At 40.4% G+C, this 144,179-nt stretch overlaps 1 protein-coding gene across 2 annotated transcripts; it reads left to right on the forward strand.

Annotated features, from left to right (window-relative positions):
* The first annotated feature begins 1,771 nt into the window (after positions 1 to 1,771).
* Positions 1,772 to 115,685, forward strand: LOC127622883 (UPF0606 protein KIAA1549L-like). Of its 2 annotated transcripts, XM_052097012.1 has the most exons (22): positions 1,772 to 2,224; positions 50,034 to 50,405; positions 57,697 to 58,197; positions 58,772 to 58,887; positions 62,075 to 62,294; positions 65,894 to 66,027; positions 66,294 to 66,462; positions 72,984 to 73,043; positions 73,225 to 73,376; positions 73,692 to 73,863; positions 74,235 to 74,398; positions 79,893 to 79,928; positions 80,906 to 81,096; positions 81,598 to 81,728; positions 87,332 to 87,456; positions 88,212 to 88,441; positions 92,403 to 92,538; positions 99,815 to 100,189; positions 100,857 to 100,954; positions 101,147 to 101,283; positions 109,623 to 109,774; positions 110,375 to 115,685. In XM_052097012.1, the coding sequence occupies exons 1-22, from the start codon at positions 2,047 to 2,049 to the stop codon at positions 110,657 to 110,659; spliced, it is 4,134 nt and encodes a 1,377-aa protein (XP_051952972.1). In that variant the 5' UTR covers positions 1,772 to 2,046; the 3' UTR covers positions 110,660 to 115,685. The 2 variants fall into 2 exon arrangements, with proteins under 2 accessions (XP_051952972.1, XP_051952973.1); XM_052097013.1 differs by lacking the exon at positions 50,034 to 50,405.
* The last annotated feature ends 28,494 nt before the right edge of the window (positions 115,686 to 144,179 follow it).

A 144,179-nucleotide genomic window follows, 5' to 3' on the forward strand; every position in this document is an offset into this window, starting at 1 on the left:
CTGAGCAGCTGTGTTGAGTGCCGAGTGCAGGGGTGCGTGTGAAATCACAGGCACACGCGCTATCTCCATAATGCTCGCAGCATGAGCTGGAGAAATGTTTGAAAACTATATAGACAGTGTTTTACGGGTGGGGGTGCATACATTGTAATAGGCACGCGCGCCACTTTCATAAAGCTTCCCGCTCTTAGCGGGGAGTTTCTTGGCTTGCGCGTCGCATCTGTGATGCTCGTGGCATGAGCTAGAGAACTGTCTGGAACTGTATGGGCAGTGCTTATGGGTGGGGGTGCATATACTGTAGTAGGCACGCGCGCCACTTTCATAAAGCCTCTCGCTCGCTGCGGGGTTTTTGGCCATGCATACAGTGTTTGTGTGTAGGGGTGCATGCATCACAGCAGGCACGCTAGCTACCTTTATAGTATTTCCCGCTTTTACTGGGGAAGTGTGTATAACTGTGGGAACAGTGCTTGTGTGTAGTGGTGCATACATGACAATAGGCACACGATCTACATTTATGGGGCATCCAGCTCGAGCTGGGGAAGTATTTGGCACTGTTTGGACAGTACTGATATGTGGGAATGCGCACTTTAGTGTGGACACGTGACCCCTTAGTGACACAGGCAGAAAATGTGATTTCTGTGTGTTGCCGTTAAAACGGTGTTTGATTGCAGGTGAGCGAGTTCTGTGACTGGCCCATTGACTGCTGTACAGACATTTCCAGCCGCCTGTAAGGGGACTGGGTAATGTTTTACACGTTTTGGAGACGGGAGACGCCGCCCTGGCTCGCTGCTGCTGCTGAGGCGGTCTCTGGCGGCTCTGTGACGAGCTGGAGCGCTTGGGCAGGAAGTGACGCATAGCCTGCGAATCCTTCCGAGCTTCAGTGAAGCGTTCAGTGAACTCTCTTACCGTTTTAGACAGGATGCGGACGATCTCTGAGTCCATGCTGGTGCCCGTGCTCATGTCCGCTAATGTCGACGGCGCAGGGTCGAAGGCCGAGCCCGGCCAGTAGTTGGATGCAGCGTCAATGGAAAGACTGTCATCCTTTTCACCGTCGTCCCCTGACACGCCGAACGAGACGAGACCCACCGCTGTGTAGGAGGGGTGCTGGTCCGCCTGCGTTGAAATGGACTGGCGGCGGGGAGTTCTCGGGTAGTGGTGAAGCAGCAGGGACTGGCCCGGCGTGACGTCACTGAAGTCCGCGTGCTCTGGCGAAGGCCGAGCCCGGCCAGTCGTCGGATGCAGCGTCAATGGAAAGGCTGTCATCCTTTTCACAGCAATGCGTTTTACATAAAGACTTCAATATTTCTCGAGAAACTGAGTTTTCCCATAGCGTAAGCTACTTACGCAATAGGAGAGACCTCTCGATAGGGAACCAGGTTGTTAATTTTGGTTTGTTCTTCACAGGATGCTGTTGTATGGCATCAGAAGACTTATCGTGCAATAGACCTATGAACTACTTATTGGAAGACAGAAGCTCATCTCCTTTTGTGTTTAACATTATTTTATTTTTTTTATATATAAAAAAACAATTCCTACAGATTTGCAGCAACACAAGGGTGAGTAAATAATGATAAATGTTCTGATGGATGCAGTAAGCATTATATGTTGGTGAATTACCTTATAATGGAGGTAAAACGGCACAACAAAGTGTTAACCAAGAATGTGAATGTTTTTTTTTGAAGCTGGAGGATTATAAATCAGCATGATGGTAGTGTGCTCCACTGACCACTAGAGTATGCATATGGCCTAAAACTACAGCCCGCACTCACGCATGCACTTTTTCACAAAACAGCTTCGGTGAACAACTAAACAAAGGACTACGTGCAATCCTTTCGATATTTTAGCCAGTACGAGGAGTTAAACCGAGAGACAGATAACCCGTCAGAGATGCAAATCGTTCTCGCATCCCCGGTGTCGCAGCGATGGGTAGACTGTGGGCATTTCCACGAATGCAGCTCTCCACTGACCACTTCACGTCCCATTGACTCACGGATCTGAACAGATGTCCGGTCCGGAATCGAGACCGCTCCACCTTCCCTGGATACACAAATGTCTCGCGGTGTAGAGGGAAGCTGGCGAGATTTACACAGATTGAGCCGCAGCGTCTCGCGCGCCGGAGAGAGGATGAGAGGATGCTCGCGAGATACGGCCGGAGGAATGCGGAGCACCAAACTCTCGTTTTTAGCAATATTCCTACTTCTGTTACCAAGTGCGCAGGCTTCCGAGGGTAAGGAGATAGCTCATTTCTGCATTTGTGTCTTAAAATAATACCGGACGCGATTTTTCTGTCAGGCATGCATTGGCTAAAATGGATGAAACGTTAATTTGGTTGAAAATAAAGCATCGATAAAGCATTCACTTGAGAATAGCGCCTCAAATCAGACCACGATTTGCGGATTTCATCGGATAGCTGTCCAAAAACATCATATTAAACTTTTGCGCAATCAGAGCTTCAACGTTGCCTGTTATGTGAATGTGACCATTATTTAGAAAGAGGCGGAGTGTAGGCTACTTTTAGCGATTTTTTTTTAGCTCTTCGCTTTTTCATATTAGCCCTCGTTTTTATTCTAATATTTATTTTTGAATTTATTTATAAAAAAAAATATTTTTATATTTTTCTTTTGAAAATTTGCACTCAATAATGGTCTAGTCGAAGTTGAGTGTGTAGGCCTACTTAACTATAGTTTGGGGACAAAATTATTGTTCGATAAATCTGACAAAATCGCCCTTTGGGGATATTTTGGGGAATAACCTAGCCTAGTTATTTGGCAAAAAAAAGGTTTACGTTTAGGCATTACCTGTCTGTCTGTCTCTGTGTGTGTGTGTGTGTGTGTGTGTGTGTGTGTGTGTGTGTGTGTGTGTGTGTGTGTGTGTGTGTGTGTGTGTGTGTGTGTGTGTGTGTGTGTGTGTGTGAGAAATGAGAGTGATGTAATGTGATGGAGCGCACGTGAGTGCGGTATGTAATGAAGTGTGTGTAGGCGCGCGCTTGAGACTGCAGCTCTGCGCGAGATTGCAGCACTCTTTTGTCTTTAAAATACACAAATAACACGCTAAAATCACCTCAGTTTCCTCGACATAGTAAATGCATATCTGTTTCAATGCACACATCTTTTAAAACATGACATAACTGCACACATTCAAGCCCAAAGCGTGTAATCGGACTAATTATGTGTTGTGAATGAGATCATATTGCGAGGCGCGCCTTCATAAATCAAGCAGCGCAAAGCAGCTTTAAAACTATACGATTTAAAATGTTGATTTTGTGCCCTGAAAATGCTGTAGGAGCATCTGCAGAGGTCCTAGTTTTCTACACTTGGTGTGTGTGCGCGTGCGTGTGTGTGTGTGTGTGTGTGTGTGTGTGTGTGTGTGAGAGAGAGAGAGAGAGAGTTGCTTTTTGTGGTTTACAGGGAATTATTTTTGGTTACACACTAGTACTTGCAAGGGTATTATGCTATAAATGTGGTTTACGGGGACATTTCTAGTGTCCCTGTAATTACAATGGCTTAAAAAAAACATACTAAACAATGTTTTATTGAACATATCAAAATGCTGAAAAGTTTCTGTTAGGGTTAGGTTTAGGGATATGTGTAGGGTTAGGGGAACAGCAGTGTAGTCTAGGGCATATGTAAGCATATGCCGTATGCCCACCCATTCTTGGGATTTTGTGTATGCTCACCTATAATAAATTATGATAATTATGGCCGCCAAAACAACGAGATGGCTTTTGACCTGGAACTTTTCCCAATCAGTAACACTTTATTTGAATGTGTCATATTGCATGTATTTACAATAGTAATAACAGTAAATTATGCATAGTTACAAGCAACTATTCCTAAACCAAACCCTTACCATAACCCTAAAGTACATGTTGTTAATTAGTAATAATCAGTACTTACACTGTAACAAAGACACATTAATGTAAAGTGTAACCTTTCGATCTACTAACGTGATGCCGCAGCACCGCTGAGTGAAATTAGATTTTATTTTCATTTTAAAATGTTATTTTAAAAGATTCTCTCTAAACGCTCACAGAGCTTCAGGAGGTGGGAGCGCAACTGATGGCACGGGCAAGACAGACAGTTCAATGAAGCCAATCCACCAATCAGAACGTTCATTTCGGACGTGATTGGATATTTGCTAATCAATCATATTTTCAGTAAGGGATGGGACATTTCCATGCATAAGCATCCCTGGAGTAATCATAATTTGAAATATATACATTTACCTTTATGCATTTGGCAGATGCTTTTATCCAAAGCGACTTACAGAGCCCTTATTACAGGGACAATCCCCTCGGAACAACCTGGAGTTAAGTGCCTTGCTCAAGGACACAATGGTGGTGGCTGTGGGGATTGAACCAGCAACCTTCTGATTAACAGTTATGTGCTGTAACCCACTACACCACTCCACTCCACTCCATTCCATATATGCTATATTTATATGTAACTTGTGCAATTCAACTGTGAGAAATACTGCATATTATTGCACCTGTGCTAGTTTTTGATGCTCTTCGTAGATGCTGGGCAACTGTGCCCCGTAATTATACCATTATTTTAATTTAATTTTTTTTTAATTTTTTTTGCCTATTACTGCTGTCAGTGGTGAAATGAAGTTCCAAGCATTAACTGGGTAACTGCGTTGTGAGTGAGCTGACAGATCAGCATTGGACATGTTTGAATACCTCTCTTAAAGATTTTAATTAAATATTTAGTACATGCATTGGACTGCCAAATAACTTCTATATGTGGGAAACCAGGGCTAGTTGCCAATTGGGAAAGTTGTCACAAAGCAACTTTAACGTTTTGAGACAAAATTCATTCACTACATGTGTGTTTTCCTAACAGTTGGTTTTCATGGTGATTTATTTCAAATTTATAACTCAAAACTATCTTAGATTAGGATTCTTTTTTATGAATTCTATCACAACTTAAGACATTCGCTAATGAAGGGCTTGGGACCCCCTCTTTCAACACACCTGCCAGTAATTTTCATTTGAACCTAAAGATCTTGATTCAGGTGTTACATCTGCAGGAACAGGTCAGGCCTGAGAACTCCAGCTCTGTACTAAATATTTTAGCTCGTCAATATTTCTTTGGATGTCTTGTCTACCTGCCTTCATGACAAGCTGCAATATTTGAATGGGATAAATGTTAGTCTTAGAAAGAGAAATAAATGTAGTATCTATACAATTATAAAATATAAAATATATAGTTCCAATTCTGACAAATTCTGATTGGATGAGCCACATTTGAAGCCATTGTTAAATGCATACCAAATTACTAATCAGAATTTTTAGGAGTCATTTTTGTTTTATAAATAATTAAATAAATACTGAGTGCACCTTTAACTGTAGGCTGTTTACAGTTGCCAAGCAACACAGCAAATTGAAACATTATACAGAACATGTTTAAACAGGAGACATATGTATAAAATCATGACCACACATATGAGATGAAGACTCATATTATTAACCTTATAAAACCTGTTATATTCTACACAGGGAGGGTCCCCTCATGGGGGCAGGGATCACATGACTAGCCGAATTCTACTTGCTTAGTCTCAGTAACTGTCCTGTTATTGGAGACTTTCACTCATGGATTAAATTAATCCTGACTGTAAGTAGGACATTTGCACAATGACCTCTCTATCTGAAAATTATTGATTTTAATCGTACACACCACTAGGTGTCACTAGTCAAAGATGACAAAATTGTAGCAACTCATCACGTAATAACTGCATATAATGTAATACATATTACATTATTAAAGGTGCTATATGTAATATTGTTACTGTACTAAATAAAAAAATTACCATAATGTGTCATTAGAGAATTAGGAAATATGCTAAGTTGAAATACTGGCTTCTCTGATAATAATGCTAAAGCCAGTATATTCTACTTTAAACTTTCCATTCATGGCCAGAATTTCTGTTTATGTTTTGACCTGTGTGATCCCGCCCACTGCCCACTCACCAATAGTATTTCTACACTGCCTGGTTGCCAGATCTGAACAAGTTTGCAGGCAAACAACACTGCTTCTGCAGCCATGGAAACCAGCAAACTAACTGGATCAAAGAAAGCAGATTCCACCCGACCTAAAAAGCCTCACCATCCATCTAAGAACAAACATGACCAGAGGTGTAGTAAAACAAGGTTAATATTGGAGATGCCATTGGAAGATTGAGATAGCTTAAAGACCAGAAATCCTTTAAAACGGATGCTGAGTTGGCTAATTCTGGCAACCCGCATGAGCGTCGATTCTGGGGCGGGGCAGACAACTCTCCAATTTTTGTATTTGGACTGCAGTACCCATTTCAAATGCTTGTTGTCAATCTTACATATAATAATAATAATACATTTTAATTTCATATATAGCACCTTTTAATGTAATAAAATGTTCATAATGTAATACATTTATTATACTGTAATAATTTCCAAAAACAAAACAAAAGGATCCTTTTTAAGGCACAAGACATTGGTATTCCTTTACAGTACATTTTTTAAATCTAAATCTAGTCTTAAACTATCCACAAAATGCACCATATAAAAATAGTCATGCATTTATTATTATTATTAAAATGAATATTATTGTTGCTGTCAATGTTTTTGGTGTTGTTATTATTACTGTACATTACTTCTAATGTATAGCCAAAGACACTTGTAGTTTGTTGTTAAAAGAGGATATTAAATGCTTTTCAATTTGACAATGAAATGGTAAATATGTGGGCCCCATTTATACAAGGTTCCCTCAAGTGGGCCCTGTGACTATGAAGGCCCCCAGCCCTATTATGAGAACCTTTTGCCTTCCTTTTTCTAAAGAAACTTTTTTGAGCCACTCTTTAATCTTATAACACCACCTGGTGAAAGTTTCTGTGATCTTCCGGAAGTACAAGACCATGTAAAATAACTTTCAAAATAATTACCTTCATATTTTGATGCACTCATCTTTTTATGTGAAATCTTTGCTGATTTTGATCAAGTAAAATTAACAATAATGATTTTATTGTTACTGATATTTCAAAATGAGTATTTGTTGAATTCAAGCAACATGTGCTTAAAATGTTATTATTTTATGGAAAAGAGGTTTAAACAGGTTTAAAAAATATAAGTTTCTGACTATTATTTCATGTTAGGCTTTATATGGTTAAGCTTTATTCTTTGTATAAAAGGGCCTACATTACAACAAATAACTTGGCTTAGGTGGTTGGGAAAAAATAAAATATTTATATTTACTTTTTTACAAAAGTACTGATGTAAAGTTTGTTGAGACAAACTATAATGTTGGTCTGATAAAAAAAAAATTGTCTGAAAGTTTAAAATATTAAATGCTTGAAGTTATTACTTATAATTTTTAAGAAAGAAAGAGCATCTTAAAGCAGATTAAAGGGCTTGTGTGTACATTTTGACAGCTGAAGTTTGAAATTCCACATTCCAAAAACAGTTTTGTAGCTCATTTAAATATTCTGTCAAATGTAATGTAGTCTAGGGGATTTTTGTACACTTTGAAAAGGCTTAAATGATGCCTCAGCAGGGCGTTTTGATGGAAGAGTTATAATGGTAGCCAAACTGTGGGGTCATTGCAAACAGGGTTGAGAGGGATATTCAGCCCAGGAACATGTATTTATAGCATTATAACAGTAAAACAAGAACACAGCAAGCAAATAATAATACAAATAAATAAAATGATGCAATTACTTGAAAATTATTTAAGCTCTCCATGTCTTTATACCACATATGACATTCAATTAGATTTTCACTTTCTGATAGAAGGCTTCATTGCATCAGTTGTAAAAAAATAAGTGAATCTTAAAGGGTAACTAAACACCTGCTCAGAGTCTGACTCCACCCACTAGAAATATTTGAAAATGCTGGAAAAGTGGGCAGACCCCGGCGGGGATAGAGGGAACGAACCGAGTGCGGGGCTGAGCGGGGGGGGGGGGGGCGCACCTGAGACTCGTAGTGACGGATTAATTGACAGCTGTTGTCAGACTCTAGGTTATTATTATTCCTCACACGGTCGCAAGACGACATGTACATGAATCTGGCGTGGTGAGCTGGAACCTGCTTACGTCAGCTGTCACCGCTTACGTAACGAAGTACCGCAACAGCCAATAGGAAAATTCAACTGCAGTAGCCACCGTTCAACCTGAAGAGGGCAGAACTCAGACCTTTTTACACCATATATTGTAGAATTAAAACACTTTATACACAAATGTCAAAAAAATTACTTGAGTCAATGACCAGTACTAATAAAGCCCCATGCTTACAGATCATTAACTAAAAAAAGTTGGTTTAGTGTTTAGTTACCCTTTAAAGGAATTGTTCCCCCAAAATGAAAATCATTTACTCACACTCATGCCATCCCAGATGTATATTACTTTTTTCTTCTGCCGAACACAAGCACATTTTTTAGGAAAATATCTCAGCTCTGTTGATCGTTTCAATGCAAGTGAATGAGAAACAGTGAGAAACAACTCTCATTCAAATAAAAGTCCTTTTTTACTATAAATCTCCACTTTCACTTTTAAGGGCACTTCTATCCTAAGAGTTCTTTTTGGTGATTTACATTCTTTGTGCAAATCAACATCTACTGGGCAGGGAGGAGAATTTCTATGATGGCTTGAAGGTGAGAAATTGATGAGAGAATTTGTATTTTTGGGTGAACTTTCCCTTTAATGTCAAGTTTATCTACTTAAATAATAACACTATAGAACTGTAAATGTACATAAATATTTCAAGATATACAGGCTCACAATTAAAATTTTCAGTGCTTTGTATTTGAGATAATTAGCATAGCAACAGAACCATTGAAATGTGCAACAATGAAATGCTGAAGAAACAACTAAGGATAAGTGATTGTCTTTATATTTTTACAAGCCAAAATGCAATTTACCAACAATAAAGAGTAAAAAAAGTAACTCTTTTTGGAATGTAAATTATTTGGAGAGCTGCACTATGTTACGGTCTCTTTAAGAGGGTTATTGTGCATGATACAATATTGAAGGCACTCTACAGAGTTTAATTGTTTGAGAGCTGTAAAGTTTTTGTACAGTGTTGTGCTGTTGCATCTGTATTCATTTACTTTAAGTATTATTTTATTTTGTGACAGGAAACACTATTGTTATCATTCTGCTGTCACGAACCCCGCTCCCTCGCTCCGCCCCCTCGAGCTTCCACGCTCGTTCCGCCCCCTTGAGCTCGCACGCTCGTTCCGCCCCCTCGAGCTTGCACGCTCATTTTGCTCCTACGAGCTCTCATGCTCATTAGCAGGTCTCCCTCCTCGGGCTCACATGCCCGCTCCCAATCGCCAGAACATTATGTACACCTGCACTCGTCTCAATCACCCCTTTATTCGTTACACCTGCACCGCTCGTCAGGTCCCCTATTTATACCACAGCACATTCGTTTCACACCGGTTGGTTATTGTGTTTAGTTTCCCGTATCTTTGCCCCCCGCTAGTCTCATCTAGTTTTGTACTCCTCTGGTTTACCCCTTAGCTTGCCAGCTCCCCTTGTTCCCCTGTCTTTTGCTCCCACTAGTCCCGTCTAGTTGTGTCTGATTCCCGGCTTCGACCTCCCGCTCTCGTTGACCACTCTCTCCCGGATTTGCCCCTTTTCTCTACTTTGATTCCCCGGCTTTTGGCCCTACGCTTCCCTCGACAACTCTTCTCAGGATTTACCCTGTTTGTACTTTTGCACGCTTTGTGGAATAAAGCAGTTTCCTCTGACATTGTGACTGTCTCGTCTTGTGTGTGTGTGTGCGGGTTACAGAATAACCAACCCTAACCGAAGACAGTCACAATGCCCCGCACTGAGGATTCGCGCAGCTCACTAGAGCGGAGGTACACGTCACATTCAGCGCGAGGAGCTACTGTTTGGAAACTTGACCAAGCGCTCGCGGCCCAGGGGCAGCAGGTATGTGCTATGTCTGATTTATTTCACCCTGTTTCACCTGTGTCTGCCCCTGAGCCCTTTGATGCTCTCCATGCATCCGCGAGCGCCGTATGCTCTCCATCCCCGGAGAGGTTTTATGGCTCTTCTGACGCTAACCAAGGGTTTTTCATGCAAGGCAGCGGTTATGTAACTCATAACCCCGCCCTTGACATTATGGAGCCAGCAGCCCGACTCTTGGTTTTGCGCCAAGGGAGCCAACCCTTAGAGGCTTATGTTGTGGATTTTTGTGCCCTGGCCAACCAGGTGAATTTTGAATGAGCCAGCCTCATCATTCATGCCTGGTGGTCGCTGCTCTCTCAACCTGGCTCAGTTTATTGACCTCGCCCTACTGTACGCTGGTTCCTCGTTTACTGTGGGGGAGGCAGAAACTGAACCAGCGTTCCATACCACAGCCCCCATCTCGAAGCCTACCACGGCCCCCGTCTCGAAGCCTTACACGGCCCTAGTCCCGAAGCCTTACACGGCCCTAGTCCCGAAGCCTGACACGGCCCTAATCCCGAAGCCTTACATGGCCCTAGCCCCGAAGCCTGACACGGCCCTAGCCCCGAAGCCTGACACGGCCCTAGTCCCGAAGCCTGACACGGCCCCAGTCCCGAGGCCTGTCACGCCCCAGTCCCAGCCTGTCACGGCCCCAGTCCCAGCCTGACACGCCCTAGTCCCAGCCTGACACGCCCCAGTCCGGCCTGACACGCCCCAGTCCGAGCCCGACACGGCCCCATTCCCAAGGCCTGTCACGGCCCTAGCCCGCCTGGCACGCCAGTGAGTCAACGCCATGCCAGCCACGCCAACGAGCCAGCGCCCATGCCGCCCGCCACGAGCCAGCGCCATGCCCACCACGCCCACGAGCCAGCCCATGCCGCCACGCCAACGAGCCAGCCCATGCCCGCCACGGCCAACGAGCCAGCGCCCATGCCCGCCACGGCCAACAAGCCAGCGCCCATGCCCGCCACGGCCAACGAGCCGGCGCCCATGTCTGCCATGGTCAGCGAGCCAGCGCCTGTAGCCTCGACCGCCCCTCGGCTTTGCTCCGCCCTCAGAGTCTTCCACGGCTCTGCCGACCTCTGCTCCGCCCTCAGAGTCTTCCACGACTCTGCCAGCCTCTGCTCCGCCCTCAGAGTCTTCCACGGCTCTGACAGCCTCTGCTCGCCCCTCAGAGCCCTCGCGGCCTCCGCCTCACGAGCCTCCCAAGGCTCCTCCTCCCAAACCTCCCAGGGCTCCTCCTCTCGAGCCTCCCAGGGCTCCTCCTCTCGAGCCTCCTAGGGCTCCATTTCTCGAGCCTCCCAGAGCTCTACCCCTCGAGCCTCCCAGAGCTCCGCCTCTCAAGACTCCCAGGGCTTCTCCTCTCGAGTCTTTCAGGGCTCCCCCTCCTTCCAAGCCTCTCAGGGCTTCTCCTCTCGAGTCTTTCAGGGCTCCACCCCTGAAGCCTCTCACGGCTTCCCCTCTCGAGTCTCTCAGGGCTCCTTCCCCTCTCGAGTCTTTCAGGGCTCCTCCTCCTCTCAAGCCTCTCAGGGCTCCCCCTCTCGAGTCTTTCAGGGCTCCTCCTCCCCTTGAGCCTCTCAGGGCTCTGTCCCTCGAGTCTTTCATGGCTCCACCCCTCAAGCCTCTCACGGCTTTGCCTCTCGAGTCTCTCAGGGCTCCTCCCCCTCTCAAGCTTCTCACGGCTTCGCCTCTCGAGTCTCTCAGGGCTCCTCCCCCTCTCAAGCCTCTCAGGGCTTCCCCTTTCGAGTCTCTCAGGGCTCCGCCCCCAAGCCTCTCGAGCCTTCAAGGACTCTGCCACTAGAGCCTCCTACGGCTCCGCCTCTCGGGCCTCCTACGGCTCCCCCTCCAGAGCCTCCCACGGCTCCACCTCCCGAGCCTCTCACGGCTCTGCTCCCAAAGACTCCAGAGCTTTCTATGGCTCCGCCTCTCGAGCCTCCTACGGCTCCGCCTCTCGGGCCTCCTACGGCTCTACCCTCCGAGACTACAGAGCCTGCCAGGTTGTCACCTCGGGGACCTCCCACGGCGCCACCTCCCTTGGCTCCACCTCCAGAGCCTTCCAGGCCTACCTCGCTAGAGCCTCCCACGGCGCCACCTCCAGAGCCTTCCAGGCCTCCACCTCCAGAGCCTTCCAGACCTACCCCCCTAAAGCCTCCCTTGGCTCCACCTCCAGAGCCTTCCAGGCCTTCGCCCCTAAAGCCTCCTTCGGCTCCACCTCCAGAGCCTTCCAGGCCTCCACCTCCAGAGCCTTCCAGACCTACCCCCCTAAAGCCTCCCTTGGCTCCACCTCCAGAGCCTTCCAGGCCTTCGCTCCTAACGCCTCCTTCGGCTCCACCTCCAGAGCCTTCCAGGCCTTCGCCCCTAAAGCCTCCTTCGGCTCCACCTCCAGAGCCTTCCAGAACCCCACCTCCAGAGCCGCCTACAGTGCCGCCTCTGACGGCATCGCCTTTCACGGCTCAGCCCGGACTTCCTGACCCCCTCCCTGTCCTGTGGCCTCTTCCCTGGCCTCCGGACCCTATTCCCTGACCTCCGGACCCTGTCCGGTGGTCACCTTCCAGACCCCCGGACCCAGTCTCTGCCCTTTGGATGCCCCCTAGATCTCCCGACCACCCGCCTGTCTGCTATGTTCCCCCTGACCTTGCCTTGAAACTGCCCATTGACCCCATGGACTGTCTCATTTCCCTCTGTGCCCCTTGGACTGCCTTCGATTTTGTTTGTGTGTTTTGTGGGTTGTCTGTTCAGGGTTTTTTGTTTGTTGGGATCGTCCAGCACCACTTCCCAGAGGTCGCGCTCCTCGCAACCGAGCGCGGCCGTCAGGAGCCGTCCGTTTTAGAGGGGGGAGTACTGTCACGAACCCCGCTCCCTCGCTCCGCCCCCTCGAGCTTCCATGCTCGTTCCGCCCCCTCGAGCTCGCACGCTCGTTCCGCCCCCTCGAGCTCGCACGCTCGTTTTGCTCCTAAGAGTTCTCATGCTCGTTAGCAGGTCTCCCTCCTCGGGCTCACATGCCCGCTCCCAATCGCCAGAACATTATGTACACCTGCACTCGTCTCAATCACCCCTTTATTCGTTACACCTGCACCGCTCGTTAGTTCCCCTATTATATCACAGCACATTCGTTTCACACCGGTTGGTTATTGTGTTTAGTTTCCCGTATCTTTGCCCCCCGCTAGTCTCGTCTAGTTTTGTACTCCTCTGGTTTACCCCTTAGCTTGCCAGCTCCCCTTGTTCCCCTGTCTTTTGCTCCCACTAGTACCGTCTAGTTGTGTCTGATTCCCGGCTTCGACCTCCCGCTCTCGTTGACCACTCTCTCCCGGATTTGCCCCTTTTCTCTACTTTGATTCCCCGGCTTTTGACCCTACGCTTCCCTCGACAACTCTTCTCAGGATTTCCCTGTTTGTACTTTTGCACGCTTTGTGGAATAAAGCAGTTTCCTCCAACATTGTGACTGTCTCGTCTTGTGTGTGTGTGTGCGGGTTACATCTGCAATGCTAGGAATGAGGATTTCAGAGATGAACTGATTGAGATTGTGAGACTAAAGTCAGTATTCAATTTGTGATGATCTTGTACCTGAAGCACGTTGTTCATCCATTCAACTAATTGTATCTGTTCTCGCTGGGTCTTCTGTGATCCTTCCCCCACTGTTATGTGAAGTGTCCATAATGGCGCGACAGCCAAATGTATCGTCTCTCTCACAGCCTGCTCTCACATTTGTTTGGGTGTGAGATAATAAAATACGGTAGAGACTGCATTCGCTATGGAATGCAATTCTGATCCCTTAAATGTATGGTGTATGTAAACTTCTGATTTCAACTATGTGTATATATATATATATATATATATATATATATATATATATATATATATATATATATACACACACCGATCAGCCACAACAGTTAAACCACCTGCCTAATATTGTGTAGGTCTCCCTAATGCTGCCAAATCAGCACCAACCCGTACAGAGTGGCTATCTGAGTTATCGTTGACTTTGTTTGTTCTAATCAGTTTGGCCATTCTCTGTTGACCTCTCTCATCAGCAAGGCGTTTCCATCCGCATAACTGCCGCTCACTGGATGTGTTTTGTTTTTGGCACCATTCTGAGTAAATTCTAGAGACTGTTGTGTGTGAAAATCCCAGAAATACTCAAACCAGCCCGTCTCACACCAACAATCATCCATGTGATTTTCTAATCAGCCAATCATATGGCAGAGGTGAAGTGCATAAAATCATGCTGATATAGTTCAGGAGCTTCAGTTAATGTTCACATCAACCATCGGAATGTTGAAAAAAATGTGATCTCAGTGATTTGGACCATGGCATGATTGTTGGTGCCAGATGGACTGGTTTGTGTATTTCTGTTACTGCTGATCCTGTATGCAGCAGCGAAGCAACTCCTCTCACCCATTTTGACCACTGCGCTAAAACAAGTGTTTAAACATTGTCTTTAGACGAATCTGTGGAAGACAGAACACAGTTGAAACGGGGTGGCTGATGTGCAAATTGGATCGTATAACCATGTTCGATGCACTCAATCGGAAATGCCCGTATGAGCTCGCCACGTGTCCACGTAATAAGACAGAGGGCATTTGGCTCGTTCATTATATGATACAGTGCGCCACTCGTCATTGGAAAGCAGTTGTGGGTAATGTGTAGACTTTGAAGTGGAAAAGAGCTCTTTATTAAGGAAGTGTGAGCATCTTGCGCATGTGAAACGAGCGCTGTACTCTTTTTTTTATTTTTTTTATTTGAATGTGAGACACAGAAGCAACAATTTGAATAACATTTTAAACAAAAACATTCCTTTCCCAACAATCCGCAGTGGGGAAGAGGGGACCAGCATTGTGTGTCTCTAATCAAGCCTTCTCATGGAAAGCTCCGGAATGAACTGCAAGCTCAGCATTACACTTCATAGCGCTGTGCTCATCAGGAGTGCTTTTGCTTGGGTTTATTTTTTCCCCATCTGCACGGGGCTCGTGTTGAGGTAGTTGCCTATTTTTGGGCCACGGCTTTTGTGGCTTTACTGGCGGCTCGGCGGTGACTTTTGGTGGTGCTGAGGCAGCAGGCGTGGGGGTTTTAGCTGGGCGCTGGCCCAGGACAAAGCGGAATCGAGATAGTTGGCATGAAATATTTCTCAGTATTGGCATAAAATGTCTCATCACCTGTGAGTGTTGCTGAGCTGTGAGGTAGCACTCAGCAAACTCATCCACAGAGCTACCGAATAGACCAGCTGGAGACAGGGGAGCATCAAAGAGGGTTTCTTTTTCCGCATCACACATTTCAGTGAGTGTCAGCTAGATGTATGATCCAGGCCCACCAGGTTGCCCATTGATTTGGCAGTGGCCTGTGCAGTGACTTTAGTGGGCCCCCAGTGCTAAGTCGAAGCTCTTTAAACATCTCTGGATCGTAGCCTTGCTCATCCATTTGTTTGACGAGCTTAGCTTGGAAAACTTGGAGCACCGCCTTCACGTGCAGTGCTGAACCAGCTTGGCCCGATGCCGAGTATGCTTTTCCAGCCAGTGCGTATGTTAGTTGACATGGCTTGGAAGGATGAGTGGGGCGCGATTTCTACGTATGGCTACTCGACAGGCAGAGATATGCCTCTACCGCATAACCGTTGTCTTCCCTTGGTCCACTATAGTGAGTCGCTGTGCGAGCATGCTGAATAGGGTGCACACCAGGTTCTTGTCAGTTCGTTATGAATGATGCTGTACATGGAGATTGAAGGGCTTTTGGGGCATGTAACGGGCGAACACATCTCTCATGTTCGTTTGATGGCATAATGTGTCCTTAAAGAACACTTCATGGCATCTTTAAAAAGACGTGAACACGTAAGTGACAATTTTGTATATATATATATATATATATATATATATATATATATATATATATATATATATATAAATACACAGATATAGCAATAAAAGATACTCATGCCGAAGTGCTGTGTGGAGCAGTTGTGTCACTGAAGTGAGGACTAGTTCACCAACGAAGCATCTAGTGGTGAGGAGTAGAATGTATACCGGAACACTGCAGAGTAGCGGAGAGCCTTCTAAGCTTGTGAAGGTTCCATCCATTGACTTATGTATTTATACAGCAACTAATGTAGAGGCTTCTAAGACGAGAGATGAATCGCTGTCTTGAAGGAAGAAAATTCTGAGGAATCTTGTTTCTGCGCCTGCTTGTAGACAGCTTCGCGCCTAAAAGGGTGGGACTTAAACACCATAGTCAATCTTAGAATTGCCATTATTGTAGAAGGGTTTCAACTAGGTTGTCAGAAAAGGAATTTCCAATATGCGTCAGCATGACGCAATGTCGATTGAACTGAATCATAAGGGAACACTTGAAGTGCGCTGCTGAAGAAACTAGCTTTACTGAAAAACTGAACAATTTAAATGTTAGATGAGAGATGCATATTTATTCACTAACTTATAACAAGTCAGAGGACCAATCAGCTTATGCTATGGGAGCTGATTGGCTTAATATGTCACATGTGAGCAAACTGATTGGCTAACAGATAACAAGTCAGATAAGTGTCATGCTACCCTTCGAATATTTAGCATGTGAATGTGAGTACAGATTTGGCTAAGGCTTACCTTGTTAAGAAATGCTCCTATTTGTCATGGCCAAAGGAGACCTTACCATGCAAGCTGCTGGAAGGAAACCACTAGCAAACCACCTGAGCAAATAGCATTTTCAGAGAGTCAACTCTCAAAGCATACTGCAGAAGAAACCAGCTTAACTGCAAAACTGAGTCATTTAAATGTTAGACAAGAGAGAGATGGAAGTTGATTGGCTACCCGATAACAAGTCAGGGGACCAATAAGCTTACACCTTGCGAGCCGATTGGCTTAACATGTCACATGTGAGCAAGCCGTTTGGCTAACAAGGCAACGATCCTATCAGCTTGTGCCACAGCGTTGCATGGCTGAACTTTGGTCATTTTTGGTTTGGCTTAATCTGGTTCACTGAAATAACTGAGTTGAGTTGCGGGGATTGGTCTGATTAAAATGTTTTACTGTTGCAGTGCATGCTGACGAGAAAAGCCAAATTAACTTTGTCCTTTTTAAGCTCTTAAAACAAAGTTTAATCTGCAGAGTAGAAGGCATATGAATGTGTGTCTATATCATGAACATAAATTACATTTCCTGAAGAAATGTAAATCTAATGCTGCTGCATTAGCTGATGATTTCATACTCACCCTCAAAGGTAGTTTTGTTGATTGGGGTACTCGTGATGGAATTCATGATGCTCGCCCTAATGTATTTTTGAATAGTCCTCCAAAATCTGGCCTTTTTCCCACTAATAAATTCAATCCAAACAAGATGTGCAATTATTGTCATGATAAAGGTATCTGGAAAGCAGACTATAATTTATGTTCTGGATTTAATGCACATTTCAAGTTTGCTGTCCTTGCAGCAAGGCTTTGTCACAATTTATATCTGCTTTTAGCATTCCTAAAATTATTCAGAGTGACCAGGGTACTAACTTTACCTCTCATCTGTTCCAACAGGTTTTGAAACCGCTGTGCATTAAACATAACCTCACTAGTGCATATCATGCGCAAAGCCAGGGCGTGCTGGAAGATTACACCAGACGTTAAAGTCTGTGGAAATACAAATGAAAGAGTTGATTGTCTTTTTTTTTCTTATGTGTGTTGTATATAGCATTCAGGATGAGCACAGATAAAAGACGTTTCTTATAAAGTTTCTTAGTTCATTCTTTTCTGAATCAAACTGTGCGTGAATGTTAACATGTCTCTCATTCTCAGGACCAGTTGGGCCTTAAGCCCTTTGGTGATACTATTTATCTTGATTAGGTATGCTGGAGCAATATACTGTATACACTGTATATTATTTTAGCCTATTTTCAAGATTTATCCATTTCAGTTGAATAACAAATTTCCATCTAATTGAGTTGCCTAATCTTTAACTAAATAAAATGTATAAATCTTACAAAATGCAAGTTTTATTAATACATTTTTCAAGACTATTTAATTGAATAATTTAAGTTCATCATTCAAATATTATTTACATTGCCAAGCCGGTTCTCGCCTCCTTTCCATTGGACTGCGTTACATGTATATATAACTGCAATGCATGCCCCATAAAGTTAGACTTGATGACTGCAGTACGAGATGGCACGTTCTGACGTGAAGATTGGTGTTCTTGATCTTCTACAATAAGGACTTCTGCTGAAGCTTTGTTCAAGTCTCCTGGTCTTCTCTGCGAGTTTCCAACAAGTTGCTTCTCTGTGCTTACTGTGTGCTGTTGGAGAGGGACTGGGAACAGGGTTTACATTTGCTTATATTGGCTGCACGAGAGGTGGTACAAGAAAGTACAGGGTTCAGTCCAAATTAGGGTTGGGCGATGTCCCCTAAATTGGCAGTTGCAACCTACTTTATCAGTAGGTTGCACGACACGTGAAGCATTTTTTTTTAGCTTTCACTTAAGAAGAGTTGTGCACTTTATTTTAATATATCTCTTTACATAAATACTATTTTCCACTTAAAAACTATAATTTCATTATTTTACTCACTGATGAGCAAAAGGTCGAGGCAGAAATGACCATGTACCTGCAGGAATTGGCCATTGATGGGGAAGAGGACCCGCTGACTTGGTGAAAACGAACGACAAAAGGTTTCCGTTCATGGCAAGTTTAGCACGGAAATATCTGTGCATATGTGCTACCAGTACTCCATCAGAGCGGGTCTTCAGCACAGCGGGTAGTGTAGTTACTCCAATCCGCAGCTTATTAAAACCAGATAAAGTGAATATGTTTGTATTTCTGGCCAGAAACATCGAAATTTAAACATGGTCTATGGTGAAAGATATTACACTTCTTTACGCATTTTTCGCCATCCGTTGCGGAGCTATTCGATTTTGCATATTATTTTTTAAACGTTCATTTGTGTAGTTCATATGACCACTTTACAATATTTCAATAACATAATTTATTTTGTAGCCTGTGCTGAAGTTAATTGTGCTGCTAATTGTAAGTGAAATGTTAATGCCGAGTTTCGGTCTGAGTGTTGTACCTGTTTTCATGTTCTTTATTTGTTGTTCTTCTATGTTTTAATAAATGTGTGTTATTCACATTCACCTTGTTTCTTTCATTTGATTTGACATTATGGATTTATGGCCAAGAACATTTTTCTTTAAAAGTATTAACCAGACAAAAGTTATTTGACGTTCGCTGGTCTGGGTTTATCTAAACTGCCGCTTCAGTGTATACAAGAGCTATGTGACAATGAGCAAGATTTTCTGAGACACTACAACTACTAATAATTCATTAATAAAGGCTATTTTCTTGTAGCCTACAACATAACATATTTTAATCTAAATGTACAGTGTAAGACATGTAAAAAAAAGACAAGAAGCTAACAATGTCCAGATCAATATTTGTGTAGCCTGCCTGACACGGTATTTTCACAGACTAACACGTCACGTCTCTGGCATATACCACAGTATTTAAAATAGCATATATGCATTAGTTATATTCTCAATTTAATTTACAGAGCAATCCCTGCAAAGTTTTTAGGTTAACTATAGAAGAAACTAGGATTAGTGAGTCACACTAGCAAGACTCGCAAAAGGGGGCGTGGCATCACGATGGTGGGTCTACATCGTGATGTTGGTCAGCCATCACGACGTCCATCGGCACAACCCTAGTCCAAATGATTTAGTGTTTGGCCACAAGGTTTGTGGGCTTTTGGCTGTGTCGATCTCCATGCTGTTTGAGTCTCTGGCTGTAGTTCTGACATAGTGTAGGGATATTGCACCCAATGATTGCATTTTGCGTGGATTATCTTATTGTTTTTAGCGATAGCTGTGACACTTACCATGTTTACACACTTGTCTGAGTCATGGCTCAGTGTGAATTTAGCAAAGTGTGAGTTGGCTTAGGCCACCGTGACTTACCTTGGGAGGTACGTCACGGTATGGGGAAGGTGGTAGGAAATTCTGAGGTTCGTCCTGTGCAGGCTAAAATAGAAGTCATTTAAAATGTTCGATCTTCAATGACAAAAAAGGAGCTTGTGCAAAGGATAAGTGGGATATTATTGCTCTTTTTGTAGAAAATTGTCCACTGTTGTAGCTTCAAGTCCCTGTTATGCTCTCCTCATGTCCTTGCAGAGTCGTGCATTGATGGGCCATTTTGCAGGTTGATGCCAGTAATGTCAGAGCTGGAGCTATACTCCAGGAGTCTGACGCGCAAGGTGTTGTCCATCCTGTCTGCAGCTTTTCAAGAAAGTTTAACTCGTACCATCTTAACTACTCAGTTGTGGAAAAGGAAACGTAAGCTCTTATTTGGACATTGCGACATTTTGCTGTTTATGTTAGTTCAAGCGTGCCTGTTGTCATCTATAAGGATCATAACCCATTAACATTCTTGAACTCTTCAGTGTCCATATCAGAGACTAATCCACAGGTCTTTGTTTCTGGAGTCATGTTGTCTTGACATTCGATGCATTCTTGGGCCAGAAAATGTCATGGCTGATGCGTTAGCGAGGGCCCTTATATTAAAAGTACATTCAGCCCAGTTGGTTTTTTTGTTTTCTAACGATGATATAATCTTTCAAAATGTGTAACAGGGTGTCTGAGAGAGAGAGAGAGAGAGAGAGAGAGAGAGAGTGTGAGAGAGATGCAACCCACCTTCATTTTTAGTTTCTTATGTGAACACAGATTTTCTTTTTGGCCATGTGTGGGGTAAAAGGCCCTTTGTCACCTTTCTTGTCACCTTTCTTAAAAATCTCAATTTTAATCAAAACAACCTTCTGTTATAATTTATTTCCACACAAGTTATGTTGCTCCATCAATATTCAATATGATACATTTTGTGACAAGAAAAAACGAATTTTCCATAAGATGTGCCTTTAGCCCATTGTACCCTACACATTAAATATACTGAATATAAATGTAAATTATTAGTGGCTAAAATAGCTCTTTTAACAGTGGTTAAAATAGCCTACATCTAATATTTAAATGCTTAAATGCAGAAAACAAACGGAAAGCTTCTTGACTAGCTTAACCAACGTTAATCAACTTCCTTGGTCAACAAGCTTTTGCTGAAAGACCATGCTGGATGACCAGCATTTTTGCTTGTTAATATGATTGCTATATATGTTTGTAGATACCATCTTGACCAGCTCCAAACAAGCAGAAATGTCATAAAATTTCGATACATTAATTACTGATCATGATGATATTTTCTCTATAATTCTCTTAGTGACATCGATATGTTAACATTCGCCGACATTTAAATTAGATGCTTGATTTGTGTGCTTTCCAATTCTCTGTCAGTTGGCATTTCATTTAATGTAGTCTGGTGTAATAACTATGGGAGACCACAAGGGGGAGATATAACATTTACTGTACTTAATACCATTTGCTGGTAGAACAACGCTCAGATATCACACACAGGATGCGGTGATGTGGTGAAGTTGGCAGTACAAAGTTGTAAATATATTCACCAAACACATACAAGTTACAAAGGATTTTGAATTTATCCAAGGATGAAAGAAGTGATATTGACGAGTTTGCAGGTTAGTGTATGAAACTGGTGTAATTGCACAAACTGAACAATTAGAAATGTCGACATTTGTTTTGTAATTTCTCTGTATGTAGCTTTGAATAGGTTTAAATCAAGCTGTCAAACCACAAAAAGACATACTTGTAACTAAAATTAAGTTGTGTAGGCTATAAGAAAAAATCATAAACACAATATATCATCCAGTGATGACTAGAGTAAATCATCTACAGTGCATCCGGAAAGTATTCACAGCGCTTCACTTTTTCCACATTTTGTTATGTTACAGCCTTATTCCAAAATGTATTAAATTTATTATTTTCCTAAAAATTCTGCAAACAATACCCCATAAAGACAACGTGAAAGAAGTTTCTTTGAAATCTTTGAAAATGTATTAAAAAATAAAAAGTGAACAAAATCACATGTACACAAGTATTCACACCCTTTGCTCAATACTTTGTTGAAGCACCTTTGGTACCAATTACAGCCTCAAGTCTTTTTGAGTATGATGCGACAAGCTTGGCACACATATTTTTGGGCAGTTTCTCCCATTCTTCTTTGCTGGACCTCTCAAGCTCCATGAGGTTGGATGGGCAGAGCCATTTTCAGATCTCTCCAGAGATGTTCAATCAGGTTCAAGTCTGGGCTCTGGCTGGGCCACTCAAGAACATTCACGGTGTTGTCCAGTAGCTGTTATCTTGGCTGTGTGCTTAGGACCGTTGTCCTGTTGGAAGATGAACCTTCGCCCCAGTCTGAGGTCCAGAGCACTCTGGAGCAGGTTTTCATCAAGGATGTCTCTGTACATTGCTGCATTCATCTTTCCCTCGATCCTGAAAAACATCCCCACAGGATGATGCTGCCACCACCACCATGCTTCACTGTACGGATGGTATTGGCCAGGTGATAATTTGATTCAACCAAGTTTTTGAGCTGGATGAGCTTTGTTAGCCTAAAAAATATCCCCTTTTTTTTATTTAAGTTTACTTGCAGCCATAATGCTATTTGTTTTCATGCACTATGGTGAGACACAGCGGTGTGAACTGTCAGGATGCATGAAAGCACAGGAGAGGTATTTGATGTTAAAAAGCATCTGTTCTTTTCCACCAACATAGATTAAAGGCAGATTGTCAAGGGATTACCAGCACCTTCAGCACAAAGTATCCATGTAGAGAAGTGTTGCTCTGAAATGAGATTATCGGTGGCAATTTAAAGAGATTACAGAGTGTGAGGTTTGCATGGATTTATGCCGAGAGAAGAACGGGAGATATTTCTGCTGCTCACATGGAGACAGTTTGGCGTTTAGAAATGTACCGCCTGGGGTGCTCCTTTGTGAAGTCTGTCCTGGAAGTGTGAGTTTAATTGCTTTTCAGGAGCCGGGAGAAAGGCTTTGTGGGATTAGATGAAATGTGTCCCGTCTCTGGCCTTGCTGGAAGTCTCATCCACGAAACGATGCTAGAGCAGGATGTGCTGCTATTCAGCGGAGGCGTTAGTATTTGGCTGTGAGTGATGCTTTACCAGCGATCATTATTTTATTAAATGGGATTGGCTAGTAAAGCCGTGATCTCTCTCTCTTGTGTATGATAGGCTGTTCTGCGCTAGCAGTGGAACCTCTGTCACCATGCAAACTCATGCATTCATAAGAGGGAGGATAGAGGCGAGGAAACATGATGCATTGACATTACATACAGTATGCTGTCTGATTATCTGCTAGCTGAGAGAAACACACAATGTATGTTTTTAGGAGAAAGTACTGTATGTAATGCAGGGGAGTAATTGTACTTCATGACATCTTAAAGGAATAGTTCACCAAAAAAAAAATGAAAAGTCATTATTTACTCACCCTCGTGTCATGTCATGCAGTTCTTTTTAAAGGGACACTACAGAGAATTTCTCGTGGCCCACAATAATGACTTTAAATCATTAAGCAGATGACACACATGTCTGTCAAGCTGCAAAAAAGACAAAAATGACAAATGTTTTATACAAATTTAATCAGCACAACTTGTGCACGTCATTGAAGTCTTTTGAAGATGTAGAATTGCTTTGTGTGAAACAGATTTAAGTCTTTATTCACTGAAAATCCTCTCAAAGTCCTGAAATCTTGTACTCCTGCGTATTCCAGCTGGTGCGATATGTTCAATGTGCGATACGTTAAATTTGGTCATCAGGCTTTATTATATGTTATCTGCTGTTAATGAGCATGAAGTGTGAAAAGTGTTTTTGTAGAGGACTTTAGGTTACTAGGACTAGTTAAGTTGGGACAGCACTCGAGTAACACCATTCTTTTGATATCAACATGACAACACAAGTGAGTCAAGACATTAAAGTCATTAATATAAACACAAAATTACATAAACCCTCCTTTTAATCTCACTATAATAGTACATTTTTGCTGCGATGTTACATAAATAATGCATTAGATTATTTTATGTTTTTGATTAATGTAAGTATGTATAAGTGTATTTATTTTCTTAGATTGTAGGGTGGCTGTGGCTCAGGTGGTAGAGCAGGTTGTCCACTAATCGCAGGGTTGGTGGTTTGATTCCCGGCCCACACGCTCCACATGCCGAAGTGTCCTTGGGCCAGACACTGAACCCCAAGTTGCTCCCAATGCCAAGCTAGCACCTTACATGGCAGCTCTGCTGTCATTGGTGTGTGAGTGTGTGTGTGTGAATGGGACACAGTGTAAAGTGCTTTGGTAACTGCTAAGTTTAAAAAGGCGCTATATAAGTGCAGACTATTTATTTATTAAGATGTAAATTAAAATGCTTACATTTTACAAGTATTTGATGGAAATTGCCCCATTTGTTCATGTTCCTATAACTGCAAATAAATGTTTTATAAAGCATTAATGAGCCCCTTGATAAAGCCTTAAAAATATAAACATCATTAATGTAAAGTGTTGCCAGGTTGACTAAATGCTGAACCATAGTACAGTTTGTGTGTACTGTATAAGACATTCACATTCAATATATGTTCTCACTCTCTTAATCCTTGTTTTATTCATTCTCTTTATAACAGTTTAGCATTCTCTCTTCTTCTCCCACACAGTTACTCCTTCTGTCTTCAGAGCTGTGCTAGAAAATGTTCCCTCTACACAAGATATTAATAGACCAGTGGTTCTCAACCGGACTTAATTCAGGACAGATTTTACATTGGAAATCAAGTGGCGACCCACCATAGTAAAAATAGAACCTGTATTTAATGTATCCTGACTCACATTTCCTTTTAAGTTGCATAGTTTTGTTCATGGATATCCAGTACAAGGACATGCATCAAGTGGCATCATTTCTGTTGTTGATGTAAACAACAAAAGTGACAGGAAGTTTTCTCTCCCCCCTTTTAAAAATTGAATAGCATATTTACTTATATGAGCCCATTATTATCCCGTTTGTTTCCTAATTTCAAACAATTTAAATAGAACATACATATTTCACAGAAGGAAAGGCTCCTCATTACCAGTGTCAATAGTCTTGAATAATAGTAATAATAATAAAATATTTGAGTATTTATCAAAAATAAGTACTAGCTGAAACACATCTTGAAACTTTAACTACAGCAACACTGTGACTATGTTGTACTTTCAAAACATTGCTCTGTTTGTTGAGTTTGGGGTGGATCTGTCTGTTTGGGAGATGTTCAGATGAAAACTCTTAAAATGGAGCAGAAATTTCACACTTAATATCTAACATAAGAAAACAACAATAATACACGAAATGTAACTCAAAATAAATAAATAAATCTTGCGTTAAAGCAATTAGATTGTCTTGATGGGTGTTATCCAACGCTCTCGTAGCATATCTGACTGCCTCAGGCTTCTTCTCACTCTCAAACTCAGCAAGGTACTAAAGTAGGTTGAGGTTTTGATGGATTTTTTTATATTATTTAGGTCAGTGTACTGTGACACAGATTCCACCGCACTGCTGTGAATTATCTTCATGATGGAGTCTCTCTGCTGTGAAGTTCAAGGTTGAGGTAGTTTCCTCTATAGTCATCTCTCACTACAGCTAAAGTTTCAGAAAGAGTGAGACAAAACGTTATCTACTTTTTATTTACTTTTGCTAAGGCAAACATCACTGTCATAATGACCCATACTTAGGGGTGGGGATTTAAACAAACCTCAAATCATGCAATTACTTTTGTAAACGATCAAACTTACAATTTTGTCCTCGCAGATATTAAAACAGGTGCTGCGATCCAAAAGACTTACATTGAAGGAGGGACCAGAGCATATCATATTTTTGCTAAATGATTTTCATGTGGCTCATTGTACTTACTGTATTGTGTCAGTTTCCTTGTAAAATGTTCATTATAGGTGCTACAACAACAACATTGACTTTTATTCACTCAAATCATGAGTAAAATGACCGATTATCAGTTCATAAACACTTAAGGCATGGTCACATTTACCTATGCAAGGTGAAATTCTACAGGCAAAGAAGGCATGAGGGATGTTGATGGTGTGTGAAACTAGCAAAAAAAAAAAAAAAGTTAAAAAGAAACTTACCGCTAAAATTATATCCTTCTCCATTGTGAATATTCAGTATAGCTGTTTATGAAGCCCCGCCCACACAAAGGCCACCAACAAACCAAACAACTTCCTATTGGTCAACCCTGGGATATTCACATGTCAAAGTTTGCGAGTGGCAATTCTTCACCCCTGGAAATCCATTGCACGAGATTCAAGATTGTACAGTTTCCTGTCGAGATGACTGTATTTCACCTGCAAAATTCCGCCGTAAGCTAGAGTGTCTTTTTGTGACATTTTTCCTTATTACTTCCTGAAACAGACAATGACAAATCAGAACTTACAGCAGACCATTCCGATTGAAACAAGCCCAAACACAACATAATGATATGATATGTGCACAAAAGGGCGCACATTGGGTATGTGTTTTGTGTGTGTTGTGTGTGTGCACATGTCCGAGGACTTTGTGTGTGAAAACACACATATGTACTCATCTATAGGATTGGGATGCTCCTGAACACTTAATATTTCTAATCCATTCATTTCCAATGGCCGGCCATTTTTGACCGGGAACACAACAATTGCAATGAAGTGAAATAAAACCAAGCTTTTTTGGAGAAAATGGAAATCATTTTGTGTGTGTTTTCAGATCCCATATGCTAACAAAGAAAGAAGAATTGTATTCCTATTGGATTACGTAAAAACAAAAATATTGTAGGGTGCTACTGGTTTTTTAGATACATTTTACTATCAGAAATTATTAATAATTAATAATGATCAATTATGAATTACTAATTAAATTAAATAATATAATTTATTAAATTCTATCCTCTGGGCACCACTCTTTGACAAGAGAAAAATTATAGTAAGTGACTGATCAAGTCTCATAAAATTCTACCCATAAGATTGAGTATTTTGATAAATAATCAAAATAATCAAAAAGGGAAGAAAAGTAGTAAAATTATTGCTTTACGAATCCAACAGTAATCTGGTTACAAATGGCTTCTAATAACAACAAAATAACAATACTGAAGTAATACAGGAGTTCTTGACATGGCAGAGGCTGGCTTCAACACAATATTCAAACAAATATCTAAGAGTACTTATTATAATATAACAAGATTCATTATAATCAAACAGCAATGAACACTGCCAATACTAGATTAATATAACACAAAAACTTAAAATGGAAGTCCTAACTAAATAGTGGCGCTATATGCTAGTGTATGGATGTATGTATGTGGGTGTGTGTCTAGATTCGGTTATTTGAATTTGGAGGGAAAGAAAGAGGGCTGGATCAGATCCAGGTGAAGGAGCTAATACCACATGGGCATGGAAATAAGCAGTCACACAAAGGAACTGACGAAACAGGCGGGAGAATTTGAAAACACCAGCCTGAGTTGGACATAAACCGTGGTGCTACACACTCAGTGTGTGTGTGTGTGTGTGTGAGAGAGAGAGAGAAAGAACAAACAGGGGTGCATGCAATTTAACTGAGGATAAACGCTGGTAAAAGCGGGACTGAATCGCTAGTTCAGATCACTCAATAAACAATATTTTCCCCAAAATTGACGATCTCACAAATCAACACAGAAAAACAGTGATCAGAGTTAAACATACAAGATTATACTCAAAACATCAAACATTCAGCATCAAATATATGATTTAGTTGTACAAGAAAAGTCACAGTTTCTAAATTAAATCTGCCCAGATATCAAGCCTTACTTGGGAAATCCTGTGTGATTTCAGCAGGGTTGTCCGTTTGAATTCCTGTTTCATTGAGTGGTCAGGAGAAAACTATCTGGAATCGGTCCTTTGTCTTACGCTCGTCAGCTAAAAGACACTTCTCTGCTTTTTCCTCGGGTCCGGTGACGGAGAAAAATGCAGACAATGGTCAACGTTGATAGAAATGAGGGAGAAGGGAAGCTTGTCGCCTTTTCTGTTTTCTAAATAAATTCACTGTTGTTTTGCAGTGAAAATGAATGAACCGGTTGTAATAAGTATACTACTAGACTGGAACAAAGCTAAGTTAATCTTACTCTACCGTGGCCAAATGATGAAGTTAGAAAAACGTTGTCTTTCTTTGTCCTTTGTCCAGAAGGAAGGAAAACTCCTTCATATGTGTAGCTACTGGTCTCTTTAAACCTTGCTTAGAAGCTGGGTGCAGATAGAGCGAAATCAAATCTGTCCGCTAGTTTTGTTGACAAGATGACGTCATAGGCCGCATTTGACCAATGGCGTTTGAGATAGGGTTCATGGGCGGGACTTCCCATCCAGCTGTGAAGCACTCTGGGAAAACGAGTTCAATGTCTCAACTTTGATCATAGAACAAAGGGCCATGTAGTCTCCACTACCATTTTGATTGGGCAAGGCCCTACAATATCTAAAAAAAATCGTAAGAAAAAAAAGTTGTCTGGGTCAAAATGACTGGAACACAACATAAGGGTTAAAACATAATGCCCAATTACTTTATTTTGTTATGAGTAATCTTACCTTAAGATAAAATACACCTTTAGAAAAAAAGGTACCCAGTTCCCAGAGGAGCAAAACATACAAGTGTATCTATAAAAGTATATATTAGGTCCTTAGGGTACAATTATGTACCCGAAATGAGTTTTACTTTTTAACTAGAAGTACATAAAAGTTACATTGTTTTAAGGAGGGGCTGCTGGTGGAGAGGATATGTTAAGCTGTGGCTGCTAGGGAAAGTATAGAGTCGAGAGCTGCAGAGGTGAGGGTGGGTGTCTTCATGGGGACAGCAGTGACGAGCCGCCGGTGAGGACGCACACTGGAAAATGTAGCCAATGGATCCCAGAAAGAAAGAATCCCCAGCCTTCCAATCTCCCAAGAGCTGAAGGGCTTGTTGTCGCAGGTAGACCCCGAAGCCGCCGCCAGGCGCCGCCATTTGCGCCATTTAGAATGTCAGCCGCCGCCAGCCAATAATTTCGTAAGCCAAATTGAGCCGCCATCTGATAAAGTTTGGCTGAGCCGGCTAGAATTATTTGCATCAAATAATAATTATATCACATAGAGACATACACACACGAAATATATAAACAATACACGAGATCTATTTTCCCACTGGATTCATAACAGCGCAGTCTTGTGCCCGTTGCTACGATACACAGACTCACAGTGAATTGACGACCAATTAAAATTGCTCGTTTTCCGTACAGAAGAAGCGATGCATGTTTTTCTCGCGACTGAGGTGAAATGGCGGAAGAAGCAAGCAAGCAAGGTAATTTTGATCTCACTTCTCACATGCTTTCCTAATTCCTACTTACTTTTTTCTTAACTTAGGCCTACCCAGACTTTTGTTAAATCTTCAGGGCACGGTTGCACAAACACCTGAATCAAAGATTGATGTTATGAACCAAATATTCTGGAACGGAGAGATTTATAGCACTGAACGTGATATTACTGCAGTAACAAACCACCGTTTCCACATTGCTAATTCACGACGCATGCTTCAGTGTACATTGAAGTGAAATGTGCAAAACTTTGTCCAAAATAATAGGCTACTGATAACAGTGTGTGTTTATATTAAGACGAGACACGGCAGGCAAAAACATAGTTTTTTTTTTTACTGGTCAATTTTGAGATTTTTGGATATTTGTCTTCAATAACATGTCTTCTTTCAGACTTGTGGTGAAAAAAAGTCCGAAATACACATTTAGGTCTTTATTTTACTACACTTCGTCTGTTTGCGTCTGTAGATTTCTCAAAAAATTCAACAAAAGTTTGCATTCTTAATCAAGGTGTAATATGATAAGCTTCATCCATGATAATGCCAAGTTATTGTATACAACTTAGCCTACATACATTTAGCCTAAACACAACACATTGTAGGCTATTTGAAAATGTTTAGTAGCATACAGACTACAAAATAAATATGTACATACGTTGTGAAAGTAAAATCTGGTGTTTTCTTTATTACATTGTATTGCATTTTGTAGAAATATAGTGTAAGCCATGCATTGCTTGGAAATATTGAGATCTAATAAATCAGTATAACATAGACAGTGGTGGACGAAGTACACATACCATGTACTTGAGTTAAAGTAAAGATACTCAAGGTAAAATATTACTTAAGTAAAAGTAGAAGTGCTGCCTTTAAAAATTCACTTGAGTAAAAGTACAAAAGTATTTGCCTTCAAATGTACTTAAGTATCCAAGTACTATGATTTTTTTATGGCCATAATGTCCTATTATAATTTGTCACAAGGCTCTTGCTTAACTCAGTCTACATGAAGACTAATGTCACTCTTGGCACACCAATCTATTAATAATATGACATTAATTAGTCAGATGTGTGTGTATATATATATATATATATATATATATATATATATATATATATATATATATATATATATATATTATATTTGAATTGAATACATTTTTGTGTGTTTAATTTTGGAGGGAAGGGACTGTTCCCATAAGGTATAATACATTTACAGTATTTACTGTATATATTTTTCTCGAGCGTCTATGGTCATAATTATTAACATCCTAATGTTATGATACATTCACATAAACCTGCACAATGCCATTAAAATATATATATATATATATATATATATATATATATATATATATATATATATATATATATATATATATATACACACACACACATGCACACATACATAGAATATATATATATATTCTATGTTATGGGAGCAGCCAATTTCCTCCAAAATTAAACACAAAAACGTATTAATGCAGTGTTTCTGCTACTCTCCAGAAAAACAATGCTATTATATGCAAGTCATTTTAGTGTCAACATAATAAGCAATGTACATTATGCGTCAATATTTACCGATAATTGCTGCAATAATAGCTGCTGCTCTCTGCCCCGCTTAAAATCATTGGCAACGCAATTTGTTTGGAACTATTGAGAGCTACACGAATCACGTGACCGCACGGCGGCGAAATCACTGTCGCAACCGTCTATGTTCGCAACTCTCATATTTAACGGCTCTGGGGTGCATTTCCCGTACAACAACGTAACTTGCTGCTCCACTACCGTAGTACGATGCACTGTTGAAGAAATCAACTTGCTAGTCACGACTGTTTCCCAAAACCGTATTGTCGCAAATTGGTTGTTCAACCACGTTGGTTAATGATGTCACACATGTGGTGGATTAAAAACTACTTTTAATGAATCTGTTCGAATTAATGATCGAATTAATGCTAGATGTTCTGCTATAAATTATGGACATGTCATCTGAGGACTCTCATATTTTTCTCAGTTATTTGCTTTATTTCCAGATTCAATCATAGGCTCGTTCTTACGCACTAGAGCACGTTCACACATGCGCACTCTTCAAAAACGGTGCTTTAAATCTATTGACAAACTAAAAGACATTAAGGACATTTGTATGTCTTCTAAATAAAAGATACTGATTGTACTGAATGTCATCTTGCTTATTTGGCTCAAGATAATAATTTATTAAGCCCACATGTTATAATAACAAGAAACTCTGCTTCTAACCACAGGTCGAGAGCTGTCAATCCAACCACACAACTCTGCGATGCTGTTTGCGAATGTTCGTTGGAACGATGGTTTCGGGAAACACCGACTCGTTGAACTATGATGATAACGACGGAACTTGCTAACATAGTTGGCTAACGATGCTTTTGGGAAACGCACCCCTGGTTCGGCTTAGTAGATGCCGCCAAGGCAAGTTCAAAACAAAGCGCGCGCGCTGTACTGTGATTGGTGGCTCGTTTGACCAGTTACATTTTTATCCACTCATAAATAAAAAGGAACGACTGATTTTGAAAATGTAGTAGAGTAAAAAGATATTTGACTTTGAAATGTAGTGGAGTTAAAGTAAAAGTCTCCCCAAATTTAAATACTTCAGTAAAGTACAGATACACAAAAAAGCTACTTAAGTACAGTAACGAATTACATTTACTTCGTTACTGTCCACCACTGAACATAGACATCTGTAGACATGAAGTGGCAGCTTCAGCCATTTGCAGCTATGAAAAGTTTGGCGGCTGCAGCAGCCATTTAGGTTTTGGCTGAGCCGGCTAGCCAGCCAATAACTTCATCAGCCAGCCATTATTCTCAAAACAAATGGCTTCGGGCTCTAGTCGCAGGTGTTGATAATGTCCTCTAGAGAAGCATCTTTGAAGTCTAGCCCATCTGCTGCAATAAGGAAGTCGTAGGTGAAGTCCCTGATGTTAGCCTTCCCTTGACAAGGGGGAATAGAGCTCTCTAATGGACGCCCTGTGGGTGGGAGATGGGAAGACAAAGATGCACATCATTCTGCTGTGTCCTCTTTTTGTGTGCCTGTTCGTTCAGGTTTAGATAAGAGGTGAGGACTCGATTGCAGAGATCAACAAAAATCTATTTAAAAAGCAAACAAAACAAACTAGAAGTTCCCAGAAATGCAAGAAAACTCAGTCTGGTAGGCGAGCAGACTGGTTGAACTGGAGAGGGGAGCATGGTGTAAGCTGATTGGTCCTTTGACATGTAATGGGGTAGCCAACCAATTTGTGTCTTTCTCTTTGTTTAACATTTAAATTGCTCAGTTTCAATGCAGCACCCTGCAAGAGTTATTTCTCTGAAATGCTATTTGCTCAGGTGGTTTACTGGGGTCTGCTTTTGACCACGACACATAGAAGGGCATCTTTAACAAGTGAAGCCTTAGCCAAATCTGGCTGGCACATATCACTATCTTAGGTCATTTTATTAAATAAATCCTTTCAAGTCACTAGTTACATAAGCTGTGCTTTCCTGGTTAAGGTACACATTATGAATTGGTTCACTAACAGTTTAAGCCATTCAGCCAAGCAGACAAAGGCACATACAGTAAATAATTTGTTCATTAGCTTTATGCCATTTGGCCAGTGGCCAAAGGCACACCAAGCTAGCATACACTCATGGCTGCACATGGCTCTTTGGAGTAGCAGTAGTACATAAGTGCTGGTGATAGATCTGCTTGGTTAGAGGGTCCTGTTATGTGTTTGTGTTGTGAGTTTTATCCAGCTTCCCTGCTTTGTTCAGGGATTGTTTGTTATGTCTATTTGTGCAGCAGCATATCATACATGCTCGATTGAGCATGTCTTGCATTTTGTCTAATTGTGCAGCAGCAGCAGCATGCAATCTTATGTGTATCTTTTAGCAGAAGCAAGTATCCATACTAGTTCTTCAAGTTCACCAAGACCAATATTCTTTCAACATGTCATACCCACATTAACATGCAAAATATTTACAAGAGTTGTTATACTAAAATGACCAAAGTTCAGCCATGAAACTCCATGTGGCACAAGCTGATTCTTTGAGCTTATCTGTTAGCCAATCAGCTTGCTCACACGAGACATTTTAAACCAATCGGATCATATGGTGTAAACTGATTGGTCCTTTGACATGTAATCAGGTAGCCAATCAACTTGCATCCCTTTATTTGTGTAATACTTAAATTGCTCTGTTTTGCAGACAAGCCAGTTTCACTGCAGTGTGCTGCAAGAGTTTTTGTCTAAAAATCACCTCCACCCCAGCTCCACATTCTTAGATCTGCTACATGAGGATTGTTTGTTATGTCTATTTGTGCAGAAGCATGTGCAAACATGCTCAATGCAGCATGTCTTGTGTTTTTTCTAGCTGTGCAGCAACAGCATGTCCTCATGTTTAACTCAGCGTGTCTCTGTGTTTTCTAGCAGTAGCAAGTCTCCGTACTTGCGCTGTAGCAGTAGCAGCCGCAGCAGCGTAGCAGATCTAGTTTGCCAAGACCAATATCCTATCAATGTATCATAACCATATCAACATGCTTAATCTTTCCGGGAGTTGTCATGACTGAACTGTAAACAAAGCAGATAGGATACTGACTATATGAGATACTCTTCAGGAGTTTAGAACCATAAAGATTTCTTTATACCCCTTTAGACTCGTTATAGGTTATAGTTGTAGGTATTTCCTCACCTCCTTACACATGCGCTCTTGACGTGCATATCCACTGATGTTGTTTCTACCTTTGTCTTCTGATGTTTATGCCGATTACGTCATCTTCTAACACTTCTTCGTGACAGCAAAGGCTCAATTGCTAGTGTTACCACATTGTGGACCTGCTAGTTAGTGCAAATAATTCCAGGCGCATGTGCATTCTGCATGTTCAGAGTACATGTGGTTATACAAATCTGTCTGCACGCATTCAGTGCTCCATCACTCTGCTGATGGTGAAATTTGTGTCACGCCTTCTGTATGCAGAAGCTTTGCATTTGCATCAGACACTTTGGGCTTACATTAGGTTACACCAACAAAACTAATTTTAATCAGGTAGAAATAGCTCCCTCTGGTAGCAGCCTACTACCGTTTACAGTGTATATCATGACATCATTTCAGTGATATGAAATCAGTCATACATCACTCATACCAGGGTATACTTCTTAGAAAAAATACAAATATACACAGAATTCAAAGGCTGACATAGTAAGAATTTATAGCTACACAATTACAGTGGATAACATTGGGCATGTAAGAATTTGATGAGAAATATGTGCGTTCATTTTTAAATTTGTGATTCTTGATTGCAGACTTTGAATCTTGGCTGATCTGAGCACAGTTTGAGACATGGATCTCTTTTGAAATTCTAGAGGAGACACTTGTAAGATTGCTGGGGTCTTTTTTCCCAGAACAAAATAAATAAATAAAACGAATCTAATCTTTATTGAATCTCTATTTTATGCCATTGCTGTCTAAGAGAAGCAACTGAGCTATGAAATAGATCTTGTGTGTGATTTGTTGTTTCCTGTGGGGTGTGCCTTGCATAAACTTGCAGAAAGTATAGTTTGCCTGTTCCACACTACAGGGAAATGGAGAAGTGTGTCAGGCAATAGTGTATGAAGTAAGGGACACTTTAAATGTTGACTGTTGTTCAGCATACGTAACACAATTCTGAACAATAGTGCATTCCAGACTCATCACAGATTGGCCACTCAGAGCTCATAGGATCCAACTGTGCTCTTGTAGCACCTACAGCTCTGTTCTCCATCTCTAGAGATCTACTGTATTGACAGAGGGGAACTCAGACAGACACCTGGATATATAGCACACAACAGATCCTGAAATAAACAAACTTTGTCATGAATAATTCATGACATTTCATGAATTATTGGGATCCCTCAGTTATTTGTAGATTATTAAAGGGATTTTGGAACATTATCTTTTAAGGGACACCCAAAAATTTATTTTTGAAGAATGTTGGTGCTGCTCTTTTTCACACAGTAAAAGCATAGTGACAAATGGCTGTCAAGTAGGGATGTGAATAGTGCATTTCTTCATTTTTGAGGAAAATCTCCCCAACCCTCAGTGATTGTTCCTAACTATATATTAAATTAAAATACTAAACAAAGCAATATTATTTTGCTCATTTTATTTTATTTATTATTAAAATACCATTTATTTCTAAAAACTCCATGTAACACTTTACAGTAAAGTTCCATTTGTTAAGATTAGTAAATGGATTGTGTATAATGTAACAATGAACAAGATTTTTTAAACATGTTAAATGATAAAAACACAATTGTTCATGTTTAGTTTATGTTGGTTTTTATTGCATTAATTAATGTTAACACATCCGACTTTTAATTGAAATCATTTAAGTAAATGCTGAAATTAACTTTAACCAAAATTAATAAATGCTGTAAAAGTATTGTTCATTGTAATAAGTAATGTAATGTAGTTAACTAATGTGGTGGTGGTGTAGTGGGCTAAAGCACATAACTGTTAATCAGAAGGTCACTGGTTTGATCCCCAAGGCCACCACCATTGTGTCCTTGAGCAAGGCACTTAACTCCAGGTTGCTCTGGGGGATTGTCCCTGTAATAAGTGTACTGTAAGTCGCTTTGGACAAAAGCGTCTGCCAAATGCATAAATATAAATATAATGTTAAAGCTGCCATAAGCGATTTTAGCCGTGAACTGAGCTTTTGGATTAGCCATGCCCCTTTTTCCAAAACCCCACACCCCAAAGATACCAAATGAGTGTTATTGAGACCGACATGAGTAGGAACGGTTGCCAAAAACAACAGCAACAAAATAGCGGCATCAACTGACATCTGTTATGAGTAACATGCCATAAAATTGGCTGTATGGCTCAATAATTCACTGATCTATAATACTATGAGAACATGCAAAATGATTGACAGGCAGAAATTGTCATTCATTTTGCTGTTTACAGAGTCTAGAGCTGTCACAGAGACCGGTGGGATATCTCATGACACTTTCAGGTAGTAGTAACATTTTTGCATACCTTTCCATGAAAACCATGGTTGAACTCCTTGAAGTGTTCAGTAGAGCAAGGCGGGGCACATGTGGCTTAAAGCAATGCCACTCTAGGCGAATAGCCTATAGCAGAACAGGTTCCGACGCGACACAGACTGGATTATATATTTTTTCTTTTTGGAATCGTTCTGGACTGTTCTGTCTCAATATGTACAAGAAGTTATGATTAGTGCAGCAATATATATTTGCTGGCTTATTTTTATCTTCAGCGTAAACACCATCATATCTGGAAGCCCCATGTAATGTTGCCTTTCACTTTCCTCTTCAGAGAAGTTTACCCAAACTCAATTAGGTGTGCATTTTGGATTCATAAGCAGCTCATTCATCTGAACAGACATGGTGCTCAGAAGCAGTGCAATCTGGGAGGTCAGCACTGAGTGACTTTTATGTATCAGGATGTACCAGAAGCAAAAGGTTTTAATAAGCTTGAGAAGCATAGTTGAAGACTCTCTCCATTTAATGTCCATTTAAAGCTTGTATTAATTGCTTGTTTGTATTAATCAAATATTTATGGAATCCAGATCCTTTCTGATAATGTGTGGCATTTTTTATTTTTGTAAATGCTATACTAATTGTGTTTGTTTTTTAAAGTCTGTGTGCAGCTCTGAGATATATTTTTATAGAATTGTATTTTTTGATTTTACCATTTTTTTCAGTGGGCAGACAGAAAGATGTATTACTACACAAACAAAAACAGGACAAGCTTAACTAATTATATGTCTACCAGTAAAGTGTCTTGGTCACTCATAACCGTGGTTCCCTGAAAAGAGGGAAAGAGATGCTGCTTTAGTAGTTGATGCTATGGGCGAAATCCTTGAACACTTTAAACCCTGTACCATCATGCCAATTTGATTGGTTGGTGATGCTTGGTGCTCCGCCCCATTCTCACGTCATTGTGGGCTTGTTTTCCAGAGTCCAGCATCACACCATCAGAATTTCAGACTGAAAGGCAGGAGAGTGTATCACTAGTCTCTAAAAAATGAAATAATCAGTAGCTGTGGCAAAGTTATGCAGATTATTGTTCCCTACTTTCAGAGAACCAAGTTAACAAGAGTAACCAAATCATTCCCTTTCAAGAAGGTCATTTTGATGCCATTTCAGTAGCTGACACAGTGGAAGCCGTATACCAATACGGCATAGATCTGATGGGGCAATAACCACTAGCCAGCAGGGTGGTAAAAAGGCATTGCTATAACCACCCCATATTTAAAAAAATAGGAAAGGAAAGTGGGGGAACAATAAACAAACAGTTCAATGCTAAAGCAAAGATGCTAGCCATGGTGGGTAATGGTCCAATATTTTAACACATTTTCCCCAGTTAGGGGAGCATAGTGATTATCTGGCAAAGGACTTTGGTACATGACACAAGCCAACAGGGTAGTGAAACATTGTTTGCATGCTCTCATTCACACCAGTGGTAATAGTGATCACAGTTTTTCAAAGGTCAGTGATAATCCCTCATCTTTTGTGATGATCTGGTAAGAGATGGAAGATACATGCAGGTTATAAAACCTGGCTAAGGTGTTTGGGACAAACCAAAAGCAAGCTCAATAGCATCCACGACACTGTGGTAATGTATTTATATATTTTTGCTTAGCCAAACCCCATGTACAGACTCCAAAGCAAATAAATTGTTTTTTACAGATATCCTGAGTAGATTTGTTCAGTCAATGTACATCAATGTACCCTCACAGAGCAGAGCATGTGTAGTCTCTTAACCTCATCCACCTCAAAGGAAGGAGGAGAGAACACCTACAGGGTAACAACCTGAGCCCTAAAAGAAGTTGCCAGTGCTTAACCCACTTTATGCTTGAGAATGACTTAGACAGGCCAGGTACGATCTCTAAGCAAGTTTTGTTGACTAAATGGGCCTGAAGTTCCACAACATATCTGACTAATGCCAAAGCGAATAGCAGCAAAGTGTTCAAAGAGATTGTCTATGATTTCCGCTTCTATTGGTTCAAACGGGGAACCCATAAGCGTGTTTAACGCCAGTGCCTAGTCCCAGACCGGGATAGTAGTCGGGCAAAAAAGGGCCTTAGCCATCTCGCACCATGCAGAAATCTCCTGACAGAGGGTCTTTGCCTATAGACAAGCTCTCAGAGTTCACATATACATACATAGTCACAAGATTAGTGCTGCAAACCTTGAGTGTGGATGGAGTGAGTCCTGCATTCAAACACTCTTTCAGGAAGCAGAGTATAATTTGCACATGGCAATGCATAGGACCTTCACTGCAGGAGGAGCACCAGTTAGCAAAGAGTTGCCACTTTAAGACATCATGTCTAGAGCCTATAGGAGCAGATCTATCCTCACAGAAATTTCCCACTGAGGAGCATCTAACAGCTCTACTATCTCTTGGAACCAGTGGCTGTTGGGCCATTCTGGATAAACAAGCAACACTGTTTAATTATCTTTCCATATATTTTACAATATTTGATGGAACAAACAGATGGGGGAAATGCATATTCATGTTTGCTGGCTGTCTGAACAAATCTACTCAGGATACCTGTAAAAACTATGTCTGTGCACTAAGGTGTCCAAGCCTAGTGTCAGTTCTGACCATTTTGATTGGAGACTAAATCAAGTGCCTCAAGTTTAGTATGGGCCATAGTCCACCATTCTCTTGGCAACCAGAAATTTAGTGGCAGTAGTCCCGGTACTTCCTGTATCACATCTTTGGGGAGGAGGTATTGTTCCTCTGAGCGTAAAAATGGCACATATCACACCATTCGGTGGAGGACAGAATGCTGTTGAAGTGAGGGTAGGTCTCTCTCTAAGAACTGAAGCACATGGCCGTGTTCAACAGTTGCTTAGTTCCCAACTGGAGACTCACAGGATATCGTGCCACACATGCTCATAGCGGGTCCAAGGACCCAGGGACTCGTGTGTGTGGCTGCCGGCAGCTGAACATCACCCACCATCTAAGGATGATTGCTAAGCAAAGTTACTTTCTTGAAAAGGAAACCCATTGCACAAATCCACTAAATAAGTGGTTCTTAGGGGTGTAAAGTAACAAATTAAGAATACTCACATTACTGTAATTAACTACTTTTTTCCAAGATTACATTTACATTTTACAGTACATTTACATGTACATTTTAAGTGCTGTAATTGTGCTTTTACTGCGTTATTTTCCCACCGTCTGTGTTCGCTACTTCTCTGTCCTGATATAATTTTTATCTATCAACATGAGTGGCTAGGGAGAGTCTCGTGACTCCCATCCAATCAAATCACACATAAAAAACTTGAAAGGCAGCTACAGATCTGGTGCAGTCTATGGAGAATACCCCAAGCATAGTTTACAGCTGAGCATAACCGGCAGCACCTGGAAAGGCTTTTCGTAGTGAAAAGGCCAATTGCTTGATCGTGTCATGTGAGTTTAACTTACACAGATTCACTTTCATTGTATGGACCAAAAGAGCTGAGATATTCTTCTAAAAATCTTAATTTGTGTTCTGCAGAAGACAGAAAGTCATACACATCCAGGATGGCGTGAGGGTGAGAGAATTTTCATTTTTGGGTGAATTATTCCTTTTTAAGCGTGATGTAACCCCTGTTCCAAACAACTTTTCCCATGGCTGCTGTGAACCTGGGGGAGAGACAAGGGGAGGCATGAGGAGAGGGAAAGTGCTAGCGGAGACACAGAGAGTGAGAGAGAGAAGAACTTTTCCTCCGACTCTAGGCTGATGGCCGCGGCTGCTCCCCTGGCGGATGGCAGCGGTGAGGACTCTGCGAAAGCGCATCCCTCCTCCCTCCCATGTTTCGGCACCACTGTAACAGATAAATGACAGGCAAGGAGGAGGCAGAAACAGCTGACCTGTCAACATAAAGTTTAATTTAAAACTCAACTTAAACAAACATAAACAGACCCACACAACGCGCATGCAACGTGGCCATTTGCGTCTCTCTCTCGAACTGGCATCTCCGGCTCACCTTTATCATGCTCTCCCGCTGATCAGCTGATTCAGCGTTGGCTGTGCACCGTCACGGCCCGGCCACGCCCTCCTCCTCGTCACAATGGAATTCTCAATGAGTTATTTTTTACCGAATGTATTAAAGTTACCATCATGAGCTTCCATTTTTGTTAGTTATAGAGAAACTTGTCACTTCAACATACAGTATGTGAAGCAATTCTTTTTGCTGGAGTCAAAAATTAACAAAAAACTGCATTATACAGTCTGTAGAGTATCTGGGGCTTGCAAATTGCTTTGAATTAATCATGCTGGCCTCCAGATATTGAGGATATCAGAGTGACAGGCAGAAACTGGTAAAGAAGTGATGGGTTCTAGTGAAATTCTTTGAAGAGTTTCTGTTCAGACACTTTATCAATCTGAATTTCATATGCGTCAGGCATCTTTTAGCCCATATTTTAAGGTGACACACTTCACCTATGGTTTATGTTCTGCGCAAAATCAGGAAGGTTTCTTTTCTAGTTTATTCAGTGGCTCTCAACTGTTTTTTCTCCATTTTTCTTTTCTTTGGACATAAAGTGAGACCCAACACTAGGGCTGTCATGATTATGAAATTTGGCTGATGGTTAATTGTCAAACAATGTATTGCGATTATGACGATGAATTGTCTCGTTAAGGTGTTTCAAGATTAATTGTCATAGAAATTGTCGTATTTTATAAGGTTTGCTTTTTTCGAGGCGAAAACCGGCTTGATAATATAAATCATATTTTAATAATAAACTTAAACAAATGACACAAACACACACATGACGGACATGTCTGTTAACGATCTCTCTCTCCCGCACCACCATCTGCCATCGGCCTTTATCCCTCTCGGAGGCTTAATTAGCCTGATAAGGGACTGGGTGTGTATAATCACACACACCTTTCCCTGGGGGAGGGCGTGCTTTAAGCCTGGTCTGCCGGCAGGTCATCCCCATCTACCTGGACGAGGGAGGGGACAAGGGGAGGGAAACAGAAATAATTAAAATGGGGGTACTTCCTGTAACAGTGTAGTACCCCCCCAAAAAAACACTGTACAATTTAAACGAGCTGGAAAAGGCGAACGCAGAGCGGCAGTGAGAGAGAGAGAGAGAGATGAAAAAAAAACCTACACGCTAAAAAAAACCTTTGGGGTTTTCATAAGCTGTAAGCCATAATCATCAAAATTATATCAAATAAAGGCTTGAAATATCTTACTTTGCTTGTAATGAGTCTATATAATATATTAGTTTCACCTTTTAAGTTGAATTACTGAAATTAATGAACTTTTGCACGATATTCTAATTTTTCGAGTTTCACCTGTATATGTAGTTGCATTTCATTATTTACATTGAGTTACATTAGGATTTCTTTTCTCTGTGGTCCATAAGAACAGAGCTGTGACCCATTTAAGAATAGCGACCCACCAGCTGAGAATTACTGATTCAATTGTGCAGTATAAAGGCTTTGCATATGTGTTATCTTAAATATGTTGATGATGGAACCATTATTAATGTTTGTAGATAATGTCTTTTAAGAGGACTAAACTACTTTCATGACTATCAAAACTTAAGACATTTTCGAAACAGTGGTTCAAAAGTACTGATAGCTGAGAAAGTACTTTAGAGATTAAGGTTGATTAACATATTGTAATATTTTATGATGACCTTGGGGCTGCAAATTTCAGCCCCAAATTACATCTCCAGCATCCTTATATAACACCATAATGTCTTTCATTCTTCTCAGTGCCCTTTGAAGCATCAGCATCTTTATTGATGTGCTTTTTATTGAAAAGCCCTTCTGTATTGTGAAAGGTTTGTTGAGAGCTGTAATTTCCCTTTATCTCACGTAAACAATTTCTGAACTGTTGAAAAGAAAATTGCAGTGTGCAAAAGTTTCCCTCAAATTGAACAAACTGTAAGAAGAAAGGGGATTGGTCTGCCTCAGGATCAGGGGCATGTTTATCATTTCTGGGGGCCCAAGCAAAGTTTGGTTTTGACACTTTAATAGTGTTGTGTAAATTACTCAAAAAAGTAATCGAATTACCTTTTTTAATCGAAGTAAAAAATACGAATTACCTCTCTGAATATTTAAACAAGATAACTTAACTGATTTCTTATTTGTTTTTCTACTCAATAAATTCAACATAATGTTTGGCATGTTCTCCATCCATCCATTCATCTTCAACCGCTTATCCGAAGTCGGGTCGCGGGGGCAGCTGCTCCAGCAGGGGGCCCCAAACTTCCCTATCCCGAGCCACATTAACCAGCTCTGACTGGGGGACCCCGAGGCGTTCCCAGGCCAGTGTGGAGATATAATCTCTCCACCTAGTCCTGGGTCTTCCCCGTGGCCTCCTCCCAGCTGGACATGCCTGAAACACCTCCCTAGGGAGGCGGCCAGGGGGCATCCTTACCAGATGCCCAAACCACCTCAACTGACTCCTTTCGACGCAAAGGAGCAGCGGCTCTACTCCGAGCTCCTCACGGATGACTGAGCTCCTCACCCTATCTCTAAGGGAGAAGCCCGCCACCCTTCTGAGGAAGCCCATTTCGGCCGCTTGTACTCGCGACCTAGTTCTTTCGGTCATGACCCAACCTTCATGACCATAGGTGAGGGTAGGAACAAAAATTGACCGGTAGATTGAGAGCTTTGCCTTTCGGCTCAGCTCTCTTTTCGTGACAACGGTGCGATAGAGAGAATGCAATACCGCCCCGCTGCCCCAATTTTCCGGCCAACCTCCCGCTCCATTGTCCCCTCACTCGTGAACAAGACCCCGAGGTACTTGAACTCCTTCACTTGGGGCAAAACCTCATTCCCTACCTGGAGTACGCACTCCATCGGTTTCCTGCTGAGAACCATGGCCTCAGATTTAGAGGTGCTAATCCTCATCCCAGCTGCTTCACACTCGACTGCCAAGCGATCCAGTGAGAGCTGAAGGTCACGGACCGATGATGACACGAAGACAACATCATCTGCAAAAAGCAGCGATGAGATCCCCAGCCCACCGAACCGCACACCTTCCCCACCCCGACTACGCCTCAATATCCTGTCCATGAATATCACAAACAGGATTGGTGACAAAGTGCAGCCTTGGCGGAGACCAACCCCCACATGGAATGAACTCGACTTCGTGCCAAGGACCCGGACACAGCTCTCGCTTTGGACGTACAGGGATTGGATCGCCCTAAGAAGGGACCCACCCCGTACTCCCACAGCACCTCCCACAGTCTCTCCGGGGACCCGGTCATACGCCATCTCCAGATCCACAAAACACATGTAGACCGGATGGGCATACTCCCAGGCCCCCTCCAGGATCCTTGCGAGAGTAAAGATCTGGTCCATCGTTCCACGGCCAGGATGAAAACCGCATTGTTCCTCTTCAATCCGAGGTTCGACAATCAGCCAAACCCTCCTCTCCAGCACCTTGGAGTAAACTTTACCAGGGAGGCTGAGAAGTGTGATACCCCTGTAGTTGGCACACACTCTTTGATCCCCCTTTTTGAAGAGGGGAACCACCACCCCGTTCTGCCATTTCCACGCAATGTTGAAAAGGCGTGTCATCCATGACACCCCCTCCACATCCAAAGCTTTCAGCATTTCTGGTCGGATCTCATCAATCCCCAAGGCTTTGCCACTGCAGAGTTGTTTGACTACCTCAGTGACCTCCCCCAGGGAAATAGAATCTGATCCTACATCAGCCTCAGGCTCTGCCTCTACAATAGAGGTCGTGTTGGAATTTAGGAGTTCTTCAAAGTGTTCCTTCCACTGCCCAATAACCTCCTCGGTTGAGGTCAACAGCGTCCCATCTTTGCTGTATACAGCTTGGATGGTTCCCCGTTTCCCCCTCCTAAGGTGGCGGACGGTTTTCCAGAAGCACTTTGGTGCGGACCGAAAGTCCTTCTCCATGGCTTCTCTGAACTTTTCCCACACCCACTGCTTTGCCTCCCTCACGGCCGAGGCCGCAGCCCTTCGGGTCTGTTGGTACCTTGCAACTGCCTCCGGAGACCTCCGGGACAACAAATCCCGGAAGGCCTCTTTCTTCAGTCGGACGGCTTCCCTGACCACCAGTGTCCACCACGGTGTTCGAGGGTTACCACCCCTTGCGGCACCTAAAACCTTGAGTGGCTTCGGCAATGGAAGCTTTGAACATTGCCCACTCCGGTTCAATGTCCCCAACCTCTGCAGGGATGTGTGAAAAGCTCCGCCGGAGGTGTGAGTTGAAGATCTCGCGGACAGGGACCTCCTCCAAACGTTCCCAGTTCACCCGCACTACTCACTTGGGCTTCCCTTTCCAGAGTCTTTCCCCACCCCCTGACCCAACTCACCACCAGATGGTGATCGGTTGACAGCTCTGCCCCTCTCTTCACCCGAGTGTCCAAAACATATGGCCTCAGATCCGACGACACGATTACAAAATCGATCATCGACCTTCGGCCTAGGGTGCTGTGGTACCACGTACACTTATGAGCATCCTTATGTTCGAACATGGTGTTTGTTATAGATAATCCATGACTAGCACAGAAGTCTAATAACAAACATCCACTTGAGTTCAGATCAGGGAGGCCGTTCCTCCCAATCATGCCTTTCCAGGTGTCCCTGTCATTTCCCACGTGTGCATTGAAGTCACCCAGCATCACTATGGAGTCCCCTACTGGGGCCCTATTCAGGACTCCATTCAGGGTCTCCAAGAAGGCCGAATACTCTGAACTGCTGTTCGGTGCATATGCACAGACAACAGTCAGAGTTTCCCCCCCCACAACCCGTAGGTGTAGGGAGGCGACCCTCTCGTCCACCGGGGTAAACTCCAACGTAGTGGCGCTCAGCCGGGGACTCGTTAGTATCCCCAAACCCGCCCGTCGCCTCACACCCTGGGAAACTCCAGAGAAGAATAGAGTCCATCCCCTATCCAGGGGTACGGATCCAGAGCCAAACCTGTGCGTCGATGTAATCCCCACCAGATCCAACCGGTAACGCTCCACCTCCCTCACCAGTTCCGGCTCCTTCCCCCCCAGTGAGGTGACATTCCACGTCCCCAGAGCAAGCCTTTGCTGCCCGGGTCTGGTCCGTCGAGGCCCATGGCCTTCACTGCCGCCCATATGGCAGCGCACCCGACTCCTGCGGTTTCGCCAATGGGTGATGGGCCCAAGGGATGTAGAGGGGGGTTTCACGTCGCTTCTTCGGGCTGTGCGGGACATGTTCTCGTTTAAGAATATTCTCTTTTAGGCTGCTGAAGCGCCCAGGGGTGTTCTCTACACTCAACTGGAGCAAGAGGGGGAGATACGCTGTAATGCGCTGTAAATCCAACAGCTTTTGTAGAGGTAAATGGATCGGCGGAGGAATTCAGCTTGCTGAAACACAACCGCTCGGCTCTGAAGAAAAACTCTGAATGAGTGGTTGCAAGCCAGCGGTTACAAATACAGAAATTGGCTTCACTGCACACCCCTAATTTTTAGTAACTCTAATCTGATCACAAGAATTGTATATGTAATGCTTTACACTACTTTTTGACATACAAGTCAAGTCAAGTCAAGTGGTTTTTATTGTCGTTTCAACCATATACAGTCTCCCAAGGGCGACCCCTAGTGGCACTACATTGACACAACGTCGAGTGAGTGACAGATAGGGAACCACAGTTAACAACATATCCCACAGTTAATGTGGCCTACAAATTCAGCTTCATCTGGTAAGAAAAAGAATAAAACAATATTTGTTTAAATAATAGTTGTTATAATCATAATTATTATTATTACTATTATTATTATTATTATTATTAGAAACTATAAGAGTAACATTACAAAATTTGCATTTTATTTAGTTTTGACGCACTTCCGGGTTAAAGCCCGCCCACACCCGGTTCTATCTGAATACAGAGACAGATACAGATCATTTTGTAATATGAACAGATACAAATACAGAAATTGGCTTCACTGCACACCCCTAATTTTTAGTAACTGTAATCTGATCACAAGAATTGTATATGTAATGCTTTACACTACTTTTTGACATACAAGTCAAGTCAAGTCAAGTGGTTTTTATTGTCATTTCAACCATATACAGTTAGTACAGTACACAGCAAAACAAGACAATGTTCCTCCAGGACCATGGTGCTACATAAAAACACAAAGGACCAACACAGGACCACATGAGACAACACAACGAAATAAAATACCTATATAAAAAACCTATATATACCTATATACAGTGCACGTGCAAACGTGCAAAAAGTACGGGACAGTACAACAAATTTCTGACAATGAACAGGACAATAGACAGTGCAGCGCCGACCAGTACTCAGTAGTGCAAAAAGATGACAGTTTCTAAAAATGTAAACATAACATACTATGAGATAATGTTCTATGCACATAGCAGTTATTGAGGTAGCAGACAGTTATAAAGTGACAGTAATTAAAGTGCAACTCAGGACACGTGTGTGTCAAACCAGTCTCTGAGTATTGAGGAGTCTGATGGCTTGGGGAAGAAGCTGTTACACAGTCTGGCCGTGAGGGCCCGAATGCTTCGGTACCTCTTGCCAGACGGGAGGAGGGTAAAGAGTTTGTGTGAGGGGTGTGTGGGGTCGTCCACAATGCTGGTTGCTTTGCGGATACAGTGTTTTTTGTAAATGTCTTTGATGGAGGGAAGAGAGACCCCAATGATCTTCTCAGCTGTCCTCACTATCCTCTGCAGGGCTTGCAGTCCGAAACGGTGCAAGTCCCAAACCAGGCAGTGATGCAGCTGCTCAGGATGCTCTCAATAGTCCCTCTATAGAATGTAGTGAGGATGGGGGTTGGGAGATGTGCTTTCCTCAGCCTTCTAAGAAAGTAGAGACGCTGCTGGGCTTTCTTGGTGATAGAGCTGGTGTTGAGGGACCAGGTGAGGGTCTCCGCCAAGTGAACACCAAGGAATTTGGTGCTTTTGACGATCTCCACAGAGGAGCCGTCGATGTTCAGCGGAGTGTGTTCACCTTGTGCTCTCCTAAAGTCAACAACAATCTCTTTTGTTTTGTCGACATTCAGGGACAGGTTGTTGGCTCTACACCAGTTCGTCAGAAGCTGCACCTCCTCTCTGTATGCTGACTCGTCGTTCTTGCTGATGAGACCCACCACGGTCGTGTCATCGGCGAACTTGATGATGTGATTCGAGCTGTGCATTGCTGCACAGTCGTGAGTCAGCAGAGTGAACAGGAGTGGACTGAGCACACAGCCCTGGGGGGCCCCAGTGCTCAGTGTGGTGGTGGTGGAGATGCTGTTCCCGATCCGGAATGACTGAGGTCTCCCAGTCAGGAAGTCCAGGATCCAGTTGCAGAGGGAGGTGTCCAGGCCCAGCAGGTTCAGCTTTCCAATCAGGTGCTGGGGAATGATTGTGTTGAATGCTGAGCTGCAATCTATGAACAGTATTCGAACGTATGAGTCCTTATTGTCTAGGTGGGTGAGGGCCAGATGGAGGGTTGTGGTGATGGCATCGTCCGTTGAACGGTTTGAACGATCACGCAAACTGCAGTGGGTCTAGTGAGGGGGCAGCTGGGTCTTAATCTGCCTCATGACGAGCCTCTCGAAGCACTTCATGATGATGGGTGTAAGTGTGACGGGACGGTAGTCGTTGAGGCAGGACACTGAAGACTTCTTTGGCATGGGGATGATGGTGGTGGCCTTGAAGCACGTTGGAACGACGGCACTGCTCAGAGAGATGTTGAAGATGTCGGTAAGAACATCTGCTAGCTGGTCTGCACATCCTCTGAGCACTCTGCCAGGAATGTTGTCTGGTCCAGCAGCCTTCCGTGGGTTGACTCTACGTAGAGTTTTCCTCACATGTGCTGTGGTAAGACAGAGCACCTGGTCGTTGGGAGGAGGGGTGGACTTCCTAGCCATCACGTCGTTCTGCACTTCAAACCGAGCGTAGAAGTCGTTCAGCGCATCTGGAAGGGAGGCATCTTTGTCACAGGCAACTGATGTTGTCCTGTAGTTGGTGATGGCCTGGATGCCCTGCCACATGCGCCGCGTGTCACCGCTGTCCTGGAAGTGACTGTGGATTCTCTGGGCATGTGCGCGCTTTGCCTCTCTGATTGCCCGTGACAGTTTGACCCTAGCTGTTCTTAGGGCTGCCTTATCGCCTGCTCTGAAGGCAGAGTCTCGGGACCTCAGCAGCATGCGCACCTCCGCAGTCATCCACGGCTTCTAGTTGGAGCGTGTGGTGATGGTCTTGGAGAAAGTGACAAAGTACGCGTAGTGCCTCCTGCAGGTCATCATGCAGCTTGGTTTTTGCATGAGTCTTATATTTCAGTAGTGTCTGGCGATGGTAGACACGAACACCGGTTGCTCCGATGTCCATGTGTTGCAAAAGTCGGGCTTTTTTAACAAAAATAGCACCATTGTGGATCCGGAGTGGCCGCTGCGTGCTACCGCGCCGCCATCTTGGATCTCAATCCAAGATGAGATACAAGTAATGAGATTACAGTAATTAATTACTTTGTAATCAGATTACACCCAACACTGATACAGAATTGTAGTCAGAGCATTGGCCAGTGCTGCTTTGACTTTGTGTAAAGTAGCCTACACAGTGATGACCCAGTGATGCTCTATGTTCCTCACTCTCTTTTAAATTAATGCAGATATTCAAACGCGAGTGAAATCCACTCGTTCGACTAAATTCACTAAGAGTTTGCTTCGTCTTTCAAAAAGCCATGGTTAAGCCATGGATGTTTTGCCAATGTTTTTCATGAGAGCAGTATCCAAATATTAACTCAAATATGGGAGAGGTTGCATATGCAATGCTTATTGCTGCTAGAGTTTACAACTGTGCAGTTTCAGCCGGGACATCCCATATTTTGGAAGAAAATACATCATCACATATGGGACACCAGTTGTCCTTCATTTTAATGGGTAGCAAAATATCTTGTATTTAAGGCTTTGTGTCCCATAAGTATAAAAGGGTTGGACAGTGAGACTCTTGAAGAGGACCCCGTCCTGTATTTAAGAGCTCACAATTCTCATTCACGTGAGACATTCAATACCTTATTGTGTTGTGGTGGCTCGCAGCCAGTTTGTTTTACTGCACCTTAGCTCATCTCTTTGGGTAGGTAATTCCAATGTCTGTATTTTAAAAGAGGTTTGCACTGCTTTGGCTGCGCTGTAACTTATACATGACATATGGTTGCGTTCCATTCAGAAGTTATCATCCCTATATGCCCTTTTCCCCTCAAAGTCTTTCCCTTCCACTGTCGGACAACTGAAAGGTGTAATTAAATGGTCATTTGAACTCAATTTTTAAGTCATTTTGTTATTGAAGATTCTCTTGTAATGATCCTACAGCAGGCCATAAGTATTGTTTTCCCCTCGAAGTGACCTGTAAAGGCATCATTTATGCCGTTTAGAACACATTATATGTCTCATATATATATAAATATTCTGGATCAGGCTTGTAAAAATTTGATTTGATGTGTTTCTCGAGACTGTATTCGGAGTTGCCTTCATCTACAGTAGCTGTGCTTGAGTCCAAGATCATGTCCTCACCTTGTGCGGTCTGCTGACAGTAAGTGAGGTTTGTTGCCTGTACAGCTGGAGTTGAGCTTACTGCCCCCTACTGACTGGGACATAAAGTTGGTACTTCAAGCTTAAATTGGTCCAATAGTGGAAATATTCCTTATTACTGTCTGGGGCATGATTTGTTTTTATATAATTAATCATGATGAATTAAAGACCCTAGTCAGAAACGATGTATAAATCACCAACATTTCTTAATAAACTAACCATTTACTGTACAATTTTTTTATGAGATTTATTAGAAGTCCTGATTAGCTGACTGCCAAAAACCTCCGTGGCCCCAAGCATGTGTGAGGTTTGCATCAACAGCACCGTTCAGGATAGATTTATCATGTTCTTTCTCTGTTTCAGATTACCTGAATCATGAGGACTCTGGGTCGGCAGGACCATTTCTGGATGTGGCCACCTCACCATCCTCAGCTCATCTTTTGGGCGGCTTCATCATTACAGACAAGAGCGCAGTGTCAGACATCCAATCAAATCTCACAGGCTTATCAAAGGGCAACAGAGAACAGCCTGCGTTTTCCTCGATACTTACTTTACTGGCCAGCACAGCTCAAAAACCTCCTGAACTTCTGCCATCAAAAGCCACTCCTGAGAGTCCCGTTACAAGAGTCAAAGAAACTCACCAATGGCCTTCAAACGTATCTTTAGAGAGACTGGAGTCGTCATTCACCTTTCCATCTTCTTCCGAACTGGTCAGCAACCACTCTTCCAACTCAGGTTTGCCTCTCAGCTTGTTGAAATAGCTTCTTCCAGCCTGTTCCATTAACTTCCCTTCATAAACATGCAAATGTAAAATAATCTAAATATCACAAACTGACATTTTGACTGATGATCAAACATGCAGGGAATTTTCATTATGGTGGCTTTAGACCAATTATCTCCTTTGCCATCATCACACGCATCATGACGAATCATGTGTCCGACTTCCCACCTTTGAAACAGTTCAATTGAAATCTTCTCAGAGAAACTGTGATTTCCAAAGTGATTTCAAAGCTTATGATATCACACTTCAATTTCAGAACCGTCTTTTCTAAAAGCCGTTTCAACAGCCACAGGGCATTAAATAAAAGGACACACTATTGCTTCATCACAGTATGCTGCTTCAGGGCAGAAGCAGTTTACTAAAGTATGTGAAGTAAAAAGCAGTTAAACAAGTCTCGCTGTTTTATTAAAGGCACTTACGAAAACGGTCAAAGGGCTGCTCTAAAGATGACTTCCACATGCAGTGGCTACAGTTGTCCTGAATTGCAAATAAATCTGAATTTGTTAATGGACCCCCATTGATCATTATTGGGTGTTTCTTGAACATCGGGCACTTTTGTGGATTTTCTTTTTCTTTCTCCCTTTTTCTCCCCAATTTGGCATCCCCAATTCCCAATGTGCTCTAGGTCCTCATGGTGGCATATTCTTCTCAATGGCCAATAGAGCAAGACTGCTCATTCTGTTTTGGCCCATTGTGTTGCGGGTGTACGACTTCACTCTTTTTAAGCACGAAAAGCTTAAAGGAAACACCAGATATATTTCATCAGATTTGTTTGGGTCAAGGAGTTCAAGAAAACGTACTTTCCAAATTCGATGTGAAATTCCATCATGGAGCATTTCTAGGCAGCCGTGAGCATCCTGTGGACTCAAGAAAGCTCAGTCTATTTGTTGATATGTCAAAGAATGTGGCTTAGAGATTCAGGAAAGCAAAAGAATGACAATCCTCTCATCATTTACTCTCCCTCATGCCATCCCAGATGTGTGTGACTTTCTTCTGCAGAACACAAATTAAGATTTTTAGAAGAATATTTCAGCTCTTTTGGTCCATACAGTGCAAGTGAATGGGTGCCAAAATTTTGAAGCTCCAAAAATCACATAAAGGCAGCATAAACGTAATCCATACGACTCCAGTGGTTAAATCCATGTCTTCAGAAGTGATATGAAAGGTGTGAGTGAGAAACAGGTCAATATTTGAGTACAGTTTTGCTTGAAATTCTTCTTCCTGCCCAATAGGAGGAATATGCATAAAGAATGTGAATCACCAAAAACACCAGAAGAAGATTGTGAAAGAGAACTTCGAGGCTGACTGACCAGGGAGGAGAATTTATAGTAAAATTGGACTCAAATATTGATCTGTTTCTCACCCACACCTATCAAATCGATCTGGACACATTGATTTAACCACTGGAGTTATATGGATTACTTTTATGCTGACTTGTGTTATTTTTGGAGCTAAAAAATGTTGGCACTCATTTACTTGCATTGTATGGTCCAAAAGAGCTGAGAAATTCTTCTAAAAACCTTAATTTGTGTTCTGCTGAAGAAAAGAAGTCACACACATCTGGGATGGCATCAATGTGAGTAAAAGATGAGAGAATTTAAATTTTTGGGTGAACTATTCCAAAAAATGGTAGCAGCAGTTGCGGACTGGCCATAAGGAGAAGCAGGACTTTTCCCGGCGGGCCGGCCTCCAAAATGAAGTCAACAACATTAGCAATATCTGCCATTTTGCCCCCAAAAGCAGCTTTGTTGCCAACTCAAAAACACTAAACAATATTAACTAGTGAACTTACTTACCAAAATACAGAACATATAATATTTAATATAATATTTATTATAATTTATTTACAGCATATACACATGCCAATGGCAAAAGTGAGGATTTTATAATCACTAAATTAATTTGAATTAAATAAATCCCAACCAACGTCTTCTGCACCGCCAATCAATCTGCACCCACTGAATGACAGCGACTGTGTTTTAATTCGAAATGCTGTCACTCCTGTGCATCAGCATTTTAATGATTGGACGTTTGTTTTGTGGTTCAGCCTGTTTGAGAGCTCATCCCAATCATCACGTAGAGCTGCTGGGCTTCCAAGCGGGATGAAAAAACTTGATTGAAAGCCTACTGTACAAACAACAATAAGACAATTTCCCTCATACAACAAGCACTCATGAAGCTCTCGTAGACTCCAAGAGATGCCAACATCCGGGCGGGACCCAAAATGATGCATTTAGAGCCTTTTGTCTAATAAACATCAATCGTTTTCTCCACTTAATTCAATGGGACAGGTATTTGCCATAGATTCCCATTGAAGCATGGCTTTAATGGGGCTCTATGAGCTGTGTATTCGCTAACTGCGACAAACATAATCATGCAGATAACATCTGGGACCAATCATCCATGTGATTATCTAATCAGCCAATCGTGTGGAAGCAGTGCATAAAATCATGAAGATGTGGGTCAGGAACTTAATTAATGTTCACATCAACCATCAGAATGGGGAAAAAATGTGATCTCTGTGATTTGGTCTGTGGAATGATTGTTGGTGCCAGACAGGCTGGTTTGAGTATTTCTGTAACTGCTGATCTTCTGGGATTTTCACACACAACAGTCTCTAGAATTTACTCAGAATGTTACAAAAAACATCCAGTGAGCAGCAGTTCTGTGGATGGATATATCTTGTTGATGAGAAAGGTCAACAGAGAATGGTCAGACTGGTTTAAACTGACAAAGTCTACAGTAACTCTGATAACTGCTCTGTACAATTGTGATGAGAAGAATATCATGTCAGAATGCTGTTCTAATGTAATTCCACTTAAAAGTGGCGTAAACAGTTACACTTGAACAGGCTCACGTTCAACAACAATGAAACAGTTATTAATAGTTCTGTTGTCAATATCAGAATGCCATTGTGACAAACAGACAACCAGTAAAAACCATGAAAGCATCACACACCGCAGAGATACATTCAAAAATAGGAAAAAATATATTTATAACAAGCTGTAAAACTGCTCCAGTGAGATATCGTTAATATCTATGGCCTGTTTACTGTCTTTGAGTTTTGCTGTAACAAAAATCACTCATTATTAAGCAAACGCATGAAGATGCAGTGTCGTTATTGAACTTTAAACAGTTATATTTATTATTAGTGGTATTGTGACCAACATTAATCTGATTTAAATTGGGATGAGTGACTGATGATGAGATATTGACGTCTTTGATTGACAGTGCTCTAATGTTGAAGAGAGAAAAGCTAAAAGCGCTCATGATTGCTCAAACCGTCTCTATCACTCAACACCCATGTCTGATTGTCACAACTCACCTCATGTATCATGTATTTGCATGTTTAGTTGTTGTTTAATTTATTTTTTAACCTGTTTGCCGCATTTATATCCTCTTCCTGTTCACTGTGCAACGAGTCCGAATAACTACCGTAACGACTCTAGAAAATGGGAAAATTAATATTCATACACATGCAATTCTTACACATTTTTAAACACAAACCGTCATATTCATCTCAATTACATAATGTCTGAAAGTTTAAATTCGTGAATGCTTAGAATTGCCAACAAATCACCCTCCATATACCATTCTGTCATGCTTCAAGGGCTGAGAAAGCACTCATTCATTAGAGGAGCAGTGTATGTGTGATTGCCTGCATGCTGCAAAAAAGATCGGCCCTAAATCTAGGCACGATCGGCCGATCACTGATTTGGTATGAAATATCGACCGATTTTGATCGTGGCCAATCAATCAGGACATCTCTAATATTAAGTATATATATATATATATATATATATATATATATATATATATATATATACAGTGCCTTGAAAAAGTAAAGAAAAAGAAAAAGTTGGAAAATAGGTTTATGAAAAATAAAAAACTGAAATATCTTGCTTGCATAAGTATTCAACACCCACACATTAATATTTGGTCGAGCCACCTTTTGCAGCAATAACTGCTTTAAGTCTTTTGGGGTACATATGTACCAGCTTTGCACACAGTGACAATGTGATTTTGGCCCATTCTTCTCAGCAGATTCTCAGGTTGGTTGGGTGATGCAATTTTCAAATAGTGGCACAGATTCTCAATAGGATTGAGATCGGGACTTTGACTGGGTCACTGTAGGACATTTATCTTTTTGTCCTTGAGCCACTCCAATATTGCTTTGGCCTTGTGCTTGGGATTATTGTCATGCTGAAATGTGAATTTCCTCCCAAGCTTCAGTTTTTTAGCGGACTGGCGCAGGTTCTCTTGCAGTATTTCCCTATATTTTGCTCCATCCATTCTTCCTTCAGTTCTAACAAGATGCCCAGTCCCTGCTGATGAGAAGCATCTCCACAGCACGATGTACATACTTCACTGTAGGGATGGTGTGTCTTGAGGCATAGGAAGTGTTAGGTTTGCGCCACACATAGCGCTTTGAGTTTTGGCCAAAAAGCTCTATCTTGGTCTCATCTGACCACAAAATCTTCTCCCACATCACAGCTGCATCATTCAAATGCTTTCTGGCAAACTTCAAACGTGGTTTCAGATGGTACTTTTTGAGTAACGTCTTCTTTCTTGCCACCCTCCCATATATTAGGCCAGAGTTATGCAGTGCTCTTGATATGGTTGACTGGTGCACCATTACTCCACTCCCAGCCACTGAACTCTAGCTCATTCAAAGTGATTTTTGGCCTCTCTGTGGCTTCTCTCACAAGTCTCCTTTTTGTTAGAATGCTGAGTTTTGAGGGATGGCCATTTCTTGGCAGTGCCTAGGTGGTGCAGCTTCCACTTCCTGATTATTGAACCAACTGTGCTCAATGTGATATCCAAATATTTTTTGTACCCTTTCCCTAATCTATGCATTTTTATTACTTCAACTCTAACTTCTGCAGAATGCTCTTTTGTCTTCATTTTCCTTCAGATTCACAGCCTGACCAATGATCCTTCAACAATGGGTTTTTTATCCAGAAAATGTGATTGCAACTTTAAGGATTCACAGGTGGATACCAATGGTAAAGTAACTGTGTCCTTGTTAGGGCATTTTCTTTCATCTGTGTAACCTGGCAGCTTCCACAGCAAAGGGGTTGAATACTTATGCAAGCACGGTATTTCAGTATATATAGACAGACAGACAGACAGACAGATAGTTAGATAGATAGATAGACAGACAGATAGACAGCAGATAGACGGACGGATAGATAGACAGACAGACAGAAAGACACACAGCAGATAGACAGACAGACAGACAGACAGACAGACAGATAGACAGATAGATAGATAGATAGACAGACAGACAGATAGATAGACAGATAGACAGACAGACAGAAAGACACACAGCAGATAGACAGACAGACACACAGCAGACAGACAGACACACAGCAGACAGAGAGATAGATAGATAGATAGATCGATCGATCGTTGTATTGCAGCACTTCTCATGGTATTGTCCCTTTAGGACGAATCACTTATCCCTCAGTTGTGAATCACGAGATCCCTCAGTTGTTAGCCGCTTTGGATAAAAGTGTCTGCTAGATGAACAAATGCACATCTACTTTGATTAAATGCAGGAATACCTTGTCAAACCTTTACAAGCAATCATGTCTGACAGCACTGACAGAACGTTCATAGAGAATATGAGAGTATTGACCTTGTCACAGTGTATAGTGGCTGTTACCACATCTAATACCACAATGCCACAAGTCAGTACTGTACCATACAGCCTTAGAAGTGCTGTTTGACAGAAGTTGCTCACAATCCCAATATTTTACACCTAATCTGTTGAAATCAATATTAAATTCAACTCGTGTTGAAGTCAGCGTGCCGTCTAAATCCCCTGGATCTGAGAAGACTTTGATTGTAGTCAGTCATGCACAGTACAGACTCTTAAATATTTAAAGATAAGGCCATCATCACTGTCAAGGGTTCTGAATGAGAGTTTTCCAGACTCTATAAGAAGTCACATCGTTAGATCCTCTGAGAACATTTTCAACACCAAGACGAGATTCTATTTTACTGAAATAGTATCATAAGCCTCAACCTCAAAAGAATATCCAACAACACAAGAAAAAGGCAATTGACAAAATTTAAATATGACAATAAGTTGTATACAATGGGAATGAATCATTCTGACCAGTTTTGTAAGCCGGATCACAAAAGAATGATTCATCCACAAATTGTACATATAACTTCTCTCATGGACTCAATATACAGTAGATTTATAGTGAGAAAAATAATTTCAGTGAGTAACGACATAAATTTTGGTGTGCTCATCACCAATGTTATCGTTTGACTTCCGAAAACTTATATGAGTGGCCATGACATTCTTTAAAATTTCTCCTTTTGTTTTTGACAGAAGAAAGGAAGTTCTATCAGGAAGACCCGCAGACTGAGTGAAATTAAGATGGCATTTATTTGATGAATATAAAACAGAAATGTAATGTCTCTCTTTGGCGTAAGCCCCATCTGGCGGTCCGAAGTTGTAGTACTCGGAATCATCCTATCCTGCCGGAGATAGGAGGCAGGGACGAGGAGCCTACCCCCGTACAGGATGGGACTCAACTGGTGGTGGTGGGGTGGTGGAGGTTGCCATGTTAGCGCACTGAAACAGCAATGTGATAGATTGTCAGCAGTCTTATAAAGCAATGGCTTACATGTGATTGGCTAGGGGTTACCTAGCTAATTGTGTAATGATGTACACCAGCTAGTCTTCCCGCTAGAACTACGCTGCGCTTACATTTATGCTGGATTTAGCAGTCACCTGAACAATTTGCTATGTTTTCTCATAAGGATAAATGCACATGTGCTGATATTCAACCACAGATGCGTTTACTTGGTGAATCTATCAATTCAATACGAACATTCCATATATATATCCATCACCACCACCATTACGTCACCATCATCTTTATTACCATTGTCATCACCATCACTACCATCATCATCATCATCATCATCATCATCATCATCATCATCAATATCATTACTTACCATAACCTTTTCACCATCATTGCCACAATTATCCTTATCATGATCATCTTTATTACTGTCATCACCACCATCGTCTTTATCACCATCATCTTTAACTCTATCACCATAATCAAAATCACCATCATTGTCGGCACTATCATCACTATTATCATAAATACAAATATTAGTATCACCATCAGCTTTATTTCAATCACAATCAACAGCACCTTCTTACCCATCATAATCTTTCTCACCTTCTTCACTAAAAGTTTTGTGTTGTTGCAGAGTCTGAGTGGATATCTGAACTAGTGTCATCTGAGTCTACATCCAAAGCTGCTGACCCTCACCATAAAGCCAATGATTCCAACATCTATTCATCTGAGCAAAGAAACACTGCTAAACCCAACAAAACTTCTGCCAAAACTGTGTACACACAACGAGAACGAGCAGAGGTCACGACTTTTACTGTATCTCAACCTACAATGTTTACCAGCAATACTGTTACCACGACCACAACCAGCACCCCAACTACTACAACCACAGAGCTGACCAGCACTACCCATTTAACCAGTGCTAAACGAAACAGTAAAACAATTACAACAACTATCAAAACAACAACCCCACTCCAAGAATCATCAAGAACAACACGTAGAATGCTGTCCCCCTCAACCTCAAAAAGTGCTAAGTCCACTCTATCAAGAAGCACTTTAGGCCCTCTAAGACCTGCTGCCACTGAAGCAACGTTGCTCATGTGTAACATCACTGACAGGATGTGGATTAAGACAGGTGGGATTACTCAGTTCAGATATTGAAATCATCATTACAAAATGACTAATAACTGTTGTAAATATCAATGTGCGCAAATTGGTGTATGCAACTCAAAATGTCCAGTTAGCAGTTATTGTTACCTACAATAAAACTGTTAGCCCCTGCTGGTAGATGCTGTAGCTACAACATTATTTGGATAAATGGCATGTTTCTCCATTGACTACCATTCAAAAATAGCCTTGTAGTATGATGTAATAATTTTTTAAGCAACAAAATTTGCTAATATTCAATTCTATTATAGTAGATGTTTCACCAGTGACATTTTTTTTGATGGCTTTTAACTACATGCAAATACTTGTCTGCAGAAACTAACCAGCCAAACAATGACCCCATTGCACTATGCAGTTCTTTCTGGATTTTATAGAGGTAAAAATAACTGTAGTAACTATAGTGTTCTGATGAAAACTATGGTTACCATGGTAATGTATTGCAAGGTTCCCTATTCAAAGGTTTCAAATGATTAGACGTTCTTCAGTTTCACATACTCAGCATTTGAAAAGCTCTGTGTAATTAACTCTTTTATTTTGGTCAGTGCTGTCCATACAGTTACGGAGGAGTCGTCTAGAAAGCATTTTGAAGCAGAATCTCCCTAGAGGACTCACTCAAGCACTGAAGAAGGCCTTGAATGATAGCAGCGTTCAGGCTAAGGTTTGAACTTTAAGTTCATGCATGCATTTGAATAATATGCATGCATATATATAATACAGTATATGCATGCATTTCTTCAACCTGAAATAAGCGCCCAACACAAGTACACTTAAAGCTGCTGTAAATGATCTATCTTGCAAATCATGCTTCAGAGCTCTGATGAAAAATAAAGGCTATTGGATATTTAAGGTAATAGTTTACCCAAAAAGCTAAAATCTATCTTAATGTACTCACTCTCGTGTCGTTCCGAACACGTATGACTTTCTTTTGTATGTGAAATACAACAGATGTTTCATTGAAAATATTTTTTTTAGCGCTAAACAATCCACTGTGAATGTGCTTCTGCCATAGCACTCAAGAATGGCTACATGAAACAGAATAACTCAGTAACATGTGTTGGGTTTTTGCAAACACGATTGATGCAGAGATTAATCTTGAGTTTTTTGTTGGCTGAACTTATAAGGTATTGAACTTAATAAAACTATTCAGTGGAAATAAAAAAAATAAGCCAAGAGAACTAAGCTAACATATTCCGAGTTATTATGATAGAAGGATCAGACACTGGTCTCTGATTTTATTTTATGAATTGTATTATTTTATTTTACCTCTGACAGTGGGATGGCCTTACCTACTTCTATTGTTATCAGTAATATTAAATGATAATATTAGGGGTGCTGATTTTGATTCATTTCAGTGACTCGAGTCTTTTGAATCAGTTCACCCAAAATATTCGACAAGATTCATTCAATGATTCGTTCATTGACCATGTTTGCTAGTTATGTCTTTGTGCTAGTAGATTATGCCAAATGACCTTCTTTTAAGTTATTGTATTGAACTAAAAGCAGTCATTCATGACCAGAACAAGTCTAATTATCCTTTATTAAAATGTGCATGTCTACAGTTCTATTAGAGACTTCAGCACTGCAGAGTGTTTAAGCATTATAAGCATTTCTCCACATATCTATAATACTGTTAGCTACAAAGCATGACCTTTTTATCAAGTTATACAGAGACAACAATACTAGCCTAAAAAATAAATAATTATTATTGAGTTTCAAAAACATTCATATTTCATTGTAATGTGTGGTCATCAGTTACTATTTTTAATAATTAATCCAGCCCCTATTCTAGTTGAACGAGATTGACGATTTGAACAAACAACATGCAGAACCTCCTCTCGTTCAGCCGGTCAACAGATCCTCATTTATGAATGTTCATGAATGTGTGCACCAGTACATTCAGTTTGGTCAGTTTAAACATCATAACCGCAGGTCTAACTATTACCAAGATATAGAAAAATTCAAGAAAAGCCTAATAATATCGTACACTTTGCACCAAAGCACAACATTTCCATTCGTAATTCATGTCATTTCAACTGCGTGGTCTTCATACATTTTTACACATTCATTAATTGGGGATTATGTTTTGTGCATACCTATAAACTTGTTTTAGTGCATTTCACCCCATTCTCTCCTTTTTGAACGTGAGTGAAACTGAACGAAAGATATGACTCCTCTTGTTAAGCTAGTCAGCAGATCTTCGTTCATGAATGAGATGACTGAGTGATTCATTCATTTCCATCGAGAACGAGTTTACTAGTACATTCAGTTCATTCATGAAACTGAATTAATCTCATTCTGACTCAAATGACCGACTCGATTGGTTCAATGAAGGGGCTTATTCATTCAGCTGGTGAAATACCGAATGCTTTTGGCTCGTGCTATAATCAATCTGCACAGGCATAAAAAAACGAACTAAGCAGCCTTGCACTTCAAACTAGAGCTCATTGGCTTTGAAAGGGAGAGAGACATTATGGAATGAGAAATATGAGTCAGTGTATGGAGGTGAATGAGAATGTTTCGTTCACTTAAAAGATTAGTTCAAAAAGTTGTATTTATTTATTTATTTATTTTCTCCCCAATATCAAATGCCCAATTCTCAAATGCGTTCTAAGTCCTCATGGTGGCGTAGTGGCTCACCTCAATCTGGGTGGCGGAGGATGAATCTCAGTTGTCTCCGCGTCTGAGACCGTTAACCCATGCATCTTATCACGTGGCTCATTGAGCGCATTATCGCGGAGACCTAGCGCTTGTAGAGGCTTCACGCCATCCACCGCGGCATCCACGCACAACTCACCACGAGCCCCACTGAGATCGAACCATACTATAGCGGCCATGTGGAGGTTACCCCATGTGACTCTACCCTCCCTAGCAACCGGGCCAATTTGGTTGCTTTGGAGACCTAGTTGGAGTCACTCAGCACACCCTGGATCCGAACTCACGAACTCAAGGGGTGGTAGTCAGCATCTTTACTCGCAGAGCTACCCATGCCCCTAAAAAGACAGATTTGTTCATGAGCGAAACATTACTAACTTGATAATATATGTAATTTAACTTCAGTTTGAACTGGACTGGAATGAAGCAGATTGAAATAAGAAAGTCAAGTTGACTTAAAAAGACATATGTATTTAAGACAACTTTATGTACTGTACAAACAACCTTCACTCTTAACTTTAAAAGTTAAGGCAGCGAGAAGACTTACTCATTTAAGTTGAAAAAACAAGATTGTTTTAATAATTTTTTTTTTTTTTAAAGTGATGCTCTTCACCAGCAAAACTTGACTGGTAAAGCTGGTCAATCAGCAAGGATCCTCTAGTAAAGCTAGCTGACTGACCCAAGGTATACAACCTTAAGCTATATATATATATATATATATATATATATATATATATATATATATATATAAAAATATATATATATATATATATATATATATATATGTTTAGTTATCTAGCTAGTTACAGTATTGAGACTGGTAGGAACAGTGGGATATTTTACACTTTGACACATTAGACTTATTTTTTGTCTTTGTCTTTGTCTGCATCTTGTGTTTTAATTTAATTAATAAATGCCTCCATAGGCACCCTTGCAAAAAATGATTTATTTGAAACAAAGTAACAGTGAATATGTAGCAGATTTGCAGCAAACCAAACAATCTGCTGCTAATTCTTGCCAGAAGTTTGCAGCTCTTCAGTGGTGAACCTGTGGCAAACATTTGGCAACAATGGACAATTTGAGACTACTGGCAAACACTTCTATGGCAAACCTGTGGCAACAACGAAGTGTTTGCTGCAAATATCTTCCTATATTATAATAATACGATTTCAAAACTATGAAATCTTTCTCAGATTGAGAGCATCTCCAGCGCTCCTAATGTGACGGTTGGTTACTATGTGATGGGTGGAGGGATAGTGTACACTGCCTCAGTGGTGGTAGAGGCTGTGACTGTCTACGGTATTGAGAGATTGATGGCGGACATCCGGCAGTTTGTGCCATTGGTGCAGGCCATACCCATCCCAGCTGCCCCCTGGAGATCCAGCCCTGCCATCTCACTCATGCTGAAGACAGGTCAGACACATAACTGACTAATATGTTCATGCTGCTTCTCAGAATGTACGTTGGTAAGAAAAACTGTGTACTCTTTACAGTTAACAGAGTTAACCCAATAATTAAAATTTGGTAACACTCTACAGCAGGGGTGGGGAAATTTTTTCCCATTTAGTGCCATTTGAGTATTTACAAAATTAATTTCAGGCCATACTATTGCTTGCAATTTCTGATTGTTGGTTAAAATTAGTGTACGTATTCTGTTATGTGCTCACGCACCAAGAAAAAACACAGAAAGTCCTGTTTGTAACTTTATTGTAAAGTGTGAACATTTGTCCATCATTTACCTATTTTATGATGTTTGTTTGTCTTCTGCTCACTGTATGCTTGTGTTGTGTGGAAAGGAGTAAAAGAGTAGCAAGATGGTGAATAAGTGATGGTGCAATTTTCAGCTTCCACAAAGACCCTGTTTTATAAACATCTCATAGTAATTAGTAATGTTATAGTCATAAAACACATTAACATTTAATATTAAGTATGCTACTTTTGTGAATGCCACTGTCTTGTTTTCTGTATGTCTGTGCTGTATTATACTGTATAGTATGTTCATTTTTTTCTGACATTCAGTAAATTGTCTTTTTCTTTTTGTATTTGTATTTATTTATGTGCATATGAATCAAACATATGCAAGATTAAACGTTAAACAGTTTTGATTTTACAACAGCCAGATTTAAAATGTTCTTGTTTGTACTTGTCAGGTCTTTTAAGTCTACTGAGAGTCTGCTCCAGTCATTGGTTGCTCTGAAAGCAAGAGCTTTGACTAAAGGTGCTTTTTCTTAATGGGATGTTCACAATCACCCCTTATACCAGCCTTTGCAAACTTTCTTTTATATATTCACTCACCTAAAGGATTATTAGGAACACCTGTTCAATTTCTCATTAATGCAATTATCTAATCAACCAATCCCATGGCAGTTGCTTCAATGCATTTAGGGGTGTGGTCCTGGTCAAGACAATCTCCTGAACTCCAAACTGAATGTCAGAATGGGAAAGAAAGGTGATTTAAGCAATTTTGAGCGTGGCATGGTTGTTGGTGCCAGACGGGCCGGTCTGAGTATTTCACAATCTGCTCAGTTACTGGGATTTTCACACACAACCATTTCTAGGGTTTACAAAGAATGGTGTGAAAAGGAAAAACATCCAGTATCGCGGCAGTCCTGTGGGCGAAAATGCCTTGTTGATGCTAGAGGTCAGAGGAGAATGGGCCGACTGATTCAAGCTGATAGAAGAGCAACTTTGCCTGAAATAACCACTCGTTACAACCGAGGTATGCAGCAAAGCATTTGTGAAGCCACAACACGCACAACCTTGAGGCGGATGGGCTACAACAGCAGAAGACCCCACCGGGTACCACTCATCTCCACTACAAATAGGAAAAAGAGGCTACAATTTGCAAGAGCTCACCAAAATTGGACAGTTGAAGACTGGAAAAATGTTGCCTGGCCTGATGAGTCTCGATTTCTGTTGAGACATTCAGATGGTAGAGTCAGAATTTGGCGTAAACAGAATGAGAACATGGATCCATCATGCCTTGTTACCACTGTGCAGGCTGGTGGTGGTGGTGTAATGGTGTGGGGGATGTTTTCTTGGCACACTTTAGGCCCCTTAGTGCCAATTGGGCATCGTTTAAATGCCACGGCCTACCTGAGCATTGTTTCTGACCATGTCCATCCCTTTATGGCCACCATGTACCCATCCTCTGATGGCTACTTCCAGCAGGATAATGCACCATGTCACAAAGCTCGAATCATTTCAAATTGGTTTCTTGAACATGACAATGAGTTCACTGTACTAAAATGGCCCCCACAGTCACCAGATCTCAACCCAATAGAGCATCTTTGGGATGTGGTGGAACAGGAGCTTCGTGCCCTGGATGTGCATCCCACAAATCTCCATCAACTGCAAGATGCTATCCTATCAATATGGGCCAACATTTCTAAAGAATGCTTTCAGCACCTTGTTGAATCAATGCCTCGTAGAATTAAGGCAGTTCTGAAGGCGAAAGGGGGTCAAACACAGTATTAGTATGGTGTTCCTAATAATCCTTTAGGTGAGTGTATATATATATATTTTTTTTTTTATTTTTATTTTTTTATTTTTTTATTTTTTTTCTCCTTGGATATAGGTGGAGCAAGATCATTAAGAATAAAAAAAATAAAAAAATGTATTAATCACATATCAATAATTACTGTAAAAGGCCCTCAAATAAAGGTAATTTAGAATTCTGTATAATAATTCCAATTGTTGGAACATTCAATATTATTACGGAATGGACATACAGGTCAGGGGCATGATTAATGGGGCTTTTCCACTGCACGGTACAACTGGACTCTGCTCGCTTTTTGGGGGTTTTCCACTGTGGATGGTACCTGGTACTATTTTTAGTACCACCTCTGTCGAGGTTTCAAGCGAGCTGAGCCGATACTAAATGTGATGTCAAAATCCTGCAGATCACTGATTGGTCAGGCAGAATCGTCACTACCAACGTCACTGGATTTCCTACACGCGACATCAACCCGCTAGTTTTAAAGTTAGCAACAGCGATAACAGTATCATTTGTTCACACGACTTTCAAATTGTGAAAAAAGAAATGGCTGTGCGCAAAACCACACCGTGATCAATAAACGAGGTGCAGACGGTCCACTCGTTAGCGAAGAAATAACGACTCAAAACTAAAAAGTCTAAAAAGCCGCACACGGCTACCACCGGACCTACCAACAGTGTAGGGAAAAGGAAAAAAACTTAAAAGTGACTACAGAACCATCGAGGAAAATTGGAAGTGGTTCGACCAAATGGACGCTATATTAACCGGCGAGCAATGGGAGGGAGAGTGCCCTGGTTTATCCACGATGGAGGATGGAACGTTTTGTTATGTTAACTCTATACTCTGCTTGACAGCTGCACTTTATTTAGTTGACCAGCTACTGGAAGCTTGCTTCTAAAACAGCCAGGCCAATTTAACTGTTACACTTGTGTAAAATCATCATGCAACAATTGCTTTATGCAGCACTATGAGCTAGTAGCTATAACAGGTAATCCCACCCATGTTGTTGCGGTACTAAACCGCAGTGGAAATGCAAGCTCAGAAAAGTAAAGCGAGTAGAGTTGAGGTGAGTCGAACCGTAACGCGCAGTGGAAAAGTGCCATAACGAAACAGTGTCGTATCGTGCGATACAGTACCATGCAATATTTTGTTACACCCCTATTGCACATTTTTCAGATGTTCCTAACAAAAATAAATAATACAAAATAAAATCTATTATTTGGCTAAAATATCATAATGATGAAAACTATTTAACTTTTTGCCAAAAGCCTTAAGAGCTTGCATATAAACAGTTTCAACTGGCTTGGGAATCTGATATGGGCAAGAGTCGTAGCTGCCCCTGTTGTCAAGCTGTTTCTAATAAATTAAAATCGGCTAAATTGAATTTCACTATATTCACAAGTTTCTGTGGGATCTTCTGGTCAAGTTTTTTTTTTATAGAAAGGTGGGAGTTTAAAGTCTTTGGTCCATTTACATGTCTTTATATGTATGTGTGTGTGTGTGTGTGTGTGTGTAGTTCTGAGGTTTGTTGGTGGGGGTGATGACCTTAGGTCCTGTAGATTTGCTCAGATGATGGAGCAGAGACTGGAGAATGCTTTCGCTGAAGCAGAGGTCATTGTGCTCAACTCACACAACGCTCTCACTGTTCAGGTGCGACAGTTCAACACCAAATCTTTTATTAACTCATAACATCCACTATGTGAGGTTTTAGGGACATTGCATCTTGTGCGCTAAGCCTTAAACTTCCCATTTATGTTGATGATATACATTTTATCTTTGATTCGTTTATTGTGGACAAAAGACAGTCTTGGACATTTTGAGAACTTGAAATGGCTCTCAAAGGAGAAGTTGAAACGTGCAATGTAATTTCTTTATTTCTCTCTTGAATTTTTTGTCTCTCTTTTCTTTTCTCCCAGATCTTGAGTGTATCTCAGTCTTTGGGTTCTCCTGCTGTATCTCTCATATATGTGGTGCATAATGGAAGTGTCATTCTAAATGGAATAACAGCAAGTAACCTCCTTAGCCGCTTGACTGCTGAACTTGTGGGCTACTTCCTGTTTTACCCTCCACTGATCACTGCTGAGCGTAAGTGCTTCCTGGAGTTTCTTTAAATCTGCCAGTAGGATGTAACATATGCAACCGCTAAACTTTTGGGTTTATGGAGATATACAGAATATATATATATATATATATATATATATATATATATATATATATATATATATATATATATATATATATATATGCATTACTTTGCAAAAGTCTTTCACAAAAAACATTTATCTTAAGATAGTTATGTTTATCTTCAGCTTTAATGTTTTTATAGGAAATATACATTTTAGACTCCCAAACATTTCTTTTGTTAATAGAATAGATTAGAATAGAAGAACAGGGAGCCCTACAACACATAGCATGGCCCCCACAGAGCCCTACTGAACATCTGAAATCTCCTCGTCATCAGGAAGGTATAAAACTATCCTCCAGTTGACCACACCTTTGTCCTGAGATTCAGAAGAAGACATTAACAGGATAACTTCTAAAACACCTTTGTTCTGGTCTCACTCTACAAGAGAGAAATAATAATAATCAGTGTTCTGAGTTTCCAGCTGTTTGAGTTTGGGAGTAATAACAGAATAATAATGAACATTCTGAATCTCTGGTCTGAGTGGTAGGAGATGTAACAGAATACAAACCATCCAGCATGCTAAGTCTCACACCATGAGAGAGAGAGAGAGGATAACAGATCATCTGACTTTCTTAGTCTCCATCTGAGAGACAGTAGAAGATCCACCAAGTACCAAGTCTCACTACAAGAGACTATTGCAACGGCAAGTTCAAAATCCCTATACCAGGAAGATAACTACAGCGACAAGGTTTAGCTCTGGTGAGCAAACCCTCTCTTCAAGTTCCGTGCATCCGCGTGTTCCAGATGAAGAAACCTGCACCAACCTAAGGGCTGTATATCCGCATGTTCCAGATAGCAAGAACACCCTCTGCGCTTCCAGGAGATCAGCATTCCTCCGCTCCTTCGTGCCCAAGGCTGTTGAAATGGAATCCAGCTCCTTCCCCTCTGTAACGTGGCCCTGAACCCCAATGGATGACGTCGCTATCACCAAACTCATCAATTGTTCAAGGAGAAAGTTAATATCACTTCTAAACCTCTTTCTAGAGACCTTGGCAATAGGTCAAGTGTATACTATTAGTTTAGGATTCTTTAATGTACTTTAGATTACATAACCTGTGTTTCAAACGTCGCAATTTACCTTTCATAAGATAATAGTCATACTTTGCCATTGCTACATCCAATTCAACCACTTGCATCTTTCCATCCTATGTACCTTTATTTACCTATTCATTTATATTATTCTTTAACATATTAGAACCATTTTGTAGATTTAGTTAGTTATTCTTGTTTACAATTTATTACATCTGTGTGTTTCTCGTGTTGATGAGCTCTAAAGGGATAGGCTGCTCTCGAATCCTTCAGATTATTCAGACGATCAACTCCCTCCAATTTGGATCATTCTTTTACTGTTAAGGTGAAACTCTTTAGCTGGTGCCCGAGGATGGAGGGAGGGGCCGTCTGATATTAATAATCACGAACACATACACCTTAAAGTGTGATCAAATATTAACACATACTTTGATATCTCGTGTGAGGTCCAGTTCATTTCAATTGGTTCCAGAGTGATTCTCACTACATAAGATACACCAGACTAATTGCAATATATTGTAAATTATTTATTCAGTCTTAAATATAATATGTTCTGCACATTTGTGTACTTCCAGTGAGTATTAGCAGAGACAGTAAAAGTGAGAAAAATGACCACTTGTAGAAAAATGAATGGGAGAAAACAAAACATTAGTATGGCGTCTATAGGAAAGGGTTGCATTTTTCCCTTTCTGGTAAAGGCCACATTTTACTGCTCTAGAGAGTGAATGTGCATTAGCTTGACCAGCCTGACAAAAACAATCTTTGTGACCACTTTTATCAGATTTTATTTGTGACTTGAAATATGTTATTTAAACATAAGCTTCGGCAACAATTTTGGAGACTTTGGTTCACTGTTCAAGTAGAGAGGAGCTGTATTTGAATAAGTTCCCTTCTGGCTATATAGCATGAATATAACTCCAAAGATTAGTTATGTAAGTGTAATACAGGGGTTTTCAATTAAAGTTCCAAGAAGTCTGGTCTCTACATTTCCTTCCCAGCAATGGTCCGGACTATAACTTACTAGTCAGTATAGCTATGAAATGACATAAGGAATCCTCATTTATTGAAATAGTTATTATACATTTCCAAGGTGGCAGCAATAGTACTTTGTTAAAGAAGAACAAATAGATAGTCAAAACAGTCTTTTCACAACTGGGCAAGGATTAGGACATTGGTGCCTCAGAGACAAAGCACCATAGGGGGATTTGGGGGATCTTTTTCAGGGGTCTGAATGGACCAATTTGATATTTTCCTTAAAGTGAAAATATACCAACAACAATCAATGTACATCACAATAGTGAAGTTTAAAATACTGTTAGCTAAAGTTAAGTATAGACCTATAAGTGGTCAGACTATCAAATAATGGAAACATTCTCATGAGAACTCCACTATGCTACTAGTAATATCACATTTTTGGTTATTTTTTTTTACCTCTGATTCATTAACCTGTTTGTGAAAGGCTCAAAACATGCTGATTAATAAAGCTAATTTTAGACGCAAAAAGACATTATAGTTTAAAGGTGCCCTAGAAGCACGTTGTCATGTCACAAACCTGGTTTAGCTGAAAGGTCGGATTCATTTCAGACACATGAAGGTGAGTTTACTGTGCTTCATTCTCGTTTTCTGTAGCGTTTCAATGAAAGATGCCAGTTTCCATCTATACTGCTGCTCACGGTATTTCTCCTCTACAGTCTATAAAATAACAGTGTCTGCAACTCTGCGCACGGTGGATGAAAGGGTATTAATGAAGCATGTTCTGTAATAGAGGAAAATATTCTAGGGTACCGCTCTGAAAGATCAGTGCTATCTACGCCCGAGCACTTACGCTGTATGCGGCGGCTTAGTTGTTTTGTTGAGCGATTATAAACAGTTTAATGGGTCAGATGATGTCATGATGTCTTGCTATCCTGATGGAACCAAGCTACTATCCTTATAAGGACTCTCCATATACATAATGATTTTTATTTTGTATGAACTATAGATTCTATCCCTTAATTATGAAATTTGAATTATGGAGACACTAGAAATGTCCTCATAAACCACATTTATAGCATAATACCCTTGTAATTACCCGTTGGTAACCTACAAAAATGTCCTCGTAAACCCCCCAAACCCATCCACACAAATGTAAAAAGTGCATAGGCAAACTGGACTGCTGATATTATTTGTTAATTTGGTTTTTACAGCTATAAAAACAAAGTAAATAAAACTAAAACAGTACAGCAGACATAACCCATTTGCTGACGTGTACTATATTATATACTGTAATTATTCATCATAAGAATTAAAAACATTATAAAATAATCAAAATACTAGTCTACAATCTGCCCCCTCTACCAACTGTGCAGTGACATGTGCAAAAATAACTCACTCCAGGGGGCACTGCAGAGGAATTTTAGACCCTACTCATGAAAATGTTAAGAATGGACCTTTATGGCTGCATGGTTAGGAAGAAAAATGTGATGTGCAATCAAATAAACTTAAGTTTAAGGGATCAAAATCAAATGTTATCTTTTTCAAGAACATTTACCTTGAGAAAATGATATCCTAGGGACATGAAGTGAATTTCTGTCAAATATATATTGGAACACAATCCACATTTTACCTTTTAAAGTGGGCGCTTACCGGCCGTAAAATCAGAATCCTCCATTGAGGTGCATGCAAAACTCAGGACATTTTCCCCTTTTTGACTGGAAACATGTGTACACAAAAAATATGCTTGTTTAAATAGATTCATTTTAAAAATTGGACATCAGAGACTGTTGTAGGATGGCGAGACCAATGATGCATGAGACCTTTATTGAGTTTTACGGTTTTAAATAATCGTACAATGACTGTCCAGCGCTGTGGAAAGTAACAGGCGCCACGACACCATTTATGCGCTGCATCAGAAGAGGTATGACAATAATTTACGCATGAATAATTATACTAAGGACCTTTAATAGTTGTCAAACTTAAAATAAATTAAAACATAGTATAAATTTAAAGAATTTTCCATTTGGTAAAATTGCCCAAATATTGGTCAGGACAGTTCCAGTTTTCTGAGAGTTGGTAGGGACAATCTAGGCATGGTCCCGTTAATAAATTTGGGCCATCAACATATTTCGGCTAAGTGCATTAAAACAGCATTGATGATACAAACTTTTTTCAGGTCATGTTTGGTGTGGTATAATAATATGATCCTCTTCCAGAAAGATGAAATTATTTGCTGTTTGTTTTGAACTGTTTTCATTTGTAAAATTACAGCATACACAGGAAGCAGAAACTGTTCATGCACACATCAGCTAGGGCACAGCACGCACATCAAAGCCAATTATGAGGAGAAATAATTAACAGTGGGGAATCCTTTGTGTGTGTGTGTGTGTGTGTGTGTGTGTGTGTGTGTGTGTGTGTGTGTGTGTGTGTGTGTGCGTGTGTGTGTGTGTGTTTGAATCTAACACCTCTCAGTGTCATGCTTGCTCGTGCTGACTGCGAGGCTGCTTGCGACAAACCTGTTTTCTAAAGTGTTTTCTCACGTTGTCCTTGCAGCTGGTCTTGACTGCTTTGACTTTGCTTTGTTGACTGTTTTATTTGTCTTTTCCTGAAGTGAATTCTCTCCCATTTAACGCTTTTGCTTTGTTTGTTTTTGTGCTAACATATTTTGTGCTCTCTGTCAAAAATGACCAGCCCACTAAGATTGTTTATAAATCTCTCATATTGCATATCCTATCACTGGATATTACATTAGAACTTTTATTAACTTCTTTTTAGTAATTATGTCAGGTTTTGTACTCCTTTTTTGAACATATTTATGCGAAAAAATAAAATAACAATTATGTAATAAATTAATAACCACTTGCTTGATCTGAACAAAATAGGTGTCATTTTTAAAGCCTAGATTCTGGACTTAACAATGCTGATAGCATGTCTGAGGACTTTTAGTATGCAAACACACATATACAGTATGTGCTCATGTAAAGGATTGGGATGTTCCTGAACACTTACTATTTCTGTATTTTGTAGTCTAATCCATTCATTTCCAATGGCCAGTCATTTTTGAAAAAAAACAATAAAATATAAAGAAAGTTGTAAAAAAAAAATCAGATACCACATGTGAACAAAGTCAAGGAATATTATTCCAATTGGATAAAAAAAAAATAAAATATATATATATATAATACATCTGAGTCTAAATGACTGGAACAAAACAAAAGGGTTAAAGGCTGATGCACAATATACAATTTTTCCTGATCAACAAAAACACATCTATATAGTACTTTGGGACCATTTTTGACAAATTTTCCAGTTTTACTTCGTGAAACATTAGCGTAATGTGGAACATGGCTTATCGTCACTAACAACAGACAATCCTGATTAAAACAAGCCCAAAAACAATGTAACACAGTGCATGGCTGTTTAAATAATCCTTACAGAGCGACATGAGACGTTAACCTGGCTAAAACACTGTATGTTTCGCCTTCGGGTTTTTACACACTAATATTGAACCTGTTTACATGCACACCAATGATAACTCCCAAAAATCAAATCCGCTTTTACATGAGATTTCAAATACTCTAGTTATTCTCTGCTTTTGAAATCAAACAAGGAAGAGGCATGCAAACAACACACTGGATAAGCTGGTAAGAAGGCCGGTAAAGGTAAAAAATCTACCCGTGTTTATCAGTTTACTCTTAAGCTGTTTATGTCCTTACACTGATACAGCAAATCTGTTGAAGGTGTTTACGTAAACCACACATTGTCCGCTTAAAACATGCATGCAAAGGTGTTCATTGTTAGTGAAGTTAATGTACTTGTAATATTTAATTAATTTAAACTTTTCCAAGTGACATGAGTCATTTATTTTTAGAATCAAACCAGCAGAACATCTGTAATACAATCACACTTACTGACTCAAGTGAGCAGTGATTAATTAATTAGCCACAGTAGCAGCTCTATTTTAAATGATCAAAACACAAAACGATAATGAACTTATCTGCATTGGTCAGAGATATCTGTGAATTATTGCTTATTGAATTGCCCACAATGAGCTGTAAATTGACGGTTATCTGTGTTGAAACAGAAATTCCAGATCAGTGCATCCCTAATCTTAGCCTCCAATGACTGTTCTCTACTGTTCAGATTTAGATTTAAGTGGAGTAAAGTAATCTGTTCAAATTTCACAGGCTGCTTAGAGATATTCCCTTGAAAACTGAATGTCTTTAATCACAATGCCAGTATGCAATAGAGAAAAAGTTTCATTTGGGAAATGTAGCTAGACTCCCTTTAATTTCTTCTGGAGAGTAGATGTGCTAAACCGAGCCTCTGGACTCACGATCAAAGGAAATTTCTTTGGAAACAAGCCATCTTATCTATTCTCTCTCCCACATTCTTTCTCTCTACCTTTCCTCTTTAGCGCTGGAATACCACAACCTCAACACTTCTATAGCAACCAGGCCCTTTTGGGTGATCACAGGTAACCATCTCACCGTAATTATACTGTACATAGCCAACCATATCAGTGATAGAGCTTCATTTACAAGAAGGAATTTATTTCCTTTCTGTTAACAATACAGTGATGGATCTACTTGGAAGAGAGGATTGCTTCCTATAAAACAAGTACAAGTAAACTTCTTCCTCTTTCCATGTCTGTGCAGTGGTTCAGGATGTGGAGAACTCGTCTCTTGAGGGACAGTACCAGAGCTTTGCCAGTCTGATGGAGGAGCGTTTCGCAGAGCTCTTTATGGTGGCCCATCAGCAGGGCGTTCGCTTTAAACGGGCAACAACAGTGGGCAGTTACACCGTCCAGGTACATAAGGGTGCCTAGATGTTGGTATGTACTAATATGTACAGTTTATTATGAGATCTTTCCATTGGGTGGGTACATGAGACATCTATTTTTGAAAATGGCTGAAATACCCCCCTTTATTATTCTCTTAGGTGAGTGTATTTGTTTACCAAAATAATATAAATATTTAGTATATATATTTGTGTTTAGTATGAGACAAATTCAGTATGATAATGATGCCCTTGAGCAAGACACTTAACCTCAATGTTAGAGCTAAATTAACATCACCAAGTAACACGCCGACAGCTAGTGATCAAGCTGTTTCACTGAATTCAGATGGTGAGCATCAGGCGTGTGCATGGTCCAAAAAACCCAGCTGAGATGACTTATTACGTCCAGCAGAATGGGACCCCACTACTCGGCACATCCGCAGCCAAACTCCTCAACACAGTGGATTCACAGACTATGGCGCTCACGCTGGGATTTTTTGTCCAACTGCAGGCTGAAGGTGAAACAACCTTTGCTCGCCAAGCTTTACATATCCCTCATACCAGTTAGAGTTACTGAGCCTTATACATGAAAAACGAGGAGTTGACATTTCTATGGTTAATTAATGAGGCCCAATATGTGCAAAGTTAAATCACTTAAGATTGAAGATTTTGAAGATGCACTCATGTTTTGTTTATTTTGCTGTGGTTGACATGGTAATAATCTTGGACCTACAGTATACTGACGCCCAACAGCATGGATGCAGCATGGATGCATTGAATTCACATTGATGGAAAATGCCATTGGCATGTTTCTTGTCAAAACTTTATATAAACACATTTTGCATGTTGCAGTGGTTTCATGTGACCAACATTATTTCCCGCCGTGCAGCTGTGGTGAAGAATCCACCCAACAACCTGTGGATCATCGCTGCGGTGCTGGCGCCCATCGCTGTCGTAACCCTTATCATCATCATCATCACCACGGTGATGTGTCATAAAAACAAGAGCGAGTTGAAAAGTGACCCCATTGGTAGCTTCAACCCCAGAGTCAAGGTATGCTAGCACAGGGTATTATCGTTTTTAATTTGTACTGTTTTTTTTTTTCCTGTATAGTGAATGCATTAACTGAGATCATTTATTGTACATACTGTATGTCTCCATTAAAACTATCAGGGCTGTTTAGTGTTATTGCTATCTAGAGGCATTTTTAATGTAGGCAGGTTGGGTTGTAAAGGTCAAAAGTTTCATAATATACCGTGTAGCTATAACTAAAATGAATTCGTGGTCATTTTTATTTTACTTTATTTGGGAGGGAATTTATTTTATACAAAACAGTTCTGTTCCCTGTCAATAAGTTTTGGCTTCCCTCGCAATATATTTGTGTTTTGCGATCTCACGAAGCGTTATGCGTTCCCTCTAAATCAGTGCTTGAAGTGGAAGAAAAAAGTGCAGGTACTCTCCTGGTTAGAATTAAACGTATTTTTTTCTTGGTAAATAAATGATGCTGAGAGACTGTCTTTGTTCACAACATATGTTTATTTAAACAAACTTGGGGTTTTATATTTACGGAAGGGCTCTTCAACGAACCTACTTTCTTGCAGGGTCAGATTATCCAGATGAAAACTCAACTGGGGCCAAACTTTTTTCTGTATTTATCTTACCTAACACATTAACTGTAACTAACATGTTATCATGAAAAACACATTAATAATGTGTTTCTTTACATTGAAATAGTATGTAATTACATTAAAAGGAATTTCATTAACATATTTAAGGTCTGGCTGAAGAACAAACATGACCTCACATCCTCATCTAACAAATAGGTTTTGATCATCTTTGAAAATAAAAGCTTATAATTTAGTGTTATTGGTTATGAAAACTGAGAAAGAATATTTAGATCTGCTAAAGTCTGTGTCTTTGACAATATCAACCCACATAAGAGAACAATGGCAATCGAATGTAGATCTGTCCTTTTACACTTTCAGTCTTAAACTGAAAATGATTATGAAAATATAGATTATGTCTTTTTTCCTTTTTCTTTATTATCCTCCCATTCAAACAGGGCAAAATTAGCCTTTGCTTATCCTGCACACATGAATTTGCACACAGTTTAATTAATTGTGAAAAATGTATTGCGAGGGGACTCAAGATAATTGTGAGGCAATGCTAAACTTATTGTGAGGGAATGCAAAAATATTTTAGAAAATAAATTCCCTCCCTGTCCTCTAATGGGCTTTATATTTTGTCAATGATAATGGGTCTCATTCACTAATGTGTGTACGCACATTTGTGTGTTTAAAATTATTTTAAATATATGATAAAATATACAGCCAACTAAAACCACATGTAAAAATCACAAACTCCAGAAGCAGGAAAAACTTGGAATGTGTTGAGCCAAAAAGTTTTTAATAGATATTACTATTATTAGAAATTGAATAATTAAGTTGTCCTACAATAAGTCTTATGTTAGAGACACAAAAATTATGGATGTCATCATAGCTCGATCTGAGATTAGGTGTAGTCTAGGCCAGTGGTTCTCATCCTTTTTTGAGTACTGGACTCCTATCATATCAAGGACCCCATGATCAACCTTTTTTCTATTTTTGGAAATAATATTACCATGAAAAAAATATAGGCCTACATAACATATTTTCTGGTATAAGTTGTGTTTATTTGATATTTTCATCATCCTAATTTCCTAAAGGTTCTGCGATTTATAGTCCAAAGTTACTTTTACATGATGCGTATTTAATTGATGTCAGCTTGTCAAACACGCTGCTCACACATCAGTGACTGTGTGTATATATATGTGTGTGAATAGAATAGCCATACTGTTTTCACATTGATTATTTGTATACAGCGTAGAGTAACATATAAACAGATGTGGCTTACTTGTCATGTCTTTTTCATGAAACAAAGAATATCATTACACATTGAAGCAAACACATTATTTTGTCAATAAAAGTGACATTCCTGAGTTGGAATTGCAGTCTCCTGCTTCCTCATTCTTTTGAACTTGTTACACTGGTGCCAAAACCCAGGAAAACGAGGAAGTGGATACGTTGCCATGGAGTATTTGCCGCTGGAGAGTGTCTTCAGGTCCCTGGCCAGAATCCACCAGGCCCAACACCAGGCCCTAGTGGACCTAAGCACGGAGCAGCAGCAGCGTTTTGAGGCATTCCTGCATTCACAGGAGGATGACTGGTGGGTGCTGCGGAGCCTCGTACTCCAGGAGGAAGTGGTCACCGCCCTTTCCCTGGCCGCAGCTTGCGTTCTTTGAGCAATCAGCCACATCTTCGGTCGCTGCTGACAGGGAAAGCCCAGATTGCAGCTCAACAAATTCTGGTTCACCTATGAGTTATTAAAGAAGTACATCCTGCAACGGGTTGGCCTCAGCCCAGAAGAACACCGGCAGCTCTTCCGCTCCTTGAAGCCGAATGAGGCCAGCCATCCACTTGCCTTTGCTCAGCAGCTCCGTGATGCATGCCGGCGGTTGGTGCTGGCTAGGGAGAACAGCAATGCCAATGATGTGATCAACTTGGTGGTGCTTGACCATTTCGTCTCCAGCTGCCGAAGGGGATGGCTGAGTTGGTCCAGTGCCACCAGCCGGCATCGCTGGATGAAGCGGTCCAGCTGGTGAAAGACCATCTGGTGGCGTATCCGGGGGCCGGTGCACCCCAAGCCCCCCTGTTGTTTCATCCCCAGCTCTCTCTCTCCCCCTCCTCCTTTCCACCCTGTTCCATTCCCCAGGAAACAGGCTCCCCGATCTTGGGGTTCCCTGTACCACCAAACCCTGTCTCTCCCCTCTTTTCACCCAGGTGAAGGAACCTGCTGCAACAGGTATGGGTTGGAGGCTTGGGCCGATCTGCTGAAGTTGTAGGGAGGTGGGTCATGTCCGAGATCTGTGCCCGGTAATAATAATAATACATTTTATTTGTAAAAAGCGCTTTACATTTTAAGGAAAAATCTCAAAGTGCTACAGGTCTGATCCTAAGAACAATATCTAGACATTCTTAAAATGTAATGGAGGTGGTGGCCTTGAACTAGGTCCCTGACACTCCACAGACCGCCCCCGGTCCAATGCTTGGTTCAAAATGGGGCATTGGATGCAATTAATCAGGTTAGGGTGAGGTGTGTGCACTGGGATTATCCCGTTGTGACTGTCACGATAATGTTCCGGGGACTAAAGCATAATGTCGAGGCAGTGGTTAGTCCTCGCCTCAACCATCGACTAATTTTGGGAACTAATTGGCCGGATTTTCGATTATTATTGAAGGGGTTGTGTGTGGATGGGTCCTGTAAGAAAGCAAGTCGGTGTGAGATTGGCGACGAGCTGGCTGGGGAGGCATGGCCTGGGCTATCTGCATCTGCTTTCAGGCTGATGCCAGGAAAGGTGCATCTGTGTCCAGAAGCAGTGCCTTGGTGTAACATCTCTGCACGTAGTGTTGTGGAGCCACTCTTCAGAATTATCTCCCGAGTGGGAATTCCGAAAGCAATCCTCACTGATCAGGGCACTGCTTTTATGCCACGTATACTACACAAGCTGTATAAATTATTGGGTATTAAATTGATTAGGACTAGCATGTACCATCCACAAACAGATGGCTTGGTCGAACAAATTAATAAGACCTTAAAGAATATGATTCGGAAGTTTGTGCATGAAGATTCTCGGAATTGGGATAAGTGGCTCTAACCCCTGTTATTTGCAGTGCGAGAGGTCCCACAAGCTTCTACTGAGTTTTCCCCGTTTTAATTATATGAACATTAGCCCCATTGCATGTTAGACATCATAAAGGAAAACTGGGAGGAGGGTCCATCACAGAGCAAAAATGTAATTCAATATGTTCTTGACCTGTGAACAAAACTCCACACTGGGGTGAATACCACAGGAACATTTTCTACAGGTGCAAGAACGTCAGTCCCGGCTATATAACAGAGATACTCGGCTATGGGAGTTTACACAGGGAGATAAAGTACTTGTATTACTGTCCACATTGAGCTCAAAATTACTTGTGAAGTGGCCCTTTGAGGTCACACAGTGATTTGGGGAAATCGACTATGAGGTAGTGCAGATGGATGGATGGGGGGGAAAGTCAGAGTTTCCAACTTTACCTACTAAAATCATGGAGAGAGGCGGTCACCGTATCCTTGGCGATGGGAGTTCCGTAGAGGGTGGAGCTTGGACTGGATGTGAATCTAAAAGTCAGTCGGTTCATCCCGGTCCCTTGTTGAGCCCACCTCTTGCCATCACAGTGCATGTAGGTTGTAAAAGTATTTTTAAGACGTGTTCTCGCCTCTCCTCGGCCACACTAATCTCATAGAACACCACATTAAGACCACCCCCAGGGTAGTGGTACATAGTCGTCCCTACCGCCTGCCCGAACACAAGAAACAGGTAGTAGGGGAAGAATTAAAGGCCATGCTCAATATGGGGGTAATAGAAGAATCCCACAGTGATTGGGCCAGCCCAGAGAGGTTCTGGTGCCTAAGAGCAATGGCTCGGTCCGGTTCTGTGTGGAATATAGGAAAGTCAACACAGTGTAGAAATTTTATGTGTATCCAATGCCTCGTATTGCTCGATCAGTTGGGCATGGCTCGCTTTTATTCTACACTGGATTTAACATAGGGTTATTGGCAGATCCCCTTAACACCAATGTCCCATGAGAAAATGGCCTTCTCCACACCGTTTGGGTTACACCAATTTGTGACCCTTCCATTTGTTTTGTTTGGGGCACAGGCTACATTTCAGTGTCTTATGGACAGGGTCCTCAGATCCGGATGGTTCCCCAGCCTCTCGGGTGGTGGGGGTATGTGCAACTGAGGGCATGGTCGAGCGTTCGTCTGGAAAGAGAGAAATCGTTAAGGGTTCTCACCTAAGATGAATTTCTGGTAATTGCTTGTTTCTGTGTTCACTGAGAGAGATGGGGGAAATAAAAGGGCCAGTCCTGAGAGTGTGAGAGAGCCCAGCTGACAAGCTGTTTGTGTGTGTTGGCCGATGCCGTTGTGAAAATGTAAGTTTATGAAGCTATATTTTAAAATGTTTTCCCTCAGGCTATCAATCTCATGAACAGTTAAAACTGCCCCTTTGAGCAATAATTATGTGCAATTCACAGTTTAGTCTTTTATATGTATCAAACACATCCAACTTCTTCTGCCATTACATTCCCTTGCACTGCATATAACAGATTTGTATTTAAAGTCGCACTACGTGTGAAGCTAAGAACAAATTATTGTTCGTACAGTTGTGTATCAGGCGGAAATGTAGTTTGAGACATTTTTCTGTGCACATAAGTTTGCAACTTTTATACGCATTTATTAGTGAATGAGACCCGATAACACTGCGCCAGCTTGACCATTTCTCTTAAGCCGCTGCTTTACTCTTTATTTCATTATAACTCATTACAATATTTTACACAGCATATTTTACACTGGCTTTATCAACTAATCGCTAACTCTTATATGCTTTGCTTACTTTACATCTGGGAATAAATCCAGAGCGAGTGATGGAAATGATTGATGACTCTTCATGCTGTTTTGTCTCATTTAGACTGCTTACTGGAGAGACGTTGGGTATTACCCTCAGGTAGTTATTCAGCTCTACAATCATCTTACCTGCTGTTCTGGGCACCTGATGTACACTCTGTGTAGTGTAGACAGGTCACAAGAACAAATACTAATCTTTCTGCTCAGTGAATCTTAGTCCAGCCAATAATGACAATTGTGTCGTCATTTACTCTGATGTTGTTCTAAACCTGTATTATTTGTGTTTCATGGTAGAAAGAAAGTCATACACGCTTGCATTGACATGAGAGTGGGAAAATGATGACAGAATTGTCATTGATGATCAAACTATTTCTCAAATGCACACGATTTTGTTGACTAACTTTATTGTGAAAATGATGATGAGTTATAGGAGATTGAATGTGTGTACACGTGACTATATTTGCATGCTTTTTGTTTTTTCAAACAAACAGAATATGTTAGGAATGAGGTCAAAAAGTCTCTGATGATTTGATTGAAAGTAGGCTAGCTGGACTATGGAAGGGAGAGAAGGCTGTTTGAAATAAAAATGTATTTCATACATCAGTTCAATGAAACCATTAACCTTTTAACTTCCTCTCTAAAGTAAATGCAGAGCACTGCTCTCTGTTAAACATGTCAGATGCATCTTTATATATATAAAGTATAATGAGTTGACCTGGTTTTCCCCCGAAACACGCCACTTGGCCTAGTTTATCATTCACTACAACTGACAAACTACCTCCTAAATTATACCTGACCATTACTGATCATCTCCCTTCGTTCAGTTATGCAGCCGAAGGGAATTTGCTATATACACAATCATATGCATATAATTAGGAGCTATATTCTCCTGAAAGCGGCTGTCGTGGGAAACTATAGGCCTATCTGGAAAAAAAAAAGATATATATATATATATATATATATATGTATATAGGGATGCACCTCACACATCTACTATCTTGTAGGATCCAAACTGGCAATAAATGTGCAACTTTATTAAAAATATGTAATATCCCTGATATGCTGTGCTTTGCTTAGCCTGTTCAGGGGTTTGACTATGCCAAGCAGCACCTGGGTCAGCATGGTGGTGATGAAGAGTCCCTCCCGGTTACCCAGGGCACAATGATCCTGCCCCACCCAATTCGAGATGCCCCACTGTCCTTAGACAAGACTGTACGTCAAGATGTGTCCGCCTCAAAAAAGAGATTGACCAGTCAGATAAGGAAAAGGTATGTTTGAAGAAATTCCATCTGCAATTATATACTATGATGTCAATGTCCAGTATTCATATGGCAGCTGTAGTAGCAATACTTCCATTTGGTGTGATTCGGCACAGGGCCACAGCACTACTTGTCATGAAAGATGTAAATGTCATGAGACTTTTGCTGTGTAATCAATAGCCAAAATGTCATCATAACCTTAACACAGTGTTATGAGGTCTCAAACATTTTTTGTATGATTATTAAAGGAACACATAACCAAAAATTATAATTCTCTCATCATTTACTCACCCTGCAACAAATTACAGCTTTGTAAAACTCACAATGTATTTTTTATTGAAACTGTTATCGAGGTCCGAGCTCAATTACACACGTGTGTTTTTGTATTAATATGCCTGTGTGTATGAGATGAGGAAGCGGAACAAGAAAATTACATAACCATCCTCCATCCTCTCAGCTTCACACATTCACTGACTCACCGCTGCTCCTTGTTGCTATGGTTACTTGCAGTAAGGTACCGAGTGAGGATGGCTCTGTCATCAGCAGTGAATCAGTGAAGGGGGTCTCGGGCAAGAGCTTGAGTGTGCAAAAAGCCAGAGCGCAGCAGAAACCCATGAGGGAGGAGACAAGGAAGAGTAATGGTGAGAGATGGCTCCACGTGTTTAGTACTTCTTACATTTAGGCCACAAATAGACATCAGTGCAATGGAAGTTCTTAGCACAATTCCATGGTGTTGTCATTATTTACTCACTCTCATGTCGTTCCAATTTTGTATGACTTTCTATCTTCGTTGAAACACAAAATGAGATGTTTAGCGGAATGTTCACACTGCTTTTTTCTATTCAGTTAAAGTGGATAGGGACTGTCAAGCTCCAAAATAAAAACAAATACAAGAATCACTACAAAAGTACAATTATATTGGGTTGTTTGATATATCAAGTTTTCTGAAGTAATAAAAAAAACCCTTCCCCATAATTAAAACTAGTAACCCCCTATTTATACCATGATCAATGTAAACATATGCAGAATTAATTTTAATTTGTTTGGTAACATTATAGGTATTTCAAAAGGACTGCGAGTGCTTTTCAAGTCTGGCGCAATTGCAAATCGCAAATAAGAGCAGAAAACTCAGAACAGAGAGCAGTATGCAGTCAGGGCGGTCAGTGTTTTATTCACCAGCATTTTAAAGTTCCCACCCAGTATATAGTATGTGTAGTACAGGTGATGTGTTTAATGGAGATGATTAAGGTGTCCATAGAAATGATTTGTTGTTTATATATATTTTTTTCTGGTTTGTGGATATATCACAGTGAGGGACAGGGTGTTGACTGCATTCAGATGAGCAGGTAAGTATTACAATTTTCTGATAGGGAAGAATATTTGATACAGTACTCTTAGATATTTGTATATTGTATGCTATGAAAGTGCATTTTTATTTTTATTATCTGTGTATTCATTTGAACTATAGATAAACGGACGGACTGATGGACAGACGGATGGACGGTTGGATGTGTGTTTGGGTGCATTTTGAGAGCGTCTGAGTGCATCGTGAAAGTGTCTGGGTGCTGAGTCAGAGTGTTTCGGTGCAGTGTGAGGGTGTCTGGGTACAGAGTGATGCGTTTGGGTGCTGTGTGAGGATGTGTTTGGGTGCAGTGTGAGGATGTGTTTGGGTTAAGTGTAACTGGTGCAGAGAATGTGTGTTTCAGTGCTGTGACAGGATTTGTTTGGGTGCAGTGTTAGAGTGTCTTAGGATGTAGAGTGACGGTTGCAGTGAAAGTGTGTTTGGGTGCAATGTTAGTGTTTTGGTGCACTGTGAGGGTGTCTGAGTGGAGTGTGAATGTTTGGGTGCAGTGTGAGGGTGTTTGGGTGCAGTGTGAGGGTGTTTGGGTGCAATGTGAGGGTGTTTGGGTGCAGTGTGAGGGTGTTTAGGTACAATGTTAGGGAGTTTGGGTGCAGTGTGGGTGTGTTAGCGTGTAGTGTGAGGGTATTTGTGTGCAATGTTTATTGTGTGTGTATGGGTGCAGTGTGATATGTTTAAGTGCAACGTGAGGGTGTTTGGGTGCAGTGTGAGGGTGCCTGAATGCAGTGAGGGTGTTTGGGTGCAGTGTGAGGGTGTTTAGGTACAATGTTAGGGAGTTTGGTTGCAGTGTGGGTGTGTTAGCGTGTAGTGTGAGGGTATGTGTGTGCAATGTTATTGTGTGTGTATGGGTGCAGTGTGATGTTTTTAGGTGCAATGTGAGGGTGTTTGGGTGCAGTGTGATGTTTTTAGGTGCAATGTGAGGGTGTTTGGGTGCAGTGTGAGAGTGTTTAAGTACAATGTTAGGGAGTTTGAGTGCAGTGTGGGTGTGTTAGCGTGTAGTGTGAGGGTATTTGTGTGCAATGTTATTGTGTGTGTATGGGTGCAGTGTGATGTTTTTAGGTGCAATGTGAGGGTGTTTTGGTGCAGTGTGAGAGTGTCTGAGTGCAGTGAAAGATTATTTGGTTGCCGTGTGTATGTCTGTTTGAGTGCTGTGTGATGGTGTTTCGGTGCAATGTGATTGTGTGTGTTTGGGTGCAGTGTGAGGGTGTTTGGGTGCAATGTAGGAGTGTTTGAGTGCAGTATGTAAGGGTGTTTGAGTGCAGGTGTTTGGGATGTAATGTGAGAGTGTGTGTTTGGGTGCAATGTAAGTGTGTTTGGGTGCAGTGCAAAGGTGGTTGAGTGCAGTGTGAAGGTGTTTAGGTGCAATGTGAAGGTGTTTGGGTGCAGTGTGAGGGTATTTTTGTGCAATAATAGGGTGTTTGAGTGCAGCATGGGTGTGTTTGGGTGCAGTGTGATGTGTTTAAGTGCAACGTGAGGGTGTTTGGGTGCAGTGTGAGGGTGCCTGAATGCAGTGAAAGATTGTTTGGGTGCAATGAGAGTGTTTGGTTATAGTGTGATGGTGTTAAGGTGCAACGTGAGGGTGTTTGTGTAATGTTAGGGCTTTTGGGTGCAGTGTGAGGTTATTTGAGTTTAGTGAGAGGGTGTCCTGAATGCAATGTAAGAGTATTTGGGTGCTGTGTAAGAGTGTTTGGTTGCAGAGGGAGAGTGTTTGGGTGCAGTGAGACGGTGTCTTTAGTGCAGTGTAAGAGTGTTTGAGTTCAGTGTGAGGGTTTCTGGGTGCAATATAATTGTTTGGGTGCAGTGTGAAGGTGTCTGAGTGCAGTGTGAGTGTTTGAGTGCAGTATGTAAGGGTGTTTGAGTGCAGGTGTTTGGGATGTAATGTGAGAGTGTGTGTTTGGGTGCAATGTAAGTGTGTTTGGGTGCAGTGTAAAGGTGGTTGAGTGCAGTGTGAAGGTGTTTAGGTGCAATGTGAAGGTGTTTGGGTGCAATGTGAGGGTGTTTGGGTGCAATGTAGGAGTGTTTGAGTGCAGTATGTAAGGGTGTTTGAGTGCAGGTGTTTGGGATGTAATGTGAGACTGTGTGTTTGGGTGCAATGTAAGTGTGTTTGGGTGCAGTGTAAAGGTGGTTGAGTGCAGTGTGAAGGTGTTTAGGTGCAATGTGAAGGTGTTTGGATGCAATGTGAGGGTGTTTGGGTGCAATGTAGGAGTGTTTGAGTGCAGTATGTAAGGGTGTTTGAGTGCAGGTGTTTGGGATGTAATGTGAGAGTGTGTGTTTGGGTGCAATGTAAGTGTGTTTGGGTGCAGTGTAAAGGTGGTTGAGTGCAGTGTGAAGGTGTTTAGGTGCAATGTGAAGGTGTTTGGGTGCAGTGTGAGGGTATTTTTGTGCAATATTAGGGTGTTTGAGTGCAGAATGGGTGTGTTTGGGTGCAGTGTGAGAGTGTTTAAGTACAATGTTAGGGAGTTTGGGTGCAGTGTGGGTGTGTTAGCGTGTAGTGTGAGGGTATTTGTGTGCAATGTTATTGTGTGTGTATGGGTGCAGTGTGATGTTTTTAGGTGCAATGTGAGGGTGTTTGGGTGCAGTGTGAAAGTGTCTGAGTGCAGTGAAAGATTATTTGGTTGCCGTGTGTATGTCTGTTTGAGTGCTGTGTGATGGTGTTTCGGTGCAATGTGATTGTGTGTGTTTGAGTGCAGTGTGAGGGTGTTTGGGTGCAATGTGAGGGTGTTTGGGTGCAATGTAGGAGTGTTTGAGTGCCGTATGTAAGGGTGTTTGAGTTTAGTGTGAGGGTTTCTGGGTGCAATATAATTGTTTGGGTGCAGTGTGAAGGTGTCTGAGTGCAGTGTGAGGGTGTTTAGGTGCAATGTGAGTGTTTGGGTGCAGTGTTAGGGTGTTTGGCTGCAATGTGAGTGTTTTTGTGCAGTGTTAGGGTGTTTGGGTGCAATGTGAGTGTTTCTGTGCAGTGTGAGGCTGTTTGTATGCAGTGTTTGGGTGCAGTGTGAGGGTTTTAGGTGCAGTGTGAAGGTTTCTGAGTGCAGTGTGAGGCTGTTTGTCTGCAGTGTTTGGGTGTAATGTGAAGGTGTTTGTTTTGCAGTGTGAGGGTGTGTTTAGGTGTATTTTATGTGTGTTTGGGTCTAGAGTGAGGGTGTGATTGTGCAATCAGTTCTGCTCGACCTGCTCCAAATGGGATTTGAACTGGTGTTAGTAGGTTCGGGAGGTGGACGCGCTAACAAGGAGGCTTAAGGCTACAGCCTCTAGCATCAGTTGCTAGTGTGCCTCTTGAGGGAAGGGGAGTGAGGTTTACACATACCGCACAGCTGTCACGCTCCATTACATTTGGGTGCAGTGTAAGTGTGTTTAGGTGTGGTGTAAGTGTGTTTATGTGTACAGATTGAGGCTATATTTTCGGGCCTCACATCCACTGTAAAATCTTCAGTACAGGGTCACTCTCAGCAGTAAAAGGTTGCGTGAGTTCATAAATATGCATGAGACCGTCTCTTCTTCTGACATGATCCAGTCTGCCACTGTGACTACCAGCATCAGTGGAGGGAGCAACAGTGTCCCATGCACACGTGCAGACAGACATACTGAAAGATATGCAGACGTTCACAGACACACACAGAATCCTAACTCCTTTATAACATTTTCCTTGGCAGAGGTCATATGAATACACTCTTGGCAATATATTTTTTACACAAATCCCTTCAAATTTAGTGTCGCACTCGCCAGGATTACACATAGACTCGCCAATATGCAACCTCTTTGCGCCACACGCACACTGAAAAACATTTTCCTCACAATTACAACAAAGCCCATATACTTCCATATGTTCAAGCCCTGTTAGCACATGGTGTGTTTTACCTTCAAGAGATTCACTTTTGTCTGGGGAGAGATCAAGTGTGCATGACATGTTTTTTTTTAGGTATTCAAATCAGTTTCAAAAAGCACTTAAATAATGCATAGTATTGAGTTAAGCCACTTCACACATTTCCTGTATGTAAATTGTCAGTGGAGAGTAATAACTTTGTCAGGTGGAATTCATCAAATTGAGTTTAGAACATGCACACAAAAGCCTCCACACAGTTTAAGGTTATAGTATATAAGTTATAGTATATGAATGGGTAAAAGGACAATACCACAGATAAATGTCTTTACAGTACAAATGCAATTGTTGAAGTTTGAAGTAATTTTAGATTTAGACTTTAGTTCTGAAATGATTATAATTGAAATGATAAAATGATTGTTATTTTGTTTTGATTGTAAGTAATATGATTGAAATGGTAGCAAATGAAATGCATTTCTGTTGTTGTTGCAGTCTTGTTTTCATTCGTCTACACACAAGTCAACTTATAGTCAATGTGCAGTGTAAGATTTGCTAAAATGTCCATGGGAGAGTATCAAACCAATCTTAAAAAATGTTTTTAATAATATACATTTACAAAAACTAAAACTAGATAGAACACCTTGGCTAAAATGAACTACAAAGCAAAGTTGAAATGGAGTCAGAATGTTAAGCGGTTCAGGCTGAATTAATTTAAAACTGAGGAATGGTGATTAAAAAAATCCGTAACTAGAATGATTATGGAATATTAATACAGTACTGCTTTGCGAGCACCTTTCATAAGTGAACAGCTACACATCTCATCTGTTTTAATAAATGGATCTAGTTTATTAAAATGAAATGATACGCTGAAGCTCTTTTCAGGTGTTTGAGTTCTTTCCACTTATGTTTAAAATAGGAAATGAGAGCTAAAGGCAATAATTAATTTGCTATAGTGAAATGTATGCTGGCCAGTGTGTCTATCTCATAATGAAGATGTAAATTTATCTAGTTGTTATCTAGAATCGTATTTAACCCTTGTAGTCTTGGTTTTTGTTTGTTTTTGGCAGATCAGTATGATAGTTCCTCAGGATCACTTCAACTTATTTCCATAAAACCAATGGCCGCCCCATCCACCTACTCGCACCCTGCATCCTCCGACCGCAGTCAGGACTCTGCCATACTCAATGGAGAGGTAAGACCCTGTACTAGTGCACCTCAGACGGCATGCCCCCAGACTGGCCACAGTCCGTTCACTGACTGTTGGATGCATAGAGTTCGAAATGCATAGCTCCATGGTTTTAGAGTTGGATGCATAGCTCCATGGTTTTAAACTGGGATGCGCGCCTCACCAGGGCGGTGCCAGACCTTGTCAGGGGAGGCGCGGATATTGATGATCATTTTACCAAGTAAATTAAAAAAATACATAAATAGAATAAAAATGTATTGTGAAGAAAAATTAAAATGTTTATTAAATGAAACAAATGACAATAAAATGCAAAGTAATCTCTTCAGTAATCAAAATACTTTTTGAATGTAACTGTATTCTAATTACCAATTATTTAAATTGTAACTGTAGTGGATTAGTAGTTTAAATTAATTGTTGCTATACATGTCAATCAGTCTCTTCCTGTATTAGAGGGTGTATCTTGGACAGAATATTTATAAGTAGCCCTAAACATTTGTCAGTATTCTGGCTCTGCACGACTACAACTGTACAAACTGTTTCTTAACAACGTGCATAGTCCATGTAGTCAACAATAGCAACCGATCTTCCTGTCCCTCAACGAATGTTCTTGCTTAATATAGTCAAATTGGAGCTTTCAGAGAGACCTGACACAGTTTTCTTTTAGAAAAGTTTTCCAATGGGAAATCAATTTGAGACACATTATAAATGTATGATTTTTTTCAGCCAATCACTCTTCACTTTGTCTCTCTTGCTGCATCCAGGTGAATTTGGCTCTGAAACAGAAGTCTGACATCGAGCACTACAGGAATAAGCTCCGGCTGAAGGCCAAGAGGAAGGGTTACTATGACTTCCCTTCTGCTGAGGGGAGAGGCAGCACCAAAGACCTGAGTGAGCAACACAAATACAGCCACAGCAGGCCTCCAGAACCTCACAGCAAAGCACAAGAACCTGAAGACGACAGGGGATCCACATATGTGAAGCACAGCAGGAGGTGAGGGCTTTCACTTTTATGACAGTGTGTGTTTGTAAATGGTTCATTTCTGTTATGGAAATTATCAGTCTTTAAATAAGCTTTCCAACAACATCTAAATTAAGCCTCTTGTCCACTCAGAAGCCTGGGGAAGGTGTGTGGGGTCACAATAGTCTGTCTATGAATATGACTGAATGTCTAGGACAGATATACAGTATATATATAGATTTGTGGCTCTAATGATTTATAAAATAATGGGATGTTGTATTCGTCTAGCTGGTGGCAAGTTTGGATGAAGGAAACTTTGAACTGTGTGCTCAGACATGACTGCTGTTCTTCCCTCAGAAGTTCCGGACTAGACACAAAAGCTGCTGTCACATGACTGCATCAGCTATCAGTACAGTGACATTAGCTGAAATGCCCTCGCTATGCAGCTTTGTCTCGGTTTAAATATTTTATTTCTCGTTAATCCATTGGCACCCTGTCTGGAGTAATTTGCTGCTGATCGTCTATCGAAGGAGCATGTATCTCTCGGAGCACTAGCGTCCCGCTCTGAACTCATCTGATTAATTCTCAGTTGCCACGGGTAACTGGCACAGCATAAAGTCTTACCCCAATGATTCACTCCGATACCCTTGCAGCAGATATGATTGTAGTCTTTTGGTTTTGGTAGACGAGGCTTTGGGAAAGTTGTTTGGCTTGAAGCTCATGTGACAAACTAAAAAGAACTGACCCACAATGTTGTCAGATCAAGGACTTTAGCTACACTTTCATTTTCTGTCTGTCCGAAGCTGCTCCATTAGAAAAGTCTAATGCAATACATTGAGACAGAGTTAAAGGAATAGTTAGTTCATAAGCTATAAGTTATTGAGTATAGCTCATGAGTCATGCTGACCAATTTTTTATTTATTTTTTAGCTTAAAATCTACAGTCCGCATTCACTTTCATTATAATTAAAAGGTTGCCCAGAATGTTCTTAAAAAATTGGCCTTTTGTGTTCCACTGCAAATGAATAGCAAATGGGTTTGGAACAACATGAGGAGAAAATGTTGATTTTTTTTTTTGGTTAACTTAAATTATTCAGAAGAGGTTCAAAGAAAGGTTTCTAAGGATTTGGAGGACTGCTGTTGGTGCTTCATGTTCTATTGATGCACTTTTAAAGCTGCTGATGACATTTATTGAACATTGTTAATCACTAGTGATCTGTGTAGTTAACTGTTTTGCAGGTGAAAGTGCAAACCTCACTGTTCTCTGATCTGCTGTCTGACTGGCTGATTACTCTGAAACTGAATGATGAAATCTCACTGACACAGCAGCTCTTTTGTACTTAATAAAGTGTCCTTACCAGCTACCAGATGATTGTTTTCATCTCCCTGGGGATCGTCCCTCTATTGTAATATTTTAGAAACTAGCATTTCGTTGTGTGTTAGTGTAGTATCCCAAAAGACCTACTGTATATTTTCCTCCAAAAGTAGGCCTGTATTTTAAATAAAACGTATTAACTTAAATAAAAAAATCAACAACATACTAGATTTGCATTGAAAATACCATTTAATGTAAGAAAACAGCAGTGCTTGCTAGTCAGTAAAATAATTCTGTTAAAATTTGAGGTATATTTTTAGGCTTTAGTTCTGTGTAAATGAAATGCTGGTTGTAGGGGTTTCAAATTAATATTATATAATATTATAATGTACTATTTTTTACAATATAAATTAAATAATAGTAATTTTACATTAGTTTTGGAGTCATGTAAATGCATTTTAGTTTAGCTTATGTTTTTACAATTATGGTATGTTATTGTATTAAACTGTTATACGTTTATAATTTTTTAAATAACTTTTCAAGTTTTCATTAAAGATAATAACTAGGGCTGTCGTTTTAATGTGTTAATATAGTGTGATTAATTATATAAAAATAAACGTAAATTCTGCAACAAAAGTTTTCCTACAATCTGAGCAATTCAAGCTTGATGTACATGTAACGTCATGCTTTTATAAGCTGTGTCAGCAGGGGGCAGTCAACTGGACGAAGCACACAGGGAACAGAAAGCAGGGGTGTCCAAAAACGAATTTCAAAGTTTCAAACTACTTTTAACTTGATACAGCATCTTAAAGCAAAGTGTTTAGTAGTGAGATGCTCTAGAAGCGTCCATTTGTTAGCACGGAAACTAATTGTGTGGAGAAGTGCATGCTTGTTCTTTACGTCATGTCATATTCATTCATTTTAGTCAGTTTTACTGTGTCGAAAATGACATATCATTTTTAGTCAACATAAATTCTATCTTTTAGTTGATAATGACATGCAAAATGGTCAAAAAGTGTGTTAAACATTAACAGACCAAACTTTAATCAAATATTCAAACATTTAAAAAAGATATACACTGGCGGCCAAACGTTTGAGATAATGTGCCGTTTTCTCTAGAAACTCGTCAGTCAATTGTTGTGTTGAGGAATGAAGGCTATACAATGCTTGAAATTGCCAAAAAACGGAAGATTTCATACAAAGGTGTACATCTTTCGGTGAAATGACAGACTTCTCTCTGGTGATGTATGCAAGACTTGTGAAGATGTCAAGGTGTATTTTCATCTGTTTTCCTTCAAAACTATCATTCCTTAACCCAAACTTCCTTGGTTACGGGTCAGTTGGCTTGAAATAACATTTCGAATGAGTCGGAATAATGGAGAATTCGCGGTTGTGTTGGAGACATTTCACGACTGAATTGGTTGTGAGGTGATCACTAATATAACACTTCAGATGCCTCTGGAGTTTATTATATTTTTGAATGCGGTTATCTTGGGATGCACATCAAGTGATTTTTCCCTTTTATATTTAGCATATTGTGATTCAAAACATAAAAATATGGTTATCTTTTACTCACTAATTTTTCCATGGCTACAGCCTCTTTGTTAGCAATGACCGTAATGTGCTTCTGCGTTTATGTTGTCATTTTGATCAAAAATGTGTTGAGATCGCTGCTCAATTTCACAGATAACCGGCTCTGATTCTAGCAGCACTGTGGAAGGGGTGTACATGTCCACTGCTAACTTGCATTCACATCTGTCTCCATTCCGCTATGCAACGCCCATATTTTCACAATCCAATCAACAAACAATGGATAAACTTAAATACCTGCCATCATTATTTTTCTTGTTCGATACGCTGTTTCTCTCTGAAATACGTCACAATATGGAAGTCGTTCGCAACTTCCATTTCATGCCGACTTTAGTTTTATCTAAGGGTCATTAGATCTACAGCTCTGCCTGTTCTAAATCAGACACAGAGGAAAAGTAGTGTCCACATACTTAATCAAAAATGTGCATTTAAATGCACAATCCATAAATTATAATATCCACACAATGTAGAGGGATTTGTACTCCAGAGAAAATTGTGTGCTTGTTTAGTTTCATTTTTATTCATTGTCATTTTGAAAAAATGTTACAAACGTGGTAGTGACAGTAAAAGTAGCACTTACTGTATAATAAGGGGAAACCATTCAAAACACTCTGGAACCTGCAGATTTTATGTCAGATTAATGCTGCTTCGGGGCTGGACCTCTTGCCATCATCAAGTTTATCAAGATATCCTACAGGATATTGTCAGGTTGGCTGTGTTCCAGTTGAAGCACAGTAGTAGTTGGTTGATGTTGCAGGACAATGACCCTAAACACTGAGGTAAATCCACTACAGAAGGGCTTAAAAAAAGAAAATACACCTTTTGGAGTGGCCCAGTCAGAGTCCAAACTTTAACCCAGGGTTGGGATACTTTTGAAATGTGTTCCACTACAGATTACAGAATACATGCTGTAAAATGTCATTTGTAACATATTCCGTTAGAGTACTCAAGGTCAGTAACATATTGTAAATACTTTGGATTACTTCAGCATTGGTAAATTACTTAATTCACTGGTGTGTGTGTGTGTGTGTGTGTGTGTGTGTGTGTGTGTGTGTGTGTGTGTGTGTCTCTCTGTCTGTGATGGTTTCAGAGGTTCTCAGGTGAGGCAGCAACTCACTCATCGCAGTAGACAGTCCCTCAACAGTCCAAGTCCTGGGGAAACTGAAATGGATCTTCTGGTCATGAGAGAGAGACCCAGAAAGGGGATCCGCAACAGTGGCTATGATGTGAGTGTGTTTCTTTTTCACTTATGAAAAGTGGAGGGGGGGGCCATAGACAGTTGTGTTGTGACAAAATTAGTGAGGCTGGTTTTGCAGCTCACATCACTATTAATCTGGATGGAAATGAGTCTTTATGCTCTTTCGTCACTATGGAAACAGAAGCACACTGGTATTGTTTGGATTATGCAATCCATTCTTTATTTCTGGAATGGTGGTGGTGGTGTAGTGGGCTAAAGCACATAACTGGTAATCAGAAGGTCGCTGGTTCGACCCCCACAGCCACCACCATTGTGTCCTTGAGTAAGGCACTTAATTCAGTTTGCTCCGGGGGGATTGTCCTTTTAATAAGGGCTCTGTAAGTTGCTTTGGATAAAATATAATGTAAAATAAAAAGTTAAATGTGCATTTCTAAAGTGTAAAGAAGAAAAAGGTTCCACCAAACATGATACATACACATAAAATAATCAAGAACGTGCATTTGTCTTCAAGCTCTCATCAAGTGAGCACTTCTCAGCAACCGTAAACATGCTGACTGTCTATTAAATGACATAGAGCTTATCTGTTTTCAGCATTAAAGGAAATATTTTCAGAGTAAGAGGAAAATTGGCCTTGTGAAGCATTTAGTATCAAAACATATCTCAAAGTATTTGTCTTTGTCCTCATATTATGAGATACAGTGGTGGATTCTGCTCTTTTCATCTGTATCCATGTATACTTCTACTTAGTGTGCACTCTGAGTGAGAAATGTGGTCATTTGAAATGTTACAATTGACCATGACCACAGGGTCTGTTGAAACATGGGGTATATTATAATGAAGCGTTTCACCCAGACATCAGTGGCTGATTGTCAGGTGATGTCTGACAAACAGACATGACCTATCTTGATCCAGACATATCATGAGAATCAGTTTGTGCCTTATTTTCATGAAAGCACAGAATTGTGGATATACATTTTATATAATATAAATATTAATTTACCCTCTTACTGCCATTGGTCCACATCATCGTTCTCTAGGCACGATCATGATTTCAAGCACGATTACACTTCCTATAGTGGCAGCTAGCATCCTGTGCATGTGTCAAGCACTAGGAAGTGTAATCAAGCTTGAAATCATGATCATGCTACAATGATTAGAGACTGAATGGCAAGATGTACAATGTATAGGGAGTTATATTTTGGTTTGTTTTTAACCAAAACCCATTAGATTGCTTCTGAAGACATTGAGTCATATGGATTACCTTTATGATGACTTAATGTGATGTTTGGATCTTCAGTAATATCACCTCATAGAGTGTTGGAATTTAGACTTAGAAGACTGCGGTTCAAGCCGGTCAAGCACACAAGCTGACACGTGAGATGAAAGTGTCATAGAAGCAACAATAAATGATGTGGTTGCTTCAGAAAATGGATAGTTGGAGAAAGGAAAGACAAAATAAAAAGACCCATCAGTAGATTACCAGTATTCTAGAAGCACCCTCTGAGTGTGCTTGTTCCAGTAAAGCTCAAAGGAGACATCATGAAAAGGTTTCAAATGAAAGTGGCAGTTTGGTATAAAAGAGAATGTTGAATGTAAACCTGATTTATAAAGCATCTGAGAATAGCAGGACTGTTTCACAATAAGATTTGCTCTTGTAAATTATGATTACCGAAATGAGTCTCGAAATGATAACTATTCATCTTATGCTGTAATTCTGGAAGCTTTACAGAAAATTCCTGGCCAATAACAACATGATTGATATCCTTGTTGTTCTTCTGCAGTCCATTATGCACTGCTATCTAATTAGCATTAAGTTGTTGCAACCAGTATTGGGCAAGCTACTCAAAAAAATTAGCTAGCTAAGCTACCAACTACTCAACAGAAAAATTAGTTATGCTAAGCTAAAAGCTACACTTCAGAAAAATTAGCAAGTTACACTACAAGCTACACGCCAAAAGTAGCTTTCTACATTTAAGCTACTTTTTCAACCGCAGATGCACAGAGCATACTGTCATAGACAAAACACCTAAAAGACATATTCACATGATGTTTATCAAAGCCATGGTACAGTATATTACAGTTTAGTGCAATACAGTATACAGTAGGTGCAATGTGTATGTGCATGTAAAAAAACATGTAAATTCATAGTTAGACATTCTACCTATACAAACCCATGTGTTCAACATGTAAAATCACTATTTTTACATTTTATTTAATTATTTTTTCTAATTGTTTTCTGTTATTGAATATTCGAAACATACAATATACTTGCAGTGAAGCCGCTCAACAAACACATCACACCAGTCATCCGACAGATTCCCATTCAGAGCGACACACAGAAGCATCCATGGTCAATGCCCTGCTCAATGGGATGTTGACCGATCTACCAGGCCAAAGAAAAAAAAGAAATGTGAACCTGAACCCCCCAATATCCCCCCACTGTTCCCCAATATTAACATTTTATTTTTCATATCTATAATACTTTCTCTACAAAACCATACCCATTTAAACGTAATTTCAGTTGCATATTTCTGTATAAAAACTTGTACTGCGTACATACAGTATACTATTCATCTTATCCTGTAATTTTGTGTTTAGCTGATGTATTTCTGTATGTACTGAAAGCTTTTGATAAGGGCAGGAGGCAACCAATAATCCTCTCAGCAGTCTGAACTGTCCTTTGTAGTCTTCTGATGTCTGATTTCGTAGCTGCACCAAACCAGACAGTAACTGAAGTGCAGAGGACAGACTCAATGACTGCTGAGTAGAACTGTATCAGCAGCACCTGATGGCAGGTTGAACTTCCTCAACTGGCACAGGAAGTACAATCTCTGATGGACCTTTTTCACAATGGAGTTAATGTGTGTCTCCCACTTAAGGTAATGTGAGACGGTAGTGCCCAGGAACCTGAATGACTCCACTGCTGTCACAGTGCTGTTTAGAATGGTGAGAGGTTCAGTGTTGGGGTATTCCTCCTAAAGTCCACAATCATCTGCACCGTTTTGAGCGTGTTCAGCTACAGGTTGTTTTGACTGCACCAGATGGCCAGCTGTTCAACTTCCCTTCTGTATGCAGACTCATTTTCATCTCGGATGAGGGCGATGACAGTGGTGTCGTCTGCAATCTTGAGGAGCTTGACAGAGGGATCCTTGGTGGTGCAGTCATTGGTGTAGAGGGAGAAGAGTAGTGGGGAGAGCACACATCCCTGGGGGGCACCAGTGCTGATTGTACAGGTGGTAGAAGTGAATTTCCCCTGTCTCACAAGCTGCTGCCTGTCTGTCAGAAAGCTGGTAATCCACTGACAGGTAGAGGTGGGAACAGGGAGTTGGTGTAGTTTAGTCTGTAGAATAGCTGGGATGATTGTGTTGAAAGTCAAACTGAAGTCCACAAAAAGGATCCTTGCGTATGTCCCTGGTCTGTCCAGATGTTTCAGGATATGATGCAATCCCATGTTGACTGAATCCTCGGCTAAACATAGGCAGATTACCCTAACTCAATCTGAGCTAGGGCCGCAACGACGCGTCGACGTCATCGATTACGTCGACTATGAAAATACGTCGACACGAATGAAATGCGTCGACGCGTCACATTCATTATTTACGTTTAAATATCGAGTAATGGCGGCTTCTGCTCCAGCTCATGGTGAAAATGACAATCTGGCTTTATCACATAAAGCCAGACCACGATCATCCAAAGTATGGGAATACTTTAAACTACAGCCGAACAGAAAGGTGCTTTGTTCACTATGCAAAGCGGAAATGTCATACCATGGCAGCACAACTGCTATGAACGAGCATCTTAAAAGGAAACATCCTGTGACTCTGCGAACTCAAAACGACGAGCCAGCTGGGTAAGTAGTAGGCTTTATTACAGTGAGTTTTTGGAGTTGTTGTTGCGGTCATACCTTCTTTTTTCAGCTATTACAGCTTGTGTGCTAGTTAATAGTGTTAATTGCTAACGGTGCAGATGTAATTTATTGGCCCATTCAGCGACAATAAAATGGACTTTCATTTATAACTTCAACTTAAATCTGTCAACGAAGCCTTCAGTGCATTTAAATTGCCCGTTTTTAAAAGTTGTGTATGCACATGTAGACTAGAGACATGCACTCCCGCGGACCCAACACAACAGAGTGCGGCGCGGGATCTGATGGCCGAGTGCGGGCGCTGGCGGTAATGCACTCGTGTGTGTGCTGGTTATGGGAGAATAAAACGATTCGCGGGACTCCCGCAAAATAGAAATCTATAAATTGAACATCTCAAAACAAATAAATTGTCATTCATCTGTTGCACAAAAGCAACAAGAACAACTAAAACTAAATAGATAGACCCTGGCCTGTAAATCGTTTCTATGTATAACATGTTTGCAGCGTTTAACAATGTAGCCAATCACAGACATATGTGTTGATTTCTTGAACGCAATGACCAATCAGAAGCATTTAAGATGGAATCTCCTCACCGCTCAAAATGGACTTTTTGTTCAGAGCTGAATTCTGCATACTGGCAAATCGATATAATGAAAGATTCATTGTGCAGTCAGTTTCATTGATAATAACAGAGATGTCCGCTTTTTAGGAATTATTAAGGGAGAAATCCGTCCCGCACATGTCTCTAATGTAGACTTTAAAAACAAACAATAACGTTATATTTACATATTAACAGCAGCCTAGGCTGTAATCTAGTGCATTTATTTATTTATTTATTTATTGTTTATTTGAATAGGGACAGATACAAAAAAAATTTCAGAAAATGAATTAATAAAAGTTTGAAATACTAGTGTAGAACTTATATTAGTATACTAATGTTGTACAAGTTTGCCAATGGATAAATCGGCTAATCCCAAAAATATGCATTAGATTAATCGGAAAAATAATCGTTAGATTAATCAACAACAAAAATAATCGTTAGATGCAGCCCTAGAGCATTCCAAAACAAAGTCAAAGAGCGGTAACTGGAGTTACGGATTTCTGCCTTGGTTTCTCCTGGGCTTTTGGAAGTTACTGTTAAGACAACCCATTATTTTCTTGAAAAAACAAAGAAATTGACTCAAGATACTTATCCACATGATAAAGGAGGTCTTGAATGTTTCAAAAATATCAATAACTTATTTTCAACCAAAAACGAAGTGACTGCCTTTTGCCTTTGCACGGCAGAACACATATAACACAAATAAAACTCGATAAAACACCCACAATGCAGAAAAATCAATATACATACACACATGTACACAAACTGAAACACTTAAAAACTAAAATGCAACAAAAGATGTATGGAGACGAGGATAAGGAGTAACAGGCATGTTGTACTTTGAAAAACAACGAACTCCGCAGTAGCTTCGCACATTACAGTCAACAGAAAATTACTACCGGATTACTAGACAGAGGACACACGCAATCCAAAATCAAATACTCAAATGGCTTTGCATCGACTTCAGTGGGGCGAAGAGGAGCAGGTTTTATACTATGATTTGGTTTTCCGATGATCTGACAGGCATGACACATTTTAATGTATTGTGAAATGTCTCTCTTGAGACACGGCCAAAAAGAAATACCGGAGCACATGATCATATGTTTTTTTAACACCCAGATGGCCAACAACATCATCATGGGCGATTCTCATTACGACCGAATGCAGCGAAACACAATCTGATTCACGCAATCTTTCAACAAATTCTTTGGGAGACACTTCCTCAAAAGAACCGCACTGCACATACATCATTGTGAACACGTTCCAACAAAGACTTTACAATCGGATTAGCTTGTTACTCCTTCAACAGATCCAGCAGAAAAGCATCAAGCTTAAAAGATTCCCTCTCACAGAGCCTTCCTCCTTCCTTACGCGGTCAAGTTCACGTTTAGCATGTTGACTTTAGAGAGAGTGCTCAGAAACCACAAGTAAATGGTGACAGGTAACTCCGAATGCTTGCACCAGCCAAGTCATTTCCGAGAAACAGCTAAATCCCTTTGACAAGAAGAGCGGGACGCACACCAGTCGTTACCTCACCCTGAACAAGATCGAAATCAAAACCAATTTTATGTATTGTCACAGACACTGTTCCTAGCTCAATTCCCCGAACCAGTTGATCACTAGCAATGTAAGAGTTTTTGGAAAATGGCTAAACCGATTTTAAAATAAATGATTCTGAAGCACCTGTATCTCGTAGAATGCTAACAGAAATTCTCTCATCTCTCCCCACCAACGAAACATGCAACACTGAAATAAATGGAGCATACGACTTTTGCATCAAAACATTTAAAACCGTAGATGTTGGCACAGGTGTAGCGAGAGCAGAGGGTTTAACTGGAGAGCTACAAGGTTTTCCTTTCCTATTATCTACAGGGCATATAGCTTTCCAATGGCTTTTCCTAAACAGTAGTTACAAATTCGATTCAGGTCAAATTTACTTTTGAAAAACGTGTTGTTGTTAACCACAGTTGAGCCAGCATTTGTAGAAAAATCAATAGATTCTTCAGAACATGGAACATTTCTCTGTCCCCAAGCCAACCCACATGAATATGACTAATGTGTGACTTATGAGTAAGCGCATAGTTATCTGCTATCACAGCAGCATCAGATTCAGACGCAACGTAACGTTCATTAATATAATTGGTAAGATGTGGTGGAAGCTTACTCCTAAATTGCTCCAACACAATTAAATTGGCCAAAGCATCAAAAGTGGACACATTCAATGCAGTTCACCAACAGTTAAAGTGCAAAAACATACATTTGATCACTTTGTTTCCTGAAATCCCTAAACCTTTGGGAATACGCCTCTGGGACTAGTTCGTATGCTTTTAAAACAGCTGCTTTAATGGTGTCATAACTTTATACACTTCCAGTACTGAGCGATGAATACGCTTTTTGAGCTTTTCCTGTTAAAACGCTTTGGAGCATCAAAACATGATCGGCATCAGGCCAATTCTGTACATTGGAAACATTCTCAAACAGATTAAAGAGAGTCAACATCAGTCTCATTAAATTTGAGAGCAAGTGTACTACAATTTCGTACTATATCAAAATTCGTAGAAGAACCTGAAGACTGAACCGAAATATTACTAACCTCCCCTGGAGTCAAACCAGAAATGTTCCCCTCCAGAATCAATTGAAAACATTGCGCTTCGATATCTAATTTATACTTCTCCATTTCTTGTTGAGCAACTTCCGACTGATGCACCAGTTTTTGTCTTTCCAATTGCAACGGCATCAATTAAAATTTGACCCAAACAGAAGGAAAGGGGTTCTCGATAGATCATTTTACATCTGTTTGTTTGTTAATGTTGGTTTGTGTTTGTTTGTCTGTTGCAGACCGAGCCAGAGATTATCGAAGAGACTGACGTGGACCGACAGGCGGGCCGTCATTATTACGGTTGTGCCCGTCGAATCAAAGGTCAATCTGAGGCGTCGACGTTGAGCTCTCAGCCCTCCATAGATGAAGTCCGGCAGCAGATGCATCTTCTACTGGAGGAAGCCTTCAGTCTGGCTTCTGCTGGACACTCCAGCTCCACCAGACACCACCGCCTTCATCAGCATCCTCCACTAGGACCGTACTGCCTGGGGACGGTCATCCCATACTCAGAGGTGGTGACCAGCGCACCAGGCACCTCGATTCGAGGGCAGAGGGGTGTGCAGTGGGTGCCAGCCTATAGACCGGACCCTTACCAGTACAGTCTGGCCAAACAGGTATGGTTCCCATTCTCAACTGACATTGAAACCATTTTATAATGACCAAAAATGCACACTTATGACCGCACTTATGTTAAAGTGCGAGGATGCTACATTGTTTGGCACATGCAAGAAGCTTACTGTTTAGATAATGAATTGTACTCAAGAATTGTGAAATCAGATTAAAAATTAATGAATAGTTCCCCCAAAAATGAATTCTGGGTCCTTGTTTGAGCTTTGAATTGAATGACAGAATTTTCATTTTTGGGTTTTCGGTAACGATTCCTTTTATAACCCAATAAATTATATTATAAACCCAATTTTTATTATAACACTAATGTTGGGATTTTGTAAAAGTGTTGTGTCTAAGAACACTTTTCACCCATGGTAAAATCACGGTAGCGCATAATTTTATATTATTTACTAACAAGAATTGTGGTGAAAAGTACATTTGCTGGATTTCATTAATTGTAACAATACATTATATAATGGGAATCGATCAGTCACCCACTCAAAACTGAGGCTCTGTGTTTGCCCACTGGTCACAATTGAGGCCGCATACATGTGTACTTGTCCTGTGAGGATGATTTACATGAGCTTGGTCACAAATGTAATAAGTTGGATTAAATGGGTTGATGTGAGTTTTTTAACTGTGTGAATTCTAATGCGGTAATTTCTCCTGAAGGCTTTCAGGTTCACTCAGCTGCCAGATATGGCTCTCGGATCACCACCACCACCGATCCCACCGAGAACGGGCCCTCCACCTGAGACATCACTGAGACGGTCAGAACACACACTTTATAATGCCTTAACAAAGCGGAACTTCCCTCACAATGAACTTCCACATCCTATTCCAAAACCAAATTCATTTTGAATAGTAAATATTTGTGGTGAAGTCCGCTAGTCAGGCAATACTGCCATCTGGTGGTGAAGTAATTTCAGTGCATGTGTGAAGTTGTTTTCATGTTTCTTCAGGTCATCATCTGATCTTGGTCCAAAAGGTCACTACCCTGAGTCATCAGTGCAGAGTCAGCATGACAGTGCCCCCTATATGCCAAACATCAGAGCACCATTCCTGCCGGTCACTACAGAGCCCATTTCCAACCCCTCAGGTAAGTGTGGGTGTCTCCCTTTTTTCCACCCCTCTTTCCACTGGACTCCCGATTTACAATTTCTCCCGATCAACTCACGACTTTCCACATCCACACTTTGCTCATGATAATGTTTTAGACCTCCATGTTAGGTTGCCACCCGTCCCGTAATATATGGGATTGTCCTGTGTTTAAATATGAAATGTATTCATATTTATTCATATCCATATCGAATCAATACAGAACGCGATTTGTCCCATAAGCTGGTCAGATGGCGTCACAAGAAATCGTTCCGGATCATTAATTTAACATTGATATAAGTTGGAACTTTTTCATATGGTGGGTAAGGGGTCATCTAAGTCCACACATTGTACTGAAACTGTGGATATTTTTATTTTTTTATTGAAAAACTAAAGGTTCAATATAAATGTTCAATAAGATGTACAAAATCACACAGATCCAACAATGTATGAATACTATCAATATTAAAGACTAGAAAAAAACGAATTTAAATAAAGTAGATAATAATAAAAACGTCAAAGTACATATAAACCATCACAGATGTATACATATATAAGATAACGAAGTTATTGGTCAGAAAATTTCACAACATATAAGAATGGATATCCACTTTTTAGAATTATTTACTTAAAAAGTATTTATTTCTAAAAGTATATGGTGGTATATGGGACTAAATACTAAATATCTAAAAACATTACTTGATATTATTCATCTTCAATGTATTATTGCTGACCTGTTCTGCTGCTCCCGATATGCATATTAGCCTAGAAGGGCACCAGAAACTCATCCGGCTGCCGTTGTAACTTATGAGTCTGGTATACATTCAGCTGACCACCAGAGGGAGCCCTCTCCCGAATACTAGCCATGAACTGTTTCTTCTATGTTTACTTCCTGTTATCACCTGTATAAATAGCCATGCCTTACCATATATACTTTGCGAAGTCATTTCACTGCCTTACCGAGCGTTTTTCTCTTGCCTGTTTCATTGCCTTCTTGTTATGACCATTGTTGGAATTTGTTTTATTTGTTTGCCTTGTTGGACTGATTACTTGTCACTGATTACTTTGCCTGCGTCATCGACTATGTCTCTGCCTTGTGTTATGGATTTGTTTGCTGAGTTTATTAAACTTCCTGCATTTGGATTCTACATTCGCCTCCACATCGAGTCCCTCACAGTCGTTCCTTGCACATACGAATCACGCCTATTTTTCAAAATCTGATGTTTGCAGGTGTGGCTTAAGTATTGAGGTTATAATGTTAAGATAAAAAAAGTCACATATATATATATATATTTATATTTATACACACACACACAAAAAAAGTTACATACACACACTGACAGTGCATTTTGATACAGTTTGAAAAACAGAATGTTATATTTTATGTGCGAATAAGATGAGCAAAGAGCACTATTGCATAAGTTAACGTTATGAATGCCATCCATACAAATTGCAAAACCTTATAATTTCACATAGGAAAATAATTTAGTTTTCCTGGAAATTGATGTGTTAAAATAAATAAAAAATTAATAAATTAATTTAAAAAAATCAATTATTAGTGGTTATATATTGATTTATAGCCCAGTATTAATTTCAGAACAGGGTTCCCACATGGAAATCATGGATAACCTAGAATTTTGCACTGCAGTTTCTTCAGTTCACTCTTCCCAGGGCACTGTGAGTGCACTACTGTACATAATCAGTTGTTTTGTTGCCTCAGAGCTGATGATTATGTCTGGCTGGAGTGATGTTGTTGTGATGTGTGTGGGAACTTCAATTGTTTGCCCAGGTCAACATTCAGCAACCAGTCAGAAGCTGTATAGAGGAGGCCCAACCTTGCTTAAACTTGTGGATGGGGTTTCTCTCCAGCTTTCACAAAGTGGATGTACTTTTTGGGGGGCATGATGGGGGCATGATGGTGTTTGCTGGTGCTGATGGCAGAGGCTATGCTCTTTGCAATGGCTTTGAGCACATTCTCAAGGTGCCAATGATAAAAGCCTTCCCCCAGGGCCTTTGGACAGCTACAGAAGAGATGTTCCAACTATCCTGTCCCTGATCACAGATGGCAGGAGGGTGTCTCACTCTTGTCCCAAATGTGAAGGTTTACTGGGCTTGACAACATGTCATACATTGTTTGGACAAGAAAATGAACACAATAAAAGTCTGTCTGCTTGATGTTTGACCAGGTAACCCTGAACTGTGGTATGCCCTCCCACCTTGTGCATGATCCCTGCTGCTTGAGACCCACTGTCCTACTATCTCGTTCCTCGTCCACACCTGCTCAAATTTCCTGCTGGATTAAATAGGGTCTGCCTTTGCCCTGAACGTTGCCAACCTGGGTCGTTGGGAAATATCCCATGCATGCTCTGCCAGTTGGCACATTGCCCACCAGTGCCTTTTGCCTTAGTTGAGACTCCACTGCATTCTCAGCTCTCCATTTTCTTCCTGTTCTCACCTCAATACTGCTGGTGCCTTCGGGTCCCTAGAGTCCCTGAACTGTAGGGCTTCTCTTGTTCTTGCCACCATAAATTAAGAATGTTACTGGTCCTGTACAGTAGTGCACTGCTAAGGTTGAGAGGAAGACCCAACCATCTGCAGAGAAAGCCACTGATCTTCCTTTCCAGGGAAGCAGCACCAGCAGCAGCCACAGGACTCAAGGCAGGATGGAATGTTGGTAGATCCAGGCTTTGAACTAGCCAGGCAAGCCTGACTTGTCAACCTTAATTTTTGTTGTACTTTTAAATTACAGCAGAGTTTATAAGAGCAGCATCAAATAGCTTCCCTAGGTTCTTGATTGGTTTCTCTGTGATGAACATGATGGTAGGTCCAGAGAGTTGGAAGCAGAATTTATCAACCACCCTGTTCAGCACCATGACATGATGGGTTAAAGCTCATTCTTGTCCAGATGATGAGCCTCTCAAGGCTTTGTAGGATCCACCTACTCAGATGGGACAGATGTTGTTGTGGTGATGAGGTCGTCCATAAATGCTCTTATCAGGGGCTGTCACACGGCAGACTTGGATAGGGGGCCTCTGCACTCCACCTCAGCTGACTTAGCCACCATATTCATGGCAAGGGCAAAAAGAACAACAGAGATGATGCAGCCTATTATTATTCCTTTCTCAAGCATGTACCAGTCTGATGTTTCTGATCCCGAAGTAACCCTCAACCTGAATTGTTTTTAATAATCCAGGATCAGGTCCTTGATCTTGCTGGGAATATGGTGGCAGTGTAGTGTTAACTCAGCTAGCCTATGCAGTATGGACCCACAGGCATTTGCCATGTCCAGCCATAGGACAAATAGTTTGCCTCTGTTTCATGGGCTTCCCTAATGAGCTGCGTGACTACTAGGGATGCACCGATCTGATATCTGGATTGGTATCAGTGCCGATCCAGGCGTTTTTAATTGGATTGGGAATCGGTGATGCGTGAAGGATCCAAATCCGATACCATGTGTCAGTCATGGCCATTAAATTGCACTGTATTAACTTAATAGAAAATGATTTGATTTAAAAATTGCCCATGCTTAAAAATTTTAATCAAATAAATTTTTAAAAACGATGTCAGGTAATAATCAGCTGTGACAGGCGAATTCATTAGGCTACCGGTGTCTGTTTAATGCGATTTACCTCAGCGTCCTGTGAAACGTGTTGCAGATTTGGAAGTATTTTACACTTGAAACAGCCACACGTACCACAGCGACTTGCAATATTTGCAACGTAAAAGTTTTGAGAGGTGGAAGTAGTGTTTCCAATTTCAATACGACCAATTTAATCAAGCATATTCAGAAGCATCACGCTAAAGAGCATGAGGAGTTTGTGCAGGCTAAACAGAGCAAGGATGCGTTGAAGCAGATGACATTGACAGATGCGTTTCAATGGCAAGAAAAACTTCCTAAACAGGGTGTGAAGTCTGTAAATATAACAGAAAAAGTAATGGAATTAATTGTTCTGGATGATCAGCCCCTGTCTGTTGTATAAAATCCGGGCTTTCGTCGTCTGATGGAACATTTGGAGCCACGTTAGTTTGCCATCTCGAAAATACATTTCTGAGACCGCTTTGCCTGAAATATATTTCAATGTTTCTTCACACATTGCAGAAATATTAAACGATGTGCAGTACTTCAGCTTCACTACGGATATCTGGAGCTCTGACGTGTGTCCCATGTCTCGTTTGAGTTTAACGGCACATTGGTTAAACACTAGTTACATTTTGGAGAACGGCGTGCTAGATGTTAAAGAATTGTGAGGATCACATTCCAGTAATTCGATTGCAACTTGCATCAAAGAAATGTTGGATGGGTGGACAATCCCACTATCAAAGGTGCATGTCATTGTGAGGGACAATGGCAGTAACATGAAGAAAGCGATAGACGACTTGGGTGTCCAAAGTTTGGGCTGTGTCGCACACTCACTGCAGCTTGTTGTTCAGGAAGGGCTGCTGGCCCAACAGAGCGTGAATGATGCTATTGCAAGTGTAAGAAAGATTGTGGGACACTTTAAACACTCTCCACTGGCATACTCGCATTTAGAGGATATCCAAACAGAATTCCAAATGCCACTGAAACGTCTACAGCAAGATGTCAAAACCAGGTGGAACAGTACCTATTATATGATTCAGAGCAACCTCGAACAGAAGCTACTTTTATGCGCCTTTGCTGCTGACCACGATCCGCCTTCAATGCTGACGGCAAACCAGTGGGCCTCACTGGATAAACAATGATTGTGCTGGCACCCTTTGAAGAGCTCACAAGCACCATAAGCTCATCCAATTCAAACACAGCTGCTGTTCTTCCTGCAATTTGTGCTATGAAACTTCTCCTAGCTCAGGAGAGAGACACTGATGCAGGTATCAAAACAATGAAAAGTACGCTGCTGGAAGCTGTCAACACACGATTTGGTCGCGTCGAAGATGAACCGCTTTACTCTGTTGCCACTTTACTCGACCCATGGTACAAATTACCATAGGTGGGAAATACACTGTGTACCGTCAAACATCTTTGTTTTATATATATAGATTTAACAACATGACTATGGTGACTACCTGTCCTGTTGCGTGGGGCATGGACCAGCTGTGTAAAATCATGTCTGTCCACAACTGACTGTTTGACTAGTGAATTGATTTAATTCATTTTGTGACCAACCGACCAAGACTCTTCTAGTCGACTAACAGTTAGTCGACTATTAGAGGGCAGCCCTACATTAAACCCGTTTATTTAAAGCACTTCATTTTACATGATGGAAGATCTTGTTTCAGTTTCTGTGCGTGCTAAAATGTAAATGTATTCAAATGTTTTGAACTATTGTCATCTTTGTTATATAATAGGCTAGATAATCCCACTTAAATCATTACAGCACTAAACTTGTGTGTTATCGTATAACGGCCAACCATGTTTTTCAGTGGTGGTTCTGGTTGACTTGGTGCTACAGGTGAGATTGCTCCCCACCCTCTGGGGGAAAAAAGAATTAATACATTTTTATTATTATTATAGCACAATAAATTGAAGTATATGGTAATGAGCCACATTTGTGCATGCATCTTGAGGTCTCTGTGAACCCTGTTAAGCAGCCATAAATGTTGAAACTCTTCACAGTGCATATTAGAAGACTTTTATTAGAATAAAGTAATTCATAAGACATACATAAAATGTTGCGGTGTCTTGCATTTATCAGATGGCAGTATTCACTTGGATTATGTTTAATATTTGCATTCATTAAGCTAAGTTGTAAGTCTATTTTAAAGTCTAAGTAAATTTGTTTCTCAGATACTTTACAAGTGCAAACACTGCCAGGCACGCAAAAAGCATTCTCATTCAAGAGGTTGAAAAGATGGAGGACATACTGAAGGGGAGGGCAACTACAGCTTTGACAGAAACCGAAGAGCCAACAAAGAAAGTTTCCAGAGTGGAGGCAGGAGAGTCAAGCACACACACACACAGCTTCATGAGTCTGTTTGATGAACTTCTCAAGGAGCACGAAGGATCTGGAGTGGGAGCCACCAGCACAAGTGCCCTTGTTCAAATACAAACAATGCATACCAGTACTGTACAGTAGTGAACAATCCATGTTTTCCTGCCATTGCTGCTGCTGCATCAAAATTCCTCTGTGCCCCCTGTACCAGTGTTGAAAGTGAAAGACTGTTTAGCACTGCCTCCAACATTTTACATGAAAGAAGGAGCCGACTAACAGCAGAGAGAGCAGAAATGCAAGGCGCTCAACAAGCCACGTGATAAGATGCATGGATTGATGGTCTCGCGGAGGCAGCTGGGATTTGTCCTCCGCCACCCGGGTTGAGGCAAGTCACTACACCAAGCACTTAAAGCACATTGGGAATTGGGCTATCCCAAAATAGGGAGAAAAGGGGGAAAATAAAAAAAGTGTACACTAGTATTGGATCGGTATCAGCTGATATTAAATTTTCAAGTATCGGATCGGAAGAGAAAAGGTGGTATTGGTGCATCCCTAGCAGCCTGGAACTCCTGGAATCCCACCCCCCCCCCACCCCCTTCTGCCCTGAGTGGTCGATATAGTACGTTTTTAGGAGAAACTCAGTCAACCTTAGGGAAACAATGCTGAAAAACACTTTCCCTGTGAGATTGACTGAAATTGGTTAATGTCCCTTGAGTTTTTTGGGGATCTAAACTCCACCTCCAAGGGTCAGTCACTCTCCCCCTACATCATATCACCCATAAGACCTTCCACAAGTGCCGGAGGAGCTCTGGGAAATCCTTGTAAATTATGCAGGCTACACCACTGGGGCCTGGAGCAGAGGCAGAGGCAGAGGCTGCCCTAATTACCACCTCAAACTCCTTCAGGCTTGGCTCCCTCAGATTGAACACTGTTGTTGGTAGCTGATGACAGGTTTGTTCGGTTGAAGCTCCTTTTCCCTCATTGGATCGCTCACAGTGTCATGGAGGAAGTGATTGACATCCTCAGTTGAGAGCTTGAGACGCCTACTATGCTGTCAAGCAGCTGTTTAGGAAAATCAAAGGGATTGTCAGTGAACACAGCACGCTTCCTGGCCCCCTCCCCTTCTCCTGTGCCACTCTGCTCTGTGGAGGGTCATAAGCCTTTTCCTCAGGATGTCTCGAAGTTTGGCTAATGCTAAATTCTCCTCTTCAGTGGAGGTATTAGACTGCTTTTTGAGGGTTCGGAGCTCCTGCCGCAGTTGGAGTAGGTGGTGGGATTGGTATTACCTTTTTCAAAAAAGCCAAACCTTTCAGAAGCATAACAGACATTGTGACATTGTGTCACAATGACATCATGGTTTTGAGTCAACTGTCTGAGTCACCTTTGGCTGCAGCTTGAATGATGTTAACCACATCTCTGTCAAACTGTAGCCATTCACTCCAGTTGCTGGCTGTGGGCCACTTAACCCTTTATTTTTTAACTACTCTGCAAGGCTCAGATATGTGGAAGGACTGGGCTCTGTGGGGTGAGTCCTTGCTGGGCCCCTCCTGCATCTCACTGGGTACAAGACCTGTGAACAGCACCTCATTCTCCAGCTCAGAGCATTTCAATCTGTCCTGATGGATTTTAAAGCCATGTTGGTTCTTACATAATTTTCTGCAGTTGCATCTTATACTCATAGTCGATAAGTCATTTTTGTGGGTTTGTAACCTTTGGGCCATCCTATTGGAGATCTCCTGGATCTGCTGGGGATAATTTTCATTGGGCCTGTCTGTCGCTTGCTGGGTTTCTGGACTGTTAACCCATCTTGTCCTTTTTGCCGTCTTTCCGTTCTGCCAACTGTCTCTCCAGTAGTCACCAAACTATTGTTGGTTGTCACCCAGTCTATTCCTAGGCATCACTGCTATTAATACGCAAAATCTGGGATTTCATTAAATAAACATATAATAATGTGCTGCATGCTTCAAAATTAGTATGTGAAGCGGATGCTCGCACACTGAAAACACCTCATCACGAGCATCATGTGTGCTCTGGGTGTGTGTATGTGTGTATTAGATAATATCTCCAGTGTTGTTTCCGATTGTGCCTTGAGGATTTTGTAAAAAAAGTGCTTCATTTAATAAAAACAATGCAATGGTAAGTTGAAAAATGTAATGAATTAACATAATTATAGGTTCATTTGATTTGAAGTTTTAACAAATTCTTAAAAAAATGTTTAGACACAATTTCAATGATACAATTTAATTAAACTTGAAAAAATAACCCTTGTGACATCTTGTGTGTCGTTATTACAACCATGTGGCACATAAAATGTGCTGGAAATGTCCAGGAAATTTGTGCCTTGAAAAGAGTGGGGACCCTGCATAAGCTTCCCTAATAATATTATGTGTAAATATTTCAAATATACCCTAAACTTTTTTTTGGCACACAGGAAATCCCATGACAGCAGTGTATGCCATCCCAGCCACTCGCCCTGGATACACGGGCTGCTTCCTCTCCACACCGCCTTCATCCTATCACAGCCCATCTTGGATGTCCTACCCGCCTGAGCCCGAGGATGTGCCTCCTCAGTGGGCCGAATCTGTAAGAACTCATTTACACATTACACAATCCTGGACACTCTCAGGTGCCCAATTCTGCTTCACAATCTGCGTTGCATCCTAAGATCCCAATGCATGAACCATTAAGGCATTTTAAGTAATTTACATGGAATGACACAGAGAAATCTTTACCTGACAGATATCAGAACACAGGTGTATATATCACACTTGTCTCTGTGACAGTGCTATAAGCTCTGTAAACAGCAAACTAAAATGTTCTTCTTTTCCAATCAGAAGATTTTGTGATGCTTTTTGCCTGTCAATCATTTTGTGCATTCACAGGGCAGCCCATAAATGACAAAAGGGGGCCGTCTCTAATTCAGTGACCAAGTCCAACTGAAGTTCTAGAGCAGCTAACATCACTTGGTGTGCCTATTTCAATGTCAATGCCTTCACGCAGTGCCTTTTTGCAGAACCAGTGTCATTTAGAAACCATTTTCAAAATGTATAGCTATGTAAGTGCTGTCAAAATAATGGGTCAATAATGACAAAGTTGGCACCTACGATCCTTTAACTAGAAAAACACACTTCAGATGACTCTTTTGCATAGCTTACATTGAAGTTTACCTGGTATTTCTTTCAGATGCCCTTACCAGGCTACGCAGAGGCCTTTCCTCATCCCCACTATCCTCAGGGCAGCCCGCTACTGTGGCACCACAGCCAGGCCACGTCTGCTCAGGGCGGTCCAGACCACCGGCCCACCTCATCCACAGCAGCGTCCCAGCAGAGTCTAACTGAGCGTGGGGATCCGATCAGCTCTGACACCCCTCTCAGCAGTCTTTCCACCTCAGCCCTGGTCCAAGCCATCCGCGATGAGGTGGCCAAACTGGCCAAGAAGCAAGCAGACATGTTTGAGTTCCAGGTGTAGAGCTTCCCTGCTGAAACAAACATTAGCTGGCTTGCTGGTATTAGCTGGTTTAAGATGGTATCCAGCCTGTTCAAGCTTGTGCTCAGGTGGATTAGCTGGTCTCCCATCCTGACAGCTAAAAAGCACTCAAAAACCCTCTAAAACCAGCCTTACCAGTATGGGAGACCAGCTAAGACCAGCTAACCAGCTTAGATGTATTTTTGTGTTATTTCATAAGGGTTTGCGGTGGTTTATTGAACCAGCTGCACTGAGACGAGACTCATTAATGCAGTTATGACTTCTGTATAGATTAGACTCCTGATTATATTTAACTGGATACTTTAATTTATTCAATTTCATTTTGTCTGCTGTTTATTAAGGTTTTGTGTGCTTCTTTTTGTATGTATCATTGTAGTATAACATTAATATTTAATTCAAGTTTTCAATTGGACAAGAGGAAAGTCTACACGGTTTATCCATTTTAACTGTGTGTTTCCTTTGTAGAAATGTCAGAAATAACTCAAATTGGCTTGAAAAAGTATCCGGCTCCCGAGTCCCCGTGCTCATTAAATCAGTACCACCAGGGAGAGCTATGTTAAGAAAAACTTAAGTTCATAAACAAAGGTAAATTTTATTTCATAAAACAAAGGTAAATACGTTCACATTTACATAAATACTCATTTATATCCATTAATCCATTCAATAGTACTAAGCCCCTATGGGAAACGGTGGTGGAAAAAAATTAGTAGGGAGGGAAATAATGATCAATGCTTTTGCGTTTGCTCACAAAACTTTTGCGTTTGCCTGCTCTCACAATACAAAGACAATAATGTCTTTGCAAGAGACTCATGCTTTTAGATATGTATTCCCACAACTGAATGCTCTGCGGTCTATACTGTTTGTGGAATTACTGTCATGTAAGAAGAGTGAGAAGATACAGCGTCTCATTCTGCATTGTGTCATTACACCAGCAGGTGGCGAAAAGTCATAAAAGTCAACACAGTCTAAATGTAAATGGTAAAATAATAGTGGTCATTTAGTTAAAAACACTAACACTATGTTCCAAATGGCATAAATGATGGGTGTGACACAATCCGCTCCCTAGTTCAGCAGTCAGGAGGACACTGGTCAGGGAGTCGGCCATTTCTAGGGCTGTCCCAATCACAAAATTGTTCCAGTGCTCTGAAATATTTGCTCCCTGAAAACTCCCAGAATGCACAGTTAAAACCAGGGAACATCTTTGTTATCTTGTGCTATGTTCCCTTACCGTAACCGTCGTCATTTCTTCTGAAGTCTTTCAAGTCGTTACAGGACAAGCGCAAGTGCAAATATATGATGCCAATGCCTTTTCCTCTTTAAAAGACAATTGTCTTACTATTGGAGTCGTGAGTTCGAATCCAGAGCGTGCTGATTGACTCCAGTCAGGCTTCCTAAGCAACCAATTGGCCGGTTGCTAAGGTTGGTAAAGTCACATTGGGATAACTTCCTCATGGTCACTATAATATGGTTCACTCACGGTTGAGCATGTGGTGAGTTGTGAGTTGTGCGCGGATGCTGCAGAGGATAGCATGAGCCTCCACGGTAAGGCACTCAATAAGCCACCGGGTAAGATGCACGGATTGATTGTCTCAGACAGGATCGAGGTGAGTCACTATGCCACCACAAGGACCTAGTGCGCGTTGGGAATTGAGCATTCCAAATTGGGGAGAAACGGGCAGAAAACACTCCTTTGTAATTAATTTCTTCATTTATTTTTCAAAATGTCACTGTATGTTTTAATATCTACCTTAAAAAACACACTCACAACATTGTCATTTATAAAGTGATCTTGCTGATTAATAACAGCTGCACTTGAATGAGCTCGACCTTGTTATCGTGATGCAGGTGATTGAGTCATAAATGTCTCGATGTTCAGTGGACTGAGTTTGTGTTCACGATATACTGATTCACAACAAAGGGAGCTCAGGAGTGGATTGAGACACGGGGTGTCTTCACAGCACACTTTAAAGAGAGAACATTCATAGTAGCGATGCTCCAGTGTTGTTGGACATGAGTTCCAGCACATTTTAGGCCTTATGGAGAGGGAAACACCACCATCACCACCACAATAATAAGAATATACAGTTACCATGTTTACATCATGTTCATTATGGTCAGTACTATTTAATGGATTTATGGATATGAATGTGTATTATTTTTGTGAACATTTATGTAAATTTAAATGTATTTATGATTTCAGAATATTTCTTTTTAAAATGCACTATTCATAATCCTCCAAAATTGCTTGAAATAAAATGGTCATAACATCCACTAGCAAAGCTGGTATGGTAATTATTCACAGTCATAAATTGCAACAATATCAAAACAAGCAATATCAGTCATTTTCTTTGTGTGTGAAATGACGTCTACACCAGACGTGACCAGAAATGTTGTGTTGACTTGAGTTTGTCTACCGAGGTGTTCTAATATACCTGGAGTTCTCTATCCATTAGCATTTCCATTCATTGCAGTTGCTCTTCTGGTTCTTGCAGCCATGGAAGTGTGTGACACTGATGCTGCACATGCTGCCTTGTTTGCCACATAGAAATTAGTTTTTTTGAGTCAGCGTTATACCCCAGTGCAAATAGTGTCAGATAATATTTGCACCCGTATTTAAATACTAACACAACATTAACCCCTACCACTAAACCTAACTCTAACTTTCCCTTAGAAAAATATAACCTTGGTGTTACTACAGTAGCCATAGTTTCACCAAGGTATTTTGTTGTAATTTTACAGTAACCACAAAATTACCATAGTTATATGATCACCATTTTACTGTAGTAACACCATGGTTATTTGCATTAAATCTATGGTTTCAGCCAAAAAACATGGTTACTACAATATTACTATAGTAATACACACAATCTTTAATGGCTGCCAATGGAGAAACGGGCTGATTTCGGATTGGCGTACTACAATACTACTCTTTCTATTTTTACCATAGCTACACAGATCCGACAGAAATAGCAAGAGTATTACGGCAGTATGTAGATCCGACCTCAGACATAATTATGGCATCACAAGTAGGGGCTAACAAAATGTACCAACGAGAAGATATGGCGCAATGCACTCCATTTGGCGCTGATTTGTATTAGTTTCATTACTTGTGATTTAGTTTTGATGCTTCGCGACGCACCGCTCACATTAGGTGTAGACATTGATCATTCATAAAGGACCTTCATTCATCTAAGAGTTTCATTAATTTATGTAACCAACAGAAGGAGTGAATTATTGCTCTAATAACTTGAGGTGTAACAGTATACCTTGTAACAATGTTCTGGTGCTAAATGGTGGAGTTAAATGTGAAACAGCTTTATAATAATTTTACTTTTCGCTCTTTTAAGACAAATTTTGTAACATGCAACTCATTATTTGTTGGACATAAGGGCTTTCTTTAATATTGTAACATGAACCGTGCTTGAGGTCATAAAGGTGCACTCAGTACTTTTTTTTGTGCATTTTTGAAAATATTTTTGTTTATGATTTACACTCGCATGAGATGAGAACTCTTGTCATATCAGTCTTAAAAAAAGCTGATTTTTTTTTCTGTGTATGGTGATGAGTGCACATTGAGCATCGCCATGTTGAGATCACGTGACCAGCTGAATATTACTTGCTTTATCTCAATAATCCACTGTAATTGTACATTTTCACTTACAGGATAAAATAATAATGGAAAACTGCTAAATTGTACTTTTCCAATGACATTGGTAACTAATGTTATTTTTGAGTGATGCTGCACCGCTAGGAGTCAGTTCAACATAAACATACATTTTACTGAGTGCACCTTTAAATTCTCACATATTTCATCTATTTCCTTCAAAACAACTTGTTGGTAGTTTGTGAGTTGGTTATGCATGGATCAAGATAAATGATTTGACTGTAACTCTCTGACGTGTACTGTTTAAAATGCACTTTATTCTTCACTTCTTCCCACATGATCTAAAACCTAGGCCACTAGTTTGATGATGGTAATTGTAATATCTCAAGAATAATCCAGTATTTTCATTAACAACTGATTGTTCTGCCCAAACAAAACTATAAGTATTCAACTTGTGCATGCAGTATTCAACATTGTGAAATGGGTTTGAGCCATTTATGATTATAATTAAAGTGATAGTTCACCCAAAAATGATCATGCTCTCCTCAATTACACACCCGTATGCATCTCAAACTCGTATGACTCTTCTGCACCAAGGATACTGTATATGTCTGTTTCTTACCCTGTCATATAGCTTTAAAACATTCTTAACCCATTGGATTAAACCACTGCAGTTGTATGGATTATTTTTGTCTTTATGTTGTTTTGGAGCTTGGAGGTTTTGGATGTCGTTGACTTGAATTGTGTGGACAAAAACACCTCATACATTCTTCAAAATATCTTTGTTTTCCGCAGAATGAAAAGGAAGTCATACAAGTTTGAGCGGCAGGAGAGTGAGTAAATGAGAGTTCATTTTTGGGTGAACTATCGCTTTAATTTCATTTGAAAAATGAGCATAGAATGAAGGGGAAAAAATAATATTTCTAGAAGATTTCTTAAAACTTGCTGTCCATCTTTATTTTGTTCCCAGCATCTGTTTCCTTGTTTCACAAAACACAGACTTCAGGAAATTATCTGAAGGGAAAAAAAGAAGAAGAATAGTGTAAATGGTAAAGGTGATAAAATATTAAAAGATAATGCATTAGGGAACAATACTGTATATCAATAATAATAAGTGGTATCTGTAAACAAATTCTGCTATATCATTTCTCAGAACTAACTTAACTGTTTTTTATTATTAGTTATTTTAGCAATAACTTTTAACCAAATGGTGTCATTTTTTATTTATTTATTTTTCTGTTGAGACCACAACCTGAATGGATTTGAGTAGGACTAGTAAAAACAAATCTGATTTTGTGTTTTATCATTGAAAACCTAACATTTTATTATATTTATTATTATTATTTTATGATTTTGCTTGTGAAGTGTGCCTGTGCTATTTCTTTACATATACGTAATAAAATAAATACCACTTTGTTTGATAATGTTTTTTTTTTTAATAAGTGTGGTCTGTCTATCTATCTATCTATATATCTATCTATGAATGGATCGATAGATCGATTCTACTTATTATAATAAATTGTAGTTAATTACATCTTGTGCTGTCGAAATGTTCTCCCAGTAGCAGGTGGAGCAGCTCCATTTCTTTGAGTCTGATGGCGAGCTCGCAGAAAGCATCATGTTCACTCCAGGTGTCGGCCGGCCCCGCGGGAGGCGCAAACTCGTCGAGCGGCTCATATTCGGACGCGGCCAGTGCGCTGGTGTCAGCGGGCCACGGGTGCGGCTCAAAGTGCGTGTCTGGAGCGCTGCTGTGCTGTGAAAACAGCGTGTTCCACGTGTCTGCGATGCAGCTGTGCAGGTCGTGTAGAGATGGGAAGAATTCTGGCCGACTGGCCATCCTTTTTCTCTGCTGAACTCAGTGTGGGTAATGTGACGGTTTTTGTTTGAATTTAAAATGGTTTAATCAACTGTTGCGTAGCAACTCTCAAGTAAATATTTTTCATCGAATATTTTTCCCCAAGTCAATTAAACTTCCACGATTTTATTAACACTCGTTAATCACGTTGAACATGCCCCAGTAGCGCTCATGGGGGGCAAGTTGTCACAGTGTTAAATATTTATTACAATATTTTGACGTTTTGTCAAATATTTTGTGTCCCTGGAAAATAATGCAGATTTTAATTGGTTATTATGGAAATATTTTGTGTAGTTGTAACTTATATTTCTGTTCATTTTGCTTTCACTTAACAGTGAACAACACTATATTATAAAATAAAAAAAAGTTTGATGCCTAAATAATCTTTTAAATAATGCCTTCAAATAATTAGTTACACTTTAAATTAATGGTCCATTATTAATAGGTGATAGGATTTAATACAGGACAAATGAGTAGAGTGGTTCTACATTAACACTTTAGTTAATACATAATATGGAAACAAGGTTAACTAATCAATAAGTAATAGTAAACTGATGAGTCAAGTCATTTTTATTTGTATAGCACTTTTTACAACAAACGTTTATGTATAGTCTAGACCATCTATAGTCAAAGGTTATGCAGGCAGAGATCAATGAGGTGCATCGCAGTTCTGTCTTACAGTTGGAGTTGGCATCAGTTCATCCTCTGAAGTCCATCGTAATAGGCTGAAGTGATGTCTGGCTAGCACCAGCTGTTTTTAGTCATCATCACTTAGAGACACATAGCATTGGAGTCTGACACCAAGCAGGAGCAGAGCTGGATCTGGCTGGCTCTGGTAACTCGGGATATGAATCCTGATGTTGAGACATGGAAACAAATAGAATAATATTAGCGTGGATGTCATTCAATTTTGTGCAGATTTAAGATCATGATATATGTTTCTAACTAAAGCAGCCTAATTGTGAGTTGATGGATTAATTAGGTGTATGCCTGGCTAAATCAGAATCAGAATCAGCTTTATTGCCAAGTATGCTTACACATACAAGGAATTTGTCTAGGTGACAGGAGCTTCCAGTCTACAACAATACAAACAATACCAAAAACAGCAGCAAGACATAGGTAATTAAAAACAAAAAAGAACACAAAATAAATAATTATACATATACGTACATACACTCACCTTCATACATACCCACATACACACACGTAGTGCAAATCTAATACAATCTGTATATAAAGAACAAAAAACAGTATATTATGTACAGAGCAATCTAAGTAATGGTAGAAGTGGATATGTTGAATAATATAAATTAAAATTAAACTGTGTAATGCACATAATTATTGCTCAATGGGACAATTTAATTGTTCATTAGATGGATGGCCTGAGGGAAAAAACTGAATTTTCCCTGCCTCACAAGCTGCTGCCTGTCCGTCAGAAAGCTGGTAATCCACTGACAGGTAGAGGTGGGAACAGGGAGTTGGTTTAACTTAGTCCGGAGTATATCTGGTATGATTGTGTTGAAAGCCGAGCTGAAGTCCACAAAAAGGATCCTTACGTATGTCCCCGGTCTGTCCAGATGTTGCAGGATATGATGCAAACCCATGTTGACTGCATCATCCACAGACCTGTTTGCTCGATAAGCAAATTGAAGGGGGTCCAGAAAGGGTCCAGTGATGTCCTTCAGGTGGGCCAACACCAGTCTCTCAAGTGACTTTATGACCACAGATCATCAGACCACATTCATTAAGTCCTGTGATTTTAGGTTTCTTAGGGACGGGGATAATAACTGAGCGTTTGAAGCAGCATGGGACTTCACACTGCTCCAGTGATCTATTGAAGATCTGAGTGAAGATGGGGGCCAGTTGGTTAGCACAGGAACGAAGGCAAGCTGGTGAGATGCCATCTGGTCCTGGAGCCTTCCTTGTTCTTTGCTTCCGAAAAACACGGCACACATCGTCCTCACAGATCTTGAGTGCAGGTAGTGTAGCAGGAGGGGGGAGGAGGGGGGTTGCAGGAGGTGTTAATGGTTGTGTGAAATGAAGGTCCGAGTGCATGTGGGGTGTGAAATCGGGCCTTTCAAATCTGCAGTAAAACACATTCTGGTCGTCAGCCAGTCATTGGTCCGCCACAGGGTTGGGGGTAGGAGTCTTTAGATAGATGAGTCTTTTAAATAGATGAGTCTTTAGTCTAGACTTAAACTGAGGGAGTGTGTCTGCATCTCGAACAGTGTTAGGGAGAATTCTCCATAGTTTAGGAGCCAAATATGAAAAGGATCTACCTCCTTTGTGGATTTTGATATTCTAGGAACTATTAACAAGCCAGAATTTTGTGATCATAATGAACATGATGGAATATAGCGTGTCAGAAGGTCACTTAAATAGTGTGGATCTAGACCATTCAAAGCTTTGTATGTAGTTAACAGAATTTTCAAATGAATATGAAATTTAATAGGTATCCAATGTAACGACGATACACTGGCATCCACATTCAACTTACCACGAGTCCCACCAAGAGCGAGAACCACACATTTTAGCGGCCCCAAAGAGGTTAGCCCATGTGACTCTACCCTTCCTAGCAACCGGGCCAATTTGGTTGCTTAGGAGACCTGGCTCGAGTCACTCAGCATGCCCTGGATTTGAACTCACGACTCCAGGGGTGGTAGTCAGCGTCAATAGGCCATGCAATCTTTGATTTCATTGATATTCTGCTAATTTGGAGAATTGTGAATTTTCATTGGGTTTAGAAGAAATATAATGTTGGGTATCATCAACATAACTAGTCATGAAGAGGCCAACAGAAGCTGCAATGACCATGACATCATTGAATTTGGCCTTCTGACAAGCCAAATTCTCTGTTGGTGTCTGATGGCGATGAGGGACAACCATAAGAGACCCAAGCACTGCAGGCAAAGCCACTGCAATTAAGAGAGGCAAACCCACCTGCCCTTTAGAACCACAAGTGGAAAACGTGCGACAGCATTCATCGCAAGAGGACTAGGGTATTCCTGGTGCTATGGAGTAACTGACCCTGCTTTATGGGTTTAAAATACATCTTGTGACAAACTCAAATCAATTATAGTAGAAAGAGGAGCAACTCTCTTTCAAAACCAATAATATAAATATAACCGGCCTCAAAAAAGGGACAGAGCACTTGTCTGTAAAAGTTTTACTAATAAATTGCTCAAGATTGCCAAATGGGCAGACTGTATCTCGACAATGGCTGCTGTACTCACCCTCAACAGGCTGTGTACTGTTTCGTGTGCACGTTGTTTTTTTTTTTCAAAAGCCCAATAATTTTGTTTAGGGTTTTAGTGATTGGAAACACACAGAATGAATAGGGGGTCATGAGAGGAGTGCAGATCACAGATCGTGCATGCTTTATTTACCTTAACGATTAAAGGGCACCGTGAATAAAGACTACAACTTATTATAACAACTGGATGGAGGGAGGCAATATTGGCGAGAGGTTTTGAGAAAATGGATTCCTTGGCCTTTTAGAATTCATTGACTCCTTCCTATCTGAACACACACACACACACACACACACACACACAATAGTCAGAAAATGAACTGTGTCAAATCTATCATCCACTATACGTGAAGAATGAATTGATGTAATAGGTGAGAAATCCAGGCAAGCGATTGCAGATGAGATGTGGGATGTGAAGTATTTTTCTGTAATTGTAGACTCCAACCCAAATCCACCACACATTTGGATCAACTAATATTTATATTCGCATTTGTCAAAGATGGAAATATTGTGGAGCGTTTTTCTGGCATTTGAGCCATCACACTGGTAAAATCTTGGCAGATTCCATTATTTCCATGGTGGATAGTCTGAGATTAGATCTGTTGAACTGTAGAGGTCAGTCCTACAACAATGCAAGTAATATGTCTGGAAACTACAATGGACTACAGGTGTACCTAAACTGGAAAAAATTAAGAAAAAAGGCAGATGCAATTTGCATCCCAACCCTGGTACAAATAATTGTACATACTAATTGTACCCTGGTGCAAATAGTGTCAGATACTATTTGCACCCATATTTAAATACTCTCATACAGTATGGGCATCACTGCAGTGTGTTTATGTAGAGTCCCACAGTCACACTACATTAATCCCTACCCCTAAACCTAACCTTAACCTTATACTAAATAATTATGTATTAAAATAACCTTGGTTTTAATACAGTAACCATGGTTTCACCATGGTATTTTTTGTAAATTTACAGTAACCACAAAATTGACCATGGTTTCTATATTAACAACATATTACTCTACTAACGCCATTGCATTAAAACTATTGTCCCTGCCAAAAAAAACATACTACAATATTAGTAATACAGTGATGTGATTTGCACACATGGGATGATGAGCCGCGGGAACGAGTACAATCGACAGACCACTCGTCTGAATCAAACCCTTCTCTGCACTCCCCGACAGACACCGTGACAAAATCACTAAAGGAAATATTAAGAGTGGAAACAGGAAATCGGATGGGAAAGGAGTGTGACAAAAGCTGCGGTCACTAGACAACAATACAGATTCACACACCGCTTTACACCCCACGCCACTGCAGCGACATCTATTGACTAGTTTGTGGTATATTTCTGTGGTTCCACCAGACTATTGGGTTGCAAACACACTGTAAAAAGTAATACCTAGATCTAACTTAGAAAAAGTGAGGCAAGTGGCTGCATTGGATGTTTTAGGTTGATTCAACTTGCAGCCTTTTTTTAGGTATTTTGAACACTTTAACATTACTTAATATGAATGCAATAAAATCAAGCTGAGTTAACATAATACTAGTATTACTCAGTTAGATAAACCTACTTTTCTTGGTACAGGTAATGTATTTATGGTTTGCTACAAGTAACCTGCACTCATTTTAATGAGGTTTTATGAACTTTATTTTCTAGTAAAATTAACCTAATCATATGTGAATAAACATTTTAATTGAGTCTTGGATATAACCTCAGAAAATAAATCTAAATGTCTATATTCTAAGCACTACAGTGATTAACTTTACATAAACAGAATTTGTCAATAACAATTACAAATTCAATTGAAGAAGAAAAAGATGAGAAGATAGATTGAAGACAATAACATTTATTCAATGTTAACCAGTGTCACTTTTAACAGTGACTACAAAACAGCAAAAAAATTTGGCCGCACATGTACAGTATAATATAAAACAAACACTTTTTAAGTGTATTTTCAACCTGTTCTGAACAGTACAGTGAAATATCCAAACTGCCCAATCTGCAATGTTTGGATAAAGGTAAATGTGAGCCATAACATCACATTGTATCACACTGGAACTGCAGTGTCAAAAATTATTACAGTATTTCAATATTTTGAACAAAATTGCACACAACACTGTTGAAAATATACCTCATGAGGTAATGATCGGCACAGAACACAGTCCAAAGTCCACATTAATTAAGGCACTGAACAATGAACACCACAGGAAATAACCTGAGCAAGTCTTAAAAGGAACACTCCACTTTTTTTGGAAATAGGCTCATTTTACAACTCCCCCAGAGTTAAACAGTTTTACCGTTTTAGAATCCATTCAGCCGATCTCCGGGTCTGGCGGTAACACTTTTAGCATAGCTTAGCATAGATCATTGAATCGGATTAGACCATTAGCATCTCTATTAAAAAAAAAATGACCAAAGAGTTTCAATATTTTTCCTATTTAAAACTTGACTCTTCTGTAGTTACATTGTGTACTAAGACCGATGGAAAATGAAAAGTTGCGATTTTCTAAGTCGATATGGCTAGGAACTATACTCTCATTCCTGCGTAATAATCAAGGAACTTTGCTGCCGTACCATGTATGGAGCAGGACGCCTGAAATAGTCCACAGCTGTGTAATATCATTGCGCCTGCTACATAGGAAAAATATCGAAACTCTTTGGTCATTTTTTTAATAGAGATGCTAATAGTCTAATCCGATTCAATGATCTATGCTAAGCTATGCTAAAAGTGGTACCCCCAGACCCGGAGATCGGCTGAATGGATTCGAAAACGGTAAAACTCAACTGTTTAACTCTAGGGGAGTTGTAAAATGAGCCTATTTCCAAAAAACGTGAAGTGTTCCTTTAAGGTCAAAAGTTGAAGTTTGTATTTGGTAAACTCACCTACCAAAGTGATTAAATTTTTTCAAATGATGGCAAACAATGCCACATGCCATTCAGAAATCATCTAAGACAACTTAGTGAGGAGATTAGCATACTTGGATGATGGCTTAGGACGCATGGGGTCCAATCCCACAAAAAGCCTCTGATATATCTCAAAAGTATACACCAGTTTTGAGGGATACTTGAGGTTGAGAGCATAGATAAGTCCAAACAGGAGGCAGCATGCTTTAGACAGGTTTGGAACACCTCTGACCACGGGCTGTCCTTCTATCATAATACCAATCGTGTCGGGATGATGGCACATGTACATTTTCAGTGGGAAACTGCCAAGCTCAGCATGCACCTCTGTTTCAGCACGATTCTATTGGTGGAGACAAAAAAGAATCAAGAGTTTGGTCAGACAAACAGGTAATGAGAGGAATATAGCAGACCGGTAGAAGACATAAGACAAAGTCAAAATTTTACTTTGGTTGCTAAAGGTGGTGGATACTAGACAGATACTGTGACTAGAGCATGTGACCAGAGTGAAGTCTACCATGACAATGCCATAGAGTGTGGGTACTAAACTATCATAATCTACTGTAGCATGAGTGTTGTCATATTCTGGTTCAAAGGATGCAATACAATGAAACAATGCAATTGTCCTTGCCTGTCCCTGACTGGTCATCACATTACTGTTTATTAAGCTACAAAGTTTAAATATCTTTCAAGAGCAAACGTAATTACCCCATATCATCACAATAGTAATACACCCACTAAGCAAAATTATGTCCAAAAGACGTCTTTTTAACGTCTTTGTCACAAAGTCGTACGTTACAAAGACTTCCACTGAGGAGCCAGAATGAACGTTTTTATGATATCTTTTTTTGACGTGTTCTGTAATGAACGTTCATGGAACCTATGGAATATGTGGACATATTTTCAACATAATTAAAGGTCTCATTTAGACAATTTATGCCGTTTCTGGTCCAAATAAACACTCTCAGGATGTATTAAATTAAAACTCACATTTATTTCAATGTAATTTCCATTTGTAATTGCAAAGCAACTCACAGACAGAGTGCGTTTGTCCAAAAATCATGAAAAGAAACTTCACTCACACCTTCAGACAGCATAGCATCTGTAATTCACACATTTGGATCGTGAGAGAAATCAGATTCCAACCAGGGACCTTCAGCTGCCTGCCTTAAGTAGAAGACATAATATATAAATACTTTGACTATTTCTGTCAGATGTCTACCGAAGAATTAATAAAGGTTTAGATGTTGATATTTACGTTTAATTTGAAGTCACCATTGTGGTAGTTAGTGTTAGCTTTATTTAGTCTCTTAGTCCTTGTACGTCTTGTATTAACTTTTCTTTGACTGCTGTAATTGTGTGGTTGAAAAACTGTTGTTATGGCAAAGAATACCAAGATCAAGTGAGATCAGGTTTTCAGGTCCTTGTTGATGACAAAATCATCACAAAACAAACATCTAATGTTGCGTTTTAAAATTTACTGTTAATAGTTGGCATTTAAAGCCACCAGCCTTGTGAAACTGTAGCATTGGCATCAATAGCATAAAAATGATCACATATCCTGATGGTGAATAAAAAACATGTGCACACGATGTTGAGCGAGTGAATCATGAAGTCACACACAGACATTAAGATTTTTCATATGAATCATAACAATGGTGACGATCAAAAAAACGAAATAAAAGCTTAATGATGCAATGCATGATGGGTAGCTTCATAGTACAAAACTGTGATTACAAAGCTTTTTTATTTTTATTGTCACCATTGGCACAGATCAAAATCTTGATGTCTGTGTGTGACTACATGATACACTCCCTCAAAACATCGTGTGCACATGCTTTTTATACACCTTCAGAATACGTGATCATATTAATGTTATTGGTGTCGATACTACGGTTTCACAAGGCTGGTGGCTATAAATGCCAACTATTAACAGTAAAATTAAAAACACAACATTAGATGCTTGTTTTGTACTGATTTCATCAACAAGGACCTGAAAACACCTTATCTCACTTTATCTTGGCATTCTTTGCCATAACAAATGTGTTTTAAAAACAGTTACACCAGCCAAAGAAAAGATAATACAAGACGTACAATGATCAAGAGCCCAACTAAAGCAAACACTGACCACCACAATGACTTCAAATGAAACATAAATATCAACATCTAAACCTCTATTAATTCTCAATAAGAACTTCTGTAGACATCTGACAGAAATAGTCAAAGTATCTGTATTTTACGTCTTCAGCTTAAGGCAGGCAGCTGAAGGTCCCTGGTTCGAATCTGATATCTCTCACGATCCAAAGATGTGTGAATTACAGATGCTAATATGGACAAAGACACGCTGTCTGACAGTTGCTTTGCAATTACAAATGGAAATTACGTTGAAATAAACATGAGTTTTAATTTAAGGCATCCTGAAAGTGGCTATTTGGTCCAGAAACAGTATAAATTGTCTAAATGAGACATTAAATTACGTTAAATATGTCCACATCTGAACTAGTTTTTAACATTGTATGGAGGTTCCATGAACGTCTATATTGGACTTACAGAACGCGTCAAAAAAAGACATCATAACTTTCATTCTGGCTCCTCAGTGGATGTCTCTTCAACATACGACTTTTGTGACAAAGACGTTGAAAAGACATCTTTTGGACAAAACTGTGCTCAGTAGGACAGACATATAGACGCTTTAAGTAGCTTTAAGCCCAATACATATGTGGTGGACACTGATGAGGTCTTCCTGTCTCTCCCCCATGTACTCAGGCATTCAGGACCACTTCTCTCCTTTTCTCCACAGAGGCAGATGGATCCTGTCAAAAAGTATAATCTGATCAAATTTCACAGCCGGATGACAGTAGCACAAACCACAGAACCTCTGTATTGCAACCATTCAATTGATATAAAAGGTCCTACTATACATACCCCACTGTACTACAAGATCTCACACTATCACCAGCTTCTCAGAAAAAAAAAAACATATGTGCATGTTGTTTATTAAAAAAAGTCAAGGGGGACAGTTCACAAATTAAGATTTAACTGTCCAAGTAGGCTGTTCATCAATATGAATCAAGCTTATATTAGTACATTTTCTATTTCTCACCTCAAATGCTTTCTTAAACATGTTTTAGTGGACCTTTTATGTGTAAAGAGACTGCTTAGGAGCAAGGCATACTCTGTGATGAGGGAATTGCATCACTTGTGCACTTACATTTGCAGCCAGCATGTCTATTAACAAAGGAACAGTCCTGGAGTACACAGAGGAAGTGTTACTTAACTGAATGTTCGGGCATACATTTTCACACTACATCATAAAAATAGCAATGTCATGTTAACTCACTGTCACTAACTTTTGGCTAACTATCCCCTTAAACTACGCTACTCTTAGAACAGTGCCTTACATGTAGTTATCCTTTAAAGAATGAGATGGGGGGTTCTGACAATGTAGGGTGTTATGATCAGTCTCTGGGTAATATGAATGTGCTCACCATGTGTCATAACAACTGGCTTAGTAGATTTCAACATATGCTGCAGATACACAGACACCACCATCCTTCCCATTAGGAACACGGTGAAATATTGATGTCTAAGCACATGATGGTGAATACATTTTGGATGTAAAATGTTTTACATAAGACAGTTTTTTTCTCTTACCTGGATGAGTGTCATCATTTGGGACTTGATTCTTTGACCAACGGCTCCTCCTTTTGTGTTGAAAAGTGACAACAGCTTTGGAGTTTGCCTGTCCAACTGTGACATAAATGTTGACTCAAGTGATATGCCACTGATTCTCAGGAACTCTTCACAGATCTGTAAAAAGAAGTATACATCTTAGTTACATACCAAAAGTGATATGTTTTTTCTGTGATTTAAACAACATGAGAGTTTTGGATACAAATTAGTTTTCAATCGAATGAAAATCATGGACAGTGTCAAGCAGTAAAGGAACATATTCAACTATATAGTTATTGTTAAGTATGAAAAATGCAAGAATGAAATTTAATCATTAGTCAAGTTTGTTGCCTTATGTGCCCCGTCTTCACAACTATGGGCCATTTACCATAATTGAGCAATGTGAAATTCAACTAAGTGTGGCACAACATAGAAGAAACAGTCTGAGTTTTGTGAATTATAATTTGAAAAAGATACTGTTGACTTACTGCATACTGCACTGTATTAGCCATACCAGTAGATGACAAAGAATTGGATTTTAGTTAGTCACCTTTGCTGAATTTACCTTACCTGTGATGGTTCAAAGAGGGCAGGCCATCTCTCTAGAAGATCTGCAACACTTGGGGCTTGACCTACAATGTCCTGTCTTCTCAAACTGAAGGTTCTTGACATCATCTCATTTATAACTCTGCCGTTATTCTTTTTCTTTGTCTCAGAAATCAACTCCAGCCTGTCACTCTCAAGGGAATCTTCTGTTTTCCCGGCTGGATGAGGGGGCAGGTAGTTAACCTCAGCTTTCCGTGTTTTTTTTATATTCTTTGCTGGTTGCTTTTCTTCAGAAGATTTGCGCTTTAGAGAGTTAACCAAGACTTCTGGAATCCCATGCATTCGTCTGGAATCCCAAGTTTGCTTCGGTAGTTTGATACTTTATATTTCAGGCTCTGCTGCCATCCATAGAGACCATTGAAGGAGCCTGGCTCCTTCAAACATGGGTTCTTTTTTATGAGGGCCTCTGCGACTGCACATCTTTGTGCATCACTTGGGTAGGGAGTGTAATAAAAGATGTGATCAGCTAAACACTCCAGAATGTTGGACTTAACACCAGGGTAAGACTTCTCTTTGCACAAAAGGGAACCATCTCTTAGGTAGTTTTCATTGCCTTTTTGAAGCACTAGTTCAGTGTTATATGAAAACTTTGGAATAGGAAACTCAGTTGGCCATGGCTTGTGCATTCCAGGGCTGTGGGTACTGAGTATTATAGTGTCATCAGATTCCACAGAGATGGAGCCACTTGATGTTGATAGTTGAGACACAGAATCATTTTCTGACACTGATCTGGAGACAGAGCAATCTTCTTTTGGGAGCTCAGGAATGTCAACATTTGTTTTATTTATTGTTTCTTCCAACTCTTTAACTGACTGTGGCATTCCAGGAAGACAAAGTTTCTTTATGTCATGGTCCAGGATGACTCAAAATTTTACAGCTGTCTCCATTTTGATGATGTAGCCTTAAAAAGATGACAAAACAACATATTATTTTTACATTCAGTCTGGCATTGTTTAGCAAGCATTCTTTGTTGTATGTGTGTGGTATATCAAAGAAACTTAAAGAGAACTGTGAAAAATGCATACATCAGTACCCCTTGAATTCATACCATATATGAAACGTGTTTCTATTCCAGACAAATATGGCGCTTCAGCGTCACCATACGCCTTCCTGCAACCTTGTAGTCTGACAGCGGACATACATCAGTGAGATCCTTCTGTTCCACAAAAACTACAAGCTCTGTGCTCTCCAGCTCAAAAAAGTGCTAATCATACCAGGAAATGAATACTTTAGCAATGAAATGGACCTTGTCTCTCAGAATTACTATCTGAAGAACTTCAATAAAGTCTGGGAGTCCTGCAATAGACCCATAGGCTAAAATCATGCCTTTAGAGTATGTAGTTCCATAAACTGACTCAGTGTTGGAAAGATGTACAGTAGTCTGACTTGGAGATACTCTTCTTATTGCATTATGTACATTTGTATGCAAAACAGCTATGGGCACTTGGGATACTCTGGCAGTACTGACCGTGGGAACTGTTGTAGTTGCATGCAGATGGTGTGCAATCATCAACTGATGCTTGGTTGCAAGAGAAAAAAGTACATTTTTGAAATTCCCTGTATGTCTTACAACTTGTTTGAAATAACTGTTTTCCCTCGAATCGCATCGTCCAAAGTGCAATGACAGGTCCAAACACTTTAATGAGCGTTGGATAGTGCTCCAGGAAGTGGATTTTGGGGATCAACTTAACCTGAGGAAACGCAGCAAGTAATCTAAGTCGATGCTCAGAAATCTTTGCGTCAAGATATGACAAACTTGCTTCAGTTTGGGTTGGTGCTACCACAAGTTCAACTATGTCTTTAAGACACATGATTACATTCCATGCAGGATCATTCAGTGTTATCTTGTGTCCTGTCATTAGTGGGAGCAGTCTGATGATGGTCCAGTTTTCAAGGGCATTTCCTCCGATACTTTTTCGAGTGTGGAATGCAATGGGAATGGGCTGTGGACTGTCTGTCTTATCTCCCCACTTGTAAGGAAATGATTTGATTGTGTTGTTAAGCTCGTCAAGTGTGATGTACTTTTTGGCTATGAAATCACTAAAGCACAGTGCTAATTCCATGGGAATAATCCCCTCAAAAAGGTTGTGCAAAATATCAGGCGGATAGCCCTCAAGCATGTGAAAATGGCTTAGTTTATCTGTCAGTGGGCAAGGCCTTTTCACACCAAAGCAGTGGGGTAGTGAAGGGTTTGCTTGTAGAGTCTTTACATGAACGGAATAATCCTCCTTTGTCCGGTTTTGAAAAGCACCTGATCTCACTTCCTTTTCTTGAAAGTCAACGTGCGCTCCTAGACAGAACCTGCAAATGTATGGTCCTGAGAAGCTTTCAACAAGACCAGCAACTGAATGTGCGCCAAGATTGTCAGCAACTACACAGTAAACGGTCCCTTTGACAGTTTTTCCAAGGACAGGAACCAAAATACCATCTTGTTCCAGTATAGCTATGTCATCCAAGAGTGGTTTGAGAACCTCTGCATAGCCAAATCTTTTAATATCAGTTGCTTTGCACAAAAGTGCAAGATACACTGAAGTTAGTGTGGACCGAAAACAGGATTGGATATTTCCCAATATCAGTACACGGCTGTTATTTTATGTTTCCTTCTAGATGTTCCTAAGGGATTACATACCTCAAAATCATCTACATAAAGGAATATACAGATTCTCTGCTCTTCAGAATAAAAATAACTCTCTCTATAAATGGCACCATCACGGAATGATCTGTACTGTGCAGGAAAACTTGTGTGTCCATTATCTGTGAGGAACTTCTCTCTGATATCTTCATTGTTTAGAATTTGTTTCAATGATTCAAGGATCGGAACATACTGAAAACTTTTATTTTCATTTGGATCGAGAATATATTCAACTGGCTGTACAACGTTAAACCTTTGTAGAAAGTACATTCTCCTTTTGAAAGCTGACGATAGTGGGCCAGCCTTATCAAAAGCCATGCTTATGGGGCTGGATTCATTTAACTCCTCAAATAAAGATGTGACAACTGTGCTATCAATCACACAATTATTCTTCTTCAAGTGTGATTCAACGAAGTCTCTGATAATTGGTATGGATGCTGATGACACAAACTGCATTTCATCTATTAATTCATCAATACACCTGTTTGAGACATTATGCACACTTTCCAGTTTGAGCAGAAAAGAAGCTATATGGTCCACAATTAAGTGCCTGTCATGCTTTTCCACAGAATGTGCACCTGAGCTGGTTCCTTCTCCACTACCTTCATCCATATTCTCATCATGGGTGGCTCCAGTGTTATCAGGTTCTAAAGTTGGTTCCTCAATTGGCTTTTCCAAATGAACACCTCTTTTAAAATCACTCCGAATATGAGGAGTGTGCTTCCTGTGTTTGTGTGCTGTAAATGTTCCATAAATATTGGTTTGAAAATCACACTCTTCAAACACACACTCAACAGTCTTTTAAGGTGATGGCCAACATGAGCAAAATATTCTCTCTCTGTTGGAAACCCTTGTGTCCTACACACCAGGCATGTAAAGGATAGGACAATCTCAGGTCTTTGTGTCTGACTTTCCACATGGCTTCGAGACAAATGTGAATGCAAACCACTCCAAGTTTTGAAAGAACATGGACATTCTAAGTATATGCATGGTAATGAATGACTATGGCTGAAGGTTCCATGATGGAGTCTATAATGTTTCAAAATGTCACTTCTGGTAGGTAAGTTGTCACTGCATCTTTTGCATGGCCAACTCATTTTTACCTGTGCCTACATAAATTAGAGAGGAAATGAAAGGCAAAGTAATGACATCTTAGGTAAACTTTGCGGTTACAATAGTGAAGGCACACCATTTGTTTCCAATTGTTAAGGATAAGAATGATACAAGGATGAAACCCCTCAGGTTCATGCCAAGACAATTAACCCACATACAGTTATATACTTTGAGTTGTGTACTTACATTATTCCAAGTGTTTTCAACCAGATCAAATTTGAAAGAAATCTGTCATTCTATTCAGTGTAATGGTGCATTACATTTTGTTCACCTGTCAATTATAGCATCCCCTACGTGCAAGCGTCAGTGTTGTGGTTGTCTGCTGAAGCCACATTTAATTTACTTTTTCTCCAATTAAATTTTTATGATACACTTTTTAAAGCCTGGTAGTTTTTAGTTCCCTTTCAGTCAAGAACGTCAGACGTGGGTTGCATACGCAACCAGGACGTTCTACAGTGTATTTAACTAGATTAAGTATTTGAGTCATCACATGTCAGGATCTTAAATGATCACAGACAAAAGTTGAGTAAATGTTAGTGGCAACTGACAGCTTACCAAACTGCATCAGAGAAAGACTGACTGATAATAAGAAACTGCTCTATTTGGTGATTTTTACTGTTTGTTGTGGGGAGGAGACAGAAAGGTGATCATATCTGCCTTCTATTGGTGGTTGGTACATAAAAACGTCAAAAGAAATGTAATTGTATGGAGCCCACACTATTGTTTGCAATTTTACCTATGTTTTACTTACCTGTGAATAGTTATAGCTGTAATTGTATCCATTCTTAAGTTTTTCTTACCTGGATGTGAAGCTTGAAGACCCCAGGTAACAAAAGCGCTTGGGTATCTAAAGACCAGGAAAATGCATGTTAGAATAAGGTTAAAAATCAGTGCTAAATGTAGTTTATTTAAGTAATGGGTTAGAAATAATTTTAGTTTTTTTTCCAACCAAAACTCCGTCATTAATTGACTATGCAGCATTAAAAAAAACGTGGATAAAATCTCTAAAATCAGACAGACTACTAAACATACATCTCTGCAGTGTAATCTGTGCATCTGCTTTTGTAATGCAAAAAGTACATAATTTCTGATTCCAGAGTCCTGTCAAAGACACACGGCTACCTTGTTTTGCCTGCTGTCCATAATAAAACACCATCTTACTTTCCCTCATTTGCCCGTTCTATTGCCTGAAGGCTTGAAATTTCGACCGTTTCGATCGCATATGCTCCCGAAATGTAATCTTTGCGATCTAAAAATATAACTGAGGGCATTTGTGCAACTAATTATTGCCTACATATCTGCGTTTTTAAACACGTCCATCCTAAATGTTACAGTTGCGATGATGTTAGCAGGTGCTGCTAGAAATAAGCATTAAAACACATTGTAGGCACGACTACAGCACTTATTTAATTTCAACTGCTGTTGTCTGCCGATCGACCACACTCCCTACTGTGCAGACATCTTAGCTTGCCATGTGTGCAGGATAGCTAGCTATTACAGTACAATTTGCAAACCTAACCTCAGCTCCCTGAAGTAAGCGATTTTGCGTGACTTTACATCACCAGTCATTTGGCTAAATTTGCTCAACTTACCTTTATATTCAGATCCGCTGCAGCGAACAAACCGTTAAGTGCCGAGGAAGATACTGCATCTGCCTGGAAAAGTCCACGCCAATGAAAAAGCGGGATGCCAAATTTCAAAAATATTTACATTTGATGAACGCACCTGCCACATCGACAGCTGCTCAAATAAATTGTGTATGTCAACTCACTTTTATAACATTTCTTAAACACAATAACCACATACAAATAACTACCTGAAATAAATTGCATTGGTTTTATTTAAAATATATGGTTATATAAAAACTTCTATATTTTAAGTAAAGAGGAAGTATTTTTATACTTTTTAGTATAAAACGAATAAAATAAACTACATTACAACTATTTAAAGTATATAAAACCTACTTTGTGGGTGTAGCACTTTTTACAGTGCAGCTGCACTGTGTGGCAGATGCTATTTACACTGGGGTGCAAATAGACACTCAGAGAAAAAAAAAAACATTGATACCGTATACTGTGCACAGTACATTTTGTTAAATTTAGCTAAGCTATTTTTATTTAATGCAATGCAATGTCTTTATACATTTTACTCTTCATCCACAAATAGGTGGAAAAACTATTTCCGAGACACAGATGTCAAACTAACACTGAAATCACAGTCTAAAACTCAGTGGCGCACACAAGCCGAATCAACCAAAGCACTGCGGAGGCATTATGCACAAATTATGAAGACCTTATTTAAAATATTCAAAGATGTGAATGAGAAATGAGAAGAAATAATGCCACTGCACCCTCTGCCAGATCAGACACTTAAGAAATGGCATTCATGGCACATTTTTGGGTAATTATACTGGACCATTTCCAAGCCACAAGTCAGCACTTACAGAAAAGAGATTACATTTACACAGCAGTGCTACTCTTATCTGCATTGCACAAGTTTGTTGTTGCACAGCGAGACAAATTTAAGACTACTAAAAAAGCAGCCTTAAATGTGACAGGTTTCTCACACTCAAATTTAAACACTACTATATACAAAACACTATTAAATTAACAGGTCAATAACAGTATAGGCATGTACTGTATAAAAGATGGATATGACAAAAGAAGGTCAAGTTTGCTGGAGATGATCCACCCCTCGCTCCTGTCATTGTCGCCTGCCTCTTAGTGCTATCTTTCAGTCAGGCTCACAATGGAAGTGGGCTGGAGAGAGAAGCGGCATAACTTTATGAGCCTCATTTGGACAGCAGATGATGAGGCACAACTGATTTGAGTGGAGCCTCATCAACGCTGCCATAAAAATGCAGCATGTGCCTCTCCTCAGGAAGCCGGCTTCTGTCTCCTTGTGTGCACACACTGGCGTTCTCGCATGTCCAGGAGCAGAACGCCTGGACATGCAAGGCGTTCTGGTAGGATGCCAGGTCACCTTTCTCCTCGCACACCGCAGCCCCAGGGAAGAGAGGCCAACAAATAAGCCTACGTCACCTCCCATGTTAGAACCTTAATAGGGGAGTGCGTGTTGCTGTTGGACCTTGCTGATTTCTAGACCATACTTTGAACCCATCCTTCACATTTACCATGATGGTGCCAGATTTTGGACACTTTCCCATTTGGACACTTTTCTCCCCCTTTTTGTACATTTTCTGTTTATTATTATTATTTCCAATAAATATTTCCTTGACACCACACCTACTATGTCTGTCTCTTGCTCACCCCTTCACATGTATAAGGATCAACTCATTTTGCTCCAGTTTCTAGCAAGATAAATCAATAAATTCAATCAATCAATCAATCAATCAATCAATCAATCAATCAATCAATCAAATTTTATTTGTAGAGTGCCTTACAACAGCCAAAAGGTGCACAAGGTGCTTTCCAGTGAAAACATCAATAGACAACAATATATAAAAAACATAAGTGTACATAAAAATAGCAATCGAGTCAAGTCGGAGGCTACGTGTTAAAAGCTTGTCTAAATAGATGTGTTTTCAACTGTTTAAAAACACTCAACATGGTGATACTTCTTAAGTGTGGTTGAAGTGCGTTCCACAGTTTTGGGCCCTGGACGGCAAATGACCGACCTCCAACCTTTTTATATTTAAACTTTGGAATCACCAGAGAGGTGTGTTCAGAGGAGCGCAAGGTTCTGGCTGGTTGGTGGACCGTTCTGTGAGATAGGCAGGGGCCAAACCATTAATAGCCTTGAACACGAACAGCAGGACCTTATACTCCACCCTAAACCGCACCGGGAGCCAGTGGAGCGAGCGGAGGATCGGGGTGATATGTGAGTGTTTGGTGGCATTGCAGAGGAGACGTGCTGCTGCGTTTTGTACCAGTTGAAGCCTATTGAGAAGTGATTGATTAAATCCAATGTAGAGGGCATTGCAGTAGTCTATCCTCGAACTGATGAAGGCATGAATGGCTTTTTCAAGGTCAGCTCTGGACAGAAATGGTTTGACCTTACTCAGGAGCCTTAACTGGTAAAAGCTCGCCTTCACAACTGCACTAATCTGTTTATCGTACTGCATACCTTTGTCAAAAATAACACCCAGGTTACGCACATTGGGTGCAAACTGAGGTATTAGAGGACCAAAACTGAGAGACCTATTGGATGAGTCCGGATTGAACAGAATGGATCCAGTGCAGAACGATTGCTCAGAATCACAGGAAGGTAGATCTGGAGGTCGTCAGCATAGAAATGGAAATGAACATTGTGATTGGAAATGAGTTTACCAAGTGGCAGCATATACAATGAAAATAGAATCGGACCGAGAATGGATCATTGAGGCACACCGGAAGACAGAGGGGCAGCTGAGTAGGAAAAGTCATTAAGCATTACTGAAAAGGTTCTGTTAGTGAGATAAGAAGAGAACCAATTGAGCACCGCGCCCTGCAGACCGACAACATGTTGAAGACGAGAGATAAGAATGGCATGATCCACGGTGTCAAAAGCAGCGGTCAGATCCAGTAACACCAAAACCACAGAGCTTTTACAGTCCAGTGCTCCAAGAATGTCATTATGGACCCTCAATAGTGCCGATTCTGTGCTATGTCTAGACCTGAAACCGGACTGAAATGTATCACCAATGACGTGCAGTTGGATATGAGACTGAAGCTGAGAGAAAACCAGCTTCTCCATCAACTTGGACAGAAATGACAGGTGAGATATTGGACGGAAGTTGGAAAGTATGGAGGGATCAAGGTTGGGTTTCTTGAGCAGCGGTCTAACAATGGCGTGTTTGAGAGCAGCGGGCACAGTGCCCAAACTAAGACAGGTGTTTATGAAGGAGACGAGGAAGGGACCTATGATGTCAATAACCTCCTTCAAAATCTTAGCAGGAACAGCATCTAGAGTGCAGGTGGTAAACTTCAACTCATGGACAGCTTTTTTGAGGTCCACAAGAGAAACAGCCTCAAAGTTCTCCAGCACACATTGCGCCGCTCGGGTGGACATTGCAACAGCAGGGGCTTGTGTGATGGTTTGCCTGACAGACAAAACCTTGTCCAAAAAGTATTGTTTAAATGCATTGCATGTATTTTCAGATACATCATTCAAAGCAACAGACACCGGATTTATAACAGAATTAATAGTGCTGAACAGGATTCCAGGACGGTGGTTGTTGCTATTGATGAGATTAGAAAGGTACTGTCCTTTAGCTTCCTTCACTGCATTCTGATAGGTGGCAAGACTGTCTCTAAACATCTCCAGTGACACTTGCAGCCTATCCTTCTTCCATTTTCGTTCAGCCTGTCTACACTGACGCCTGACGACCCTAGTTGTATCATTGAGCCAGGGGTCCATAGGACCTTTGGTCGTCTTTACCTTGTAGGGCGCAACAGAGTCCATAATCTGGGAGCAGATGGTGTGGAAGGAGGAGAGGAAAAGGTCAGGACATAGAGGCGATGCCAATCCAGCAGTAGAGGCGAAATCAAAAACAGCGAAAGCAGCAACAATCAACTGTGGATGAGGTAATGATGCGACGAGGATGGGGGGACATGGGCGTGGGAGCAGGAGGAACAGCACAGATGTCAAACCGTATGAGAGAGTGGTCAGAGATGGGAAAATCCAGGACCTCACAAGTTGACACTGTCACCCCGCGAGTGATGATTAGGTCAAGAGTGTGACCTAACCTATGAGTGGGACAGGATATGGACTGAGTCAGATCCAATGAATCTAAAAGTGCCTTAAAATCGTTAGCAGGTTTATCAGAGGGGCAGCAAACATGAATGTTAAAGTCACCACAAATTAGAATATTGTCAAACTTTGCCAAAAACTGTCAGAAACTCTGAGAATATTTAATTATCTATTTAATTTAGGCGACCGATAGATTACTGCACATAAAATAGGACAGGGCAGTATGAGCACAAATACTTGTAACTCAAAGCTGGAATACCCTCTAGTGAGCAGCTGGCAGCACTTCAAGGACTGTCTGTGTGTAGTAGCTATCCCCCCGCCCCTACCGGTTTGCCGCAGAGTGTTTAAGTAAAGATAGCCAGAGGGGAGGAGTTCCGAAAAGGCACTGACGTCACCTGGGGGAAGCCAGGTTTCGATGAGAAAAAAACAAATCCAGATTGTAAGAGGAGATGACATTGTTGAGAACAAATGTTTTGTTATTGAGCGACCTAGTGTTACAAAGAGCCATGCTGAACGTGGTCGAGTTGACAGGCGGCGATGTCACACGAGGAATTGGACGGAGGTTTCCTTGGACGCAGCACCGGGTAGATGCAATCACTCGGCGGGGACACGAAAATGGAACGCCAGTGTCAGAGCCAACTGGCCGAAGCCACCGATAGCATTCCCGCGATCCTCCAACACTGACAAGCCCCGATCGATCTCCACTCCTCAGCGACGAAAAATCCAGGTGAGACCTCAGCCTGACATGTAACCCGCCTCTCCGACTGCGTCTTCTGCGGTGCTTACTGCCTGGTGGCAAACAGACAGGGCGTCTCAGGAAAGGAGGAATTAATGTCAATAGTGGCGGTGGTTGTTTGAAGGACTGGGCATTTAGGAGGCAATTAGTTGTAAAACGCAACTCCAGCAGCGTAGTGCGATCATAAACAATAAACGGCGAGACGGTAGCAAAAACAAACATAATAAAACAGAGGAGCAACTGACAAGCCAAGCATAGCGGCGCCATCTTTATTAAATTGAAACAGTACAGTGTTCCATCTGCTGTGGAAAAATGCAATCCAAATAAATTAAATCAACTCTTTACCCATTGTAGCACATCCTACCCTCCCAGGCTTTTCAAACCTGAGCTCTTTTAGGGTGGGTACTGGGTTCTAGTAATACTGTATGTGTCTCTCAACTGAGTATATTAGTCCTCTCTTAACTGCTATGTGCAGGATGGGACTCATCTGGTGGCGGCTACCATGTTGGCATACTTAAACAGCAAATTGGCAGATTGTAAGCAGACTTTTAAAGCAAGGGCTGATATTTGATTGACTAGGAGCTAACAAGACAATGGTGTGATGATGTACAGCTGCGAGTGTTCCTGCTAGAACTATGTTTATGCTTACATTTCTCATCATTCCACATACTGCTGATATTCTACTTCCTTTTATAATCTGGTGTAGTACCAAAGCACAATACACAGGCAGACGAGCCTCCATTCTGAACAAGAGATAATATGTAGAGTAACCAGTCACCTCATTCTTTGATCAATCGTATGAGTGAACTAACTGGCTGATAGGCTGGATCAAGGGTGCCTAACATGGAAAGAAGTATTCTGTTAAACCATTTAGGTTGAAGGTCACCTTGTGAATGGCAAGGCGTGGTACGTGATTTTCGAATTCCTAGCATCCCAAGGAGTGCTTTAATGAGATGGCTCTTAAAATCCCATTTCTGAACAGAATGGATGCAGGAAGGTAGTCCATAGTGCACAAAGAACTTCTCACATAGCACTGTTATGGCTCTCTGATATTTTTTAGGGAAAGCTTGGGCACACCATGTAAAATGATTGGTGATGACCAAAACATTGGCAATCCCTTTTGAATCAGACACTATAGACTGGAAATCAGTGCATACTAGATCTAATGGCCCACTGCTAGTGATGTGATTCTGCAGGGAAGATCTCTGTGGTAATGTCTTTCTGGCAACACACCTTCCACAATTCATTACATACATACTGCTTGATGTCATGGTTCATTTTAGACCAATATAACCTATTTTTAGGAGTTCAGCTGTCTTCTCCACTCCAAGGTGTCCCACATGATCATGTAAAGATTTCATCACTTGAAGGTAGTATTTATCAGGTAAGACAACCTGCATTTTTCACTCCCATCTTGATCTTTGATCATTCAATAAAGTAGATTGTCTCTGATGGCTAATGTTTAACTTTGCTGCCGGAACAGCACCACAGTAGGGTTTCAACCCTTGGCCATACAAAATTATTCTGTTCAAGTCTATATTTTTTTCTCTAGGCCAATGATAAGGTCTTGATCTTCAGCTGACCTTAGGTCTGCTTTCGTCAACCACTCCATTTGACCAGTTATAAGCTGTGCACATTGGTGGAAAGCTTTGTGGAGTGACACCCAGTTTATCTATCAACATTGAAGTGGAATAATTACATTGGGAAGAGCTGGCTAATTGACACACAGCCTTCACACCTGATTGTGATACCACCTTACTCTCTATAGAATCCGTGCTGAACGGAGAATGGGACATTACATCCACATTGTGTTTCCCTGGTTTGTATTGCAAGCTGAAATCATCATTTCTATCCCAGGGGGATAACTTTTGTAAGGTCAGTCAGTGGTCTCACAATAGTTTGAATAGTTTCAAACTATTAGAATAGTTTGTAATGAAATGTCAGTAGAACCCCAAACCCTGAGAAGGGATTTAAGGATTTGAGGTCATTCAGCATCTTCCAGTGGTTGACAGCTTCCAACTTCTCAAGATCAGGGGTAATTCCAGCAGCAAAAACAATATGTACCACATACTTGACTCGCTGTTGACAAAACTGGTACTTCAAGAGTCTCTCTTCATGTTCTTCTAGTGTACAGCTGAACACGATTTTGTCATCCAGGTACATGGTAACCTGGAGAAGATGCATCTCCCCCACTGCTGTCTACATTAGCTGCTGGAAAGTGGTGGGATCTCCTGTGATTCCTTATGGCATATGCACAAATTGCTTTTCCTTGCTTTCTTCTGCCATCTCTATTTGGTAGTACCCACTGCCAATGTCTAGAGCAGAGGAAACTATACTACTAGCAAGGCAATCCAGGGCATTGTCGATCCGAGAGGTGGTGTACTGGTCTGGAATATTTTGACTGTTGAGTGTCCGGTAATCAATAAACAGTCTCACCTCATTCTTCTTCCTAGTGATTACAATGAGTGACGTGTGAGGACTTCTAGACTATTTTACAATACTAGCTGTAAGCAGGTCTTTTTATGTGTTGCCAAACATCCTCAATGTCAGCAGGAGCTATGTGAAGGGATCTTTTTCTGAATGGTCTAGGTTCGCTTAATTAAATGTGATGTTCCACACCCTTTGATAATCAAACATCCCACTCCTCAAGGGAGAATACATTGCCTCTTTCCGATAACTTTCAACGTAACCTCCTCTCCCATGCAACAGGAATAGACAACGTGCCAAAATTTAAACAAATCTGGGTTATTCTTCTTTAAGTACATTTATCAATGTGAGTCTCAATGTCTGTGGGGAACACGTGCAACAACTGTCCCAGGTGGAACAGTAACCACTTTAAATGTATTATTATGCTTTAACACTTGAAAGTTATCCACTGGGGGAATGAATATTCCAGCTGGCAGCTGATCATCAGACATTGCTTCAACAACGATATCCTTCCTTAAAAGCTCTTCAAACTCTATTTTACAGGTCATGTATACCTCACTAATTGAAGGAACAATGAGAAATCCTGGCCCTACCCACATTACTCTCACTTCCGATAAATCAGTGGCCTTCCTTTCTGGGCTTTGTGTTCAGCAAAACTCTGGGAAATGAGACTGAATCCTTAGTGCATGAGCTATTTGAGGAGCATTAGTCTCTCCATGCAGAGCAGCCTACCTCTTGAAAAAATTGGCATTTGTCCCAAATATCACTGGAACTTGAAGAAGTCTTTGGGGCTAATGGCAGACCAATGCTAAAATTGAGATAGATTCTTTCAATCCCATGAAAGCAGCAGGAAATTAGGCATCAATCACAATGTATCTGTTGGTTGGATAGCTGGATAATTTTTGCCCCCAAATAGATAGTGATGAGTCAGAGGTTTTGAATGTACTTTCAAAGGACTTTGTGAACTGCAGAGCATTAGCATCTGGGCTAGAGGATTGTGCTGCTTTGATAATATCAAGAGCAGGCCCTTTCAAGTTCTCTGCAATCCTTCTCGTCTTCTCTTTTTCAGAGCACAGGATTGGTCAATCCGGTTATCAATTTTTTCTTCTCCAGGCAGTGTAGGGAATGAGCATAGGGTTAACCACCTTCTGACACCTACATAATACACGTAAGGTTTCTGGGCTAGTTCCTTCTTTGGTATATCTGAAATGTACTTTAACCCAAGCTTTAACAGTTTGTGTTCCATCCTCAATATGTCACTTCAACATCAGCTGGAACTCTTGGTTCACTCTTAGCCCCTAAATCACTGTAGGCCTCACAGATGAATTTTAAAACTTAGAATTTTAATTCACCTGGGCTTGTGTATTACGTTTGAAGTAACAATCTAAATAATCAGCTTAAATGTTTAAAGATAACACATCAATAAAGAACACTTAGAATAAGCAATTACATAATGTATTAAAGGAAAACAAAAGTTAACTTTAAAAAAATTGAATTACCGTAATTTCCGGACTATAAGATGCAACTTTTTTCCCACGCTTTGAACCTCACGGCTTATACAGTGATGCGGCTAATATATGGATTTTTCCCACTTTCAAATTCTATAAAAAAAAATAAAAAAAAATATTCTGTGACGTGCTCAGTTTTTTGGCGGCGTGAAGCTTTCATTAGACCAATGAAATTGCCGAACGGGTTAAGGTCAAAACAACTTTTTTTGTTTACTGTTTAGATTAAATCGAGCGCGCTCAAACTTCCCATCATTCTGATTACGGTAGTCATTTTGTCACCCTCACCATGGCAAAGACATGGAGAAACGCATATGATGCTGCTTTCAAGTTGAAGGCGATTGATCTGGCTGTTGGAAAAGGAAATAGATCTGCTGCACGGGAGCTTGGTCTTAATGAGTCGATGATAAGACGTTGGAAACAGCAGCGTGAGGAATTGACTCAACTAAATCTGAGGCTATTCAACTCCGACACCGAAGGAGATGACTTCAGTGGTTTCAGTGCACAGGACGAGGAAGATAGTGACCAATGACTTTCTTGGTAGGCTACTGTTTACTGCAAATGTTTTATTACAAGCCGTGTCTGGCAGCGGGGGCGTGGTCAAGCGCCTGTCCGGGAGAGAAAAGCTGTAAGGGCGCTTACACCTGAGCTAAATTATCTCTAACACCGGTGTCTAATTTCAAGTGCCCTGCTTCACGTGTCCTTCTTCGGAAAACTGTCACACGGGAACCAGTGTGACAGTTTTTAGCAGGGCACTTGACGTTCCAGGTAAGGCTTTTAATGGCCACAGCAATGTTTACAATCAATTTTATAAAGTTTCTCAATTCTTCTATGCGCCAACACTAGACTGACGTGTGTCACTCTCTCAGCTCTGTGGCTGCTGCCTTTTTATGCCGCTCTCCCCATGCTCACTGAAATTAGACACCGGTGTTACACATAATTTAGCTCAGGTGTAAGCGCCCTTACCGCTATTCTCTCCTGGACGGGCGCTTGACCACGCCCCCGCTGCCACACCATGTTTCGTTAAAGCCTATTTATTTTTGTTACAAGCCGTGTTTCGTTAAAGCCTGAGTAAAGTTAATTTGTTTCAATGTACCGGTAGGCACCTGCGGCTTATAGACAGGTGCGGCTTATTTATGTCCAAAATAATATTTTTTTTAAAAATCAGTGGGTGCGGCTTATATTCAGATGCGCTCAATAGTCCGGAAATTATGGTAAATAAATTACCTTTAAGACTGTAAATAAAATCAATAAAAAATATGAATGAATTCAAATAATTAGTCCCTAATACCCTCAGGGAATCGAGGTAATAATATTTCTTTGCTGAATAATTGTTTGTAAGAAAACTCCCCACCATTTCACAAAAGTAGCTAAAGTAAGACAATATGATGTTCGTGGAGTCACACATCTAAACAAGCACTGTAGTAATCTTGCCGATTTTATTACTGGTAGAATAAAACAGTAAACTCGGTCTGATGGGATTGTTTTCTCCCTTACTAAACAAAGACTTTGAACATATGATGCATGGATATTATGTTTTTAATTTGCACACAGTGGCATTATCTTATTATAATGTGAAATTAATATTGAATGTGAACCATCACTCGCTGTCAAATTCTGTTTGGAAGCACTGGAAACATATACAACAATAGTGATATTTCATAAACTTCCCATTGCATTGGTTTGAACCAACAATGTTATACTCTTGAGATTGTTAATCATTAAAAGTTGCACTCAGTAACTTAGTGAACTAAACTTGTGTTTTTGTCATCTTGGTCATCTACTGACTCTTAGCGACATGGATGTAGCATCATTCAAATCATTAGTTTTCCATTCTAGATGTCATTCTAGAAATGTACTATTCAAAATCAGCCATGATTCATTTAATCCTAGAGGGGAAGCAATAACAAGATGGTCACTGAGATTATGTGAGTAGTATTTAGCTGGTCATGTGATCCTAACATGGCAGTCCCCGTGATGGGACCCTTCCCATGTAGAATAAAGCTGCTTTTATAAAGTAACTGATGTGACTGGTGTCTTCATCTCATTTGAGTGCTCATGATTTTATACGTATGTATCAAAATTACAATTCATTTATTTAGCAGTAAAACATTTTTAATTAGAAAAACATGACCTTTAAAGATCTTTTACATGTTATAATTAAGGAAAACTATTTGTTATTGCTTATTTGTATATGTATGTGCTTTACAGATCATAAGCACCCATTAATATATTTTCTTATGCATTCTATACAATCATTACTATAACTTAAGGAGTAGGTCATCTTTTGACACCAAGTCAGATATGTAAATGCAAGCAGACTTGAGGCATATCAATGTTGATGAGGCATATTGCAATGTGAATGGCAGGGCACAGGTGTGAATGTTTGCAGCTTAGAGGCAAAATAACTGGTCGATGGGTTAAATGGCTGTTAAGTGATGTAGATATGTGCAAAGTGGAGATAAGGACATAAGTGAGGGCAGTTGAAGCGTATCAGAAATAGGACAAAAGTGTGGGGACAAAGGAATAGTTTGAAAATGACAGATTTAATATTTGGGTGAATCTTTTAAAGAATGAACTGAGAACAGCACTGCAGGAAATAAAAAGGCAAACATCAAAATGTTTGCTTTCAGCTGAAGCATGGCTATTTCAATGCTCATAATTTGCATCTAAAACCATTACTGTGATAAACCTTATCCAATACTAAATGTCCTTTTGAAGTCAAGTGCTCTGACATAAAACATGTATAAGAACCTCATTTTGGTGGTTTCCTCAAACTGAATTAGATCATAGCGAGACAGGTTGTTTTGACTAACATTTAATAAAATGTCTCTTTCTGGGACAGTTTCATAACATTGTGTGGCTTATCATTTTGCAGTTTATTTCAGCTGCTCTCATTATTTTGCTACATTATGCAAATTATGATCATACAGTTATGATTTTAGTGTGATGGCCTCTCATGGGTTATTGCTTTACTATTTACTGTATTAGTTTAAGAAACTTTGAGTGACACTAAAGAAAAAAAAATTAGAAACTGAGGTATCCACTGTTAGAGGTTAAAACAATATGTGGTCAGAATAAAAATTACACATTGCAAAATAAAATGAGACTGAATCATTATTTGTGGAGTAAAATATGTGCCTTACAATGTTGTAGACCAGCTCTGTAAAATGAACCCTGCTATGTTGTAAGCTAGTTTGCAGATTTCTAAGTATTTGTTTTAAATAATCATGTGAAAAGCTAATAACAAAACATTTTCTCTCATTTGTGTTAGTTAGTCCCTAATGCTTTTACCTATATTGCCAGTAGATGTCACCAATGATCTTCCGTGGTTTGAGTCGTTGCCAAACATTCTCTTTAATGCTGACTGAATCACCTTCAAGGTTTGATTCATTTTAAAACAATGTTTCTCATATATTGCCTAATATTTTAGACCGTTATTGTTGTTTAACAACAGTATATTTTCCATAACCTAAAACATGAATTGCAATAACAATT

The sequence above is a fragment of the Xyrauchen texanus genome, chromosome 29 (assembly GCF_025860055.1).
Source record: "Xyrauchen texanus isolate HMW12.3.18 chromosome 29, RBS_HiC_50CHRs, whole genome shotgun sequence".
Taxonomy (NCBI): domain Eukaryota; kingdom Metazoa; phylum Chordata; class Actinopteri; order Cypriniformes; family Catostomidae; genus Xyrauchen; species Xyrauchen texanus.

Coding starts and splice junctions, on each gene's coding strand:
- LOC127622883 (XM_052097012.1), top strand. CDS start 2,047: ATGTCTCGCGGTGTAGAGGGAAGCTGGCGAGATTTACACAGATTGAGC. Junction 87,457..88,211: donor CTGCCATACTCAATGGAGAG/GTAAGACCCTGT, acceptor TGCTGCATCCAG/GTGAATTTGGCTCTGAAACA. Junction 88,442..92,402: donor TATGTGAAGCACAGCAGGAG/GTGAGGGCTTTC, acceptor TGATGGTTTCAG/AGGTTCTCAGGTGAGGCAGC.